At 37.6% G+C, this 144,179-nt stretch overlaps 2 protein-coding genes across 2 annotated transcripts; one reads left to right on the top strand and one right to left on the bottom strand.

Moving 5' to 3' along the window:
• The first annotated feature begins 3,333 nt into the window (after positions 1–3,333).
• LOC140237594 (ras-related protein Rab-27A-like) lies at positions 3,334–101,581 on the top strand. The gene is made up of 5 exons (XM_072317526.1): positions 3,334–3,504; positions 20,758–21,069; positions 63,252–63,334; positions 95,802–96,029; positions 101,352–101,581. Exons 2-5 carry the CDS (start codon positions 20,890–20,892, stop codon positions 101,554–101,556), a joined length of 696 nt encoding a protein of 231 aa, XP_072173627.1. The 5' UTR covers positions 3,334–3,504; positions 20,758–20,889; the 3' UTR covers positions 101,557–101,581.
• A 21,463-nt stretch (positions 101,582–123,044) lies between these two features.
• Positions 123,045–139,829, bottom strand: LOC140237784 (UBX domain-containing protein 6-like). Its single transcript, XM_072317720.1, has 10 exons — positions 139,677–139,829; positions 134,345–134,484; positions 132,921–132,988; positions 131,716–131,853; positions 130,934–131,031; positions 128,760–128,914; positions 127,624–127,843; positions 126,822–126,952; positions 124,836–124,981; positions 123,045–123,397 (listed from the first exon to the last, which is right to left on the bottom strand). Exons 1-10 carry the CDS (start codon positions 139,775–139,777, stop codon positions 123,269–123,271), a joined length of 1,326 nt encoding a protein of 441 aa, XP_072173821.1. The 5' UTR covers positions 139,778–139,829; the 3' UTR covers positions 123,045–123,268.
• Between the last annotated feature and the right edge of the window lie 4,350 nt (positions 139,830–144,179).

Here is a 144,179-nt window from a genome sequence, read left to right on the forward strand (position 1 = left end):
TATTGTTAAATACACAAAATGTAAACAATAGTTATAATAAGAATGCTTTCAAGCGAAACCGTATACAGTTATGGTTTATTGAGAAAAATGCTGACATCTCCTCATATTTTGGGCATTATTGCAAAAATTCTATATGGTAGGATGTTTTGTGATACAACAGACCTACACATATGCATCAAATGTGATATCTTGAACATTTTTGAAATCACTGCTCCCAAAGGTAAACTGGACCTTCAATCTCTGCCTAGTCAGTGACTGCATCTATTCAGTCTCTCACACAGAACAAAAGCCTAGACCCCATCCATGGGCAGAGTGATAAATGTACTGGTACTCTAAATGCTGCATCTAGGCATGAAACAAAGGACCAGTTCTCAAGCCAGTGCCCTATGGTATAAACCATGTGTGTACACCTGTATTGCAGGGTGCAATGTACATTCACATCCAAAACTTGCTTCTAGGTCTCTATATACATTAACTACAAACTAGACATCCTCAAAAACCATGTACAAATTATATACAAATTACACATCCAGAATATATATCTCATCATGTGCAACAAACCACCACCAGATACATATTCATTCAACACACTTTTGGTAAATCAGAATTAGTATAGTAGCAACACTCAAACTCAATAACATATACCCACATAGTTACTATGCCATACAATGCTTTCTGACTGAAGTGTTCTCTCAAAATAAATCTTATCCTTGAAATGAACATAATTATGTCAGTGTATTCCCAAAAATACACATTTCAATGTTAAATGAATAACATTTCTTATTGCAATAACATTACAAATATATGAAATCAGAATGAGAAGAGACTTACCTAGAATGATGAAAGAATGAGGAGAAACAAGTCGTTGGTTGTGGTAGCAGCATCTATGCATGGAATGGCACAAAAGCTGCTGTCACTTCCTGCCACTGCCTCTCCTCACCCAAACTCCTTAGACTCTTCCATTCTCCAATAGGGAGGGGTTATGTAATCTGGGAGGGGGTGCCTCTTATCAAAGTGTAAGCAAGCATGTCTTGTAACCTTTTAAGGTAAGTAATTAAAAAATGGGGGGGGGGGGGGCAATTTCCATATCAATCCCAGGATCACACTATGTTACAGAGATGAATAATAAAAGATAGCAAACATAAGAGAACATTACTGGTGCACTTACAAATATGGGAACAAATTGATAGATTTACACTTTAATACAATAATTGTTATCGTTTTTTATTGCTCGTGTGCATCGTGTGCATGGATGTAAATGCTTGTGTGTTCGTGTGTGTGTGTGTGTGTGTTGTTGTTTTTTTTTTTTTTGTGTGTGTGTCTGTGTAGGGGAAGGGTTTATGAGTTTGTGGGGAGTGTTTATAAATGGTGTTTACATTGTGAGGGAGGTGTAAAAGCCGTGTACCTCTCTTTGGCTATCCAGAAAACATTAAAAAATATTAAAAAAGGATAAAAAATCTCCCAACAAAGCTAATGATTTTGTAGTGGTTCCTTCCGGACATCATTTCAAAATTTGAAAATTCTCTGTGAAGCTAGTGTCTTGAATGATAGCGGTCACTCCCACTTTTGCCGCTTAATGCACATGACATTGTCCCCTACGACTTACGTGACCGAGACCGCAGGAAATGTGTTAAGCCTATCTTTATGGGCGACGTAAATTGGGAAACATGATTTGGCCCTCTGCACCTGCTTGTTAATAGCCTGCTCATTATACAATGTACCTATCTTATCTGCACTGTACTGACATTGTTATCATTAGACTGATTTATTTGGGGAAAACTTGGAAATTGTCGTCCAACTGTTAAAATACATTTCAGTAAAAATGCTTCAATCTTCAAGTTTGATTTTCAATTTCAATTTTCATTTTCAATTTTTCAATTTCACTTCAAAACTTTGAACACGTACATTGGACAGACATACATATCACACAGAGAAAATAGATGACATTGATGACATGAGTACTTCTAGATGATTTTAAAACAAAATCTCTGCATGTAAACACCCCCACGCACACATACACACACGCGCGCGCACACATGCACACACACACACACACACACACACACACAAACACACGCACGCACACACAAACACACACACAATTATTATTATCCACAACCAAAATGTGCAACGATAGGCACATTATTATGAAGACAACAGTCTTCATAATATAATCAACTCCAACCCGCCGTGTTGTAATTAAAAAACCCGGCTGATTTATGAATTTCAAAATGTAAACATGCAACGTATCGCCATATAAATGAAGAAAGCATATTGTATACACATTTTCATTGTGAATATTCAAAAATATTTTACGTATAAACATGTAAAGTACAGTGATTGCGAAATTTAAAACACACAATTAACATATACAAATACATATACAATACATTTACATTATGTGTGTGTTTCTGTGTATATATATGTTTTATTATTTCTGTTTGTTTTATTTTTTAGTTGTGATTTGTGTTTGGGTTGTAAAATAGTAAAATTGTAATGGGTAGGGGTGAGAAGGAAAGGAAGGGTAATTATGTATGGGCGGAGTGGGGTTTCCTTTTATCTATTTTTTCTTTCTTTTTGGCTAGTTTACAGTAAAGTAGTACACTATATGGTTAGGAAGGGTTGTGAGGTAAGCTAGGGGGATGGGTTTTATTCTAATATATTATACTTTCATTCTTTTTTTGCCATTGCTGTACTATTGCCATTTTATTTGTTATAAATCATTGAAACATAAAAATGTATGATCATTTCAGTTATCTTTATAAGAATTATTCTCTTATGTTTGTACAGTAATACCAAAGAGAATTGATGTACATATGTATTTTGTATTATCTAATTGGAAATGAATAGATATTATTTGAAAAAAAAAGTGTTTGTGTTTGTATAATACATTACTGATTTATCATTCATCCCCACTGGCTCAATAAATAACTGGACGTAAGGTGTCAAATACTATAGGAGATCATGCAGTAGGAGTGGCGTCTATTGAATACTAAAACCACAGCCATTGTCAGCGTCAGATGGCGCCAAACATGTTTTGCCTCTGTTCGTCAGATTGACTGGTGTTGCCCTGCACATCAGAAATGCATGCATCCCATACATACAGCCTGAACGCCGAAATCTGTGTCTGCTTCAGCATGCAGTGGGTGTAAAGAACACACGGAGCCCCCTCTTTACGTGCTCCGATCCGCCACACGATCTTGAATATACGGGAGCGCCCTGGTCTGCTCGACCGAGCAGCAGCTTTGCGATATCTATGCATGATTCCCATACGGAAAATAGGCACCACGTCGAAGTATTGGGTACCCTGTATCACCACCACCTGTCTGTACGCCGAGCGAGGTTCCAGCAGGAAAACATATGCTGATCTCCCTGGCAATGCGACACTTATATTTCAGTGCAATTGTGTCACGTTAAAGACATGAAGACATAAGGCTGGGATTGTCAACGTGAAAATCTCTGTTTTCATTTGTGTCCTTCAATCACGGGAATCTTTCGAAGGAGGTAAGTCACAGTTTGTTATTCTTAAAGGCGTATGGGATCAGTCGATGCGAGATTGTGAGTGGTCTGATTTTGTGCAGTGTTGCGAGCTGTCGGTGGCATACTTCTCTGACATTACGGGGGAACCCTTTTCTGCCCGTACATTTTGCCCCCATGCCACGGGCTGGGCATGCGGTTATGAAGCGCCAGTACGCTCCGTATTAATACCTATATAGCCTACCTGTCTTGATGCATTTGTATGCTTAAACGCATGAGTGATGAACTGTGATTTTACCCAAATGTGTAGCCGAAAATCAAACGCCTCTCATGCACATAAAATTGCAAGAATGTCAAGTGATTTCTTGCTCGATTCTCCATGTACAAGTACCTACTAGCTACATATGTAGTCCTTGGAGAGGATGTATGTACAATGTAGACGTATGTAGGTTTACAGTAAACTAATAATAGTATTGCCAAATATTAAGATGTGGAAGCATTAAACTGAGGTGCTTCATTGTAAGAGTAAAAGTTCCAGGAATTCTGTAAAGAGGGGGTGCCTTTACAAAATTAAGGGTGGCGCATGCACCCTCCCCCATTTTTTCTTTTTATTTCTTTTGTTTTAACAAAAATAAAGGGGGGGGGGGGGCGTCCAGTGTGCTCCCTCCTGGATCTGCCACGACTATTTTCATGTTGTCATAATCATGATTATCTTCACACTTCATATTATAATGAAGACATTCAGACATTGAACTTCACCTAATTGTTACAGAAAAAAAAAAGTTTGCCCATGCAGGCAAACCATCAGCAAAACTACTTATTCTGTCAATGATTTTTTTTTTCTCTCACTCTGTGGGCATGATAAAATTCAAGGAATGGAAATATTCTTCTTAACAAAGGATTGGTCTGGTTGCAAGACTGAATGAGTTTGTTTTAAAAAAAAATATATGTGAAATTGATATAACAAGTTGAAGATGAAAAAAATACTTAAAAAATGAAACAATAGAACAGTAAAAATCAGACAAGAAAGAAAGAAACTTGAAAATTCAAGGTTCAAAAATTTTGCACAAAACAGTAATATCAGTCATAATTATGTAGTTATCTATGATTGGCACTGTCAGCCTCCTTAAATTGTATGCAAATATCACTTGAATTTCCATTTAATGCAAAAATTCAAGAAGAACATCTTTTTCATAAGTGTTCTATAGTTGTAACCATTTGACATCAAAGATGACTTACAGTGTAGCAAAGGATTTTATAGTAACTGATTTTGTTGACAAAAGAATGATTTTTACAATAAACACAATTATCAATTACACACTGTATTTTTAGGTAGGCATAGCCCAAGTGGGAAAGTTGTTGAAAGGTATGTTGTGTCTCCATTAGGGCATACTTATTTGCATTGATAATATAACTGTTATTAATATTGTTTGGTAAGAGCATTATTAATTTCTTTTTTTTTGGGGGGGGGGAGGGAGGGGTCCAATTTTGTCAAACCCTTAATTTCGATCTGCTTGATGTTCTCTTTTTCTTTTTGAAACACATTGTTTGAAACACAGTTTTGAATTCAAAACTTTTATTATTTATATTTAAAGTTGATGTAATTCTAGTAGAAGAAAGTGTAAATGAAAGTAAAGTAGAGTTTTTTTGCTTTTAACAGCCCAACTTAAAAATGACCTGTGAATAAAATCAGGAAAAAATAGAACAAAATTATAACAATTGTAATCATGGTATCATTTAATGGCTAAGTAACTGACAGACACCTTAATATTGTATATGCTCTCAGGGAATGTGACTTGCTACCACCTAATTTGTTCAGAAGTTCTCATGACTTCATTGTGTAACCCTCTTTACTCTTCAGCTTTATACAATTCATTAAAATTGGATACTCCTTAGCTGATGAAAAAAAAAAATCCAACCAAGACACAGAAAATGTTACCTTTGAGAAAGGTAATTTGGGGTCTGTAGGGTTTAGTGGATTGCACTGACTCATTGTTTCTTTGGGGTAGAACCAGAAGAGGGTTTAAATCTGTGGCAGCCAGTATGAAGGGGTTTCTCCTATTATCCTTAGACTCTCAAAGCCCATTCTATTCACTAATTGAAATCAAAGTACAGTGCACTCCCGTTACAACGAACATGGTTATAAAAATTCCGGTTACACTGAAGTAAAAATTCAGGCTGCAACATTATATTCATTCTATGTATTTTCATTGTAGTCCACTGTATCCAAGCTTAAACATATGCTGTAGATTCTTGAAGCCCATTCTATTCACTAAATCAAATCAAAATATCCAAGCTAATGCTGACTGTGTTGAAGTGTTTTTTGCAAGGGTTTCACATACACTTTCACTTACCTCATGATTTAACAACTGAGTAAATACCATCAGACTGAAAAACATGAAAGGCCATTAAAAAATTGCAACTCATAAGTAAGTGCATTCTTCCAAACTGTAGATCCAGATGTTTGAAGGATTGCTTTTAAAAAAAAAAAAAAAAGTTTTTTTTTTTTTCCTTCAAACAGACGGTCAATCCAGGTCACCCAAATTGACATAGTGTGATGTGCATGGTATAATGATTCACATTTCTGTGCGTGAAACATTACAAACCCTTCAAACATTGCACAGGAAACCATCAAAATTTGAAGTTGATTTTGTATTAAACACATCATATTGAATTACTCATGTTGAGTACAATCAATTGAATTTCACGAATTTTAAATATTGGCATTTATTTTGTTTGTGAAGCAAACGTTTTGTCGCTGAGTACAATGTATGTCTACTAAAGCGTGCATGCCCATTAAGTAATCTCTCTCTCCATCTTTCACTCTGTGAATGCCATTTTTGTTACTTTCCTTGTAATTCTCGGTATTTGTATTCTTCCCTCTTTTGCTACTGCTCCCCTCTCCCTCGTGCCATTCTTTCCCCTTGTAGTGTATTTTATAATGGACCCCATTGTGCATTAATGGGAAAATTGATTTTTTTTTTCTTTTTTTTTGCTCTCAGATTGAGTGGATAATAGGCTTGTGCCATTGATCCTTACTCTGTTGGGTGAAGGACTGACACAATATAGTGAAATATTTTGATTGGCCTCGTGCAGAGCGTATAACAGATGCACAGCTGTGTGTGTGTGTGTCACATGTACAGTAAACTCTACGTGAATCATGTACTGTAATAAAAGAACCCAAAGCTTGAGTACGAAATGTTGAGTAATTTTTTCCCTCCTTGATATAATCTGCAAATGCATTGTAAAGCAGTTATTGGAGAATGATAGAGTAGATTTGCTACATTATATATATATATTTTTTTCTTTTAAGCTGATTGACAGATGGATACTCAATCCATGATGGAATCTTAATAGAAAACTGCAGTATTATATATATAATCATTTAATCCTTGAGTGGCCATGACATGCAAAATATCACCAACAACCGTAACAAAAAAACTCATAGGGCCTATATACTATTTGATGAATTTATGTGTACAAGTAGAAGCCTTCTTTTTTTTTGGGGGGGGGGGGGTGGTAGTGAGCATACAGTTGTAACTAAGACATGTGCTTTAAATCATATTAAGGTCTTTTTCTTGTTACTCCACAGTTTACTTCTTATGTTTTGTGACTACTTGGTACTTTTCACTTGCACAGATGACCATTAGCTTGGGAAAAAATGTGTTCTAGTTCTTAAGGAGGCAGGTGACAGAGTACTACTCCAAGTGCCCGGTAAATTGAAAAAAATCCTGACTTTTCCACTCTCCTAAAGTGACCAAAACTTCCCTTGGCAATACTGCGAGCTGCCATGACATATCCATGGCAACAAGGAGCTTTGTCTCCATGGAGATCATTTCCCACTCAGCTTCAGATCTGGTAAAACACCTGTAGTGCGTCAGAGAAGCTTTAGGTTTTGTCAGAATATTGCTTTTAATCCCCCCCCCCCCCCCCACACACACAAACACCATCATTGGAATAATGCCCAAGTTGACTGATATGAGAATCAGCCTCTGAAATGTGTATTTGTGGAAATGGAGTGAATTGTGATAGAATGTGCATGGCGAAAGAGTAGTCCTACAAGACTCAAAGTCACCCTCTGGGACCATTACAAAGCCTGAGACATCTTTTGAGGGCTTTTAGGACATTAAAAAATTATGTATTGCATTTTTAAGTACAGTACTTTGTAAGTTGATTTATTGGTTGAATTCTGCTGACAAAATGGTTGCCAGTTCTGTGTATGTAGTCCCTCAACATCATGCTGTTTAATACGTATTACAAATAAGTCATGTACAACACACTGTTCCCATATCCAAGGTTCATGATATGAACCACGTGTATGGTGTTGCAGGTATTCCATAGCAAAGTACCAAAGAAGAGAAAGTTAATCCAGAAATAGAATGTGTAAGGTATTCAACTTGTATTCCTTGCAGAGCTACATATTTCTATGCACTAGTGCACTCAGACTTTATCAAGCCATTCATATGAACTGTGTGTGGGAAGAATTATTTCCATATTCAGAAATACTGTATTTTTGTTTAAAAGTATCCATGTTCAAATACAATTTGTATGTTTGACGATTGTAATGAACAAAGACACTGCCATGACTAATTTCAAAAGTTCAGAGAGCATGGTACGTACCATGAACCTGTACTTTTTGCTTAATTGTGTAACATGATACAAAAATTTATCTGACCCAGAAGAAGAACTCAAAGGTACTGGCACCTGCTCGAGGAGTTCGCTTAATTTCTTCTACAGATTAATACCCATTAAGTGACTGCCAATCCATCCCAGAAGGTGTTAATGTGAAGGCTAGTGGACATCATACCTGAGCTGATTTTAGCTGCAAATGTACATATAAAGTGTGTTAGAACTGTCAATGTAATGCAAGAGGGAATAGTGTGAAATTATTTTCATAATTGATACCAACCTTCTGATAGATTTATTTGACTGCACAGGCTACCAACATTCAATTAATTGTGAATCAAAGGGCTTCTTAAGATTGAACAAAGGACCGTTATGGCCTGGTTGCATTTTGCTGTTTTCTGTGATACAGTCTTTGATCGAAAGTATTTCGTTGGGTTTTACATTACTGGGGTATTTTTTTGCAAGCTAATCACAATTTTGTATTACTTTCATCAAGCATGGTTGTTTTTCACTAAAGAGAAACTATCATAATGGATGACAATCTCAGCATTTCCTCTTCGTTATAAAGATGAACTGTGAAAAAATCTCCTAATCCTAGGTGAATATCTGTAATGCATTATCACTTATGCTATTCAATGATAGCTACATGTAATTACAGTATGGATGATACAAATTTATCCCTGAAACTAAATAATCATCTACAACACCTAAGTTTCCGGTGGGCCTCTCACTTTAAAGTGACAAGCCCATTGAATGAAAACTACTGTAAACTGGAAGAAATACATTACATTTGTACTGTACATTGTAACTGCAGCACTAGCGATAAATCCAATAACATGCGATGTTACACGTGTTCTGCACACACTGGAGATTGACCTGGAAGATACACTGTATAGGAGGAATGGGGGGGGGGGTCCGCAGAAGTCATGCTAACTTTCAAATTCTTTGATTATCCCATCCTCACAATTTGAAACTGCAATTGAGATGCCCAGTGAGAATGGTAACAACATGTTTACTGAAACATTTACAGTTGTAGATCGAGTACATTGTAAGTCCTTCATGACCCAAGAAAGAAAACATGGCTGTGTACCATGAGACCACCTACCACCAGAATTATTCAGGTATGTATATTTGTGCACATATATTGCCTATGACCTAAATATGAGTACTGTGTGTTAGTCATGCTGTAGCTTGTACATGTACGCACCACTGTGTGACTTTTAGATTCTATATGTACAACTGATATAATCATACAGTGTATATATCGGACACACACACTTACAACTGTGTATACAGACAGATACATGTACACATGTTGATGTGCAAAGTGATAATTATTGACAACATTTAGAATGTATACATAATGTATTTATGAACAGCAGTCTCAAAAATGCAGAATACAACGTTATGCCAGCAGCATTGGACACAAGTCCACTCTTTATTATGTGAAGGGTAATATGAAGACCCTGGGATAGTCCCATCAGAGATCATCAGGCCTTTATTGGATTTTTGCCTCCATCCCCAATTAATCTGAGACGCTGTGACGGACCACTAGATAAGAGGCCGTAGGGTCTCTGCACTGTCTAATTACTTTCCTCGTATACACCCGGGCAATGCTCCTGCAATGCGAGCGGAGAACATTCATCTGTATTAGGGTAATGGACTTACTGTGAGGAAACAAGGATGTTTTTACAGATGTCTTCATATCTTTGGCTTTTTTTTTCTTCTGTGCAATGAACATAGCTAACTTGTTTTTCAATTTGCAAGCCTGCATTGTATGCTTACAACAGTTCATCCATTTTCATGAAACGGCCATTTCTGCATTTAAAAAGCCAGAATACATTGCACCCATTGTGCATTTTATATTAAGATTTTTTGTTGTTGTAACTAGTAAGTTAAACAACAAAACACTAATTTACATGGAGCTCTTTGACATTTTCATTATTTGTGCAGTGAGATATGTTTTGCACACTGTATTCTTTGACTAATTCTCATCAACACATCAATATTATTATCAAAGTATTTTTTTTTTAAAACTTCAGAGTGAATAATACAGTAGCCATTATTGATACATTTTGCATTATACAGGATGATGATCTTGAGAGAGTCTTATGGCATTGTAAGCTAGGATTAGCAATGCATGACAAGCCACAAACATTCAATGAATATAGTCCAACCGGTCAGCAAACAAATGCCGTGAAACTGTGTATACACCATTTGTTTGCATGTTTGCACAGTATACTAAAGTGCTTGCCCCAATTAAATGCCTAACCTTTGATAAAGTGTCACCTATTTGCAACCAAAACTGTTTGTTTTTCATTTCAAAATCTTGTCTAGCATACTCTTTTGACCTGCAAGATATAGTCATGCCATGTTTGCAACTTGGATTGAAATATTCTTCTTCTTTTTTCTAAGAACTTGCACAAAGCTTGAGGCATGCTCTATTCTCACATATGATATATCAAATACTATATGTTCACAGGAGAAGAAAAATATGATTACTGATGCCTCCTGAAATTGCAATTTACCTTTAAGTAGGCAAAGCATGCTCTGATTGTTTATACATGTAAGAGGAAAAAATGTTAGAAATCCATGTTATTTATTCCCTGTAGCATACATGTATGTGGCGTAGGAGGAAAATGAATGCATTCTTACTTTGTATTTTATGCAAGGAGGAATACTTAGCAGTGATCACAAGAATTTGAGAAGTATACATTCAAATTCTTATTCTCATAGGATAGTCTGTGATGTCCTCCAGATGACAGAATACACTGTGCACTTACACTTTAGGAAAGGGGTGCAGGTGGTGGAGAGGGAAGGACTGCAATGGAACTGCACAATCCTTCAAGAGTACGGATCAGCTGTACATACAATTGTAGCTGCTGTGTCAATCAGAAGTAAAGGTTGTTCAGCCCACTGAGTGTGAAAAAAATGCTCGCATGAAGGCACTCTTTGGCGCTGATTTTTGCCCTCCATGGAATGAACTTTTATATTTTACATATGTATAAAAGAGGATCTTGTATTCCTTACATTATGCATTCATTGATTTGACTAAAATTTGGTGATCTGAAGCAAATCAAAATTGCTGTGGCATTGACCCCATCTGCCCAGCAAACTGGATAATAATCTTCCCTTTGTGCAGAGCTTTTCTGTTTAAAAAAATCGCCTGTTTAAAGCAAACATTCGTGGTCCTGTGGTAAATTTGCTTTTCATCAAGTGGAATATTTCCTCCATCTGCTCTTAGTTGCCAATCAAAGTCTTATGTAGCATGATACAAGTGACTAATCTTTCATAAAAATTTATTAGTGACACTAAAGAAAGAGAAATTTCATTACATTCATGATGACTTTACAATTGGGTTTTCTTGGCTGGAGATTGATTTTAAGACATGTCAGTCATTTTGTCATAAATTCACATCACTGTCAGGATGAAGACACGGCCTTTCTGTACTGTCGTACCCTATTGCTGGTGTCATAAAACATAAAAACTCTTCAATCATGGAATATGGTTACCTGAAATTCAGAATTGATAACACACAATGTATTCAAATGCTACAACACATGTAATGACTTTAGAAATTAAAGTTGCAAAATCATCTGCTGATGCCATGGCTCATTTCTGTCAGGTGTTTGCAATTATCGTATTGCAATTATTGCTGTTACAGCTCTTGGTTTCACCTTAGGTGTTGCCACAGCTTCCCCAATTGTTGCAACTTTAGAGCAACAGTGGGCATCTTAAAAGGAACAGGTCTATAGGATTGGACAATGCTGCAAGATGGTTTACTGCGAGAGGTGGATTTTAAGGGAGGAAGCAGTTTTACAAGCAGTTTTAACAATTATGCTTTTATCATTGCATGTCTTGATCATTTATGCTTTAGTTGTGAGTCTTTGACATCAAGGGAATGATAATGTTGGAGAAGTTTGAAAAGTCATTCCACTTAATTGCAGACAGAGTGGAGCTGCTGTATGAACCATTTCAAAATTTATCCAGGGACCCTCTGATAATTCAAAATTGCAGTTTGTGTTCTCAGAGTCATGCTTCATTAGAGAAAATACCAAAGAGCAAATTTGTCAATGTGGTGTGTGATGGGTCATGAAACAGAACAGCTGCAAAACATCCTGAGCTATCAAATTACATTGCAAATATTTGAACATTTCAGTTGATGCAGAACTATGTCCTCATTTCTGTGACATAAGTCTGCCATGGGAGCAATTAGCAGTTTATCTCTCATTTAGATCTTCAGACTGCAACTTGTATGACACTTTGATGTGTAACAGGGTCAATTTTTCATTCATAATGGATGCTCGGATAGTATCCCCAAGTAGAGCCAAAATTGCCCTCTATATAATTCATTTATAAAGGACAGAGAAGCCCTTGTAAGGTTGATGCTGGGTATTTTTTTTTTTTTTTGGGGGGGGGGTGGAAGAACTGGAGAGTTGATGGGGAATAACAGGAAAATGAATGTGTAAGATAAATATGTAAGAATTTACCACACCTCAGAAGTAACAAGTGTGATGTTTTACGAAGGTATGTGTCCTTGATTAATTTTGTATTCTCTGATATATATTCACCAGGATAATATCTCCTGACTATTCAATGCTGGCAAAAACGCTACTAGGGAAAAAAAATAGCAATTTGCAGATCAGTTTTACAGTTCCACCATCAAGCCCAGAGGCAGAGAAATGAAATTTGATTAGGACTATGCCAAGGTCAATGGGATCAATCCATGAAATGTCATGGAAAATTAGTGTGTTCTATTTTGGATTTAATGTTATTGATGTTTTTTATCAAAATAAATCATAACGTACTTGTCTCAGAATGTAGGCATGCTTACATGTAGTACACACTCAAGATGGTCATCTGCTCTACTTGTGAATGTTGCATTTGTACTCAATAGTGACATTTTTTTTTGTATGTCACATGTTTACAAGAATACAGGTAGTGCATTCAAGAGATTATCAAGTACAACTGTAATGCCTGACTTATCATAGCAATCCAGAATAGATACTTTACACTACATTTTAAAAGTCAGTGGATATACAGTTGCCTAGCACACACAAAAGTAACTGAACCAGATGTTGATATAAGTCCATACAAAATATATATGTATACATGTCATAGATTAGTTAAGTGGTTAAGGGGGCAGATGGTATGCAACTTTGCATTTTCAGAGAAACCTTACAAAAATTAATTTGAAAGTGGCAGGTTATGTATGCCTGTATCATAAGGACAAACACCATTTCTTTTTTGTGACTTTAATCTAATCTTACTTTAGCCAGATGGAAATGGAAACTGCTGTGAAGAGATTATCAGCAATAAAGTATGCATTTGTTCAAAACTGATAATCCATTCTTAGCACAAACACACTCCATGATCCATTTTCTTCTTCTTTGGTATTCATCCATAATGCATGATGGCCCAGAATGAATTAGCAATAAGATGTGGCACACTCGGCTAGGCTTATAAAGGAAGATATCTGTCATGCTTCATCCCACTCACATGATTGAGATATCTCTGTAGCAGTAGAAGCACAAGTAATCACAGGCATATTCTCTGGAGTTTCCTAGATTTTTTCCTTTCTATTTTTTTCCTTTTTATACCATATTTTTCCATATTTTGGAATTGATATACAGATATAATTTACTTTTCTGCCATTTGTCAAAGTATTTTGACATGAAATTGAATCTTTACAAACAGGGTGTAGTGCTCCACAGCATAATTTTAGGACTTGACTTATCCAAAGTCTTCCTGCAGTTAAAACATTCACACATTAGACGAAACCAAAATGAGTGGTCTGCAGTTCCATCCATACATTGAAATCTTGGATACCAATATAATTGATACATTCAGAGATATTTCTATCTGAATAATTCAATTTAATAACTCAATGATATGAATGGGATTACAGAACAATTAAAAAAAATAGGAATTAGTTAGACTCTTACAAACATACAAATAACAACATCAGCTTCCTTGTCAATATGATATGAAAACAGATATAAGTAAGAACTGTAGGTTCTTACATGTAGCATCTTATCTGTGAATTCTGCATATCGTGGCTGGGGTGACAAGACCTTACATCTGCAATTTTAATGAAAATGACTTTTTTGGATTAATGGTCAAATAATGGGTTGAGTGATGTCGTGTTCAAATCCCAACTGTCTTACTCCAAAAATAAAGCCACCACATCATGTCAAAGGAAAGGCTTTCCCATTTGCTCTAGTGCTTTGGCCGCCATGTTTTTTGGCTCTCCTAAACATTTGACTTCGTAGATACGAGGTCTTGTCGCCCCAGCGACGATATACATGTACATTGTATATTGCAAATGTTTGCAAATAGATGAGCAAGAGAGGGCCCCTCAATGTGTAGAGAGTCTTGTCGGAGAATGCTTGATATATATGCACTGTGTTCAGTAAGCCAGATAAAATTCACTTACAGTGATCACTATGAGATCATAGCTCATCATGTCAACATTAGGAAGTAATGTACCATCTTGTACAACTCCTAAGTGACTTCATGGACTATTGCATGTTTCATTAGTTAATCGTGATGACTGCATGTGATCATAACACCACTGTAGGATGATGAGGGTTGGCATGTAGAGGGTAGCCTCATAGAGATTTTAAAGTGTGCAGTTATTTATTTTAAGGTAATACTGATCCAATATGCATACAGAAAAACGCACATCCATAAATAGATTTTATAGATCAATAGATTGTAGATAAATAAGTAAATATATATGTATATATGTATATATATAGGTGATGACTAAGGATGTGTCAGGAGGCCAGGATTTATTTTAATAAGCTTTTGACATTATGAATATATCCATCACATTTATGTGTCTGTATAAAAGTATGAAATAAGAAAGAAATTAATGTAAACGGAGACATATGGGGTCAGAAATAAGGATTACCTACCTAAACTAACAGGGTTGTAGATGCCCTTGTATGATCAAAAGGCATCAAAATATAATTTGTGTATGTGGAGTATCTCTGCCTGGACATCATGTTTAATTATAGAAGAGGGCAAAAGTAAACCCTGAAATGCATGATTTCTGTGATTTTGAATGACATTTTTTTTTTTTTTGAATACTCACTATCTGGTCATTGAAGCATCTATTTCTGTTTCTACTTGGGGCCTCTGTATGCGTACTACTTTCTAGTGTATTTCTTCTTTTTTTCTTTTTTTTCTTTTTTTTTTTTTTTTTAGTGAAGTGATATCATAGATTGGATTGAAATAATACTGTGGCCTACAGCACATAACATGACACATCCTCTATTTTTTTCTTGATAATATTGAACAGGGATAGTGCCAAGTTAGCAGTCATATGAATGCTCCCAATTTTGATGGACAGGTCTGGAATGAACTGTTGTGTGAAAGCTTTGTGGATGAGTTGCTCTGCTAAGTTACTGTGGGAGGTAGCTTGAGGTTGTTTGCAGACAAAATGTTAGCTTGAGATGGTGTTCCATGGGGAGTAAAGATACATATCTCATTTTTTCCTTCATAATACTGTGTATATTCCAACCTCAGGTCAGACTTATTATCATGTAATCTCACACGAGCCAGGCCGGGGTGCAAAATCCAAACTGTAGGCACAAGATTACGTCAGCATGTACACTTTGGGAGGGACGGGAAGGGAGGTCTGATGAAGAAAAAGCAGCTAGATTTCTATGCGCTTTCAGACCTCTGTCATTGTGCTGTAGGGTAATTGATCCTTGCTCTCGCTCTTTCTCAGTGAGAAATACATAAAGTGGGAAAAGGTGACAAAAAAAATCCATTATAGATAGAAAGAAGGAGGAGGGGTAGAGAGAGAGAGATGGAGAGCATGCATGTGTGTGTGTGTGAGACGGTGGTGGGGAGGGATGAGATTATGTGAGATACCATGAACAGATCACTGGGAATAAAAGAGGCATTCCCGACAACAGGCATAAACACTATGTGGGAAGCTCTTTGCGATGAAAGGAAGAATCCTAGAAGAAAGTCTTAAAGAGGCTATCTGTGGCTGAAATGTGGACACCAAAAGAATGGGGCATAATCACCCAGAATCAATGAATTCAAGTACTGAATGTATAAGCCTACTCAAGGGTGACTGGCAAAGAAAGCATTCAAAATGGGTGGTAAGAGACTGCAATAGTGTATAGCTCAGCCAATAGTTCATGAAGGTAACTTATTCACCACAATGCAAACGTTTAAGCACAACATAATACATTACTGTGTCTTCATGGGAAAAGGCATTCTGAGTGTAAATGAAAGAGACAGAGATTGAGAGAGAGAAGAAAAAATCAAACGAAAAGAGCATACAGTGTCTAAATTACTGTAAAACACAATATTTTCACGGCATGAAATTTTCGCAAATTTGAGCCGACGGCCTTTTTCGCGGCATGAAATTTTCGCAAGTTGCCTTTAACATTCAGTGCATATAGTGTAGATAAGAACTTTTGTGTGCATTTTAATTTCGCGAATCTTGGCTCTCGCGAAATTTGTGAAATTAAAATGCACGCGAACATTCCTCATTTTACAGTACTAGGGCTGAGTTGACTGATCAATCTGAATCGGAAGATTTGTTGTTGACTGGTTTTTTTTAAGATACTGCCTCCGAAATGCAAAGCAGAATGATGAACTTATAGACTACAAGAAAAAAATCATTTATCACAACATAATAAAACTCAAAGAGATTGGAACATAGGGAAATCAGGCATTCGGAAAAAAATAAGTTGTAGGCAAACATCAATATTCATCTTTATGATAGTTTCACAACAAGACGCAAAGGTTTCATGTTGCACAGAATCAATTGCATATATACAATGTCCATGAGTTATGCAAAAAGGCTAAACAGTACATTTACCTTCAGTGCTACACACACTTTCAACAGCAGGAGCAGCACAGCAGCAGCAGCAGCAGCAACAACAACAATTTGTTACCACAGGTTCCACAAAGACTTAAATAGGCAAGGTAAAATGGAGTTGAATGACAGGACATGCAGACAGTTGAATTACTCAAAAGAAATGCATATTACTGTACACGCTATGCAAAGATAACCCATGGAGAGAAGGGGTGGGGGAGCAGAGGGGAAGTGCAGTATGGCTGTAAGAGAAAGTAATTGATAAAGAGCAAAGGATATGTGGGGAAAAAAGGAGAGAGAGAGAGAGAGAGAGAGATGGAAAAATAGCCCTCAGCGTTAAGTTGAAAAACATAAATTGTTGTCTACATTGGTACTCCGTGGAGAAGGCAAATGATGCGTCCATTAGCCTGGAAAGAAGTACGACTCAGGTGAACATTTACCCAAACTGCATGAATAAAATAGTTCCTGAATGCATCCATCATATGCAGTTACACTAATACCTGCTCCAGGAAATATGCCATTATAGCAAAGAAAAGGTCAATTTTGTTGTTTCACATTACCTGCTTAGTGATATGCAAGTTTCTGCCTGAGATTTAAAGTGTGTAGAGCAAATGTATTGCTAAATAGGACAACCAAAAGAGATAATGATGATGTAAGTTATTTAAGCTTTTCTTCCCTTTAACTAGCAAAGAGGAAACATTTTACTTATCTCTATCTCTCTCCCTTTTGCTCTCTTTTTTTTTGTGGGGGGCGGGGAAGTGTTATTACATTCTTTGCCATGCTTACTATCAAGAATCAGTTGATGATAATACAAAGCAACATGACTTTTTGGGCCAGCAGAATTAGAATGTTTAACAATTTAGTTTTAACAGTAATTCATGTCTAGCCAACATGTAGACTTTAAACAATATCTGTGACTAAACCTTAGTTGATAAGCAACACATGTAATGCCTAGTTTCCTATCATGATGGAAAAGAAAGTAGTGAGGTATTGCTTTTCCTTCCTAGGTTTCTCAAACTGTACATTAGCATTGACCTCTTGACTAAAATGGAGATGACATATTGATGGTAGTTCGTGACTGTGGTAATGAAATTGAAATGTGTGATGAAATTAGCAATAGATGAGATAAAGCGTATAGAAGGGTCAGTTGTACAGCACTATTGAGCTTGATTTCACAGATATTTTAACTAACAAGATGTACATCCTGTCTATTTCAAACTTGAATTATGTAGTTCCAAAAGTTTTGAAGGTGTCGACTGCATCCGTGCTGAGTGAGAGCAATCAGCTAGTTTGTGGTAAATGGCCGTTAGCTGCCAAGGATACAGCAGCTCACAAATACATCCATTAGCCATTAATGTACAGGATGTATGTAACAATACCTAATGTGATGATGTTAATGTTCTGGAGCAGCAGCAGCCACTGGTACACTGCCCCTGACATTTCTAGGAGGCGATGCTTCGCCACATCCTGCCTCACTGCTAGAGGAGAGTGAGGGCCACTTCGACTTTAATCATTAGTACATAGATACTGTGTTTTCTTCCCCTTGCTGCTGTCTGTAATAGGTGGAATCTCTCCGCCTCTTTTCATTAACGGACAGTGGAGAGGTTGAATCCAAGAAAGAAGAGTATTCTTAACCATAACAAAATTTAGTTTGATCCGGTCATGACATAGTTTCTCTAAAGAACTAATTATAGGTATAGAGAGAAATAGTCGTAAACAGGTTAACCAGGCATTTGCGTCAATAATCTCGTTGGGGGTTCATTCTGCTTCCATGTGCGCATTGATTATGGAAGGAAATTTCACACATCAACAAAGAAGTTGAAGAATGAATTTTGTTGGGAGCTTCCTTGTGTGTATTGGCCTGAAAAAGCAGTGACATCTGCAATTAGGAATAAAAGATAAAAACTGTCCTCTACTGAAGCATAAACCTTTATGGTTACTGAGGTACTTCTTTTGTATGATTCTTTTTTTTTTCTGCAGAGGCCATGCAGGTGGAAAATATGCAGGTATACAAAATTTATGAGCTTTATATGATTTATGAGCAAAACTTAATGAGCTTTTTTTTTTTCATCTTGGCTTAAAAAACAGTTGCTAAGATAAAGCAAAGACCTTCCTTTGAAGTTCCCATGAATAAAGTAGGACATGTTCCTGTGCATTTCCATTTTAATTGTTTCATGTTTTTTTGATGGAAAAAGAACTACACTAAGTATGATGGATGATAATTGTGCTTGAGTGCTTAGCATCAGTCTGACATGATGCATTTGTTATTACAGGAATATCTTGTAATGAACAATCTAAGTGAGATCTCGAAACATGTGAAAAAACATGTATATTATGTACCCTGTATAATATATAGATCCTGTCAACACCTGACGAATCCGTTTGCATCTTTTGAAGCTAAAATTATTTTCAAATCAAAGTTCCCCTGGATGATCATCACTTATACCATTGTGTTTGCCTATTATTCAAGGCCAATCCCACAAACACACCTTCATTTGCACTAAGTCCTCATAATGACAGACAGTGAACACACGCTGAGTAGACTCGGTGCCGAAGATGTGGTGTTGCATTGTCATCACCCATATCCCGGTTGCTGACTTCATGTCATCGGCCCCACGTCATTGTGGGGCCTGTCGCTTGCTGCCTTCAAGCTCAGGGCCTTTCAAATGCATGCTATCATGCGTAAATGGGGATATAGAGAGTATGCGGCATTTCAGCCACAAATAGTAAGTGTTTAATGCTTGGAAATTGATGTATTCTGATGGAGAGAGCTGCCCATTTCAAAACATAGTACAATCTGTAATTAGCCAGAGATGATGATGGTTGAAGGTCTATTAACCCATTTAGGATGAGTCCCGAGTATACTTGGGCAGGTGTCTATGGGAAATGCATGTTGTAGCAAAGTCAGTCCGTCCTCAACGGGTTAATGTCCATTGGCACTAGAATGCTGCCTAAATGGAGAATGCATTTACTTTGTCATGTAAGTGTATGTTGTATAGACATCATTTAATCCATATGGAAGGAGGCATATTCTTCTTGATCATTATAGATGCACAAAGTGAGGAGGAAGAAGAGAGCAAAAATGCAAAGAGAAAGACAGAGAGAAATAAAGAGGTAAAGTGAAAGAAAATAAAGGGAGAGCTTCTGGAGTAGAAGTGTTTGCTTTGCTTGGATTGCACACTGACTGTAAGGACTTTTTGTCACTTGTTTTCATTTCTTCCTGGCTATGGCTTGAAAGTGAGGACTGATTATTTGTGTGCTTGATGGCCTATCTCAGATGTCATTGATTTGTAAGAGAGCACGACAGTGGAAGAAGCCATTACACGTCCGTATATTTTGCGGTTTGATGATTGGCTTCTGTGAGAAGACCGGTAACCCAGCTTCCAGGAATTACATACGAGGATGATGCCCCATGCGCATGACAAAGCCTTATTGCTTGGATCCATTTTCATTGGTGGTTGTGCCTATAGATGTGAAATTTGCAATTGGTAGAGTATTGTGACAAACAAACCTGGTGAGCTGAGCATGCATTTAAGGACATTTAATGCTTTACTCGTCAGTCAACAAATTTTGCATTCAGAGTTTCAGGTATGCAAAGTTTTCTTTTGAGTGAGAAATTACTACAGGAATGTAAAGCTTTGATACGTCATGCAGCCAAATCTTGCTGATGGCAACAGAGTTTGTTTGTTTGTTTTTTGCATAGTACACAGCTATTTATAAATCAATAAATATGTGTATTTATGTCTTCACCTACAGCCTCCATTAGTCTGACAGAAATATCTAATTTTTCTGGTGTTCTTTTTCTCCAGTAATCTACAGGGATAGAAGAGTGACATATTGTGGACCCAGAGCTCAGCATCCCACGTCTCGATTCTACCACCACCACCTGACTACCACATCACACCACTCTTGCACCCCGTCTGCAGAGTGACTAGTGGAGAATGGGGGACACGGGCACCACAACCACGCCCGCCAGTGGCGAGTATGATTACCTTATCAAGTTCCTAGCCCTTGGCGACTCTGGCGTCGGCAAGAGCAGCTTCCTCTACCAGTACACAGATGGCACATTCAACTCAAAGTTCATCTCTACAGTAGGCATCGACTTCAGGGAAAAACGTGTGGTAAGTTGAGACCCCCGTCCAAATTATTGCAGGTAGTGTGCTAGTCTTGAGCTTTAAACCACTTTGTTTTTGCATTGTATCTTTTCTTATGATGTGTCCATCAGTATCTCTTGGAAAATCAAAGTGAATTATCATCTTAACCAATTCAAGCTTCACTCGTCAAAGAGGTGCATTTTTGCCATAAAGACGTTAGCAGCCTCGTCAGCATAATGTGGTGAAATTTTGACTTGCACAGATGACATGGACTATATCATATTGACACGATCCAAATACTTATAGCTACTTTTATACTATTAGATTATTGCAATTAGCAAGTACAGATCAGAACTGTAGGAACCATACATGGGTTGGAAAATATCACCTAGTGCAGACAGGGAAATTATATACTAATTTACATTTGTACAGTGATTATTTACCTGCATATTTTAGCCTTTGTTAATCATGAGTAACATTTCCCTCAGATTTTTTTTTTTCAAGAGCTATACAATACAAGTAAATTATCTCGTGTAGAGAAAAGTATCTACATGTGTAAAAGGAAAATACCTATGAAAAAAGGAACATACTCGGGAATGCTGTTTACTAGTGTTATCACCCCTGTCGAGACTGGAACGTGTAGAATTGAAACATACTGTTTGCCAAGAGATAAGGCGTGGACACTCGCCAAACACGAAAGAGATAAGAATCCACCTTCGTATCTCCTGAGAAACCGAAGCCAGCGCCATCACCCGACTACACAGGATTGCCAGAGGGTTTCAGAGAACATAAATGCAAGACTTGTTTGTAAATTGCCTAAATACCTGATGTTATAAATTATGCTTCCCATCCCTATCTTTATCAGTTCGTTAAATGAAACTCCTATATTGACATTTTATTACAGACTTTTGGATTAGGTTTGTAATTGAACTCAAAGCAGTGGGGCCAAAGATTTATTTTTAGCATGATCAATTTTTCATCAGTCCTGAACTTCTTTGACCTTTCCATGGCTTTGTTTGAATGTGTCTGCTAGCAATTAATGCAGAAGTAATCCCATAATCTTCTATCATGTTAATAGCTCAATACTGGCAGAGCTAACTACAGTGATGAATGTTGTTATATGTGACACTTTTCATCATTGCTGGAATAGTCTTATTTTCTTCCTGTTACACTTTGTATATCCAGTGATCTATAATTGATTCTATCTCTTCACTGTTGTCTGTGTACACAATCCATATATTTACTTTTTATCTCAGTGGAGCATGTTTCATTTTATGACTTGACTCATTAACCAACTTGCTCAATCTGTTGAGTGTCTATACTTTATTAAGTAATAACCAGGACAGTCCACCTGTTCACTGAATACTAAATGTATGTGTCTTCATGTGGCTAGTATATTACATTTATAAGCTATCCTTCTGGTGTTGCTTGACAACTTTAGTATAATTTGTATTCAGTTATTTTAGAATTTTTTGAAAAGGCACATTTGGAAAAGAGAATAAGTCACCGCCTCACATTTCCCCTGAGTTTTAGATCAGCTTAGATGAGATTCTTACATCTTTTTTACATCCTCTCTCCACACTGAAGGGACAAAAATGCTTCTCTCTATAAAACTGGGAATCATATCCAGTTTTGTAGAGAGGATCTCCATGGAAACCAGCTTTGCTGGTCAGGATTATCTGCTTCATGATGCCTGCAGACATAAATTCAATTCAATTCAACAGATCTAGCGATTTCACACCACACAGGAAGATTTGCAAAATGTCAAAGCCTAAAGTCAAGATGACTTCTTGGTGGTTAAAGTCATTGTGTTGACCATGTAATCATATTGATAGTTAGTAGAAAATGAAATCAATGCTTCACGTAGATGCACACATAGAGTACAGAGAGTTTCCTGATATTGTGGGTCACTAACCTTGTCATAGTGGGTAGAATGATCACAGAGTAAACAGTGCCCTCTGTACCTGATGAAATGCGGATGTCACTACTCCATTTCATCTCTTTGTTAGTATGTTGCAGTGATTTCTTTCTAAGGTTAGTCTTTTCAGTGAAAACTCTGATGATGTTGTATTGAGGAGTAACTTTTTTATTGAAATATGTTCAGGGAAGTGTTTCCAGTTTGTAGGCTTTCTAGAAGGGCAAGCAAGGGATGATTGTTTTAATCCTTGTCTGTCAGAATTGATTGAGTTTTTTGACATTGTGCAAGCACCTAGTTTGAAGCAGACCAAAGCAAGATTTTGTATTCATCTCACAGTATCTTATTATCGAATGCACCCTAAGGTATTATATATTTGTTTGCAAATAATATATCAGTTACAAATATTATGTCTTTTCAATCAACCTGCCATAGGTCACTTGAATTGATACCATTTGAAATATGGGACTTATCATTTAGTTCTGAAAGGATGCAAAATAAAAAACCCAGACAACTTATTGAATCAATGCATTTCGAATGTCTCCACATCTACTCATCCCTTATTACTTGCCGGGCAAGAAGATACATAATTTGTAGCGACCCTACGTCGCCTAAGGCATAATGAGCAGGGGGTAGGAACTCTTATTGGGGGGGGGGGGCAGTAGCTAAAGAACAAATTGGTATGGTGAGGATCTTAATGGAGATGAGATAGTGACACAGTTGATATTTGCCTACCACAACAATATTGGGCAGATTCCCTAAAAGAAAAGGAAAAAAGGAAAAAAATCTTGCTAGCAGAAATATGCTATGTTACAAAATTGAACATTATCTTGCAGTGTATGTGTAGAAGCATTAAAAGGTCATTCATCTCTGCTCTCAGAAAACAGAAACCTGATTGGCTAAGAATAAAATTTTTTTAAAACTTTATATAGTACATGTTCATATTTATTTATATGATAATGATAATGATAATAGTAGTAGTAGTAGTAGTAGTAGTAGTAGTAGTAGTAGTAGTAGTAGTAGTAGTAGTAGTTGTAGTAGTAGTAGTAGTAGTAGTAGTAGTAGTAGTAGTAGTAGTAGTAATAATAATAATAATAATAACAATGATAATAATAATGATATTAATAATATTTTTATTATCATTATTATTAATTTTTGTGGGAGAAATGGAACATAGAGGTGACATAAGGCATGACATAATTTTGAAAAAATGTGATAAATGAAGTTATGAGACCCTGATGTTCGCAAACCAATGAATATAAAGATGAAACCGTCATCAAGCTAGACCCTGGTGGAAAAAGAACTTCACACCCTGAATTGCTCTCTATATAGTCTGCTCTTATACAGTCATGGCACTCCCTTCAGAATCAATTAAGCGTAGATGCCACAGACTTTAACTCTGCAGCTTAAAAGGGCAAATGGTGATATGGAAGGCAATTTTAAGCGCTTTGCAAATTAGCAGAATATCATCACCCTATAGCTATACGATTTTTTAGTGGATGAAGTACTTTCTAGTTGATATCAGAAGGTAAATGTGTTCTAGCTTGACACCCAAAAGAGCCAGGAGAAAATGACAATTGGTATTTAATTCTGCGTTGGTGTATTTTTTGTTTGGGTTTCTTTTTTTCTCAAAATATATCCATTGTGGTCTTTTTTTGACAATCACTTTAGAGTGCATTTTCAGTGTCTGCAAAAGATTGCAGTATGTACAGAAAAACTGAGGGCAAATACCTGTTGCACCAAACTGCCCTGCCCTGATATTTAGGGCAATGCAAATTTGAAATCTGCATTGCTAAGTACTGTAGCTGGTGTGTTTGTAAAAAGGGCAGAAGGCACATGTCTCTACTTTCCCAGTTGAGTATACAATGGAACAAATGGTTGAACTCCATCTAGAGTTAGGTGACATACATTGTACATTACTCTTTATCTGGAATAAAGCTAGTATCCACATAGTTTTCATTTATAACATTTTAGTATGCTATAGGAATTCAATGAAAACTTCTGAAAGAGCAAGTATTTGAAGTCTGTCAATCTACTTAACGTTCATGTTATCAAAAGCAGTAATCCTTAATAGGTAATCCAAATGTAAATCTTTATCAGACGTTCTGATCTAAGCTTTCTCCCTAAAACTTAACTTTTTTATTATTCACTGGTGTGGCACTTGAACAAGATGCAAGTGGACTATTGAATGAATTACTAAGTGACATGAAAACTTTTTTGAGTGGATCACCTTGATGTTAAATGTTGTGCTTTAAATCCACACAGAAGTTTAACATCTGTAGCAGATAACTCTGTTTAGGGAGAAGAAAATGTCCTTTTTGTCAAAATATCATTCTTTTGAAACTTGTGTGACACTGTTTTATAGAAGACACATTGCAACCTTCTTATCCAGACCTTCTTAGCAGACAACCATGTTAAAAAACCCTTTCCCCCCATTAAGATCCTTTTTACATTGTATACAGTATATCTGTAGCAGTAGACAGGTAACATTGTAAGAATTGTTATGATTGACACAGCAGTTTTCCTGAGACTCTACAAGTTATGCTTCTTTTGTCTTTGGGTTTATGCTTCTTATGTGAGACTTGAATGCAATGCAAGGGAATGAATGAAAGAATCAGAAGTCAAAACTACCGTGACATGAAATGAATATTCTGTGTTTATTATTTTGGAGAGTTTGTAGATTCGTCTTGTATCAGTCAATATCATCTTAGTCAAACTCTAGTTCTCGTGATGCATTCCTGATGACTTCGATGGGAGCTGATAAGCCAGAAACCTGCTCCAGAAATGGACGGAGAGGTGAAACGAAATTGGCGGCTCATCCTTCACTTTCCATCTCTCCAAATAGTTGACGGCATCTCCCTCATTTCTCTGCCAGTCGATGATTGATATTCCGAGAGGGTCGGTTCTTTCGGGGAGGCCGCGGAGCGTACGTCTCGCTTGGTTTTCACACCTGAGAGCCCGCAAGGAAAGTGGCGCTCAGCAGTAAGGTCGCGGCAAAAGTGTTGACATCTTAAAGGTGACGTCTCCCCGACCATGATCTACCTTATCAAGACAATTATCAAAACAAAAGCAAATCGACAACAGTTTTTAGGGTTGACTGCATAGCCAGAATAATGCCAGGTAATATGGGAACTATAATTATACTAGACATAATTTAACTTTGCATGCCGAGAGCAGCTTTTTGTGCTGGTCCATGTCTAGAGATTCTGCTTGCCATATATCCCTCAATAATTCTTTGCATTATGTCTGTTAACGATAATGGAGAAAACCTGTGCATTTTGAGAATTTTTCTTGCATGTGGCTTGATTGATATGCCAAACACAAGAAAGGTGATGCTAATCAAATCTAAGGTCAAATTATGATTGCAAAATGTTGAAATTGATTAATCTTGGCTCGGTATTGGCCATTACAAAATTATTTTGCGTGTTCATCCTGTACATAGATTCCAAAAGCAGATGGATTTTAATACTTTACTCGAGGAAAACAACTAAACAGGGACTTTGGAATAAAAAGCGTCTCTCAAACCCAGATTTCTCCTTGACATTTACTATTTCCAGCCCTTTCCACGTATACGTTGTCCCCCTTTTCACACTTCGTTGCGTAAACAAGGAGAAAAAGGCGGCGGTATTGGAGAAATGTGCAAGGATTTGGGCGCATTTGGTGAACGCAAGCATTGATCATGTGAAGAACAAAACTGTGCCTGCCAATCCCAGTACCCCTTTTCGTGAATGTTGTTTGCATGATGAGACCAAACATGAACATGAACATTGGTGGGGGGGGGGGGGGGATAAGAGATTGGGGTATGCACCGCTTATCATGCTTCGCCCGCTTGGAGACATGTTTCTAATTTCACGCGGAATTGCACAGCCGGGAGCGCGGTGTCCGATGACGAGCGGAGAGCTTCTGTATTAGGCGGCATGTCAACATCGGATTGTGCCCACGACATTACAGGGCTCCACTTCCCGACATGGACAGAAACCCACTCAAAGGAGTGGGATGGGGATAACCCTCCTTAATACGAAATGGACAGGAACGGGATGTCCTCCATTAGCATGTCAAAGGGTTTTGGTCACTCACAATTCGGCTCCTTGGTCAGTGGCCAGAGCTCATGTAGTGTGGTAATTTTGTGAGCTTTCAGAAATATTGACCTCATTATATATATAGCACATACTGCTGTTTGCCAGCCTGTTCCAGTGTGAGCTGTCTGGAAGTTATTATCCAAATTCAGGGAGATAGTAGTTCCCTCTTTTCATTAATCATTGCAAAAACATCAGCAAATTTGTAGAACATATGGGAGTGTGCCTTAGTTATCCAGGCACAGAGTCAGAAAAGTGAAAAAACAAACAAACAATCACCTTGATATTGTCATTTCTGATTATCATCTAGCAATTTTTCACTCAGGAAATATTAGAAAAAAAGAACATCCATTCATTTTATGTATCATCATATCATCAACAGTATGTCTAAAGGATGCTCTCTCTGAGAGCTTGTTTCTACTGGGACACCTGCATGCGGGAATGACACGATAAGTATGCAGTGCAAATGTACGCTGTATAGTACATTATTGCATATAATACTTGTATGCAAGACGTGCCAGCACTTGTGCGTGATGATCAATTGAATATGTGGGCAAAATCTCCCAATAATTCCAGACTTCCAGTACACTGCAAATTTTGTTACCCGCTGTGTTTCTTCTGAAAATCATCCCTTGCATCACCGCGCATCGACTACCTCAAAAGGTGGACGACGGAGCACCTCGCATCACGACACATCGGCCACTACCCGATCTGTTTCTACTTAGGAAAAATTTGAGGTGTCACCATGCATCGCTGCGCATCATTGCGTATCACCGCAAATCACCTCACATCACCTCAAATTTTCATCTCTCAGTAGAAACACGCTCTAAGTAAGATAACTCAGAGTACATCGTGATCGGACTTAGAGGCAGGTCACCTGATCTTAGTCCACATATTGTCATAAAATAAAAAGCAAAACAACAAAAATTATGATGACACCAAATACTGATACTAGTCAATTCAATGTAGATCACACAATAAGAGAGATTACAAAATAATTATGAAAAAAAAGGAAAGTTCATGTTAAGAAAGTATATACATGACTTGTAACATTGTAGTCATCTAGTGGTTCTAAAGATCCTAGCACCAGCACAAATAACAAAATGATGCTATATTCTATTAATGCAAGCATATCACATATAAGAGTGAAAAGCCTAAACTTGATATCAGTATGTACAGTGTATAGACCAGAAATATATATATATATATATATATATATTTTTTTTTTTTTGGCACTGTCATTTTTCATCATATGTAGACCGATGACATTCCTCAAATTCAATATGTTCCACAATACTGGTCCAGTGTGACATAATGACAATCTTGACGTATTTTTGAAGATGGTGAAATTGATGACATGATCTTGTTTGATAAGAATGGACATCAGCATTTATTAAAAACCAAGTTGATGAGATCTACAGACATACAAAACATCTATATATAGGTAATGTACTAATGAAGTGCCATGCTTTTCAAAGCAGGATAATACATGAAACAATGTCTAACTCAAGCCCTGGCCCAGTGAATCAACCCTTTAGTTATCTGTGCCTCGTGGGTCCTGAGAAAAAGTCTATGGAAATGTACAATCTTGTATGAAGTCAGATAACTTGGCATAATATTCTCATTATCTTTATACTATTAATTGAAGGCCAGGAGCTCAGGTTTATAATCACATGTTAAAGAGAGAGAGAGAGAGAGAGAGAGAGAGTGTGTGTGTGTGTGTGTGTGTGTGTGTGTGTATTTAGTACAATAGAAGAAAGTACTTTATATCTATAGTGTATTTTGTTTAACCTGTTGAGGACGGGCTGATTTTGCTACAACATGCATTTCCCATAGACACCTGCCAGAGTATACTCAGGACTGGTCTTCAACGGGTTAAAAACACACCCATGATTCAAAGAGAGTGCTGTTGGATGGTGTGGTGATCTCTGCCATTAGTGAAAAATTGATGACTCATCAAAAAGTCATCTTTTGAACAATGCATTCTACGTTTGAATTATGAATGTTGTGATTATTACTTTGTAATGCACAGTAGAGTTTATTATTACTGAATATCAGTAATTCCATTGTTATTGTGAATGTATTATACACGAAATTTTTTCGTAGAAATATTGACGCATTTAATCTATTATGTAATAATGATTATGTAACCGACCATGACCTGTATCAACGCATTATTGAAATTGAAATTGAAAGTGTAAATTATATCCCTAATACCACCTTGCACACTCTTATAACAAATGCTTTTTGTCATTTACAAGTAAATTGTACGCTGTGCAGTGTTATTAGGAGTGTATGTATGAGTTTCTGTGTGTTTGTTTGTAATATTAGTGTGAGTATACAAGCTTCTAGAAATATTTTTCATACTCAGATCAAGTCTCCTTGTATAGGAATTATCATTCAGTGTTTGATTAACAATCAACAAGGAGAAAAAATTCTTGTGTTATATGCAGTGTAGTTAATGCTGTCTTTTTGAATGACGTGACTGTATTTGGGCTCATGCAAACACACATTTGGTATTGAAACAAAGAGCATCTTGTGACCAAAAAATGATCATGAGAATGAATGAATCACCTCATGCCCGGATTTCTGCATCAGCCAAAGCCACTTACCAATACCTTCCTCTTTGCCAGCATACGACTTGCGTACCACTGCATTTCCACCATCCGAGTTAATCCATCAACGGAACTTTGAAGAGAGAAGAAATGGGGAAGGTACAGACGTAGTTCAGTGTTCTGATGAAGCGTGAATACAGACGGTATTGAGTTGTGTAACCTTCCCCGCTGGAAGCTGGTTGGCTGAAGTGCCACCTGCTTCTTAATAGCAATCAATTACACCACCAGATATGGGTCAAAGCATCCATGATTACCTCCGTGCCGCTTTAAAGGGGAGGACTTGAAATGGAAATAATTTGCTTTGCAAGATGGAGAGATACAATAACAGTTGCTTGTATGGATCAGGGTGTTCTTGTGTTTTGTTTTTTTTTTTCAATCCAGTGGTACCTGGTACTTTTTCACTTGTAAAGGACATTTCAAAACTACTTCTTGAATATTTACATTTGTATTCTTGTAAGTATGCTCATAGGCATTATGAATCAAACCAATTCCCAGTTACTATGTACAGTGTTTGTATGTTTGTTATTGTATTTGTGTGTACATTTACAGGTGAGCTTGTGTTCATGAGAGTGCTTTGGTGAACCTCCGTGAACTTTGATAAACTTTTTATCTAAGGTAGATATGAAGCCACAAAAGTTACTCATGATTGGTCATAAATTGACCCTTGGGACATGCATTTCTGCTTTGCTTTGAGCTGTATCGTGATGGACGTACATTGTACCCTTTTTATGGTACTTTCATTCAGAATTAAGCCATTGCATGCAAATAATATGTGAATGCATACATTTTATTGTTAGTGAATGCATACATTTCATTTAGTGAATGCATACATTTTATTGCTAGTGCTCACACAGGTTATTATATACATCTGTAGCATTGTGTTCAAAACTGTGCATTAAAAAAGCAACAGCAACCCAAAATCTACCATCCATTTTTGAGGACAGATTTGTTGATTGGTAGATAAACTTGGTGGTGTAGTAAAAGTCATAAAATTCAGGATATGGCACTTTCCCAAAATAATCCATGAGTTGTTCTGTTTGCACCGCTTTTCCCTCCCCACCCCCCCCCCCCAGCAGTTTGCATACAAGCTTGTCAAATTTGTTTTCCTATACCTATTCGATTGTGAAATGCTGATGGCGTTTGTCTGGCTCTCCTTTTTTTATTCTTTCGCCAGTTTTCCTGCAGATTTTTTTTTTTCTTTTAACGATCCTTGAACTTTAAGATACAGGGGGGCAATGTAAGATGAGAAAGGTTAACATCTCCCTGTCAGAAGAATACAGGTGTGTTAGCCCTGAGGGACCAGACTGCAGTGGACTCACACCAGTGAAAAAGACTGTTCATTTCAATTTTATGTCCCAAGGGCTTCAAAGTGTTGATAAGAAAAATGAGGAAAGAGAATTAACTAGAGTTGTATGCTGGGGAAGGTTGCATCTCTCCTTTGGCATACATTTAGTGGTCAGTCACAGGCAATTAAGCCTGGTGAATGGATGTTTTTAAAGATTAAACTGTGCATACATTAAATATCCGGAAATAGACAGTTGAAGTGTAGTTGTTACATCTTCCAGGCAGGTCATCAAGGTGTATACATCTCACTTTACTGCCATTATTTTTTTTTTTTTTAGAAGAACTGCCAATTTATGATGGGAAAGAGGGAGGGAGTTCATTAGGTCCCTTTGTTTTCTTTGATAGCTTTAATTATGATACTCTAATTGTTCAGCACATCTACAAATATGCAGTATGGGACTATGAAATCAGCAACAAAAGTTCTCAACATTCTGATGCTTGTGACACTGAAACTTGCAGCAGGTTTCTTTCATCCTGATGGGTAAAGGCAGAGATAAAGAAAAAAAAAAGAGAGAAGAAAAACATTTTACTGCTCCCAGCCCTTTATACTGTGCATATGTGCAGAGAGCTGAAAATCCTCCGAATTCTAATCCAAGCCATTAGCGGTTTCTGTGGCGAATCTCTGTCACTAATGCCGTATGCTTCTAAGTTGCAGCTGCACATATGTGCATCTGCTTCTGCAATGCATCAACATCATGTGCTATATGAGTGATGTGATCACACAAGTGGAAAGTTCAAAGGCCCCCTAATCATTAGTTTTCTCCCAGCTAGAACCAACATTCAGGAAAACAACAGACCTGATTTGTTTGTTTGTTTGTTTGTTTTTTGAGGGGGGGGGGGGGGTCAATCAACTTTTTATTTCTAACCCTTCCACAAATATATTGTGGATTTTGTGAAATTAAAAGCAAAACATAGGCAAATCAAGAGCAACTTTGCTGCACATTATGCAGACTCAAGTTTGTCTAAATAAACCAAGGTCCCATTGACTATCTTTTACAAATACAATGATTAAATATATTGTGGATTTTGTGAAATTAAAAGCAGAACATAGGCAAATCAAGAGCAACTTTACTGCACATTGTGCAGACTCAAGTTTGTCTAAATAAACCAAGGTCTCATTGACTGTCTTTTACAAATACAATTAGTTACATCAGGATTAGTTGCAGGAAGATATTCATGTCATGAGTACATTTGCCAAACTACTCTTTCAAGGCTGCCACAGTGGTAAGGACAGAAATGTTTCTGTAACAGATTTTGATATGTAACAAACGCAAACATTTTTCCACTAATTAGATTTTGATAAGATTACTAAACTGTTCCATATTTTTGTCATCTGTTGTTTTCAATCAGAACATTGCTAAAGCTTTGATGTCATTAGATATAAAACTTTAATCTGTGACATGTTTGTAAGTGTTCATCTATAGAACAATAACACTATGTCACAAATTTTTCTTGACAATCAATGATGACCAATGTGGTAATGTGCATGCATGCACGGCCAAGACATGCATATTGACTTTGCCAAATATTATGTGCTTCAAATGCTCTGTACGGTCCGTCCCTCACTCGGAGAGGGGAGATCCCGATGATATATGTACGATGTGCACACAATGCTGGCAATCTTCTTTCATCTTCTTTGAAACATGATCTGGCGTGACCCGCCCTAAGTGGGTGCCATCTCTCCCTGCCAGCATATGCACAATCTGCTCATGATGGATGCTATCTCATGATAGGGGGTGTCATGTAGGCATCACACTTTCTTCTTTTTTTCCCCCAACAATCCCTATGTGGTAGTGCCACAAGTTTGCTCCACTGTGAGATGATCAAGATTATTACAGTGGAAGTTTCTCCCCGAACTTCATGTATATGGTACTTGCCATAATGTTAAACGTCATGAATGCGTAGATTGTAACTTCACATGAAGATAAACCAAAGGCTAGGTCAAAATGCAAAGTGCTGTTTTTATTGAACAAGTACATGTATTTGTGAGTCTCTGTGTGTATGAGTATGTAAGTGTATTTGTGTGTGTATGTGTATGTGTCTATGTCTGTGTCTGCGTCTGTGTGCTGTGATTTGATTTGTCCTTGTTAGTATTATTCTCTTCCCAGGGACAAAAATGGTGATAGCGATAATGAAAAAATAATGTAGTCATGCTATCCTTTTGTATTCCATTGAGTGCAAAGTATAATGAATTTTACATTTTAATCTCCAAAGTGCAGAAGTCATGAAAATAAAAATGTTGGATTGTTGTTGTTTTTGTTTTCCTGTGGAATGACTTGACTGGATCTCAGTGGCGGGACAAGGATGACTGCATTTATGCAGTGACAATGCTTCAGAGCCAACATTTTGTGGGTGTGCTAATTGCTGTTGGAATGAGTCGGGCTTCATTATTTTGGAAGGAGCATACTAATGAGACTTGATTAAATTGTGCCTTCCCTGCTCATCCGGCAGCTAATTACAGGTGCATACATTAATTCAGTGATTATAGAAAAAAAAATTTTGCCCCCTTTTTAATGAATTAATGTTGCATCTTCATGATGATATCAGACACCAAGATATGAGGTATGAGAGTATAAGAGATATGATAAGATAGATATATAAGATAGATAAGAGATATGAGAGTATAAAAGTGTAGTTCACGTTTATTTCATGAGCTGTCTTGACCTCAGGCCATTGTAGCGCATATATTATCGGTTATTTTGGTTTTGTAGTGTCTTTGTTTGGTTATTAGTTAGTACCAGTCATGAAGAATATTCTTCATGACTGTATCGGTCCATGTTTGTTTCTTTGTCCTGACCTACATATAAATAACCCTCTGGTTGACAAACTTGCATAATTTTAATCATGAGGGGCGTGAAAGGTAAATACAGAATTTTCCATGCAGAGGGTTTTTAATGCTATAGATTGATGGTATAAATTCATGTGTTTTTTTTTTTTTGGCAACATCAAGCTTACTAGGCACAATTGTTTGTAGCTGCCTATATGCCCCATGAGCACACTGCATGCATGCAAATATTATGTGCCACAAATCATATGATGTGTAGCATCTTTTTGTTTGTGATTTGTTTGCAGGTTAAGTTTCCCAAATGGGAGATTATCTCCAAGACTGTTCTGCCCAGGGAGAATGAAATGACAAATGATGGGCTACCACATGACCCCGTTATTCCAGTCACCAACTAGAATTTGATAAAACCTTCTAACATAAAATATGTTAAATATCATTACTTTTCATGTGCAATATTTAGGGTAGGTAGTGAATGGTTGGACCTTTTGGTGTTACACATTCCCTTCCAAGTAATAAGTCAACAGCATTTACATGTAAACTGTATAAGGTGCTATTTTCACAAGGGTTTGATTTTTGTAAATTTTGCGAATTACTGTTGGACTGCGAATCTAACAACAAGTGAAAGTGTCCCCATGCACAAGGGAAATAGTGCACTTAAGATGACCGTGGTGTCAATTTGCAAAAATAACATCTTGTGAACATGTCCATGACCTCCTAATTTGTGAAAATACCCGCTTATAAATATGGTATGTTGTTCCCTACGAGACAGTCACCATGAGTGGAATGACTGGAAAGAGGAAAATTTGCAGGAGTAACCGAGTGAGAGTCGTTATGGGTGATTAGTCTATACCATCCTGTTCCATGTAGGTTTTTTCTTTTTTCATAAGTTGCAGGGAAGTGTAAAGCAATGTGCCACAGTGGCACATTTCAATTAGTATCCTTAGTTAGGCTTTTCATGTACGATTACAACCAATCAGCATACATCAGGGCAAAATATGTCGGATCCAGAGTCAATTTATCTACATGGCTCAAAAGAAAGAAAAAAGAAAATGTGAAAATTCTGGGGTAGATGATCATCCATCTCATTGAGAGAAGACGTCTCCCTGTGGCACATGCATTATCACCTGTTGGAATATTCTCTTCCCCGTATTTTGACGAAGGCATTTTTTTTCTCTTTTTTTTTTTTTTTGCAAGTGGCAGCAGGTGGAGCTATCATGGGGGTGAAGGTGCAGCTATCATGGGGGTGAAGGTGTAGCTATCATGGGGGTGAAGGTGTAGCTGGCGATGCAAACAAGTGGCAGTGTTAAAGTTTAAGTGTCCCTTTTGCAGCACTGAAAATTAAATTCCTTTCATTATCTACGCCACTATATTGTAGAGGTAAGAAATTTAGATCTTTGCTCAGAACAATAAAGCTTAAAAACTTCATTATTAACCTGTTTGGGGCGGTTTGATTTTGCTACAACACGCATTTCCCATAGACACCTGCCCGAGTATACTCGGACTCGTCCTCAACGGGTTAAATGGGGGGGGGGGGGGAGGGGCAGGCAGAATACTACTATATATTTCCAGACCACAAAAATATTCTGACTGTATTCTTGGTCAAAAAGGGAAGCATATATTCTTTAGTAATTTGTTTCATTTCTTAAACAAAAATGCGCCAAAAAAAAGAACAGTTCCAGTTTATTACTCTGATGTTTCATCAGTCTCCCTACAAATGTCCAATCAGCAGTTAACACAGATCAATTTAAAAAGCTGTTGAAAACTTATTGTTCCAGAAGTAAGGCCTCCACTGCTAGTGATCTGACAAGTGTAAAGTCATTGTTTATTTGTTTTGCTTTGTACTTTCTCTGTTTTGTTTTGTAAATACTGTTGATTTTTTTCTTTGTATTTTGTTACAATTGTTGAAGCGCTTTGTGTCTGTTTAGAAAAAGCGCTATATAAATATTGGTTATTATTATTATTATTATTATTATTATTCAACTGCCAAATATTGTGCCATTTGCAAAATAAAAACCTTTAAGCAGTTCAGAGAGATAGCTAAGAGGTGCAGCACATTCATATAAAAAGCATTTAGTATGCTCATTCAGTGAGGCTAGGATTGCTTGCATTGTACAATTATAAACACAGTGAAATTCACATAGATGAAACTACCTTCTGTCGTGTTGAATGAGCCAGTAGGTTCACTGACACAAATGGGAAATAAAATCAGTTGAGATAGTGGAAGTTGGAGTGATTTGTTTCAGAGCTGCATTTTGTTTTTCTTGTAGCAGTTGGCAGTTCCTTATTTCTAATATCCCATTCTGTGGATATTCTCCAGAGACTGTGGCATAGTATGTGGACAAGATGATTAAGGATTCCACATTGTGTTTTACTTATCATTCCAAATTGGATTTTTTTTTAATGGATGTCACAATCAAAGCATGGCAAATTGATTATTGTCAGTGATTATTTCTCTTCTTTTTTTTTTTTACTCTCGTTGGCTAATAGTTCATGCAAAGCACAGGCATTAAAAGCATTAATGAATGTTTAAAATTCATCTAGCTTACCGTAACTGGCTTCTGCCTTCTGATATCCGGCTGCAATAACCAGTGAATTAGATCCCCCAAATGAAGAGCATGTGTGGCATGATAATCAGGGACTACATGGGGCATTGATTGCTGAATAATCCATGAAAATATAGTCCTTGGTGACACATCGTAACATGCTGAAATGAATAAAATTCATTATTAGCCCATGGAGAATAAGCTGATTTGCTAAAAACATGCATTTCCCATATATAACTGCATTCCTGTGTATACCCTGGCTAGTCCTCAACAGGTAAAGTGCCTTATACTGCATGCACATATTAACTTTGAATGAGTATTATTGGTATTTTTAAGTAAAGCAGTTTGGGAGTAGATGTCCAGTTGTACCATTATGTATCTTTTACCCTGAGTCAATGTGGTATCAAATATTTTGTGCCCAATCTTAAAAAAAAAAAATAAGATGATAACACTGTGATCACATTTTACAGAGATATTACCATTGCTTATCTACCAATCAGTCTCAGCAAAAGTTGTAGGATATTGCTCATATGAGACAGATACGTAGACGATTATAACAAATAGCACTTAAAAAGAAGAGAGTGATTACTGAAAAATATCTACAGTTAAGATGTGGCTGTATTGAGTATTCCTTCATATGCTTGACAAGAGTTTGACACATTTTATGTTTGGTGTTAGTAAATGACATGTCAGCATTTAGTGAGACTTTTCACCATAAACATTAAAACAAGTTTGTCACACAAAACCTGGACTGTTATTTGTTTGTTTTTTAAGGGGAAAAGACAGTGAAATAATTAGTGTTCAATTTATGCTTCTGTGAGTAAAAGTAGAACTACCTGGTTTGAACTCCCAGAGAAATTAGGAGACAGACAGACAGACAGACAGACATGACAAAGATTACTATGATACAACGTATGTGGGTTTTTTTTTTTCTTTTTGGCTCCTGAATTCAAATATTCTTTTCTCCCCTAGAGTGAGAAACTCTAACCCAAGTCTCTTGGATTATCACTCACAGGGAGAAACACATGCTAGCAATCCCTTCATGCCTCATAAACCAAAATAAAGCTGATTCCTGCTGCGGCCCCTGTGGGCTTCAGACTGATCCGAAGTGTGCCCTGGATGTGAGAATGGGAACAAGCGAGGGCCCCCGCAGATCTCTGCAGACTATTCAGGGGGGATTCGTCGGAAGCTCATTCAACGCCACAGCCTAATGTGGATCACACATTACAGAGTTCTGTTTGTGCAACACAAGTCTCCGTTGCAAACCAACCAAGCAAGAAATCTAAAGTAACAGATATATGATCAAGGCTGTAGCCCACTCACTGGATCTCACATTTTTGTTTCTTTTAACAGTTGCAAGCTCTTCTTGCATTCTCTATTCCAGTAGTCATGTCCTAATCTTTCATATTGCAGTAACTGGAATGGCTGAATTGATCACACTGTAATCCCAAGAGGGGATAACGAGAGAACACAGCATACAACTACTGCCATATGATATCTTTCTTAAAAGGAAAAGAAAGTCAAACGTTCAAAATGTTTTTGAAATGACATAAGAAATTGCGAATTACAGAATTTACATTTTCCAAAAGTTGAATGTTATTGGATGGAAAATAAAATTTGATATGTAGAGCTACACTATCACCTTATGGGAGATTTTGTGTGTACATGTATGTAATTTCACAACAGATGCATGTTAGAAGATATGTGTAAGACATTGTTTTGAAAGCCTTAAAAACCTGAAAACGATTAATCAGTTCAGTGATTTCTCTCTTCATTTTGTCCCTGTTGACATGAAATTTGAGTGTATTCATGAAATATTAAAAAAAAAATATTAGCTTACAAATCAAGGTAAATTGTTGGGTTTTTTTTTTCAGTGCATTGACAGACTTATACAGTGTACACCCTATGTATGCAGTGATTTAGAAACATAACTTACTGTCATCTCAATAAGATATGAATGTGCCGGTAATGCAGATACATGTAGATTGAAATACAACTATGTGTGAGAAACATAAATTCCAACATTCCCTATATACTGCCAACTTTGGTTTATTCTGTTGTGCATCTTCTGTAAATTAGCAATTTCTTCGATCATCTTGAATTAAGATGAATCTGTGGGTGTCCCTTTTCATGGGTACATTTCTCTCCGTGGGTACGTTTTTCTTCAGGGGAATCTCGGGCTTTTAACTACGATGCGGCGTATGAATGAGGACGTCGACGTTGTTGCCAATGCAAGGCATGACCTGATTGAATTCCATCCATTCAGTACTCAAAGAGGTTGCTTTTTGACAGCATCATGCTGTTTGTGCAACTACTGAGGAAGGATAGCTTACATTAAAGTTGGCGCGGTACATTGGTAATTGCCGTGTATCGTATCAGTGATGTATTGAACGCTCCATTTAGCTTGTCTAAACATGGCAGCCCTCATTTTTTCTACCTTCTCTCCATCCTTCTCCTCATGATTCCTTCCTACTCCCTTTTATTGCTCTCTCCCATTCTTTCTCCATGTTTCTCCTCTTTCTTATTTTTCATTCCTTCTTTCTTTATTGTCCCCTTTCTCTCTTCTGTCTTTCTGCCAATTCACTGCAGCCATGGCAGTTTGTAGTCTCGCACACAAGACTTTGTTTCAGATGAATGGCAGGAAATGCAGTGTAGTGTGCCTTTTTTTTTTCTATTGTCATTCAGAATAGAGTGTTGTACTCTAGGCTCCGGGAGAGAAGGGGATGGAGATAGTATATATATATATATTTTTTTCTTCTTTTTTTTTTGAGTAGGTAATGGTTGCTGCTTGATATTAGTAGAAGATCAGTGTTTATTTGTGAAGTTTAAGGTGACTGCATCTGTACAGGGATTTTTTTTCCTGCTTTCTGAGCATGTTCAACAGCCAGTTTTAGATGCTTAAATCTTTATACCAAACTGGTAAAGATGACCTCATGTCTGACATGAAGTCATGCAAACGTGATACTAGGAAAAGATGAATTACGTGGCTTTCACATATGTATACGAATATTCTGTGAAGTACAGTCCAAGTACTATTGTACTTTCACAGTGTCAGTATTATTTTTGAATGTAGAGGTGCCCCTACTCCACAGTTCCCTTACCCTTTGTTAATGTGTCACCTCTATTGCATTTTCCAATCTAGAGTGATAATGTCACTATAAAGGCAGAAAATAGATTGATGTGGTGGACAGGGACATGGAGTAGTATCTAACAGCCATTAGACCGGTGTATACTTCTTCAACATCAGAGTTTTAAAGCATGATTTATTTCCAGAAGAGGCCAGAACTGCTCAAATTTGCATTCTCTGTCCAGGAGAACTTGTGTCCAAATGTGTGACGTATAATTTGTGCTATCATTCAAACATACCTTCATTTACACTTAGTAAGTACTCGATCATACCTGCTTCATTGATATGGCATTCATGTTTTTCAATAATAGCTTGCCTTAAAAGTCACATAGTCCCTAAACACATATTAAGAGGCTGCTGACGGTTTTGTACTCTGCATGGAGCCAGTTAAAAATGACTCCGGTGGGTATATCACCATTTTACAAAGGCATGATAATGTCCATGTTGAACTTACTCTCTCTTAAAATGGATTAATGAGAGGGAGGAAGATTAAAAGGACATTCACTTGTGTCCTCCACCCACCCACACACCCACACACCCACATATACACATATTCTATGACAAACTTTTTCTTGAAATGCATATTTATTGGCTCACAGTCACAGACACGTTATACACACCAATGAATACTGAGTATATGGCTTGCATAGAGAATCATCCGTAATGGCACATTACGCATCCTGTATGCATTTCTCTGTAATAAATATGATTGGACCAGAAGTGCACTTGTGTACAAACATATTTCAGATTTTCCGCACACACACCCTAATAATGAAGATTACATCCCACAATTGGATGCTCATTTGCACCAATACGACTTGCCTGTTTGAGTTGATAATATGCGCGCAAACTGAATTCCAAGTATTGAATCGTATTTTGTAGGAAGATGTGAATTAAGAATTTTGCTAATAAGTCCACAAGAAAAATAGCCTTGAGTTTAGATATGTTAATAAATTGGCCTATTCCTTGGGTGTTTCCTTCTTCTTATGCCCCAGATCCTTCCTAATTAGAACATGTCCCACTTCCTTGATGTGCTGGAATACAAATGGGTGACCTGCTGCGTAAACCAGATCCCTAGTGATGTTACTTTCACATCAGTTTCTACGACCCACGCTGAATCCCGGCACAGTTTACTGCCCACCTGATCAAAGTATAAGGAAGAGATATCACCAGCTGTTGCACGTATGTCAGCAATGCTGCCTTGCTAGGAATTGGTTTAAAATTGAGATGACTCAATTTTAAAAATTTACCAGTTTTTATGAATGAGCTTTGACAGGAAATGTGCCGAAATGTTCTTATGGCTGAAGAAACACCAAGCAGACAAAAGTCATCAAATTTTTGCTGTCATCACCAAGATATCTTTGAATAAGTATCACCATGCTAGTAATCATTTCAAAAATACTATACGGTATGTCCCCCCCCCCCCCCCAAAAAAAAAAAAAAATACAATGGTACCCTCCGCAACAATAACTTTACAGATAGTAAATCAATCCTAAAACAATTTCAGATGCACTTTTTTGTAGCTGCATTTTCAGTCAATATCAGGAACACTATTGTAATCATTTTTAACTGCAATTCTTCAAGGCTTCATTAATATCAGAAACATTATGGACACTGAATGATCATGTTCATCAGCTGCATTTTATTCTAGCTTCATTTTTACATGATACCGGTAACACTACTGGCATTTAGTGATCATATTCAACCACAATTTTTCATTTTTCCAGGGTCCAGGAGGGGTTTCAGCATGTTGCTGCAACATACTCAAATTCTTGTGCAACATCCTCAAATCTTGTGCAACATCCTCAAATCTTGTGCAACAACCTCAAAAACTAGCAACATGTTGTGCAACATCCTCAAGAATTTGCAACAAGCTCAAAATAAAATGTATTCAAACATGTCCAAAACATGTGCAAAACATAAGAAACATCAAACTACCTGGTACTTAGATTTGTGTGCAAAACATGAGAGAGAACATTGAATGTACATATGTAAGCTGCACAATGAGAGATAAGTTGCAAAATATTGCTTACTATGTGCTCGTGATGTGCGCTCAAATTTCAAGTTGTGTACTACCCTGGCTTCATGGTTGCTCAGCGTGAGAAACATGACCAGCACATTGGAGCATGCAGCTCAGATTTTTTTCATACTGCAGGGAATAATTTTCCTGGTATCGCATAGCAATTTGCTATTCATTTTGGTATGACTGCTATACAAAATGTAATTTGCAGAGCAGCTTCATCACATAGACTTGTACACCATTTTGTTGAAAATGTATGTCCATCGACAAAAATTGCTATTCAATTTTGAGACGGAAAATTATTCCCTGTACTGGAGGAAATGTCCTCCAAGAACTCCCTCAGGACCACTATTAAATGCTAACAATTTTTTATTTTTTTTTTCTGTATATCAACATGTTGTCTATGCAGCTGAAAGAGTTAAGTAATCTTTATTTTATTTTATTATTCTTTTTAACAGACTATTGTTACACCTTCATCTCAGGTGGGAAGTATGAGAGATGCAGTAGATGATTGTAAGAGGAAGATGGTGCCCTCAGAAGAGAGCAAAGGTTGGGTATACATGGGGCCGCTTGTCTCAAAGGATTAATCTGTCAGCATCAATAACGAAGGTGGTTTGTATCAGTGATTCTCGAGAGTATGGTGGTAATGAGCCGTTGTTTGCAGCGGCTGGTCCCGCCGACTGGAAAGGGAAAGCATGCATGGGTTGCCGTGACGATTGGCCATTGTCCTCGTCTGAAGTCCCCATGTCTAAACTCAACCATGGATCAAGGGGAAATTTGATCACAAATAGGGAATCAATATGATATGTTCAGAAGATCGTATGTGCACAGTCTCAGAGGCATGCATTTGGATATTGAGCATATGTACTGTAGTATGAAATATTTGCTTACAACTAAAAACAAACAAAAACAAAAGTGAAATCTTAATTCTATTATACAGTGCTTTCTAGTGTATGGGCTGATAACAATGATTCCAGGTGGAATTCTAAAGTTGTCCTTGATCAATTTTCAGCCAAGATGTAAGCTGAAGTCTGTTATTCACAAGAAGAACCAGAAATAACTCTTCTGTTTATAACAAGTGGTCACTTGAAGTATCATCAATTCACCTATACCTACTGCCTAGAATGTGACTTGTGAGGTGTGACCAAGACTGAATGTCATGTAAATTTGATTGTAGGTGATATCTTTCTTTTATTTGCATGGTAGTTGCTGTGCACATTGTTTCAAGATGTGTCTTTCAAATGTGTGTGTTCATTCATCGTAATTCTGACTTCATCACAATGTTTCACATATAATATTGGCCTTGATGATAAGGTTTTCTCTGACTAATACGGTTTGCCACTTGCCTCCCTGGACTGATGAGGCCATTTACACCCTCTGGATAGACATAAGTAACCTCGATGAGGACATGATTGTGTGACAATATGGACTGGACATCTCCACTTCCGGCCTTGCACCTTAAATATCCCCCACCCCCATTTGCCACAGTCACTACAAGGAGCTGAGAAAGTTGTGTGTGTCATGATTCACTGCCATGCAGTGCTGGAGGGGGAATCACAGTGTAATACAGTTTTCACTGCTTGCCATATGCTGCATATTATACATGAAAATAGATAGTATGAGAGGAAGAGAATCAAAGAACAAAATAATACATGTATTGTAATCTTTGTTTCCTGTTTGGGAATCTGTGTTCAGTAAGTAGAGGTATAATGATGAGCTTTAGGATTCATTCAACTCTTCAGCGTCATTAGTCATTCCCCAGCAAGAGTTCATACTGGATAATGTGTAGCTTACTGAAGATCTCTGTTTATTAGGCTGTGGCTATATTGATGCTGTTAACTTATCATAAAGGACTACTGTGATATGAATTCTATCTACAATAGTTGTAATATGTGCATTTCAGGAATAATGCAGGGCATGCGAGTCTGTGTGTCTGTCTGTCTCTGGGTCCCCTAATATCATATTCATGATAACCACGATATAATCCCAAGAGATTCATTTGATGCAGTATGCGCTATCCGGTATGATGAGAATGCTAATGCATGATTTTCAAGCTGCATACATAATGATAGCACTCGCTTGAATCTATTTTTCCATGGTTGAATTTTTTTTTTCTGGTGAGTGTGTGTGATGTCATGGTTGTATCAGAAAATCAGAAGGCAAACCATTGCACTACTTGACAGTGAAATCCATATCACTTAAATAATTGTTGAATGGATATTTCTTTTAGATGCCTCCAGGCCAAGATGAAAAATTTTGTATGTCATCCACATGTATATCAAGTATGCATGCATGTGTATCATGTGTATCATCAGGAACAGAAATTATGCTTTGTGATGTTTTCTTCCCGTGCTACAAAAGTGATTTGATGTTGATGTTTTTCAGAGTTTTAGGTCATTGTCTTTTTCCCTGCTACAAAAGTATCATCACTGTACACTCGCATTGTGATGTTGATTTAAGCATTCATACTTTTTTCTTGAATCAATTGCAGTTTCTCACAAGCAGATTTCCTATCCAGCAGTAAGATAAAAACCTGTGAGACTGGGCTGGCAAGATGTGATTTCACAGAATTGTTAAGGTATATATGACAAATCTCCCTGATTTCTAGGGCAAGTTCTTCATTCCTCCTTCCTGACACTCTGTCTCAAGGATGATGAGACTGGTAGAGTTAAATTTCAGACAGGAGCTGATGCTGGAAAGGATTTATTTAATGTCAGTCAATCGTACTTAAAGGATTTTTTGGCTCTAACCTGTCCATTCTCTGCAAATGGCCCATATCTGGAATGATTGATTTTTGTGCATGAGGTGATGCGCTTGCAGGTGGGTTAAGTATGGTCCTCCTGGGTATTTGGAGGGGGAGGGGTAGGGAACGGGTGGGGGAAGGGGTGGGGGAAAGGGTGCGAGAGGAGCGGAGAGGAGGGGATGTATGGCCCTTCTGTTCTCCACTGGCATCACTGCTATGTGTATGTGTGTGTGTGTGTGTGTGTGTGTGATGGTACATGTAGGTGGGGTTGGGTGTTGTGGGGGGTTGGGTGTTGTGGGGGTTGGGTGTTGTGGGGGGTTGGGTGTTGTGGGGGTTGAGGGGAGAAGGTGGGGGATACATTGCCTCCCTGAGCCAAAGATGGGAAGAGGTGTGATGCAGTACATACACTTGAGAGACATGGAATGATGAATTAATTTCTATCTCTAATATGATATTGCTAGAGGATTTGTGTAAGAGAGAGAAATAATCTTTCTTGTTTATGGCAACACATCATAAGACAGTATCTGCCCTGCTACTTTTCCACCAAGACCAATGCTGCACTGTCCAATTTTTTTTTATGAACTATTATATGCATCTCAACAAAAATATGTGTTGTTGAATGTAAAAGTGATGATTATCTGTTTTTTTAGTTTGCTGCTTTTTAAAATTTTTGTTGTATAAGATGTCAAGCTTTCATTTCTTAGCTGTAATTCTATTTTTTTTTTTTCCTGTCTATTTACTGCTTGCAGATTTGAGATTTAGCAAAGATCAGGGGACCCTAAAGACTTATCTTACTTTGCTATTGTGTTCTTGGCAGAGCTCTACTTGAAATTCAGCTTGTATATGGAGTGATGGACTTTTGGGGAGCATTTTTAACACCCCTGTTTGCTAGCCTGTAGAACATATATATATATATATATATATATTTTTTTTTTTTTTGCCATATGCAAGGAAAGAGAAAGAGAGAGGAGAGTAGTTTTCGTCAGCTAGTGCCTTGCCACTCTCGACAGCACTTGAAGAAATTAAGACCGTGGAGTTTGTCTCAAGTGCCATCAAATAATTTCATTTCAGAGACTCTTGCCCGTGGGCACTGTCTGTCTTAACCCAAACTGACATTTTCCTGGTGATGAAAATATGGGTGTTAGGGAGCTTTAAAGGCACCAACTACATGTAAAGTGACACATTTTTTGTGCTCTCATAATGTGTTGAGATGCTTAGCCAGGGTTCTTTAAGTTTGTGGTAATTATTGAAAATGCAGTGTTCTAGAGTTTCTGTGGTGGTATGTTTTTTGTTTTTTTTTTGCCTGCAGTTTTGTGATGTTTTAACTGTCAGGTCATGAAATCCAACATACAATACTGAGCATTTTGTCTTCATATCAACCAAGGTACAGAAAGAGAGAGAGAAAAAAAAAAGCTTTTGTTTCTTATTCTCATGCTGCTACCATCGGTTAATGGACTGGAATCTTTGGTTATATATATAAAATGGTCTGTCTGCTTTTAACTCTAAAAAACATGCATACATGCCTTCACAATCAATCATGAGTCTAGTGATATCTCAGGCATGCTACACTCAAAGGTAATCTGTGGTAATTGTTGGACATGTGCTCTTCATAGCACACATTTTTGGGAACATTATGTCGCAGCTTTCATAATGAAAAAGATATGAGAAAATGATTCAAAAGACTAACTTTTATTGGCCAACAGTAGTATGGTATTTATGCCTGTGATGTGATCACCGCTACGAGCATTTTGATTAGTATGTGTTGCCATGTTTCACAGTATTTTCAACTTTCATTGACAAAATGGCTTTTACTTGCAGTTTCAAAGTGTGACAGTTTGCCTACATGTCTGTCATGGTCAGCTGATATGACACCCAGTGATTTACTACAATCCCAAATTCATCTTCCTTTCTTTTTTTTTCTTTTTTTTTTGTTGTTTATATAAATATATGCTTAATGTACCTCATGTGCCATATTTTATGTGAAATATCAATGAGCTCTTTATTTTTCTCTCACTCCACATGAATGAGTCTTGCAATTACATGTTTATATATATTGATGCTAATGTTATAAAGACAGTGTCTGAATTTAGTAGACTATGCAGAATTTCTTCAACCTTCATTGGCAGTAAGATCCAATGTGAATAGTGTCTGGCTGCTGAGGAATGGATATTGATTATTGGCTGGAAATTACTTTGCCCCATTTGTTAGTTATTTCCTGTGTGACCTTGATAAAAATAGAAAACAAATACGTACATTTATTTTTTATTCTCCAGTGTCACGTTGAATTTCCGTCTATAAACTTAACAGTTAATGGCATTTTTTTTTTATCCTTTCCAAATCTATAGATGTATATATGTATATCATATTAAATTTGTGTATTTCACCAACAACAGGAGAAAATGAAAAAAAAAAGTGTATTACTAAAAGCCTTTCTACTCAGATTGATGCCCATGCACTTCAGTAAACTTTTTCAATGCAGAGCTCACCCTTTAGGCAAACCATTGCAATGATGACAGAAATTAAACCAGTGAAATGAATGTATAGGGAATACCCAGGAGAATCAAGATAATATGCAATGCAAGATGAGGTGAAGAATCATGGTGTAAGACAAAACAAAGGGGAACATTGGATGTGATAGGGATATAATTGCATCAAAATGAATTCATGAAATTAAGATAGGATAGAATCTCAGTAATAATGGCCGTAGTCAAACCAAGGCAAATGTCTTAAAAGGCAACACATGTGGGATGATGGCGTATGATCAACCAGAGAGAAGCTAGCACATGGTATATTGCACGGAAATGATGGCAATAGGAAAACAAGGGAAATGATGGCATGAGCATTCCAGAGATATGATTGCATGCCAGAGATATGGATTGCTTGAGCCAAATCAGGGAAATGATTGTGTAAATTAAGCCAGACAGAGAAATGATGGAAGGTAGGGAAATTATGGCAACAGGCTTACAGGGAAATGATGGAATGACGCAGATGAGAATGATTTTATAAGACAAACCAGGGAAATTCAGCACGAGTCAAGAAAGAGAAATGATCGCAGTATTAAAGGTAAAAATGGTACAGGAAATTGTTTAGGAAGTAGTGGCATAGGAAATTGTTTAGGAAGTAGTGGCATAAAAGGCACCCAGGGCACCCAAGTGACATGATAGCATTAGACATTTCAGGGATATGATGTTATGAGGGAACCCAGAGAAATGATTGCATGAAGCGTATCAAAGAAAATTGACGCATAAGTCGAGCAAGAAATGACTTCAGTAAAGGAAATGATTGCAATAAGGGAGATAATAACACAGGCATTGCAAGGAAGTGATGACATGAAAAGGCATCCAGGGCACCCAATTGACATGATAGCATAAGACATTTCAGGGATATGATAGCATGAGTCAGCCCAGAGAAATGATTGCATGAAGCAAATCAAGGAAAATTAATACATAGTCAAGCAAGAGAAATGATTGCAGTAAAGGGAAACGATGGCACAAGGCATCGCAAGGAAGTAATGGCATAAAAAGGTGCCAAGGGCATACAAGTATAAATGTAAATGATTATAGAATATGGATACCAGGGATATGATTGCATGAGGCATGTACCCAGAGAAATGATTGCATATATGACAAACTAGATGAATGAAAATGTGTAATTAATCATACATGGAGCCACAATCTTCTTTCATAAAGCAAGGTAGTGAGTATCCTGTGTTTATGACAGTGAAAGTAGCTGTTATTTTGTGCTGCACATAGGAAACTATTCCTTGTGGTAATACTTTGGAAGGAAAGCGGATCACCCACAGGCAAGAGAAGCACTATATATTTCTCCACAATGAAGAGCAGAGTGAGATATGACTTGTCTTCTCCTTCTTGAATATCACTCTTTGTCAAATTAAGGCCGGAGTATGATGGAGAGATAATCAGAGTGGCTTGCAGCTATGTGGCAGTGAGCCTGGTGCATGATTTGTGCAGAAGGAGAAGCGTGTTTCATTCCTTTGAAAATTTTTGGCAACGAGCTTGAGGGAGAAAATATTTGGAGAATCTGATATCCGTGATCTAAAATCCTGAATCAAGATTTTCAGCAGGAGACTGAGCAGAGTAGCCTGATTTTTTTTTTTTTTGAAATCAAACTTTTTTTTTTTTTACTTCAAACCTGGGATTTTCTGTTCTGTATCTTTGCTTGTTAAGGAGAATGTGTATACTGCAGTTTGTTTGGTTTTTTTTCGGAAACATTTCAACTTTTATACTTGATTGGTAATCCCTTCAGCTTTGAGAATCTGTGAGTGTTGTTGTGCATAATACCACATTCCCCCCCCCCCCAAAAAAAAAGGAAAAAAAAAAGAGAAAAAGATGAAGTGATACTCTAAACTCAGAAGGCAGAATGTGGAAATTTTGCATGTCTACTTGTGCTACTACTCTGAACTGGATAGTAGATTTCTTCAGCAATGTGCATAACCCAACATCTCAATGAATACCGAGGTGAAAATTACAAAATTGTCAAAATTCAGAACTTGAGTGCCCAAGCATTTTTTCATCAAGTATCTTGGTATACCTTACAGCAAATTAAAGGAACAGAAGTAGACACAAAGAGTTAACCTGCATTCCTAAATCTCTGTAAGCTGAGTTGAAGGTTTGAGCTTTAGGCAATCAAGCCCGTCAACAATCATGGCGTATGTAGCATTATTTACTTTTACAACACAGAGGATAGCATTGCAAGTGATATTATATTCCCCAGCAGATTGTTATTGCTTTAGCACTACATTTCACTTTCTTTTCTTTCTTTCTTTTTTACTTTCTGATGAAGACTGGCTTGAAATTTCTCTGTGAACATGAAGCTTTCCATCTCATACAGGGCTGCCTCAAAATAGTTTTCTTGGGATTCTCTTGTTTTATTGTAGATATATTGATGTTTTCTATAGACTCTATAACTATGTGTCGGGTGCATTTATTATTTTTTTTTTTACTTGTTTACAAATGGGATGAAATGGACTATAGATTTGTTGATGTCCTTTGTGTAATCATTCCATACAAACATTGGCAAGTATCCAATGACCATGTCCATGTTGCTCTCTGGTGCTGAAAGTTTTGAAAATATTGATTTTGAATTATTTTATGTCATAAAACTGAAATAACTCTGTGACTGTCGTGAACATGATAACAGCAAGTTCGACAGCCGATACATGCACAAATGTGTCACGTTTGATCAAATGTCCTTCAGCTGTTTTCAGTGACCAAATGGGTAGGCTGCACTATTGTAGAGAATCTCATTTTGGATGCATTTTATAAATGCCATTTCACAAAGCACTTTTCAAACTTCTGCTAAACTTTATAAGTAATTCACAGTTTCTGGTGAACACTGAGTAAGTTTTCTAGGTTAGACACGTTTCATTTATTTGTCTGATGCTGATGTGGATTCCATTTTCTTTCTATTATTTAGATTTTGTATGAGGGAACTCACATGTATGGCATTTGAAGCATAATTTCTTGAAAGGTGAAAATAGAATAATCTTGATGACAGGGTCGTTTGCAAGCAGTGTGGCTTCAGCCATCTGTAAATTTGCAGTGATACGTGCCTTCTCCCCTGACTGTAACGAGGCTGGTAGTGTTTGATTACTGTGGCTCTGTTGATGCGGGGGCGGCCAAGCCAATTGAAGGGCTGCCAGAATTTACATTCTGATATTCTGGTGGGATTATAGATTTTCGCTCATTGACACAAAAAAATAACAGAAGTCAACAATTAGAGGTAAGGCTGCAGCATGCTTATGAGGAGTGAGAGAAATGGACACTTGGACCTTTACAACTGTCATTAGCATGTTTATCATCATCATTATGTGTTATTTTGGGTTTTTTTTTTAACCAGAGACCATTCATTAACTCAATTGAGGTAATCAGTGTTTATACTGGAGATGAGTACAAGCTCCTCTTTTCAAATTTGTAGATCTTTCATTTTGATGGTTTATGCATTCTTTTTCCATTTCCCTCCAGTTTATGATTGCTCTGCATGCTTCTATGCATTTTGTTTAAGTTCTTTGGGTTGATGATAACAACTTGCGTGGCAAATAAATCAATTCCACGGATGACCTGTCGCAATACAGGCTCGTGTCACTGCCAAGCCATTCCATTTAGGCACCATTGCGTGCAGAGAAGATCACCCATCATCAATATCATCATCGCTGCATGGGAGTGGAGTGAAATTTTCATCAGCTCTTATTTGATGACTTTGAGGGTAAACTGATCACTCACTACGTCAGACCAGGGTCATAATAATGTTCACCTGGCAGTGGAGATACTAATTACCTTCATCCTCAAATGACAGAAAGGCACTGCCTCACCTCAATGAAAGAATTTTTAGAAGTTTTAAAAAAGTGTCATACTGTCATCAAAGCAATCTTATACAAAGGGTACCTTAGGGCAAGGACTTTGTTTTTGCTCTATCACAGATATACCACTCTTAAACATATGAATATATATATATATATATATATATATATATATATATATATATATATATATATATATATACACCCAACTATTTTCATCCCAAAGTTGTCCACCAACTCCTCAAAAGGACAACATTTGTGCAATCTTTTGGTTGGTTGATGTTCTGTAACAATACATCACTCCACTCATTGTAACACAGAGTGATAGTGATGATCCCTGCGTCCACCCTGTGAAAACCACTGCACAGGCATTGGTAATGATATACAGATAGCCTACTGTAAAAGTGGAGATTTTCGTGGTGTTGCAATTTTTGCGCATGTCGCGCATAGAGAAACTAGCGTGAATATAAAAACCTGCGAATATCTTTGCTTGCCATATGTTCCAGTAATTGATGTTGTGATTCTGCAGAATTAAAAACACACGAAACTCTTCTTACCCGGCCGAGTGCGAAAAATTAGTCGCGCGAAAATATCAACTTTCACACTAAATTACAGTATACCTACTGTGTTTGTGTTCATGTGGTCAATGCTTTACTATCATTGATATATTGGACCTGATAATTTAAAAGCATTGAGCATTGGATATGTACGTGTTTCATTAAAATGCTCAAAACAGGCTAAATACATGTACAAACTTTATATGCTTGATAAATTAAATAAACACCATTCATTGTTTCTTGGGTTCCTTGTGCGGGAATAAAAGCCATGTTGTACAGATATTCCATTGGTGTTTGTAGGATTGTGGCAGACTTTTTATTGTCCATCATGAAATAATTTTAGTGAATTTTAGTGTCATCATTGATAAGGCTGTGGGTTTTTGAGCAGAATGTCTGAGGTTCAAATCCAGGGTAATGTATTTTTCTCTTGCACAGGACATTTTGATTGCAATGCCTCTCTTTATAGGCAGGTGTGTAAATGGATACCTTGCTGTGCTGGGAGAGTATAATGGCAGGACCCTCTGAGAGAGCAGTGCTATTAAACACTGAAGAGGCTATCCTAGGCACCCTGGGTAAAGACCGTATATGATTACAGCTTGTTCAATTTGAAAAATAAATAGGACAGATTTCCCTTTACTAAATGCCTTTGTCTAAATTCAAGCATGCAAAAGAAACATGCACACACACACACACACACACACACACATACAAACACATGCTCACACATACCAGATATCACTTAATGAGAGACCAGAGGACTAGTTGGTTGCTGTTTGTGAGTGCAAATATGAGTACCTGAAAATTGGTCTAAAATATCTTTAGGGCAGTCACTTTTATGTATCATTAAGTTCAAGTCCAAGGACAAATCTATGAACTAAGGTCAAATACAAAATTGGTTTACATCTCTCTATATTTCATCTCTCTCTTTCTCTCTCTCTCTTCTGCTATGAATTGTTAAAGGGGAAGGCTAGTAACTGATCAGTGGGAATCAGTGGAAATGCTGGGAGATGATTGTTCCAATCCTTATGGGATTCATTCAAGAGTTCATTGTATATCTATTGTTGTGTGAAAATGATTTGCTTCAGAACGGTCTCATATTCAAGTAATGTGCAGATTAATGCTCCGTCACTGACCAGGGACGCTAACCTGGAAGCATTAAACTGCACATTACTTGAATATGAGACCATTCTGAAGCAAATCATTTTCACACAACGATAGATATACAATGAACTCTTGAATGAATCCCATAAGGATTGGAACAATCATCTCCCAGCATTTCCACTGATTCCCACTGATCAGTTACTAGCCTTCCCCTTTAAAGATAGTTTTTCATGCATCCACAATCAAAGTTATAGAGCTGTTTGTAATATTGCTCAGGGATATTGCTATTTGTGCTCTTTTATGATACTGGTTAATAAGCATGACCTTGCACATCTGTAGTATACCAGCACACTGGTATCACATGTACTGCAATCGGTGGGTTAAAAATGGCCCAAAAAAAAAAAGCACATGACAGGAATCAAGTAACCTAATACTTAATTTGTACCATTTAAATCTACTAATGGCCCATATTCTGACAGTATTTTATCTGTGTGGGTATAGATACAGATACTGGTGGCTGGGATGTAAGAGTGCAATTGTATTTACATCAAAAGAGAAAATATGATTTAGAAATGAAAGAGGCTAAAAGAAGTATTACTGCTGTAACATGGCCCATTGTCCAATCATGAAATTTTTGTGCAGTTGCATGGCTGCAGTCTCAAATCTTAACTGTAATTATGATTTGTATAATGATTGATATCGGTGGATATTGGTACGTGATTGAAATGATGATGCATGTACCAATCTGCCACATTTTGAATGTTATCCGTTTTATCCTACTCAATGCCATCCCATCCCTGGATTTCCCATAAAATCAGAAGTATACTTTTTTTTTTCTTTTTTTGCAGAAAACCTAATTCTAACCATCAATAAAGTATGGTAGGTTGTGTGATCTCTCTTAACCCATCAAGGGCAGGCTGAATTTCCGACAACATGCATTGACAGAGACCTGCCAAAGTGTACTCGGGACTAGTCTTCAACAGGTTAAAGGGATAGTACAATATTGATGGAGATGAGAATTGGGCTTTTGACTTTTTGCGAGATACCAAGAAAACACTTATGAAATTGTTCAGAGCATACCATTTTAAGAGGAATTCAAAGTTTATTTGATGAAAATCAAGTTTAGAATGACTGAAACATCCAAAAACAAAGTAAAACAAAGCATTCGTAATAAAAGATGGGTCCCACACTTTATTAGAATTGCTCTGTTTTGGATATCTCAGCCATTTCAAAACCAATTTTCATCAAATAAATGTTGAATTCCTCATAGAATTACATGCTCTTTTAAATTCATATTTCATAAGAGGTTTCTCATTATCTCACCAAAAAATGTTAGAAAACTGTGATGAAATTAGGTCTCAGCCAAAACTATTCATCCCTTTAAAGTAACTTTATAAGGCATGTTCATGTGATTCTGTTCAGAGAATCCTTCAGTGATAACTTAAAGGACAAGTTCACCTTCATAGACATAAGGATTGAGAGAATGCAGCAATATTAGTAAAACACATCAGTCAAAGTTTGAGGAAAATTGGACAATCGATGCAAAAGTTACGAATTTTTAAAGTTTTTGTGTTGGAACAGCTGGATGAGTAGACTACTAAGGCTCGTGATGTCATATGAGTACAACAGTATAAAGAAAATGTAAAGAAAATTCAACATATTTTCACTTTTTTCGCATAATAAAAGAGCACTTGACTTTCCCCTTTCTAAAAGCAATGGGAATAATATCATCCATAACATATGTCAGTAACGAGTCGAGGGAATGTGTACTTTTTTCAAAAGATGGAATTTTGTGACATTCTCTTTATATTTTCCTTATATTGTTGTACGCATGTGACATCATACACTGCAGTAGTCTTCTCATCCAGCGGTGACTGCACAAAAACTTCAAAAATTCATAACTTTTGAACGGATTGTGCGATTTTCCTCAAACTTTCAATGATGTGTTCTACTAATATTGCTACATTCTCTCAATCCTTATGTTAATGAAGGTGAACTTGTCATTTAAAATTATGTAAGATGTCAACTTGAGTCAATTTTGGTAATTTTGAGTCTGCTTTATGTAGTCTTAGTGCCTAGGTCTAAGTAAACTCTGGTTTTTTTTTTTTCTGTCACGTCACATAGCTATCAGCCCTACTTCTCCAGTGGGTCATTACTGGAAGAGTTATCACGTATACGGGCAAAGCACTGCATTTCTATATATATATATATTTTTTTTTTAATGCACAACCATTACTGAATCAAAACCAGCCTCAGATTTTTTGCACTTATGATGCTTGTGTAAGAGTTCATTTTAGTTTCAATGGAAAGTCATATGACATGTACATCTTCCGTACCTTTGAAAAGTTCTTTTGACCCTGGTGATGGCACGAATTTCAAACAGTTAGCCGCAATCCACTGTGCATCAATGTCATTGCCATTCTACATGCTTAATTGCACTTCACGAGCAATTGCTGCAGACGCTCTGAGGTAGTGAAAAGCAATGGTAAAAGGGGGCATGAAACTGAAATTCAAGTCACATAGTATTCAAAGACGTGAACATGCAACGGTGTTATTTACTTTGTACTTCACTTGAGTTCAAATTCAATTTGGCCCATGATTTGTATTCACCATAGGGACTTGAAAACGGAGCAATCCAGTATTGAAAACATGAAGCTTGGATAAAGATCAGTCTCTCATGATCTATTATGCCCTAAAATATCAACATTGTGATTAGATATTCCATGCCAGTTACTGGCAGGCAAGTACGATGGCTGCTGTTTTGATTGTGAATATAAAAGTGAGTGATAAATGTTCACTTTTTAGCATCTTTAAGCTTTTTTCATGCACTGTTCCGGAAATGATAAAGACATTGGTATTCAGAGCAATAAATATGGACTATGATTTCTGAATATGTTTGTTCCCTGTTAGTTGCACCCAATTTTCTTTAAAGTATGTTCATATTAGCCATATGCTGTCACAGACGTGCCAAAAATTATGAAAACAAATTATGCATTTGTCTCGTGGCATTATGCAAGCTATTTTTTCTGACTGGTGATAGACATGCTTTTTGTAGACATACTGGTTGTAGACAAATATTGTTAAAAAAAAGGTGAAATCCTTCAACTGAGTAGTGCTAAAGCAGACAGACAAAATCAACAGTCCCAGACAGTCAAGTCTCGCTACATGTTTCTTGATGTGAGTTTGGAACAGAATGCATCAACATGTTTGCATAAAAAGCTGCTAATGACAGACACTGCTATGCACTGCTGGAGTGCTCGTCAAAGATGCGCTCTACAGTCAGTGACAGAGCCAATGCAAAAAAGCATTTGACGTTGAAGTGTAGCAGTGCCCTGAAAATTAATTTTGTGACATGAAAGAACATTGTTCTAATAATGTCTCAAATTATGTGTATATGAAGCTCTTTATAAAAAGAAATAATGATAAGAAAAATATATTCCAATGCATATAAATGTGTATGCGTCTTGAATTAAGACTAGCCGACAGGCACTGTAGATTGCTGTTTATCGCACAAATTGAATATTTTCATGTGGATCATTCTCCGGTCACTCAAGCTCGACATAATCCACTATATGCATTTATGTGTGAAGTATGCGTATCTATTTGCTATGGTTTGGCCAGCTGTAGCTACGTACCATACCCTTACTTGATTGGCCAAGTGCAGGTTCAGGTGCGCAACGCGTTCCTTGATATTGTGACAAGATGCAATGTCCGTAGCATGCACCCAGCATTCATGTTTAGCTCTGATGAGTGAATTCATATGAGGGAAACACAGATTTTATGTAAAAATAAACTCTGTATGCTCTGGGTAGGAAATCAATTTTCTGTAAATTATGGAGGAAATCGCCAAACAATGAGGAGCTCACTTTGGGGACCTCTTACAAAGTCATAGGTGCTCTTCTAAGTTAATTTTCATGGTATTGATACACTTTAATAAGTGACATGAAACACTGCTCCACCACATTTTTGTATTTCACCATGGGAGCTTGGTGATGGAATTGGGAAGAAGTATAGAGTTTAGGCGACAGTTAGCTGCTCATATTGACTTTTTTTTCGGGGTGGGGGGTGGGGAGGGGTAACAATTGCGGAATAAAATGTCAGTATGGACGTGAATGATGAAGGAGACAGACTTGCTGTTGTTTACCCCAACTTATGTATGACAGGAAAGGAGGAGGACGGTGTCTTTGCATTGCCAATCAAGCACTTGATTCTCATGGGGAAAGCTTTTTTTTTTCAATATTGGAAAAGTTTGTTTGTCCAGAGCATCAAAAGGTCAGGGTGAGCTGTGTTCCAGGAAGAAGAGTTTCCATATGGCCTTTTCTTGAAGGCCCGCAAAGATGATGTAAGACACATGCATGTAGTAGCAATTGGAAAGCATGAACTTCTTCTCAATCCCCAAAGAGTAACTCATTTAGGAGGACAGTACAATGAAACCCAAGTAGAGCTGACAGCTCAGGTGGGCTGTGTCATCAAAATCTCATTTGCAACATTTCTATCGAAGAGTAGAAAATAATTTCTCAGCATGTTGGTCCATTGCATACATTTTTTTCAATGTCAATATAATGTGAAGTTACAAGAACAAGACTGTCATTGTCTTCAACTATGTGCCAAGTGGTGTCTTCTCAGATTCTCAAATATTGCAGTGATGTGTGTGTGTGTGTTTTTTTTAAAGAAGTATGCTGGAAGTTTAAAGAAAATTAATTTTCCAATTTCAGATTTCTCTATAGTGACCTATTTGGACACACCATCAACTAGCATTTTTCCCAAGAGAGCAGATTAGTATTTGAGGCAGTCGACAATGATACGCTAGAAAGAAATTGCCTTTACCTGGAATTTGTCATTGGTGATCAACCAAACAGATACTTTTATTCGTAGACTCGCCTAATAGGTAGAGCGTTACTCTATCAACTGATGCATGTCTCACGCACCCTTCCCAGTGGTTACTGAGGCATTTTCCTTTATTACCGATCGAAAACCTGAGGGAAAATGAGATGACTCAAGTTTGAATGGTCGTAGCCTCAATGGCTTCATATGCCTGATAGATGTATAATTTATTTCGCGGTGTCGGATTCAACCAGATTCATCTACACTTTGGATTATGCCTCGTCCATTCCTGTATCTATCATGTTCTTCTGTTGTTGTTTTTGCTTTTTTTTTTTCAGATGGGGCTATGCTTCTAGGAGTATAAACATTTGACTCATATTTGTTTTGGAAATATTGCTCAGTTAAAAATGACTAGCATTGGAATAGAAGTGCCTCCAAAATCCTGTAAGCCTACATGAATGTTATTTATATTGTTCTCATTTGTAAACATATTTTGGAACCAATTGTGATGCTTTGCATCAGTCCTGTGGCCTATATGTCTCATCAAAGGTATTACATCATGTTCGTTTCTCATCTTTCTTTTCGTATGTACTTTGCTTCTTGTACTATTTCAGTTTTTCCCTCCTTTTACCGCTTCCATAAGATTTCACAAAGTTTTGTCACTTATTCTTTTCATGTTTGTCGCAATCTGACAGATTTTAAATGCACAGTACAACATCTGTTGGCACACATTAAAAAAAAAAAGATATTGCAGAGATCTGTGTTGCTGTATGAGAGAATGAGACCACATGGCTGACATCTTGCTTGTTTTGTGTAGATGGATGTTTCAATAATGGATAAGTCATCACATAACCTGTACAAAGTTAGATCTATATCTTTAAAGGGAAGAAAAATGCACATAAAATTGACTTTAGCAATATAACCACTCCAGTTTTCCAGCTTTGAATTGAAAAAAAAAAATTGTAATGAGGTAGGGAACATTACGCATAGATTCTAAGCTTAGCATCTGGATAATTCACATTTGTCACCCCCCCCCCCCCCCAAAAAAAAAAAAAAATATATATATATATATATATATATATATTATTTTCCCAACATTTTATGGTTTTCCATGATGATGCATCACAATTAGAGATTAAGTCTTTCCAGGAAAGCATCATCATGTTGATGAGATTCAGTGTATTCTTTTTCCTTCTTTTTTTTTAAGCATCATTAGTTTTCATTGCGAGAACATGCTGCCAAATGTTATACGTTCTACATGAGTCAAGAGTAGGTAATTCAAATTTCCTGTGAGTTTTTATTTTTATTTTTTTTATTTGTTTGTATACATGTTTTTGATATGAGACTGTTTTGGTGGAGTGGAAGTGATACTTCATAGCCAGAGGTGGGACAAATTAATGATCTTAGTCCAAACAGTCATCAAGGCGTATGTTATCTGCAGAATACTTCTCAGTAGAAATCAACTAGACACGCCCTTACAGATATAAGTAAGGGCAAATGTGACAATGATTTTGCTAACTTTGATATTAAGTGGTGTTAAAGTTGTTCACAATGTGACATAATTGGCTCTGAATACCTACAGATGTGAAAGTCACAGGAAATTGCTACACCCTCACCCTCATCTCTGCTTGCCCTTGTGTAAATAAATTGATTGATTGATTGATGACATGATGAAGTCATGAAATTTTAGCATGTCTGAAAACCTCATTCAGTTTTGGTACTTGACTTTGTCGTGGTAGAATTAATTACTGGAGGAAGATAAATTGAACAGAGACATCAGGATGGGAATCAATCAGTGTCTAACCAGATATAATTCATCGTGCAATGCAAGAATGTATGAAGGAAAAGGTGTAATAACATGAAAATACTTTTTTCACCTGGTTCATTCCATATTTAGGGCTCATGATTGAAATAAGTGTGTGGTTTTGTTTGTAACATTTCATAGGTTATATCAGGTTCATTAAAAATATGGTAGCATTCCAAGGACCCTACTAGCATAGCTGACGACTGGCTATACACATTAAATATGCACATCAAGAGTTCATACGTTTAACAATAAAGCCTGGAGTACTGTTCTTCTTTTATGCTGAAATTGAGGCAACCATAAATCATAACCGTCTTGGTTGCACCATTGCAATGTGCAATATGTTATCTTTTTGTGGTTGGTAAAATGCCTCAGGCTGATGCATCTTTCGTGTCTAAATTTTCCCGTACGTCAATAAAATGTTTAAAGATACTGATAAGAGTATCTCATGATGCTGAGGGTACAGCTGCTCTTCGTAGCATGGAAGTGAGACCACAAGCAGATGTTGAAAAGCAAAATGTTTTTGTTTGTTTTACATGCACATACACACACACTTGCTTTATGTATACATATAAAGAGTCTGAACGCAAAAGGAGTTAAGTCCATTCTTGTCAATTTTACATGTTTGCGATTAAACCTATTTAAAAAATGGGATATCTTTAATTATATCTTCTAGAATATTCCTTGTTTTGTAATAAGTAGGGTACCATTGAAAAGGTTCAGATTTTGTTCTATGTTGTGATGAACTGTGAAATGTTAAAAAATGGTGTTAAACCTGTTTTGCAATCAAACTTTTCATATGTTATATATTTGTGTATGTACATTGTATAACTTTTTAACAATATCATTCATTACACATATTTTCTTGGAGGTTTGCCTCAGAGTTAAATGCAATGTTTGTGTGAGCTTTACATTCTTGTATATATGTCTTCTTGTTCTTCATGAAATTATATTGTTTTTGTATGATTTACCAATGTGAAATATGAAATGAATCACACAAAAATACACGAGGTCATATATTATGAACTTGCCAAGAGTATCAATTTCATTGACTTTTGCACAGCTTCAGTATAGTTGTGATTTTTTGCTGACAATATCATGGCTATGAAAGAAGAAGTACTGTTATATATTCAGATAGGTTGATGCAGAATGTTCATGAATTCACTAGACACATTATAGATCAATATGTACAAGTCAGTTCAAGTCTCAACTTTTTAAAAATCTATTGTATAGAGGCCAAATGCATTTAAGAAAACTTTATCTTTTCAAACGAGTATTTTTAGATAATGTAATTTCTTTATTAGAAGGATGATATTTCACAGATTAATTCACACCATTCCCTTAGAGTTTGCATTTTTTTTTTTTCTGTGCAAGCTTATCATCTGAAATTTAATGTACAGGCTGAGCACAGACTTTGTGGACCCTTCCTCACTGACAAGTCGTCACATATGTTGCTGGCATACGCATGCCTGAAGATTGCCTCTTTTATGATAGACACGGTGATAAATTTCTCCCACAAATTGCTCAACACTGTAAAGTGAATTGGCTCAAATGGACAGTATTGCTGTAATCAGTCAACAGGCTGTTATTGCTGGCTGTTATTGCTGTACATACTCTCAGAATCTACATCCATATATGTATTTGAAAACATAAAAGTATTCTAATTTGACATTCTGAACAGCTTATTTCATGTGAGAAAGGTGTCAAAAAATCTGAAAATCTCTTGAAGAATGCATACAAGCTGATGAGGGGGGATTTCTGCTTTGTGGTTTTGAGTTGTCGGATATACCTTAACAATTTTCAGCCCATCAAGTTCACGCAGGATGCACAAGTTGTATCCTCTTTGCCACATGTTTGTAGGATTAAGCCTGGATTCCAATTCTTTCCCCTCATTGTACACACTATGAACCCAGGGCCCCCATTTCATAAAAGATGTTAGGACAGCTACTCTTGGCTAGAATGGCAACATCCCATAGCAACAGCCAATTAGGAAGCTGAATTCTTGTTGTTACCATGGAAATTGTCATTCCAGCGAGAGTTGCTACCATAGCAACTTGTTATGAACTGGGGCCCTGCTGATGTCATGCTGTCTATCTATATCTCTCACATCTCTCTCTCTCTCTCTCTCTCTCTCTCTGCCTTTCCTTCTTTTTATCTTTATCTTTCTCTTTTCTCAAAGTCCACAACTTTATGTTTGTTATATATTTTTTTTACGTCTTTTTTTCTTTTCATGTGCTCACACATGTGCCCTTCACCCTCCCTGGTTTTCTCTAAAATGCTTCTTCCCTCCCAGCTTATGTATCATGCCCACTCTGTCTTCTTGTAAGCTTAATCCTAGTTAATTCTTGTCACCCTCTCACTTGCTATGCTTCTCTTTTTTCCCTCCTCCTTTTCAAATCGCAGACATTCAGGAGCCGAAACAAGGGCCAGCCATAACTGCTATGCCCGCCCGACTTCTCTCCGTCTTCTTTTTGTTCACATTTTGTGGTTAAAAGTGTAGCATCTGATTAGCATCCCGTGCATCGTGAGTCACAAGTGAGCTTGTGAGGCATTCACCCGGGAAGGCGAGAATGTCACTCCCCGAACCTGCAAGATGTTTTGAGATGGTTGACATTTTGTGACAGTGTTCGGGGTGGGGGGGGGGGGAGGGGGAAGAGGAAGACTGTAGCATTGAGCAACATGTTTACTCTGCCAGCTGTGGAGACTTTAACCCGTTGAGGACGAGTCCCGAGTATACTCGGACAAGCGTCTATGGGAAATGCGTGTTGTATCAAAATTAAACCGCCCTCAACGGGTTAAGAAATTGATGTTGTTGGCTTCACTGTCTTGACATCCACTTTATTTTCTATTTTGCTGTTTGTTCCTTCCACATTTTTCTCAAACAAAACTTTAAATGTGTCTATCTTGCATCCAGCAAGTTCACTATACATTTAATCATTTCTTGAATGAATGCAAAAAAACCAATATATCCATCTTTATCAACATGAGATATCTAAGATTGAATCTGCATAACACTGAAGAAAATAATGTATTTGATATGTGATAATTTTGTTCTGTGATAATTCTGTAATGCATGTTTTATGCAGACAAAATTTGCTTAATCCATGGACTAAATTTGAACTACTTGTGTTCATACACACATGCATAATATGGAAAATGCAATATGGAAAACAGTTTATCACATAAGTCAGCATTTGTAAGTTACACACTTTTTTGTAAAGGCAATGTGAAGTTGTCCTGCTTTTTCATCCCATTAACCACAGTTTATCTTACAGATGATGCTTTTTTTTTCTTTTGCTCATAAAGGCTTGACATTAGCAAAGCATACATTGTGCTGACAGGAATTGAGAAAAAAAAAAAGTAAAAAGAAAGACGTAAAATGTGATCCCATGTACAGAGTACTTTTTTTTTTTTTTTTTTTTTTACTCTACATTACTACTGATGTGCGGTATAGATACTTTAAACAAGAACAAAATTAAAGAGAATTAAGCCTTGCTTTTATTTTAAATACTGGTATACAAGAAACAAAAAATTCCCAAAAGACTATCTCAGCGAGATCAAATGAGGCATGCACAAATTCAGATCCCTGTATGTAGGATTAGCTTGCTAAGCTGGAAGGATTTAGAAAACAAGACAGGTTTCGAATGAACAGGTGGGAGTAACAATGTGGGAACATTGCTCTTTCTCTGTCAGGAGCAGATGTGAATACATTGGGTAAGATATGTTGAAATGAGCTCCGTATGCCATTATTTGTGGATGGATCCATTTTTTTTTTCAGCTGACTCTACAAAGTACAGAGTTTCCATGTTTTATTCATACCACTAATGCTGGCATCTTGTGTTGCTATACTATTATGACAGTGGGTGAGATGACTGATAATAAATGTGTCAGGTAACACTGGGCAGGCAATCACAGCACATACTTGGATTTACCTTGATGGAGGGTTGGGGGGGGGGAGCTTGGTGGAGTCTTTGAGAGGGTGGTGAGCAGCTCTTGGAATATTAATTATGACACTTGGAGATGAATACAAGCTTGTTGTGTTCAAACACTCCCCCTCACTGTGGGCCAGCCACTCATTACTTTCCATCATACATCCATTAAATTACTGTTCTCTTGACACAGTGTCAATCACTCGTTGGCTCATAATCACCTTGATTGATTGAGACCGATCCATCACAGCTTGCTCTTTTTATCCCTTGCTCATCCTTGGACAACTTTAGTCCATTTACATGAGCCTGATGGCTCCTGACACTAATCATTACCCGACAATCCATCGCTTCTGATATCTCTATTACTTTCACATTATTTGATTGCTCCAGGGAATGTACATGTGCCCATTCCATATCAAGCAAACAACCTTTAGGTATTGTCAGTATTACCCTCTTTAATGGTATCTTTCTCTCTTTGTTTTTTGTTCCTTTTTTGTGTGCTTCCAGACGCACAGACCAAAGGGAGCAGATCCTACCACAAGAGGGCAGAGAGTACATCTGCAATTATGGGACACAGCAGGTCAAGAAAGGTCAGTTATGCCTGAACACTCTTCTGTGATAAGACAAAAAAAAAAGTGATTTCAGTATTGGTTAATTTTTTTTTTTTAAAGGGATGGTATAGTATTGGGTGAGATGAGAATTCTGCTTTTTACTTTTTGCGAGATACTTAAAAACCACTTATGAAATGTTAAGAGCATGCAATTGTAAGAGGAATTCAAAGTTGATTTGATGAAAATTGGTTTTGAAGTGGTTGAGATATTTTAAAACAAAGTAAAACAAGACATCCCTATTAAAAGATAAGTCCCACCTTTTATTAAAATCGCTTTGTTTTGGATATCTCAATCATTTTGAAACCCATTTACATCAGTCAATCTTTGAATTCCTGTTAGAATTATATGCTCTTTCATTTTTCAAGAGAGGTTTCTCATTTTTTCACAAAAAAGTTGAAAACCTGAAGCCCCATCTCTAAACAAAAACTATACCATCCCTTTAACAGTCATTTGAAGACAAATGTGTATGGATGCTCCTTCTAGGAAATGAAATATGTCAGAATTGCTCAATAATGATAATAAGAGTGATAATAACGGTTATTGATATAGCGATATATCGACAGAATCGCTCGAAGCACTTACAAATGAAAGTGGAAAATGATACAAACAGGAAACAATGCACAACAAACGAACAATATTCAGGAGTAGAAAGATTCCACTTGATAAAAATGATCGATGGTATGTGATGAGCTCATCTGTACATTATCTGGAGCCAAAATCAGGCACTGGGAATAGCTTTACTGATTAATTCTATCCAAAGTCTTTTGTGATTTATTTCTCTATGGGATGAGCAGAGTGAAAATTCTGTGTGACCGATGCAAAAAAAAAAAAAAAGGAAGAATGAATTAATAACATTTCTGGATGTCTGAAGTGACCATTGCAGGCCCAAATCAAAAAAGACTGTATTTAGTCCACAATGATCTCCATGCTTGGGACTTTCCTATTTGTTCATTTTTGCCAAAGTCACAAACTGACACATTACTATTTTTTGATAGACATTGTAAGTAGTATTCTTTTGCTTATGTAAAAACAAAAACAAAGCAGAATTAGGGAGATGATTACAAAAGGAAATAGCTCACAACTAGGCAATTCAAGGCCCTCAAAATGATGCCTTTGTTAGCATGGACACAAAGAGTGACCCATGAATGAAAGCCGAATAAATAATGATAATAATAATAATAATAATACAGTGCCTTGTCAGAAGACACGGTTCCAGCCCATCATCAATCCCAGGGTGATCCAAATCCCAAATCCCATTGCAATAAAGTAACTAGCTCTGAAGCTGACAGCTCCTCATACCTCCCCCCCCCCCCACCATTCTTCCTCCATTTTGACTCCTCCTCAAAGTGTCACCAGAGGCATTATGTTTTGGGGTTGGGGGGGGGGAGGGGGGGTATTGCCCTTATACAGGTCTGAGGTCAAGTGAAAATGCTAAAATTTCACTTTATTCCTCCATATCTCAGAAGTGGCTCAGGGGATTGTCATGAAACTTGAACATGTATAGATGTATTGCCTGGCATTGATTCTCTTTTAACATAGACGTTTTAGGTCATGAGGTCTAAGGTCAAGGGTCAAAGGTCACATTGAACAGCTAGAATTATATATATATATTTTTTTTTAGAGCTAAAATTATATTATTTTCTGTGTACCCTGAAATGACAATGTAAGTACATACAGTGTAATTAAACATTTAATAGTTCACAATGACTCTGCAGAGACAGTTATGGGTCATGGAGTCAAAGGTTAAGTGAAAATGGTGAAATTTCACCCATTTTGCATATTTTGAAAGTACCTCTTAATGCTGGTGCTGTAAGTGCTGCACTTACATTATTATCATAATGATTATTTCCAATCCCGTGGAAATTGTCATCTCAAGTTGGCAATTTGTATAGTAGACATATTGGAAGAATAATGTGATATGGTGGAGGCATAACAGTCGCCATAACAACATTTTTAGTATGCTTTTTTTTTTCATACACTGGATGAATCACTGATACACTTTAGCTCCTTATGAAAACATATTACAGTTTTCTTGGTTTTGTCTACTACTAACATCTCCAAACACCATGCCATATTTTCTTCACTTTCATGTTATGTCTTATTGAAATTGGGCAATATATTGCAACTCACAAGAGGGTACGTGCATTCATTTAATGCCAGAACGGCAAAAAATGAAAGACTTGCATATACATAGTAGTGTTTAGCACAGAAGATACAAATGGCAGTAACTCCACAGATTGCACACAACAGGAACCCCCTTACTGTGTTGTGCCAGTGCCCTGTATGGCTTCATGCTTCCGTCAAAGGCTGTGCTGTGTGTTAGTACTTTGTGTAATGTATCCTCTAATACGCGAGTCGTGACATGAAAAAAAAAAGATGGACTTTGTGAGGCTCTGTTATCTGACACCTAATGGAACCAGAAGGTCGTAAAACCTCTAATTATGCCATCCAGTCAGCACTGAGCTGGAAATGCATAACAAACTCGGGTTCCTTGTGATTAGAGACCAAGATATCCCAGCTGATTTTTTTTTTCTTCAAAAAAAAAAAAAAAAAAGTAGGCATGCTATTTCAGCATAATGGGATATCAAATGTTGCTAAGTGTCATATCTTTGGAAGGTCTGTATATCATTTTGTGTACTACATAGAAGAGTGCTAAAGCTGTACAAACATTGATGAAGTTAACACCTTCTTGCTTTTGAAAACACATAAAACCCATTGCTATATGATACAATGGTAGGCTACCTATAGTGTTTGAATCGATCAATACTGCTGCTTTTTCTTTTTAAAGTTGACATTGTGCAAGGATTAGGAATTCATGAAAACAGCAATGACAGCTCAAAAACACTCAAATGTGATTACTTAGTTGTGATTATTCAAATGCATTTAACTGTTAATTATTGAACTGGCATAGAGGAATCTGTTTTGCCTACTCCTAGGGCTTCGCATTGAAACACCTGCTTGTATTAATTTCAATAACTGTGCATTAGATTTAATAGAATTCAGAACTTTCAAGTGACTTGCTGCATTAACTCAATAGCCGTGATCTCGCAAAAGATCGAGAAGTTTTGCCAGAGTGACTGCAAACTTACCACGAAACTTCCCGCTAAACTATTCACGAATCTTCCCACTCAAACTAGGGATATTTCCCCACCCCTGCCAAACTTTTCAATCTGTTTTCAGTCTGACCGTGCCTACTGAAGAAGATTTTAGTCTCTCAGTGTTTTCCTGTGACGTATATTTACCTTCACAACCTGAGCATTTTTCAAAAGTCAAGTATTTGCTATCACATTACTAGTAATCTCAGTACACATGGTAAGAATCTCAAGCCCGTCCTTTCAATGTGCAGTCTCCTCCGGTGACGTAGATTTATGAGTTTTCAATTCTGTGGGTGGGCGATATAGTGTAGACTGTAGATAGTGTAGACTGTAGATATGCTAATATGCTTATTTGTGTATGTACACATGTCTGAAATGCTGAATAAATAATGATGATGATGATGATGATGATAATAGTAATATCAAGTATAGTAATAATAATGATATAATAGTAATAGTAATAGTAATAATAATAATAGTAATGATAATAATAATAATAATAATAATTCCAGCAATAATAATATTGAAATACCTAAAGATCAAATCAATACAGGTATGATATTTATCTTCCTTTATTATACAGATAGGATCCTGGAAGCTCTGAATTAGTAACATAGCACATAGAAATATTTTTTGTGGAATATGCTTTGTTGAGCCACCATTTGCCGATTATCTTTGTATGTATCACACGGTTGCTGAGTAAGAGTACTGTGCATGGTAGAAAAATGAATTTCAGATAACACAGAAATTTTTGTTTTTATCACATGTTTGCAACAGTAGCAAAGACAACCATTGAGATAAGTTTTCTTCATCATTCTGCCCTTTGTGTCTTCAACTTTCTTTTTATAGCATGCAAGCACCACCTGAACGGAAATCTGTAGCCGACAAAGGAGTCAATATTAGACATGAGAATTTAATACCCGACATTTGTAAAATGTTGTGGTTTTTATTTTGGATTGAAAAGCGGTGGATAAATTGGAGGATATGAAGATTTGTGGCAGGTGCAGTCATTGGAAATCAATTCTTTACCTAACTCTTCCAGCAGGAACTTTTGTTTTAGCTGGTTTGTATTAAAAAAGGGGAAAAAAAGCTGTATTCCAAAATGTTTCTGCCAAACAAGATACTGAAGTAAGATTCCAATATTCTCTCTGACAGTGAACTGCAATTACAGTTGGACAGTCATTCTGTCTCCAGCTGTGTGTGTCCCCCCCCCCCCCCCCCACCACCACCACCACCACCACCACAATTTCCAATTTTGTCCTTTTTGGCCTAGTTCTGTCTAGAGTAGATGATGAAGAATAGCGGTGGTTTGGGCATGAATGTGATTGGTTGATATGCATTCCAGACAGTTTTAAAGTATGCCTTTCACTCTGTAGAGATTTCAATTAAAGCTGAGACTTAGTTCTCAGAAGGGCTCAAAATTTTTTCTTCCTCCCTGTGGAATTGCTTGCAATGTATCGAAAGACTCTACCAAGAAACGTGTCTTGCTAACGCGAATTGCCAGGATGCTGATGTGTTTTGGAGCATTTTGCATTCAAGAAAGTAAATAATTTCAATCTTAAGCATACAACTGTTATTTCTTAAGAGCCCTCCCCCCCCCCCACTCAATAGTGGGTTAGGCAGAATTGTACATGATGATTGCATTATGCCCTAGCAGTAGTATTGAACCGCATGCGCAGGTAACAAGCTGCAAATGTGATATACTCTCGCATGATGGATACTGCTCTTGCTCAGTATAATATTGTAATCGATGTAATTGATGGAGAAACATCACATAGTGACCTTGATCAGGAATGCTCTGAGATTGCAATACTTACATTGTGGCTTGTTGAGTAATATTTTGCATTTTTTTGTCGTTACCCAACTAAAATCTTGTTATCACAGCGTTACTTCACGAATTTCTTATGCATACATTTCCGGTTAAAAAAAAAAAGGAAAAAAAAAAAAAGAATGACAGTTTCTGCAGTCACATGGAAACTAATATGTGTTACCTTTAAACATAATGGCTGCGGCTTTACTCGGATTACAGTAAAAGCTCTCTCAAGACAGCTTGTCTAAGCTATTTTTCTTCATTTCAGCCGACACCTTGCACTTCCTTTACCCTATTCTGTTTCTCTGTTAGTCTAGCCAGGTGTGTTGCTTCCCCATCCATGCAGAATCTAATATCAGTCATTACTTCCTACTCTTTGAATCCTGTCTGAGGTATTGGTGGTAAAGGGGTTTGTTGATTTTTCCTTTTTTTGTTGTCTCTGGTTATGTGGTGCATTACATGACAGCTCATCTGAGAAAAAAAGCAAACAGATTTAAAGGACAGTGTTTTCTTTTATGTAAGGAGAGGGGGATTGGAAGCTTCATATAGGCACATCATATCACACTGTGCTTCCTTCAATGTGTCAGTATAATTACCGTATTCGCCGGCGCAAAGGCCGCAGCGCCGTATAAGCCGCACCCCCGATTTGTTCAACGCAAAAAAAAAAAAAAAAAAAAAAAATAAAAAAATACTGAAAAGAAACGTGAAAACCTGATGCTTGAAGACGAATGATGAAGACACTTTACGGTAAAAAAATACTTAAATTTTCACTGAAATAAACAAGTGGGTACCATACAAAATACGATGTTCTCGCACACATTAATATTGTCACACACGTAGATACATCGTTCAATCGAAAAACTCGAACAAACACTCGAACAAAAACTCACCTCCAAATTTTTGCCAGTGAGGTAATAACTTAACAAAAATGAACAAAACACGCTCAAAAGTACGATTGTACTCTGAAAATAATGTGTAATGATACAAAAGCAAAAGAGAGAAAATGAGGGAAAGGGACAGGAGGAAATCTAACGCTATAGAGAACATACACCACAGGTGTGCGAGTTGCTAGTCGATCGAGTCACATTGTAATAGCATAGACAGGTGGTTGTCTGTACATGCAAGTCTATAGACAGATACATTGTAATATAGTAGACAGGTATTCATGTAATAGACAGGTGGTTGTCTGTACAGTCTATAGACAGGTATAGTAGACAGGTATTCACGTAATAGACAGGTACTACGGTACATTGTCATAGACAGGTTCATTGTAATAGACAGGTAATCACGTAATAGACAGGTTCTGACAAACACTTTATTACTCATTATTAGTTAGCACAGCGCTACGCTTTGAGCTTAAGTTTTATTTTTGCCTCATCAAAATTTCATAGAAAAGACAAAGAGGACATACTGATGAGGAACAAACACGGAATGCAGCTTTGCTTGTAAGATTTATATACCGGTATTCATATCATCGGGGGATGGTTGCCTCCTTGGTTGCCTATTGTGTAGTCCCATACATGCATAAATGTGTTAGTTTTTACTCCCGATTTGCCGGGTTGCAGAGACCAATTTTGGTTTTGCCGCCAGATAGGCCGCACCCCGACTTTTCACTTTTATTTTTCTGAAAAATACTGCGGCCTATACGCCGGCGAATACGGTATGTAGATTATATCCATGTGTTGTATACATCATTAAAGTATATGTATGACAAGCTTTGTAATTGTCCATGCTTCCAAGTTTCATCACAGATTTGAAATAATTAAAGTTTTTTTTTTTCTTCTTCATATGTGGAAGAAAGAAATTACATGTTTAGACACACATATATCATTGTCATTTATGCAATTTAGCCATGATGAGAGTGGATTTCCACTTTAAAGGAGCAAATTGAAATTGTTACAGTACAATTGTAGTGCTGCGACAGAACTGAACATGACAGGTGCATTGTGGGACTGAGTTATACTGTCTCTTGTGATTTTTTTTTTTAAAGAGCTATAAAAGGGAAAGACAGGAGGAGATCGATAACACCTCTGCAAAAAGACTGGCCCTAGTGTGAAAATCCATCAGGACAGTGCCTTCCTAATAATCTTGACCCACTTTCCCAACAATCCCTGATAGATTCACAGTTTGAACATGTTTGCTGTTGGGCAGTTGAATGCAGTTCACCGGCACATGATGATAATAATAAAAATATCAATTTATAAAGCGCGAAACCTTTCTAGATATACACATAATGTTTGTAAAACAATGTGATCACCATCAAGTGTTTAACTACAATTGTTCATTTGAACTGTGTAACAAAAACATGTTTGAAATTAACAGTGCTGCCTATGCTTGGCATATGCAGGGGCATAGATATTGTGACTTGACAACCATATACCTTAAACTCTTAAGAGTTTAATTTTGCAGAACAGATGATTAAGGTTTGTTCCAGTGATTAGCTCAGACTATGATGCTGCTGTAACATTTTTTTTTTTATTGCATTTTGTCTCTGGGTGTGTAGTGCTTGCATGCACGTTGCCATGGATATTAATCGGTACGATAATTACACATGGTTTACTGTAATGTCCACATACTGGGTTTCATATTGAGCCCTACTTTAATGTTAGAAATTATTGTTTCCTAATCCCTCCTGTTCAAGCGGGGACCACCGTACCTACTCTTTCAGCATACAACAGCTCCTTCTGGAGATACACGTTTTGCTCCAGGGCGTATGCAGTTTCTGCTTTCGTCCTCGCGGATGGCTAGGCAGGCCGTTCATATATCTGTCTGTCAAGCAGTCATATATCACTTTCTATCAAATTGCATACTGCATGTTTATTGATGGAATAGGCATTTGTCATGGAAGCCATGTTTTTTTTTCCTTTCTTTTATTTTTCAAATTTGACGGTACTTCGTAACAGCAGTGTATTTTAGATATTTCTTATTCTCTACCTGGCCAAACTAGTGTTTTCAATAAACATACATTTTGTAACTATCAGAAACATGAAAATATATGCTCTGAATTTTTTAAGAAAAAAAAAAGGAACAGACAATCACATCAAAGTTTTAGTGACAGCCAATTTAGATCTTGAAATTTAAGATGGAATTTTGAAATGACTAGAAAAGATGTTGAATTAGAACATGTGAGTGAGAAAGTCATTGACCTAATTTGACAAAAAAAAGGAACATCTGTAGTAGGAAGATGGCAACCAGAGCTAACAGTCAAATTGCTTTCACATTCTCCCCTTTTTATTTTTGGCATTTTGTAAATCATGTAAGCTAGGTAACACTGATTAGATGATTCACAATTGATCAATCTCCTTGTTGATATTGCCATTGCGTATGAGAGAATAGATCATCATACAATTTTTTTTTTATCTTTTGTGCAAATGATTTGGTTCTACATGAGAAGGTAAATGAATATTGATTAAAATTTTCCTTTGGGTCCCAGGGTATTGGTGTGATGGTTCATTACCTGTGAGCAGGCACTGAGAAATCCAGATGATGTTGCCAAAAATAGATCAAGTGTATTGAGAAAAAAAAAGGTGGTTTTTAAAGTCTAACACAAGGTCCTTATTGATAAGTGCTTGTCTCACTTAGTTTCTACTTAAAAGAAAGAAAAAAAATTCCCACAGAAGCAGCAAGGAAGTAGGCCACAAGATTAACACAGACTTCAGAAAGTTCAATTTAAGATGCAGTAGGTATGCAGGAGGTCGCATATGTGACCCTGCATCTCAAAACAAACAAAAAGTCGCCAGACATGAATTTTTAGTTAAGACCATATTCTGAAAGAGCAGACGTGACGTATAAATCAAATCAAATGAACTCTCCTAACCTATCTAAATATTGGAAAGAAAGCACAAACTCAGGAAAAGTGTGAACTGAGTAAAGAGGCTCTGAAGTACAGTGTCTATTCAAGCATTTAATCTTTACCAAACCGTGCTGGCTGTGCGATGAATGGGACAAAAAACAGGAAGTAAGCCACCAAAGTAACAACAATGAAGAGATTATCAGATTAAACTGAAATTAAGCATGCCTCATTAACACATTCTGTCCATAATTAATGCCAAATTTCAAAGCAGTAGCATTATCCTTTCAAAAGTTATTAGAGTTGAAAGTGAAGAGTGTGGACAAGGTTTTTCAGAAATGAAAAAGGGATTCTAAAGACACACCTAATCACACTCTTCTGCCAAAAATGTTCGAGATAAACTGCTAAAAAACCACACTTTTCTGCCCGTTTTATGATACCAAATTTTAGCATATTGTAAAAGAAGACCCGCTCTTTCAGAAAATATGAAAAAGTCAAGTTCGGCTAGGTTGACCCATTTCACTTATTTTCAGTCCTCACGCAAAATCAGTGTGTGCGACTTTATGTTCGTTTTGAGGTGCACGGTCACATATGTTAACAAAAGCGGAAATTCATTGTCATAGTAATGTGCTTTATTGAAATTTTTAAAAAAAAAGTGTAAATTTGACAGAATTTTCAGTCTCATGCATTTAGACAGGAGATAGTTCAGATTTCAAACCTTTGAGATCTGAACAAATATCAAACTCCAGGTTATTGTTGTTGTTTTTTGTAGAAAACCTTCATTCTGCAGTTTTTCAGCTTCAGTTTTTGGAACTTTAGCAGGAAAACTGGGTAATGAGGTACATTGTTAATTACATTTCCATGTCTGCCTGGCCCAGAATGTGAGGAAACCATGTTGTATTTGGTTAGCTGCTAGCAAAATGCAAGAACCGAGGCGTGTTTTTTTTTTCTCTCTCTCTTTCTTGCTTAAAAAACTCTGGATGCACTCTCTCTGAATAGTTGTTCTTTAATAATTGATGCCTTCAATCATTCTCACCATTAAGCTGTCGAGCTTATTGATAAGCCTTCCATGGCTTAGATTTGGAACATGAATTTATGCACATTCACTGTTCGCTATACTTGGCCAGATATTCTGCAGAAATAGACGGGTGCAGTTGGCTTTGACGCGCGGTCACTGCCCTCTCTGATGATTGAAATGGAAGAGGTTTTGCCAAGGACTCAGTGTGTCTTTCATTGATATGCAGTATCACTTAAATTAGATTACCCATAATGCCCTAGAAGGGTTGGATATCTATTCGTGTGGGCATGCTACAATTTGTCTTCTGCTTTTTTACCTCTCAGCATATCTCTCTTGTTCACCACCTACTCTGCAAGCAAACCACTGTGAGGTCCAGCTTTGACAGTTGAATGGGCAAGGGGGGGTGGGGATGTAGATATTGTTGTGCACTGTTGCATCGTCGGTAGCGACCAGCCTGCAACGGAGCTGTCTTCCTTATGAAATGGGGGCATTCGTGATCCGGTCATGGTGTGCCATATTAACAGCCAAGGGCGATGGTGGGGGCTTTTGTTTATTTCTGTTTTGTATTTAAGTGTTCAAAGAAACTCATATTCTTGCATTTCTACCTAATAATTGAAATGCCTTGGCACATCACAGTGGGCAGCACAATGGAAACCAGTTGACAATCACCCCGTTCATACTGACCTGCTTTTAAGCAATTCGAGATTCAGTTCTGCTACGTACTGTTCACACAGGCAGCATGGTGGTAGGGAATTGGTACTACATAGTGTATGTCACAAAGCCTGACCTGAACCATCAGCTTTTGGTTTGATAACCTGTCATTCTTGAATTGCAAAGTACTGTGGCTCAGAGTCAGCTCAGCAGGCAACCTCAGCTCCATCCTCCTGAAGATGGTTTGAGTATATAATGTCATCAAGCAAAATGGCCTTTGCTGATCCAAATATGCATACAGTGTACCTGTGAAAGAACATGAGGTTTACTTCCCAACTTGTACTGTTATGAAGATTCTTTGCTTTCTGAAACTTTCTGAAACATTTTGCTAAATGCAAGCACATGTTATGCTGTCATTTATTTTACTGACTATATATACATTGTAAGTGTATATGAAATGGTTATTGACACCGTAAGAAACAAACATCACAAGTTTAGGTGGAATGAGTGTTTGATATATGAATGTTGCTCCCTTCCAGTAGATACACTTGTGAGATTCATCTCTTTGCCACTTATGATACTTGACATTAACAGTGAGCTTGCTTGCATGCTATGAAGTCGCTCGAGGGGAGTAAAAATCACCTGTTATGTTGCAGAGATAACTGTCCTTTAGTTCATTATATCTTCATTAGATATCAGGTCCTGGTACTTTGTCTTAAAAAAGTCATCAGATAGTGGTGATATTTATGTCAGATCTTAACAGTTGAGTGTGTGTGTGTGTGTGTGTGTTGGGGGAGTAAACTTTGATGTATGTCCAGAAAGGCCTGTTACTCGTAAATACATGTGATCAATGTTTCCCCGCAAATCTAAACATTTGAAGAGTTTGTTTGCAAAAACCGATAAGTCCATATTTGCCAAATGGAGATATTTGCGACTAAAAGTCAAGAAAAATAAAGAGAATAATAAGAAAATTTTTGCTTGTTTTGACCATAACTTCAAAAAATGTCCTTTACATGTAGTGACCAATATATCATTTAAAAGGGATTATTTTGTACTTTATGACAGAGAGCGTACTTCAAAATCTTCAAAAATGGACTTATCAGTTTTTGCAAACAAACTCTTCATTTATATACCTCATTTGATGAATCCTCGATTTTGGTCCCAGGTGCAGTAAATAGTTTTTGCTATACTGGCAAGCAGCCATCTAATTTTTGTTTTTTCCAAGATGCACATAATGCATATCCTACACATGTATAGATCTTTATTTGCGCATTGTTTCTTATTGTGAATTGTGCATGGTGATTCTCAACAGTGCTCATTTAAGTGCAGTGAATTGGTATATATTGTGCCCGGTGATTTCTCAACAGTGCTATGCCCCTAGAAGAAGTCTAGGGGCATAACACTGTAGAGAAATCACCACTTGGCAAATAGTTTAAGACTTGCCCGTCAGAGTAGTCAACAATTGTATAATGTATATATATTTCTTCCTTCTGCAGCAAACATTTACTTGAATACAATGAATGTTCTACTCAAGTAAACACTGTTTTGTCTGAAATCATAAACTTCACTCTTGTAATTGCAAACATACTGAGTGTAAATAAGTTAGTGACTTCATACTAGCAGCAGTGTATGAATAAGGATTGGAATGGGGTTACAGTGTAAATAAGTTAGTGACTTTACACTAGCAGCAGTTTATGAAAAAGGATTAGAATGAGGTAAGTGATGTATAAAATTTTCTAGGGGGTGAGGTGGTATTTAGCAGCTTGAGTCACATGATTCCCTGCATTGTTATACCTCGCTCATCCCTGCAATGCACATGACAATCCACCTGAAAGCAGCAAACTTTTCAGCTTACCACATCACACACCATCGCACTAAGTCACGCATGAAGTTCACGGTCAGAAGAACATCGTGTTATGGATCGGAGGGCACACATTGTTGCCCTGCAGCAACTGTCATTGTTGCATCGATCCCCTCTGTGATCACAAGTAATGCGTGACACCCTTTAAAAACAGCCGATCAGAGATATGACAGAAACTGATGGCTAACTTCCATGAAGCGCTCACTGCGTATCTATCACAGGATATGGCATGCAGGAAGATTTGGTCTGCCAAGTATGGAAGCCAAGCGAGGACACTCCGTGCCAGTTATGGAGGGAGCCTTCAAACCTACAGCCTACGTGCAGTTAACCCAATGAGGACGAGTCCCGATTATACTCGGGCAGGTGTCTATGGGAAATGCTTGGACTGCTGTAGCAAAATCAAACCGTCCTCAATGGGTTAATCTCAAGTTAATGCACTGTAGTTGATCTTATGATGTGAGCCCAAATGCTCTTCAATAAACCAAGAGTATTTGCTATTGCAGACCAAACACATAATTTTGGTGTGAACACAACAAAGACTTACTATTACAGACATTGATGTGTGAGTTCAGTAAATAAAAATGTACAATATGGGTCTGTTAGGTCTGCCTTGGTAAATTCATTCGATTGCTGAAAATGAATCAAGAAACAAATTGTCACAATTTTCATGTCACAATGATTCTTCCAAATGCCATGTAAACAAAGCACCTTTGCCAAAACAACTGCAGCAGGATTGGATCAGAATTAACTGTGCTTCGCTTGACTGGTGCTTTTCAGTCATTTCTTTGTTACCATTGTTTGCTCATCAGGCACAAATGTATGTCCTTTACCTCTGGCATCCATGCCGGCACAATAAACTTGGATATATATTTTTCTGTCCATGGTACAGCGGATGGTTACCCTTGATGGACATTTAGAGGAGCCATTAGCTAAATCAAACCTTGAATTTACTCTGTGTCATTAGCTGTGACTCTAACTTATGACTGACTCACAGTAATACTTTTTTTTTTCTGTATAGGAGTGACTCTGTGGCCTCCTGGTTATGAACAGCTATTACAGTATTTAGCATTCTTATTTCTCTTTTTCTTTCTTTTTTTTTGGTTCTTTTTTGGTTGTGAACTCTGAGAGAAAGAGTATTTCATGATTGGAAATCCACAGGTAATCAATCAATCATAGATGCCCCTCTCTAAGGGTATGATATTGACTGGTTCTATTGTTTTTCAGGATACCCGACTTCTCGCCCCACCCCTACCCCAACATCTTTATGAATTCTATTTCTAGAGGATTTAGTGTGATAAAGATTGGAGATCATAATTTAGCTCTGTATCTCATTGATAGCCATGTCCATGAAACATACATGCAGCAGAAATCTGCTTCTCAGTGTCCCTTGCAATTATATGTGGGAAAGAGGATATTACATTACATTACATTATGTTTCAGGTCAAGTGTAGTCTTAAAATTTCAGACTCCCGACTCGCCTTCATGCCACAGGAAACTGCATTTGTTGTTCAGTGTGACAACACAACACCACGATTGGTTTGATTTGGTTTACATAAGTATGTGAAGGTTGTAAACAGGTTTGTGTAATTCCCATGAAGTTGACTCTTGCATATACATGAAAACAAAGCCAAAACATTCTAGTGCCAGATTTTCTTGACAAGTATATATCTGCGACTAAAGTGATGGAAATCAAGGTGGAAAATTGTCACTCACACTGTAAAGCAAGGCAGACTTCAAGTTCAAGTTTATTTTCCATTCACCATTAATGTTGACTAAGTATATTGACTGAGCCAATTAATCCTGTGATTTTCTCATGAAAATTTTCTCATGAAAAAGAAATCTTTATGTAAAAGTGGGCTGAAGTAGTCATATTATGATATTGAAATATTAATTACTATGATTTCCTGTAATTTGTAATTTTCATTCTTGTTATCATTATTGTTATGATTGCGCCATCTTGCATAGTATGGAGGTCAGGACATTCAGATGAATCTTTCTCATAAAGGGTACTGCCAGGCAACTACTTTATATGATATATACACCACTCATTTTATCACAATTGTTATTTACTTTTTAAAAAATCCTACAGCTCAACGAAGGGACAATAGTTGTGCAAACTTTGTTCGTTGAAGCTGTCTAACATTTTGTCACTTGTGTAGATCAGTATATCACTGGCCCCTGCATCATGCACTCAGTCCAAACCACTGCTCATGCATGATCATAGGTAGTTTGATAAGGAGTCTGCTAGTTGTAGACTATACTCTGCTGCTGCATGAATGATGTCCACATCCAAAAGACTGTACGAGGGTAACATGATCCCACATAGACAGCTGGACCGGGAGACCCTCGACGGTCGCTCGTCGACCGCTGCCGCATTTCTGTCATATCATATCCACGCTGACGAGTGGCCTCCGTCGTACTCAGAGACTCTCTCTGCCCGTCTGCTTGATAAAACGCTCCTACCTTTATGGTCGAGCTAGGTCTACTCCACGTTCGACTTGAGAGTATGCTAAGAAGAGGAAGTGCAGGGCTGGTCAAATTTACCCAAATCATGGATAGCTGTTGCTGATCAAGACAGTAATTGCGATGAAGTGAGAGACTGCAGTCCTGAGGAGTGAATCATACAGTCCAACTGTGGGCAGTGTGTGACTATACATCAGTGTTGAAGGTTTGACTGATTCATCTCGTATGGCAGAAATTGATGTAGTGATTTCATGAACTAATGGCAGTCGGTAGAACTTTCATCCGACTGTCTAAGACTGATTAGTCAGCACACACACAAACATATACATATGTACATATCTATCTGTCTGTTTTTATATATATATATATATATATAAAATCACTCAGTTCGGGATGTACAAATCACAGGTATTGAACTCATCAAAAAGAAGGAAAGCCATATCATTCTCAAACGAGAATCGTACTGGATATCTAAACTTCGAACTTTACGTCCACATGGAATTAATGCCGATCCTTAATTTTTCATAGATTCTGTTTTAATCTCTATCCAGAACGTACGAGAAGTTTTGAAGTTTATTGAGCACCTACTCACAGTGTCAAGAATGTAGGTGCACCTTATTTACTATAAAGACCTTGTACCTATATCTTATAAAAGAGTTTCACGGCGCGAATGACCTTCAAAGGCATGTAATTATTACTGTGTCACCGTCCCAAATACCCCCACGCCACATATCACCCCTCACACTTCACTGCCCCCGCATTACATGTACGAACCCCTCACACTCACCCTCCGGACACCACACACACCACACACAAGCAAATCCCCACGCCCTAAAGGTAACTATTGTGCTTTAATTTATGTTGGTTTATGTATTACCGTTGGTATTACCTATACTAAACTACTACTACAACTGTATTTTTTCACCGCAAGTGTATGTGATAATACTACCTTTCCGTTGGAGCGAATGTAATATTGCTGCCCATGTTTCTTTTGCTTTGTTTTCTGTTTTTTGTGTTTGTTTTGTTTTTGTTCTGTTGTCTGCCTTATTCTGTTGAAATGTATGCGAATTGGTGCCACTGCCTATATTCCGTTTGATTGGCTTCTTGTTATTACTATTTCTATTTCTATTTCTGTTCAAATGCATGCAAATTGGTTGCTATTTTGCTTTTATGTTATGTCTCATCAAGCCCTTGAAAAAGGCTAGTGAAATAGCCGAAAGCTCGGGGAATAAAGGCAAGACTGAACACCACTGCAACGTCTATACTGCAAGTTTTCCTTCCGTCTCACATATACCAATGATGCAGTACCCACCACGTACGAGGCCAAGCCCGCTTCACATTATACTACTTACTCTTCTGGCATTTGGCCCGCATCTCGGAATTTCAACCAAGATCCGTGTTGGGATGGACGGCAGAATGTTCACCAACCAGACCATCGGAATGGGACATAACGCCAACAGCACCAGCAACCACTACTCTAGCAACGACAGCAACAACAACAGCACGATTACACTCAGCAACAGCAACAGCAACAACAACGACATCAACACTCTCGGTGACAGCAATGGCAAAACCTGCAGCTCAACGTCTCACACGGAGGATCTCAAACATATAGTTCGACGTGTCCGCAAACAGACCGAGTCACTCCATCGCCTCAAGTTACACCAAAAATATCTTCTGATGTACCGCGACAGAGACTTAGTACCAAAAGGACTCTTAATCAAAAAAGTCTGTTCTTTTGAGCACACTGAGAACATGGAAAAGAAATGGAACTTAGTTCTTTGGCGTGCATCCTGCCAACTTCGAGATATCACAATTGACCTCTTAGAAGAGAGAATATTACACCAAGAAAACTCTCTAAAGGAGGCTAGAAAGATGTTATTTACTAAGACCACTTCCGGGAAATACCATAAGACAATAAATTTTATCCATGGTCATGTCGTAGATAAGTCACGTATCATGAGTGTAACAAAGAAAGACAAACTAATAAGGGATGATGAACTGTGCAATGAGGTGAAAAAGCACATGCAGTCTTCACAATGCGGAGACAAAGACAGAGGCGGTCGCTGCCCTCATTGCGAAAATAACACGCGCGCCTCGGCTGACCGCTCTCGCTTTGCTCGCACAAACAGAAACAAAGTAAGACGGTACAACAAAAGTGCCTACAAAAAGCGACGGAATTCGTTTAGAAACGTAGCTAGAACGTCCAACAAAGAGCTAATTCCTTCCCAACCCAGTGTACAAATTGTAAATCTTTCTGATTACAACCTCTCTCACTCTGAAGTCACACTTTTGTCCAAAGGGTTGAATTTCTGTCCCACCCCTCCCCTTATCGACACTCTTCAATTACAAGCAGATGTAAATGAACTCAAAAGGAAAATGAGTCTGAAAGCATACTATGCTGAAAAAAATCAAACTGGTCAAAACACGACTGATGCCGAAAGTCGGCACAACCCCCATCCTGAAACAGATAGACTTAAATCGCTAATCAAAAAGAAAAGTCTCTGGACCCCACGCACCGAAAGTCCACGCCTGGGTCTGTTTTTTGAAAACGTAGAAAGAGAAATCTTAGACTCCGCCCGAAAACATGAATCACGTAGGTGTTCGGACAATCTGACCAAAGGTGAACGGAAGGCTCTAAGAGCTCTGAGAAACAATGATCAAATTGTCATCAAGCCAGCCGACAAAGGCTCGGCAGTAGTAGTGATGTCATCCCAAAACTATGTCGACGAAGGTCTCCGACAGCTGTCGGACACGGGGACCTACAAAAAGCTCGACCACGATCCAACACAAAACAATCTCCTCAAAGTAAAAGATGCAGTGCAATGTTTGGACGAAGAAAAGAGCATAAAAAAAGCTCTGATACCCCAAAACTGCTCTAGTCCCAATCTGTATCTTCTGCCTAAACTACACAAAGAAAATAACCCGGGAAGACCGATTGTCTCCGGTTGTGCCTGTCCCACAGTACAGATCTCCAAATACCTAGACTTCCACTTGCGACCCCTGGTTGAAAAAATCCCGTCATATCTTAGAGACACTACTCATTTTCTACAACATATTGAAAAGCTCAATGCTGAGTCTGCCCCATTTTCATCACGCACTATTTTAGTTACAGCCGATGTGTCATCACTTTATACTAACATACCCCATGCTGAAGGACTAAAATCAATACAAAACGCCCTCTCGCGGCGAGAGCACCCCCAACCGCCCACACCACAACTAATGCGCCTCCTGGAGCTGGTCCTGACCCTCAACAATTTTCAGTTCCAGGGCACCAACTACCTTCAAATCCAGGGCACAGCTATGGGCACTCCTGTAGCCCCCTCTTACGCTAATCTCTTCATGGCAGAAAAAGAAGAGGAAATCCTCAAATCGATGCACATGCCTATGCTGAAAAAAATCATGGCGGCGTTATATAGACGATATTCAATTCATCTGGATTGGTTCCCCACGCAGCCTGTCAAAATTTCAAAATGACATGAATCAAAAACATGCAACCATCAAATACACGTTTGATTCATCCGACACAAACATCAATTTCTTGGATGTCACCCTCTATCTTGAAGGAGGCACCTTACAAACACAACTCCACACCAAACCCACCAACACGCACGCCTACCTACTCCCCTCATCCTGTCATCCCAAACATGTCTTCATCAGCATCCCATATAGTCAAGCAACACGCATCCGCCGCATCTGTTCAGACCCCGACAAGACCTCTCACCACTTAGAACAACTAAAAATGCACCTCAAAGACAGAAATTACAATACCAAAATGGTAAACAAACAAATCTCGCGAGCTTCACAAATCACTAGGGAAAATCTCCTCTCATACAAGGAACGAACCACAACAAACAACATACACTTCCCTATCACATACACACCCGCCACAGCCAACGTCTCGCGCATCATCCACAAACATTTCTCCATCATCAGCGAATGCGATACCATGCGAAATATCTTCCCAAGGCCACCCATCACATCCTTCCGACGTAGTAGAACGCTACGGGACATGCTAGTGAATGCCACATCACCCAAACAACACACTCCAGCCACAGATCATGAAGAACATACACAAACACAAACAATATCCATGCTTGTAGACGCAATTCAGGAAGACGCCCTACAAAGCTCTGAATCAACAACAAACATTAACTCACACAATTCTCCAAGCCCACCCCACCCAAACCCACCACAGTTCCACAGCACACCTACAGACATCAGCTCTTCAACGCCTGGTTTCTACCAATGTAAGTCAAAAAAATGCATCCTGCACCAACACATCCAAGACACACACACATTCACAAGCTCATCAACAAAGAAAACGTACTTCATCACAGACTACATTAATTGCAAATCATCTTGGGTAATATACCTCGTCACATGTTGTCAATGTGGCCTACAGTATGTCGGCAAAACTCAAACGTCTCTGTACACCCGCCTGAACAACACACGTTCTGAGATTATCAACCACAACACCTCCAGCCGCAAAATCCTCCCCTACACCTTACATTTTAACCTACCAAATCACTCAGTTCGGGATGTACAAATCACAGGTATTGAACTCATCAAAAAGAAGGAAAGCCATATCATTCTCAAACGAGAATCGTACTGGATATCTAAACTTCGAACTTTACGTCCACATGGAATTAATGCCGATCCTTAATTTTTCATAGATTCTGTTTTAATCTCTATCCAGAACGTACGAGAAGTTTTGAAGTTTATTGAGCACCTACTCACAGTGTCAAGAATGTAGGTGCACCTTATTTACTATAAAGACCTTGTACCTATATCTTATAAAAGAGTTTCACGGCGCGAATGACCTTCAAAGGCATGTAATTATTACTGTGTCACCGTCCCAAATACCCCCACGCCACATATCACCCCTCACACTTCACTGCCCCCGCATTACATGTACGAACCCCTCACACTCACCCTCCGGACACCACACACACCACACACAAGCAAATCCCCACGCCCTAAAGGTAACTATTGTGCTTTAATTTATGTTGGTTTATGTATTACCGTTGGTATTACCTATACTAAACTACTACTACAACTGTATTTTTTCACCGCAAGTGTATGTGATAATACTACCTTTCCGTTGGAGCGAATGTAATATTGCTGCCCATGTTTCTTTTGCTTTGTTTTCTGTTTTTTGTGTTTGTTTTGTTTTTGTTCTGTTGTCTGCCTTATTCTGTTGAAATGTATGCGAATTGGTGCCACTGCCTATATTCCGTTTGATTGGCTTCTTGTTATTACTATTTCTATTTCTATTTCTGTTCAAATGCATGCAAATTGGTTGCTATTTTGCTTTTATGTTATGTCTCATCAAGCCCTTGAAAAAGGCTAGTGAAATAGCCGAAAGCTCGGGGAATAAAGGCAAGACTGAACACCACTGCAACGTCTATACTGCAAGTTTTCCTTCCGTCTCACATATATATATATATATATATATGAAGAGTTTGTTTGCAAAAACCGATAAGTCCATATTTGCCAAATGGAGATATTTACGATTAAAGGTCGAGAAAAATAAAGAGAAAAATAAGGAAAATTTTGTTTTTTTGACCATAACTTCAAAAATGTACCTTTATATGTAGTGACCAATATATCATTTAAAAGGTATTAATTTGTACTTTATGACAGAGACCGTACTTCAAAATCTTCGGTTTTTACGAACAAACTCTTCATTATATAATTTAAGTCCTTAGCATATTACACTCTTGGATTTTACCACAGATCTATAAGTCAATAATGCTATTTCTATTCAGCTCGTAACAAGATTGTACAAGTAGTAGAATAGAAACACTGTAATTGAAAAATAGAAAATTATGCGCTCTGGAAGAGTGCATGACTAACTCACTAAGGGGAAAACATGCTCTCTTTTAATTCTGGGTACTTCATCACACCTTGCACATTATAACTCGTTGCTTATTCTTTACAGGGTATCCATAGTCCCACAACATTGATATTCATGTTATTATATATTCATGTCCCATGATACACCCATTCATAAATGCACAATTTACATGTGAGTTTAACACCCATCCAGGGACAGTCAGAGTGGCTGTTAAACGATATGAAAGTCTCCACTGTGAAGAGCAAATGAAAATATTCTCTGCAGTACTTTAATCCACATTTGACCCATTTGCTTGAAATACGTTTCATAATACATTTCAAATTGTAACTGCATCACAAACACAGGAAGCAAGCCTTTAGTTGTGTGGTTCACCTAGAAATTGACTGATGCCGTCGTTTTGACAAACCTGTCATTGAGCACTAAGATGTCATTAATGCTCTCATTTCTGTGCAGATGGTGCGTGGGATCCAATTGTGGGGCTCACTTTCCATCAGTGTCGCAAATTGAAATGTATGAATGGTCTAGCAGGTGCATGCCCTGCGACTCTGGAGAAATTCTTGAATGTGGAAATTTGTTAGCAAATCTGTCCATTCTGATTGAAACCTCTTTTTGATAAACACATTCCGTTAGCTTTCCGAAATGGGACTCGCTCGCGGAACCCTGTCTCGCAGGGAACAGGTGCAAATCGAAAGAGGCATGTATCCGTGACAAATGCAACCGCCGCGGCAAGTCACTTGCACTCCGCTCACCGGCTTCTACCTGAAACGGACGTAAGCATCGGGGGAGCATAGATTCTAGGCTCTTGAGGGCACAGGCCGTCAGTGTGTCTGTCAGTTTGAGCAGACCGTGCAAGTACACTAACCCTCAGGGACACCATTTGCCTGCACTTTGCCAGCTTTCAAGTAATCCTTTCTAGTTGCGCAGCAATATGTACATTGAAGCCAGCACAGACAAATAAACACACACACACACACACACACACATATATACAATTCTATATCAAAATGTGGACATGATGAAAAGTTAAAAATATGCAGGATTTTGAATAATTTTGTAATTTTTGCAATCCAGCCAAGATTATCATCCTTCTTTAATTTTTCTGATGGCAAAGATGGTAAGAGAATGGTCGTGAAAGGCCGTGGATTTTTTTTTTTTTTTCCGGGGGGGGGGGGGGGTGTGGGGTGCTGGACGGGGGTTGAGAGTGTCAAGGTCAAAAGTACTCCAAGTCAAAGGCAACACTATTGGAAACTTATTATGCTACTGCACATCACTCACATTCCACATTCACAAATTTAATCTTGGAGTCAAGGGATTAAGGGCAAAGCAAGCAGTGGGTTAAATTTGCATCCTCCAGGCTGTTTCAATCCTTCTTGAATCAAACAGAGAAAACAGAGGAGAGTTTTATATAGGATATTTGTAGTATATAATCATTAAATAGATGAAATATATACACTCATGTGAGATCATTTGCCATCGATCAACGAGGGCGCTAACAACGTCTCATTTTGAGATGACTGTTTACATTTATACTTTTTATTGTAAAATGTCTTGCAGTTATTCACCCTTTGAAAGAATCATGAAATGTCTGACTGTACGTTATTGTACTGTCATCTCATCATGTTTAATTGATTATCAAAATATTCCTTGTTATTCTATTTTGACAATAGTGATATTTTTCTTTCAAAAATTTGTCAAAATTGGTTGATTAAATGGTTTAATCATCACTAAAAATTACTTATGCAACATTCAAAATCATTCTACAGGTCATGATACTGTGCATGCAGCCCCCCCCCCCCCCCAGACAAAAAGAAAAAGCCCAACAACCTTGAACGATAGAAGCACAATATTCCCCAAGCTCGTCTGTAACTTTAAACCGCAGGAGTGCAGTATCTCATTGAAGAAGACACGCGTGACTGTATGCCAGCCTTATCTATCGCTCCAACTCACTGTTTATAAACGTCAGCTGAGCAACGCTCGCCGCTCGCACAATCTTGTGCGAGGAGTGCAAACACAGACGCCTATGATTAGGCGAAGTGCGACTCTTACAGTGTGTTTACATCAGCATAAGATGTGGACATAGGTAGTATCTCCCGACCCCCCTCCCACCCCACCTCCCCCCATCGACATTTGTCTCTCCTGAGAGGGTAATGTGCACAATACATTATTCCAGGTGCACAGCGACATAAGTGATTCTCAGAGTGGTTGTAAATCTTCTTCAGACCCTTCAATTCCTTTATTGCAGCTAGGTCCACAGTATTTCAAATTGCTCCCCCAAGTGAATAAATCACCCTTTTCCATCATCATGCAAATAAAGGGAAAATTGTCCCCCTTTGAACAGCGATGAAGATACCTGACCATCCATCCTGTTCCCTTCCCCTAACCATGCCACTCCCCCCCCCCCCCCCCCCACCCTTGGACAGCTAGGGTTACATGATGTGCTGTGGTATAGAGACAGACTGCATCTTTGCTGGGATCTGCTATGTGACGTATACACTGCAATTACACCGTAATCAAGTGATCAACCGAGTAAGGGCGAGACATGAAATATTGACGAGACTTCATCACACGCTGCACTGCCGAGTGGTGCATGACTTGGTTTGTGATCACTTCCTGCTTGCTGAAAATACAAAGCCAAATGGAAACCTACTAGGAGCCACACATACCATTTTCTTCTGACAAAGAGGTTCAGACATTATTACACTTCCTTTTTGTGTAATCGTGAAAAACAGGAGTACAGTCTGCTGTGTGCATCACGCACATAGATGCAACCCTTAGAATTAAACAAAGTGATGAAAATATCCCAATAATACGACTGGAATATTTCCAACAGTTCAGGACAGAAGTCTACATAGTTTTATATGCATTAGTTTAAATGTCTCTATCCATTGTGATGATCTAAGGCTTTAACTTCATCATTTCATGTTCTTATCATAATTTACATCCCTCACAAGATGGCCTAGGTGTTTGCTTTTGGTGTCAGTATGATCGTATCTTGTTGACTATAGCTGTGCCATTGACATTGTCAATAATAATAACTCTTACCAAAGGAAAAAAAATAAAACTGGAGTCACCAACCATGATGTCACTGATTTGAAAGGTGACACCATTATTTCAATCCATCATCTGACAGTTCTGTTATCAAGCACACTTTTTTTTTTGGGGGGGGGGGGGGGATGGGATGGGGTATTTGTTTGTCTGTTTACTTTGGCATGGTGCATTCATAATTATCTGCCCACAAAAGAAAACAACCTCCTGCACACCTTATGTGATTAGAACATGGTAGAAGTGGTATCAATTAAGCACATGTAGATGTGTAGCAAAGATTATAGTTCCACACTTGCGTCATGAGTACTCTGCATGCATTCTTGATCATTTGTGTCATTATATTGTCAAGCAACTTATTCAACTCTTGTAAAGGAAGAGAAATGTTCAGTGTCTCGTTTTCTGTTTCAAAGGAATGAAGTATTAAAACAATATCAAATATGATACTGAAAAAGAAATGAATGTTCAGATTGACAAAATGCTGAGAACATGCTCATTGTGGACTCATAAATATGTATATATGTATACACCAGAAGTGCTTTTAATAATTCACTTATACCCTGGTAATAATGATTTAATGAAATGAAAAACAAAATCCATTAAGAGCACCACAAAAACATATCAAAATTGCGGTTTCCAATGTTTGTGTGTGTCTGTGTGAGTGTGTGTAATCATCTGCCCATTTCATTTGATTGACTACCAATTACCTGGATGCAAATGTCAGTTGCTGGCCTTTCATCATCCGATTCCCTGTCATCATTCAGAGTCACGGAAATTGTATTTCTCCTAAACTGAGATGCAATTTATCACAACACGCAGCAGGTTTCCACCTTTAATCAGTTCCCTGCCAAGTTATGAAATCCCCACTGTAATTTGCACACGTTCCCAGGCTAATAGGTTGACAAAAACAAACAAAAAAATCTGCAGAAAGAAAGTTTTGTGGGAAAAGGGCATTTAGACAGCAGCATCCAAAGTGACAGTGAAGAAAAAAAAATTGTGAAATCAAACATTGAGCACATTACTCATATGATAGCCACTCAGCAAATACTTTGTCCTATAGTTTCCTCAAAAAAGTTAGTTGTGCTCATGTAAGGTACATAATATTCACTTTAATGCCAATAAATAAGGAAAATTCAGGTAAGATAATGAGAGCTGCCAGAACATGGTTAGACCCTAAATAAGAAACTTTTGTAATTTCAAAGTTTCCCATAGTTTTTTAAGAAAGAGTGATCTTGTACTGTGTATCAATCATGCAAATTAGATGAGGTTGTGATGTCTTATGATTCAGTTTCCCAAACTTCCCTAGAAACAAACCTTCATTTGATATTATTTCTTTTTATATTAGCAAAAGAAGAAAAACTTGTATTCTCTGTATATTTTTTGTTGATGTTGTGAGGGTGGGTATTACCATAATCTGGCAGTGTTTACTTATATTTCTCTCAAAGGAAAGGGTAGTAATTGCTAACTCATGAACAAAACACATGATATTTATGATGTGTATGCTATGATTTTATGTCATCTTTACCCCACTGCTAATTTGCCCTGGTTGTAACGACCAAAATCACTGCTCAATTAATGAAAATGAAATTTTTGATATTCAGTTGCTTCTTTATTGTATGTCATATTTTGATAGAATGTTAACACTGTATGTTTGGTTTGTCTGATCATGCTCTCTGTTTATCAAAATCAAATTAAGTGGTGTAGAAATGCATTTTATGGGCAGGCTGCATGTAGCATGAGGTATAAGTAAATAAAACCCAAACATGTACTTCAGTAACATGTGTATGATTCATGTATGAAATGAAAAAAAAAAACTAGTTACATGTTCGATTTGTGTTTAGAAATGAGTGATGTTAATGTCTGGAAAAGATTTTATCATCATATGACCCAGTTAGTTTTTTTTTTTTTTTTTTGGTGGTGGTCTTTTAAAATAGATTTGATGAAGTACTTCCATTCAAACTGTCATAACTTTTTGTTCTTGTTGTCTACTATCATCTGTATTTTAGTTGTGAAACCTTTCAATTAAAAAAAAAAAAATTCTCCTTGAAGTGGATTTCTCAAAAAGAAAAAAAAAACTGCCCTGAGAATCAATTTAAAGGGAAGAAAAAAAAAACCTGTCAAAAAATCAAATATGCACTTGAATGTTTAAACAATGTGTGAAATACATATATGCTGCTGCCACTCATGAGCTTCATATTGGCATGTTGAGTTTGCACGCATGCGATGACTGCCACTGTGTGTCACATGCTTCCCGATAAAATCAGACTCGGTGCCACAATCTCGAAAACGTGTCACTCATTGGCCTGAGCTGGAGGGTTGAAGGCAGCCGTACTTCTCAAATTGACTATTTGCATGAGAGGAAGTCCCAATGCTTGAGAATGACAGGGGTGCAGACCTGCCTGCAAAGGAACCTTTATGCCGCTGAAACTTTTTTCAGTGTGCGCCAGCTGTAGCCTACACCGTCCTCACAGACCGCAGCTTTTGCAGCAATTTTTTTGTGTGTGACGTTACCCATGAGATGAGCTGCAGGCTCAGGTTTGTGCAAAGAGAACCACAACCTTTAGGATGAGGAGACTACTAGAGGTTATGGTGTCATGTACGTGTGGACAACAATATGAAGTAAATATAAAGGGAATTCCACAAAAATTCACTTTTCTAGCATAACAAAAGAGCACTTGACTAACCGCTTTCAGAAAGCAGGGGGAATTATTGCTCCCCTTAACATATGTTAGTATCAAGTTGATGGAATGTGTAATTTTCATGAAAGATGAATTTTTGTGGAATTCCCTTTATATTTTCCTTATATTGTTGTCAACACATGATGTCATAACCTCTAGTAGTCTCCTCATCCAATGGTTCCAACACCAAAACTTTAAAAATTCATAACTTTTGCATCAATTGTGCGATTTTTGTCAAACTTTCACTGATGTGTTCTACTAATGTTGCTGCTTTCACTTAATCCACATTTCTGTTTGGGTTTTGGTTTCCTTTAACCCAGATTCGAATGAACTTTCTTCTCAGCAGGCAACTACACTACATGCGAGCAATCCATTCCTGCATACATCTGAGTTTCCTAGTCTTGCCATGATGATTACATTAGGTCCCATTGCTTTCCTAGAGAATGACAAGGCCAAAGCCAAGATACTGTTCCTACAGTTACCAGAATTTACATAGAAGTAAAATGATAAACCAACCATTAAATCACGTGCTCCAAAATCACTTCCTCTGTTTATCAGGTAATGTTGGAGAGGTGTATTCTCTCTAAACAATGTGCTCATTTGTGCATACAATGTCATCACAGTGTAGTTGGTACATTATGCCATGCAGACATACAATATCATTTTAACCTGTTGAGGACGAGTCCCGAGTATACAGTACACGGGCAGGAAATGCGTTTTGTAGCAAAATCAAACTGTCCTCAACAGATTAATACATGTATGTGATGATTGGAAGTGGATGTGAACTTGCCATTTCTGAGTGACTATGTGAGAATATGACTGTTTGAGTATACGCAAACACACCGCACTCAATAATTCATTATGTTAGCTTTCAGGGGCGTGAAAACTGTCCTTGAATTCTTAAGAAGATATCTGCAGCTTTTCCAATTTCACATTCACCAGCAAAACGTTTTTCATCTGTTGAGCAGCCCACGACACGGCCGTAAAGGTAGCGGAAAATATCAACCGTCAGCACTAGGCCACCTGCTTGATCATGAAATGCTTTTAATAATTGAACATTGTTTGTAAATGGCCAGGTGGACAGGAGAAAGTTGAGTTCTCTTGACAGATGAAGAGTATGATTTAAGTCCCGTAAAGTTCTACCTGATCTAATGTTCTTGCAACAACAAGAAAATGGATAATGTATGAAAATCACAAACAGTCAGACCCATTATTGATTTTACTGATGGGGTGAAGCTTAAAGGATGAAGTTAATCTGAATCATTATCCTTCATTAATGACCTTCAAATAGTGTCATGTGACCAAACATAAAATTGCTGTATTGAAACAAAGGCCGATAGAGATAAATATACCATACTGTGATGTCATATCTATGGTATCGTGCAGTGCTATTATAATTATGTAAACAAACAAGTGACATTTATTGTAAGTGAAAACATTTGTGATTTTTTAAAGATTTGTTAGGGAATATAGAAACAAGTATATCATGCACTATATATATCGTCGCCGGTCACACGAACCAACGAATCACTCGATTTTGGGTCAAATTTTCGATTTTGAGATTTCCATTCATTTCGATAGTAGATATTCCATACTACATATTCTGAAATTCTCAGTGTGTAATTCGGTGTAATTTTTACGTAGTTATCACTTTTGTAGAAGTATGTAATTCCATTTGTGAAAATTATTTGTTTTCCCCATAGACGCGTGTGTTAAACAATCAGGCGATTTGACGGTTCGGTGACCGTGCGTACGCGCGGTCACCAAACCGACGAATCAGTGCGCATTGACTTGCGTGTAATTTTTGAGATTCAACAGTTCATTGACCGCGCGCACAGTGCGCGTACTGTGTAATACATGTGTTGACAATGACAACGCTCAATGTACATGTACATATGGACACACATGGAAAATGACAACGTTCTTTGCAGACCGAAAATACATGCATGCAGCTCTTTGACGATTTCTCGCTTATTTGTTAACAATACAATTCGATAAAAACTTCACAAGTTAGAGCAAGAATTGAAGTCTGATGTACTACAAAAATAATTGGAAATTATAGACATGAAAGTGTAGCAACCAGAAGTCAAAAATGGGTTAACTTCAAACGCGATTTTCTCGAATTGTCATTCTTACGCAAACCTGAGGGATTCGTCGGTTCGTGTGACCGGCGATGATATATAATATTTGTAGTGCTTTTCCTGTCAACTCGGATCTGGAGGCTCTCAGTGCATTGTATACTTGTCTGTTTCCATCATCAGAGATTCCCTCTCTCGTAGTTTTACAGTAGCTGTATAGTATTATGCTCATCCTCTTCTGATGCTCATCTGTGAAGGCAGTGATAGCAGAATCAAGGATGTTACTTTCCATGTGGATGGCATCAAGGTCTTGAACACAATTGGAAGTGCTGTAGCGTAGAACAAGGACAGGCTGGGTAAAACCGATGTAATGATTCATTCATGATACTAGGTTCAACATTTGTGTACAAAATCAGATATTTGCTTTTTCTGCTGGTGGATAAACCTGCTTACAGACAAAAAAAAATATGAAGAAAAAAAAGAGAGGGAAATTTGACAATGGTGGTTGTCCTTCATGCGGGCGGCAATATGTGACCTTAATGTTTGATAGGCAATGCAACCTTGTGTTTGACATGTGCTCATCATAATAGCAATTGCATGCAGAATGGCAGGTGTATATATTTAGGATCAGTTAGTGAGAAGTGGGATCAGATACTCCTACCATTATCAAAATGAACAAATAGCCCAAAGGCATTCAGTAATTCATAATGATGGTTATATGTTGATTGACTTTGTTGTGCAGTTGTTGTCGTTTTTTTTTTTACATCATAACACATGGCAGTGCTATTCATTTGTGTGTGCACGTACTATAAGGATCGTGAATCATCTTTATATTCTTTTTTGGGGGGGGGGGAGATCGGTGAATGCTCACCACAAATTGAATATTAGGAGAATTCATCTAAACGATTGAATTTTGGGAAAATGTTTGATCCCATGAAAATTGAAGATGGAGGATTTCTTGCAATAAAGTACTGTAAAGCACAATTTTTTGCGGCATGAAGTTTTAGCGCATTGGAGCTTATGGCCTTTTTTGCGGCATGAAATTTATGTGAGTTGCCTCTAACATTCAATGAGTATAGTTTAGACAATGACTTTCATGTGCATTTTAATTTCGCAAATCTTGGCACTCGCGAAATTAAAATGCACGTGAACATTCCTTGTTTTACAGTAGCTTGAACGCTCAGAACCTTTCCCTGCACTACATGAACCTAATGCTGGCCAAAAGCCGTCCGTGGAGACACTACATGTATGACCCCCCTCTCTCTCTCTCCCTCGTTTTGGTCAGTGCAAGAATTCTATTTTTAGGTGCAAATACAGAGGCGACCAAGTCCTCAAGCCATGTGCTGAAGCCACAAACACACCAGAGAAGAGAGCTGCGTATCGTTATCAACAGGCTTGCTGAAATTAAAGTGATGCATGCCTGCCTTGTTTAGTTTAGTGTAGCGAGAAACTGTGACACAGAAACAGTGACAGACTAAACAGTGTGGCACTGTCATTAACAGGGCAAGGGAAGTGACTTTTTGGTGCATAGGCCCTATGTGAGCACTTTATGTTTTACTTGTTTGTGTATAAAATGCATTGTTTTTGTTTGGTGTCTGATAATTCATTAAAGTCTGTTGATCAGAAATCATCAGAAAACTGGCTGATGTGAAAGAGATGTATGCATTTGTGTGTGAGTATGTTCACATAAATGTCCTATTCTCATGGGAATACTGTTAAGTTGTAGTATTTCACCCCATTCAAATGGGGAAACTCTAAAAATTTTTACACATATCCTCAATTGTGTATGCATTCATACTCGACTCTCTTGAATCCTCATCTTTTTCTGATTCAATGGACTTAAGATATTAAATTTGATAGTTTTCCTTTTCAATCAGTAAATTTATCAAAACATTTTTGAGAGAGAGAGAGAGAGAGAGAGAAACAAATATTAGAATATGCCCAAATGCCTTGAGCAAACGATTCTATCCCCAGTTGAAGCCTCTTACGAGTATGTGTGTGTTTGTGTGTATGTGCATGTGCATTGTATGGTCGGTGGCCATTGTGGTTAAGTAGGGAGGGAGTTGTAAATTATAAGGAGAGTTGAATAAGAATGATTCATGTGGCTGTAACCTGTGTCATGTCATTTTGAGTTTTTAGAAAAACATTTTTTGAGCATTTGAAATTTATACATTGACAAGATTTTTTTTTTTCCAGTGACAAGAAGTTTTTCACCTACAAATGTATATCCCTCACTTGGGCCATAATATGTTAACATTCCAGCTTTATTTCCCTGTACGTCTGTTTCAACTTTACTAGCACCTGCCACTGAAAGATGCAATGCAAGAACCATGTTCTGCAATGTCTAATTCTTTTTTTTTTTTTACGTAGGCAGAATAGTCAGAATTACTGAAGTTTCCAAATTCCACCGGTATAGTAGGTTTGACCCGCACATGTTTCTGAAATATTGAAACTGTATTATTATCATGTCTATCAGCGAGAACCAATTATAAAGGGTACAGCGGAAGCGATGTGTGGTATAATCTAAGAGTGTGGTGAGTAACTGAAAGTGTTAGGCAATTATTAAAGGCAGTTAATTCTACTTTCACCACTCTGTATTACAGGCAGTCACAAAATCACACTAGTTTATGTGTGTACTTCTTTTGCAAGTGCTTGAAACAGTTATGTAAAATTTAAAGTGATTTGTATGTGATTTGTTGCAGCTGAGCACCTGTACACCAAAGTTTAAGTGATTTGTTGGAGGATAATTATGCTCTGTAAAATTATTGTGCCTTTTATCATGTTTACATTGTAGGTAGATTGGCTAGAATAAAAGTGGTACAATTACTGTGTATACAGATGTTTACATGTGTGTGTGTGTGTGTGTGTGTGTGTGTGTGAGTGTGTGTGTAGTATTCGAGCCAAGAGGGAAATCTTTTTTTCTCCATAAAAAATTTCAATCACATCTTTTAGTATAGTCTTTAACAGGAGATGATATGTTTCGTATGTATCTAAACAGTCAAGTGTAATGTATAGCAGTGATTGAAATTGAAATAAAAGAAAAATATCGTAAGAAAATACAGTCACTTTAGACAGAGTGCATATAGAGTGAACTGATAAATGCATATCATTCTGTGATTGTGGTTAAAAACTTTGAAGGTGTTTTCATTTTTCTCAAAAACTTTTTTTTTTTCTGGGGCAAGAAGCAGCAAACTTGTGGAAATGAGGGTATTGTAAGAAATAATTGATTCCTCATGGCAAAGCTGGAAGAGAGTCGGATGTGAGATATTGATTTTGGATGGAAGTAGATATGGCATTTCCGAGGCTGTTGGTGTGTACCAGTAATTGATGGATACAAGATGTGCAAAATGCAAGATATCGCTCATTCTCCCTCTTTTCTCCAGACAATTGGATTTCACTTGAATAAATGTTCTCCTGAGAGCACTCATTCCGTCGTCGCATCAGTCACTGATTACGATTGTCATATATATATCACTCGGGCGGGAAGCTGTCCAATCTTGATAGCCTCAGACTCGGAACTCGTGCACAGCATTTTAAAGCATCAATGTTTTAATGATCCCAGTGTGTGTAGTGTGTACAAATTATTCAATCAAGGTGTCCAACAGAAAATTTGGGTTTGATTTAAAAAGCAAAGGATGAAAGGTTCCATTTAAATGAAAAAAAAAAAATCATTCTCAAGTAAAATGTTCAGAGGAAACGTGGGGAGAAGTGGCTCAGCCTTCGCCAGCTTGATACAGCTTTCTCTTTTCCATTTTTTTTTTCTTCTTGGAGTCAAGGTTGCTTTTAACTTTTGTTTGTGATATGTGTAAGTACTGAATGCCTATGTGAACATGATAACCGCTTTGCTCATTAAAAGGAGCAGTAATAAAATGTGCTGCTTGGGATTACAAAATGCATCTCTGCCAATATGAGCTCTGATGCTTGTTTACAGGGATTTTTCGTAGTGTTGATATGTAATATTTATATCATTCACCTTTTACTTTTTTCTGAAGGACTTTTTTTTTTCCTAGCTACATTTACTTTTGCTTTTGTGGGTCACAACAGCAATATAAGATACACATTCTTCAATCTAGTTTTCTTTATTTGTCTCGTCTTTTCAGGTTTCGAAGTCTAACGACAGCCTTCTTTCGGGACGCCATGGGTTTCCTCCTCCTCTTCGATCTCACAAACGAACAATCCTTCCTCAACATCCGAAACTGGATGACGCAGCTCCAGATGCACGCCTACTGCGAGAACCCAGACGTGGTGTTATGCGGCAACAAGTCCGATCTGGACGACCAGAGAGTGGTCGTAGACGAAAGAGCCAAGGAGATGGCAGAGAAATATGGGTGAGCAAAGCATTGCAAACTCTTTATAAACCTGAACAAACTTAATGTCACCAAACATGCCAAGTAGCTGTTGCTCTAAACCATAATTTTTTTTCTTAAACTTTTGGTTGTTTGTTTTTTTGCAGCACCTAATGAGACTTTGTTTGAAGTCATTTCTATTTGCTCACACCTTCTTAGAGCAGCGTTTTCAAACTGAGAACAAAGTTTCTTGGAAAAGTTGTCATGGTATTTCTAATTGTCCACTTCCCCTTTTGAAACACTACTTTGCATATGTCTGTGAAATGTACAGTATAAGGAAGTTTGAAGTCCTACACTATCTGTTTCGATGATGTGTAGGCCATCTCTAGATTTTGAATATTGTGAGTTCTTTTTTTTTTTTTAGCTTCTGCATCTTTATCGAAAGTGGCTTGTAATGTAAGAATGCTTGCATATTCCATCATGTATTAGAGAAAGGGCAAAATCAGATATTCCACTTCGAGATTTCCTCTTGTGGCACGACACCAAGAGAATTTGAGAAATATGATATGCGTGTAAACATGTAGGGGGTACATTAGAATGGCAGGTTGCAGTTACGTCTGTATTGTGGCCACTCGGGGGCAGAGCATGTCTGGCAACGTCATCGTTGATGGCTGCTTGGAGTGGGACTGGGACATGATGGGGGCGAGAGCTAGGTTTGGTTCACTGACCAGTGGCTCAACTCATGGATGTATTGTGCTTGCCGTATGTTTAATTCTCACTGCACCACGCACCACGTGATGAGTTCCACGCAGTCGACAAAGATCTTACCAGGCCGTGATCTGTGCCTGTTGTGATTACAATGTAGTCACCGTCAATCAGTGCAGAAGGTGGAATTAAAGTGGGAAAGATGTTATAAATCTGCTTTTTTAAGTTGTTCCGGGAAACCATTGACAAAAATATTCCAGAGATATTGACCATGCATGACCCGATTTGTTACAGTTGTGACTGTCATTCACACTCTCTATGGACTCATCTTTAATCTATGAGATTAACTTTTAGTCTTTGGGTCCTGAATTTGGGTCATCATTTCTTTATTTTAAAAAAAGATAATAAAAAAATTGATGAAGCAGTCTTGTGCTGAAAGATATATCTGTATCTATCTATTTATCTATCTATCTATCTATCTATATATATATATATATATATATATATATATATATATATATATATTTATGTATATATATACCCCATGTGCCATGGAATTGTTTGTACATTGTCTGCACCTGCATGTCGATCAGAAAATTTGCCAGAGTGACAGGTCAAAATACAAACAATCCCCATGATCAGTGTGGAAAAAAAAAACACAAAATGATAATAATCCAATGAAGGTAACCACTGCAAGGTTTCCTTTATCCACTGCGATTGAGACTCTGTCAACCGTTCATGCAGTGTGGCATCACTGCATGCATTCTTGTGTGAGTGGTTATGTATTCAAAGGAGAAAGAAAGAGCGTTTCTTTCTGAATGCTTGCCAGCTAGGTCTGTGTAATCATGCAGCAACTTTCCAGGGTATGTAAATTTGACGCTGATGCATTACAATCCCTGCCGGCAAGTTCAGTAAAAGGGCTGCTTTGCGGTTTCAGTCTTTCCGTCCAGCTAATTTTCTGATCGGGACAGAAATTTCTGTGTTACCTTTTTGTTCGTTTGTTTTTGTCTCAAGAAGCACCCCCTCAGGGGTGGATGTGCAGATGTACATCATTCTCATTTGGGATCAAGAACATGATACAAATTGGCTGATCTGAAAGGCAAGATTTTTTTTCCCCCTGCTACAGCTGAAGAACTGTAAAGAGTACTGTTTTATGATATATTCTTTAATTCAAAAGTTCATCTGGAAAAATGAAGACCTCAAAGAGAAATTGAGGTATAAATGATAGTTTAACTCTACTACAGAATGCATATCATTGACATGGTTTGAGTACAGAGATCAAAAGTCAATCTTGCAAAATTGCAGTAGACTGGATGTTGCTGCTTTGACATGAACAACTCTCCCTTTCTGTGCAAATTTGGTCTTGTCATTATCTTTTCTGTCATTTCTCATGCATATATCTGAAGAACATGGGCAGAGTTCTTATTAATTCTTAACTGGGTTTTCTACCATATACCACAGCATCCAATAGGTCTGTAATGTTGTCTCCTTTAACTGGCAAATAATCTACAGTGAAACGAGGAATGTTTGTGTACATTTTAATTTCGCGAATTTCGCGAGAGCAGAGTTTCACGAAATTAAAATGCACGCTGCAGATCTTGTCTACACTATATGCACTGAATGTTAGAGGCAACTCGTGAAAATTTCACGCTGCAGATCTTGTCTACACTATATGCACTGAATGTTAGAGGCAACTCGTGAAAATTTCATGCTGCAAATAAGCCCGTCGGCTTCCATTTGTGAAAATTTCATGCCGCGAAAATATTGTGTTTTACAGTGTTCATGCAGGTGTGTGTGTGTGTGTGTGTGTGTTTGTGTGTGTGTGTTTATGATTTTTTTTTTTTATGAGAGCAGCAAAAGAAAATTGTTGGTAGGTAAACAATAACAAAAGTAATTACTGTAAGAGTGGATATTTTCATGCGACTAATTTTTCGCGCTTGGCCGGGTAAGAAGAGGTTCACGTATTTTTAATTCCGTGGAATCAAGACATGCACAGAAACATATGGCAAGCAAAAATATTCGCATGCTTTTATTTTCGCGCTAGTTTCTGGTCGCGCGAAATGCGCGAAAATTTCAACACCACAAAAATTTCCACTTTTACAGTAATTAAAACAAAATAAGGTACAAAAGAGCAGGTATTTGTTAAACCCAGACCATAGTGACCTATATCCATTTTTCTGTCTTTTCCTGTTTAGTAGGGGCCTCCTCAATGCATCATTGTATGAGGCTGTAAAGCTAGATTGCATAACTTTCAGGACTGTAACCCATTTGGGGATCAACTGAAGGAATGTTGTTTCTCTCTTTTTATATGCTTTACAAAAAAAAGCTAGGAATCTGTTAAATTCACAAAGGGCCTGCTTAGAAATGTTGCAGGCTTGTTCTCTCATGCATGAGCCATATGGCCATCCCACGCACAATCTCTAGCTGCCGCATTTCCTCTGTGCGTAAGGTGGTATCGTTTGTAGATACCTCCTTTTGAAATGCCATCGCATGCCCACCAAGTACAGTAGTGTTGAAACGTGGATGTAATGTGCACTGCACACAGACGAAGTGCTTATCATGTGTCTTGAGTCAGGGCAGTGTTGAGATTTATTCTGGGCACCTAGCATGAATGAATGCATACAAAGGTGACATTCTTTCCTAGTATCGCCCAGCCTCTGCAAAGAAAATGTGATTAAAAAAAAATATGTATGGTTTCCCCTTTGCTGAGATATCTTTGGGTTTGTTGGAAAATAAAACAAGGTTAATTGGTGTCACTATATCTTCAAATATATTTTTGAATATTTTTTTTTTGTTCACTGCTAAAGCACAGGTAATCATGTGCTTGAAATTGAGATACACCAAATAACACATACAAATTTGGTTATCTTCGATATCTTTTTATCACTTTTGATCTGACAAATCTCAAAGAAGGGAACAGAGTTGACCAATCTCTTTTTCATTCTTTTTCAAACTCTCTTTTTCAATCTCATGAAGATATAGTTATAAGGTTATGCCATTGTTGCAGCTCATTTCAACATCCATATTTGGCGATGTACACCACTTAACCTAGAATTCCGGATATTGCAATTTAGAGCACGTCTCAGTTCTGTAAGCCAGTCTGTTTACCATTTGGTGAAGTGTAAGCCATCTCCATGTACGCTACTTCAACTCTTCTGCTTTATTGACGTTTTTCCCTTTTTTTGTACCCTAATCAGTTTTGAGGAAGTCCTGTTTAAGCACTGCCTTGAGCCTCTTGTAATTCAGCTGAATGCACGGTAACATGTGCTGCTATATTGATCAGTAGATTGGATGAAGGAAGAGAGGACAGGTTGCAGAATGCCTAGGGTGATATCAACCTGTTGAAGACTATAGTCACTGAGTATGCTCTCAGGCAGGTGTCTATTTGGAAAAGCATGTTAAGGCAAAATCAGCTCATCCTCATTGGATTTAAAGAGATAAGAGTGAATTTGTTTGCAATGCCAATTGTACATCACATGAGATAGAGTGAAAGAAACAGGCATGGACACACAGACAGACGAATAGCTAGAAAGTCAGATAGAAGAGAAGAAAATAGAAAGGGAATAGCTTGATTATTGATATATGAGTTCAAATATATGTCCTGAGTACAAAATCACACGTAATCTTACACCCATATATCTTCAAAACCTAGTCTCTCTCCGCTCCTCCTCTTCTGCCAGACCCCTCCGTTCATCTTCCTCTCTCCAATTACTTCATGGCCCATGTACAAAAACCCGTTATGGTGACCGAGCCTTCTCTTCCATTGCTCCCACTCTTTGGAATAAACTCCCTCTGTATATTCAGAATGCCTCATCTGTCGAATCATTTAAAATTGTTCTTAAAACTCACCTGTTTAATCAGTTGTAGATTTTTTTTTTTTTTCTCCTGGAGGCGCACACAGTTATCAATTATTGTACCATTGTATCACATGTATTTTTCTTTTCTTTTCTTTTCTTTCTTCTTCTTTTGTTACTGTTAATGCTGATTTCGTTAATGTTATTGTGTTTTCTAATCTATTTGTATGAGTAGCAAAGTGCGCTTAGAAACGTCAGTATGAAGCGCCATATAAATGCAATTATTATTATTATTATTATTATTAAATATCTAAGTACGTACCATGAATTGATTGCCTCGGTTTTGATATCTAGTTTTTATTGCTTTCTCATAGGTATAATACCTATAACACAGCTTTCCACTATTTCAATAGTCTCCACTTAAGCCAGTCATCTAGCATTTCTATTATAAAGACATTCTATTTTGAAGTCATTTTTATCATGCATGCTGACAGGTTTCAAGTTAGATCTTCTGCACAGCTATAAAGTTGACACAATCAGGATACTCTTACTTATTTTCTGTACTGTTTGCAATGTACCCTAAATTTTAGCTGTCAGTGTTTGGCGCATGTAAACATGTATACTTATATACATTAACAAACAATCTTGAAAACTGATCCAGTCAAAAGAATACCTATGCATAACAGCAAGATCCAGCTCCTTTTTGCAAGTATAGAGGAGATAAGATGTGGATTACTATAAGGGGTAATGTCTTTTTTTTTTTCCTCTTCAAAATGTGTTGTTTTTTTATTGCTGTCACATTTGTGGAATACTTGACTTTTTTAATAACTTGGTTTTCAATTATTTTCTTGCACTACTTCTGCAGGTTACCTTACTTTGAGACAAGTGCCAAAAGTGGAAACAACATTGCCAAGGCTATCGAGTGCCTATTGGACAACGTCATGCTGAGGATGGAGCGCAGCGTGGACAAGAGCCAGTTTCCTGGGGCTGTCATCGCCCACGGCAATGGGCAGGGCATCCCCATGGAGGTAGATGAGGCCGGGGAGAATAGGAATGGGTGTGGCTGCTAGCTGAAGCCCACCTAGAAAATCCCATCACCCCTTCTTCTTCTCCTCCTCTTTCTCCGTGTCCTTCTCTTCCTATTTCCTCCTCCTCCTCCTCCTCCTACCAAGCAAAACAGTACCCTCCAGAGTCAAGGTAGATGTCATATCTGTAGCGCCCTACTTTGGTGTAGAATTTTGCGAGGGTGTGAAGCCGGAGAGTTCATGTTTCACAGTGGGTCTATACTGAGAGTATAATCTGCACAAGACCCACATGTTGTGTGATATGAATACACAACAGGTCTGAGTGTTGGAAGTGGGAAAGAATTTAATAGAGTGTAGCAGTATGCATCTCCATGCTATTTTTTGTAACATATTTATTTTGTAAGATAGGACAGTTCAGGAGTCAAACACGAAAATGAAATCATCAATTTGATCACATGTTTTCTTACAGTAGGGATTAAAAAGAGGTCATTACAAGAAGTCACTGGTGTATGTGGCTGTATCTCTGAAAACAGTGAAAGTTTTTACCATGGTCCGTTTACACATTTAAATCGGAATAAGGGTTGTTTTTGTTGACACATGTAACACGGAGAATAATTTGGGGTGAGAAATCATAAGTGTTCAACTTGAATGAGTTGCCATGGTGTTTCAAGTGGACACTATAAAAGTATATAAATGTAGATATTTTTCTGTACGGAAGAGCTGTTAACTACTGGAAAAATAACAAGCATGAACACTTACCATTCAAGAATTGCCAAATCTCGGTGTTTCACCACTTTTTAAATGAGTAAGAGGTATCACTGTGACTGTTTACCAGAGTTGTATGTTTCTAACATTTGTGATTCTACCGCGCATAGATTCTTTCCTGCTTTGCAAAGATGGTTTTCAAATGTGAATCATGAGGAAGAGCATGAAATTTGTATACGTCTGTGATTGTGAGTCAGTTTTTAAAGTGAAATGACAAAATATTGTTGTCATGGGCTGGTGCTTTGAGTACTCATTTGTGACAAGGTATCTATGGAAAGGAACAATGAGACACAAACAAAATAGGAAGTTTGTAGGAAATCCCATGTCATCACAACTCTTGTATACTTTTTGAGATTATGTCTGTCTCACCTCAAAAAGTGATGACATGGAAAATGGTATAGGCATTTGGTCTGTGATCCGCGTTATCCATAATATTGAACTCTTAATGATGAATTGGACACATTTTCAGGATTTATCAGTGATGTTTTATGTGCTTACCATAAACAGTACACAGTATAGAATTGTATTTGTGTGTGTGTCTGTGTGTGTGTGTGTCCTCTATACACTAGGTGCTTTTACTAAAAGACATACATATAGAAATCTTTCTCCTTCTTCCCCCTCCCCCACCCTCCCCCCCCCCCCCCCCCACCCAATAACTCAACAAGTTTGGGGTTAGAATATTTAAGCGTATGTGTGTGAAGGTGTGGGCGGTTAGAGAGTGCATAATTTTGTTAACATGGCTGTTGTTGCAAAGTGGGCAGGACGGATTTGGGATAAAAGCTTTCGTGCATTTCTTCAATCTCATATTCATATCCTGCGAATTGAATCTATAAGTCTGTTCTAAAATGAAACAAGGTCACCACTTTGGATTGGAATTTGTTTAATGGTTTGTTTGTTCTTCTGGAGATTCATTGCGCAGACTGTGTTACCAACTTCTCAATATTGTTGAAAAATTGTCTATATCTCATCTCTCAAAATTTGCCTTTCTGTCAAAAAAAATGTATACATAAAAGAATGTAAATAAAAGTTTTAAGACATTGCAATGATAGCAGCATTGGGTTTTTTTTTTTTAAATTCTAATCACAAGCATTTGGCAAAGTTCCAAACAGAACAGAATGAGAATGGAAACCTATGGTAGAGTATCAATCCTTGGTGGTGGTTCCCAAGTTGTGCAGTGATGATACAAATTGGGAGGATTTTAAACTACAGCAGAAGTATTATGTTCACTTTATTAAATGATCTATCAATAACCTGCTACACACATAAAACAGTTGATAGGCTCATGCACTTACCCCACCTTTACGCACATACAAGCAAAATATGACTCTCAACCTACCTATACTCACACATACACACACACACACACACACACACACACACAAAAAAAAAAAAATTCACACATAGTGAGATTGTGTCAACAGTAGGGCAGTAGTCATATTGGTGTTCATGCAAAAGGGATTTCAGAAATGTCAACTCAATGTACTGCATACCACGTGGGGAAGGGGGTAACAGCCTGTGGCCTTTTAATATTAAACCTGACATTTTTTGGCAGGCTCGGTTGCTAGGGTGTTTAAGTCCTGCTGGCAACAAGTGTATAATTTCTTTTGAAAATGTTGAATTCCAAATGGAAACTTAATGTTCGACCTGTTTGTGTCCATGGAATACGTAGCATGTTACTGGTCATGTAGATGCTTCGATTTAGGGCTAAGACTAAGAACAAATATGTTCTGATTAATGTATATCATGGCAGTCAGTTGTGAAAGAAGTGAAATAGATTTTCTTTTTCATTTTTATTTGATTGTTTTTAAGTGGGGCAGCCTTTGTCAAGAAGAGTGTGAAAATGTCAGTCAAGAAAGCATAGAGGCTAGACGGGCTCATGATTGACAGATTGTACGGCAGTTGAAAGTGGCTTCCAAAGTATGTGGGGTGGAATGGAGCTTGGGTTGAGCTTTAGAGGGGAAATGAATTGCAAATAAATGCCTTGCCCTCACAAAAGGTAGATAACATTCATTTCTCTACAGTAGAAGCTGCAATGCTCTAAATAGATTTATGAATACTGTATATGAATATGTATATGTATATATATCACATATCACATGTAAATATTTTATCATTTGGAGTATAGTGCTCATATGTTTAGTATACTATGTGTCTTGCATTCTTGAGGGGTAGGGGTTTGTTTTCTTGATACTAGATCTAATCAGTTATAGCATATATATGTTAAATTGATGTGACAGCTGAAGGCAGCAATATACTGTTACACATCACACCTGAATGTATGCTTTTGAACTATGCCTTGACATTATATTTGCCGAGCAGTGATGTCGCCGTGAGAATATATGATTTTGTCACAATTAAGAAATTAGTGTGTAGCTGGCCAGTTCAAAATGATGAAAGAAAAGTGTCTTTACTATTTAAATTATATTATGGATCATGTGATGATTATCCAGTACGTGTACTTAGTTATCTTTGTTAAAATGCTGTCTTCTTGCAAAATACCATGCAGTCTTCAGTTTGGAATGAAATTTTCAAAATGTATAATTTCTGGTGAAATTTCAGGCAAAATTTGCCCAGACTGGTGTGTCATGCAAACTGTACAAATTGGAGAGCACTCACCAAACAGTCACTTGAGTAATAACCACGTCTTGAAAGACTTGTAAAGGGACAAGTATGTATAGCTCATTCAGATTGTGGTTGTTGTTGCTGTTGTTTCCTTATTTTGGGTCAATATAGTGGGATATCATTAGTGAGGCTTCACTAACCTTTTTTTTTCTAATGTTATCAGTGTTCACATGCTTTACATCAACATTGCTATTTGATTAAGCTGGCATACATCATGTTATGTCACTGTTATTTCTAATTTCTTCTGTTCATGACGAACAGTGATCCACTCAAGGTTTTTTGTTTTGTAGTATTGTCCTTATATGTGACTCTTTGATTGACAGTTCTCACTTGCTTGCTTGCCATTTTTTTTTTTTTTGGGGGGGGGGGGGGGGGGATAAGGCAAAAGAATGACATGACTTTACTGAGTATATACCAGAATATATGTGTTAAATGTTATTCCTGGAGATCAAGGCACTGTTGCTAAAAACATTGGGTTTTAAATGGAAGTCAAAATATGTCAGGCAAGTTCCCCATCTCACCCACATCTTTAAACGTAATTGCATTTTTGACTGGACTTGCATTTGATGTGAAGTTCCTTGAAGTGCAAGTTGAGTTAATAGCAACAGGGCCCAGAAATGAGAAATAAATCCATCCATCTACTTTTTGTTTTATGTCTTTTCAGCATTTGATCCCATCTGACATACCTACATTCTCTTTTGTTGTGCAGGGCGTTACTATATCAGTCATACTATCTGAGGTTTCAATATCAGTGTGAAATAAATTTGCTACATTAATTCATTAAAAGTATATAGTTTGGGAAACGGAAGTTTTGTTTAGATTTCTATGACTAACCACGAGCATATTTAGAATGATATGAAGATATTCACAGGTCCTGTCACAAATGTTGTGCGAAGTGACGTCAAACATGCTTACTTTCTTTTATCTGAAGGAGTCACCCATGTTACCTGACTAATTAACAATTTGTCAGAATAAAAAGGCAGCTGTCTCACTATGTTTGATGGCATGGTGATTACCAACTCATCTTGGATGGCTAAAAAAAGCAAGATACTCCCTGCACATTCAAAAAAAAAAACATTAGAGGTAAGGATTTTGGTGGCTCTTTAATTATATGCATCGTCAAATATTCTGCTTATGTGTGCTTTCATTGAATCTCTTCCCTCATATGGCTGGTATATTATTATATTTATCATTTGTATATTTTCTTTTTCCTTTGTACTCATACATGATTCATTTCTGTGATTGGAGTATAGATTCAGGATGAGATGTACACTGTATCTGTGTCTGAGAACAATATCCTAAATTAGGCTAAAAGCTGAGCAACGTACGTGCTGGCTGGTGTTTTGTATTTTGACGTCTGATCAAAAGCTCTTAGGAGGCTTAGGATGGAAGATATGTGAGATAGGTGGAGGAAAAGGGGGAGAAAGAAAGAGTGTGGGTGGAAGGAGAAGACAGAGAACAAAATACAAAAACAAAAGGGGGATGATGATGACAATATGGAAAGAAAGATAAAGAATAAGGGGAGAAATGCACTGCTTATTCTTGATGTCATTGCCTATATAGCAACTGAGAAATTTGAGCGGAATTGGTGTATGTGTAAACTAGTCCTATTCTGATGGTCGAGTACTCCAGAATCGCATAAACCAAGAAGTTTGTGAATCAATTAAAGCGGGACTCATGGGGTATGATAGCCGTTGGTGTATTGAAGCCATCTTTGGCCATGCTCTCCGAGTTCATGCTTTATGGTAAAGCAGCAGGCAAGGCTTAAAAAAAAAAAAAAAAAAAAAAAAACTGCCGAGAGTCAAAGGTATATCTGTGTACTTGTGGAGGATGCGAGGAGTGCACAAGTTCGGGGATCAGCCACGTCCCATTTGAGTCTTAACCATAATTCAATTCAATCGCCCAGCTGTGCCGCGAGAGCCGGGATGATAATGCCCACGAAAACCAGTGGAAATTGCTCCCCGATCTAGAGAGAAGACAGCGCATCTTACCACAATCAAAGACTTGTTTGCCTCCTGATGGTAATGGAAATACGGTAAAGAAAGACCTAGTGAGATAGAGATAGATGGAGAGGGACAAAGATAGATAAAAATGGAGAGAGACTGAAAGTGATATAAAATATGGAGGGAGGGGGAGAGAGAAAGTGATTCTGAGATTGAGGGAGAGAGGGAGAAAAGTTTCAAATAAACATTTTTGTTTGTTTGTTTAATTTCAAAGTACATTATTTGTTTTTGAGCAATATCAATATGGGAGAGGGAAATTTTGTGGCTATAAATACTATGCCACCCCCAAAGAATTGGACCTTATTGGGTTTTAGTATGTCAGTACTCGAATTCATTCATTCAATTTCGAGGAGCTGAGCTCACATGCTTGGCTGCCGTGCATGGCTGCTAAATTAAATTCTAATCCACATCATGTCGAATATTGGCTTTTAGCTTTATGCTTCATCACTGCTGTGCAATACTCTGCTGTTTGTATCTGTAGCTCTCTGGTGGGTATACGGGACAGGGTGGATGATAATTGTCAGTTTGCAAAATGATTACTTTTAGTTTTATCTTGTTTTTGCCTATTTTTTCTGTGATTTGTCAGTTTTATCTCCAGATTTACTTGAAATTTTAAGAGTATGATTCTGTTCATTCAGTCTGAATTTGCTATATAAGCAGGTTCGGCTGGTTGAAGATCATTGTAACCACTGGATGGATGTGATTGTGTTTTCACAATTGCATTTTGCTTGTTTCAGGACATTTGATTTCAAATCTATTTTCTTTGCAAGAATAAGGGCAAGAGATCACTTGTGGATGTTTGATGGAGAAATTAAGTTATTTTTAAATACATATAGTTTTTTTTTTCTGATCTAGACTTTGTCTACAATATTGATCTGATACCATTTTATTTAGATGAATTAGAGTCTCATGCTCCTTATCCCTTTGTAGACTCTTTCAGTTGTTGAAAATTATGAAAGAGAGATGATGATTTAACGGAAACATTATGTTAAATCAAAATTGTGAAACATAATACAGTATATTTCTTCATACAAATTCTGGACAAGGGCACATCTATACGTGCTATTTTGTTCATGAAACAAGTGATGAATTCACCACAAGCAGTTATGGTGGTAAATGAATATATGAATAGACAAACTCTCCTTAATTGGCCAGTTTTGTTCATTTATTGCACTGACATGCTTCTGTAAAGAGGCTGTCACAACTAAAAGTCTGGCACTTCCAAGCAGGTCATTATACTTAGTTGAAATCCCCCCCCCCCCCCCCCATTCTATACATACTGCATTATGATGGCAGCCATTTGAGAAAGCTTCACCTTTTCTTTATGTCTACTAGCTCTTCACTGTCTTCTGATTATCTTTCTCAAGTTTTCTATACCCCAGCCAGTTCTCTTTATTTCGTAGTCATTACTTTCACCTGCACATCAGTAGTCTTGCCTGACTGTGTCTTCAACCCACCCCTGTCTTTGACAATTTCTCTCCCTCTCTTCCTTGCTTGTCATCTGTTCCTTCTACACACTTGCATTCCCATTTTTTTTTTGTAAAGGGGGGGGGGGGGTTTAAGCATTAGCCATTCGTGTCGTGCATATCTCCCGAATTCTGCTCCCGCTAGGTGCCAGCTAGTTTTCGTAATTGGTTCATTCGCAAGTCTAGGCAACTGGCACTATCTAATTACCTTCCATGCCACTTCATTCCAGAGCTGCCCTAAAAATCACTGTTTTTTTCGAGGGCGCCCAAGATTAGATTGACCCTGTGGGGTGAGGTGGTAAGGAAACATATGACAGCCGCAACAACAAAACTCGATATCTTGGTTTCCAATCTTCTGCAATTAATGGCATGTCCTGAACCCCAGGGGACTGCTTGTTACTCTCGCATTGACTTGGACCCAAAGTCTATGCAATTTTCTCTCGATACTGCAATTTTTAGTTACACTTCGTTGTTGTAATTGAGGAAAATGAAAGGGATTGGGGGGGGGGGGGGGCTGGGGGAGCTTGGTACACAGCATTGCTGCATCTTGAAAATGATGCTCATCGTGGTTGTACGAGTTCATATAGGCCAAATATGTAATGGTATGGCCACGTTCACTGTCCAATTACCTGAATGCATTATCTCAGCAGGATTGATACTGCTGCCTGAATTTCAGTGACATTTTCAATCTGTTTCTGTTTTTTTAATTGTTTCAGTGTAGCACAGCTAGATGTATGAAATAATGCTTAGAATCATTCCATCCAACAGTACTTGCATGATGCACCCCCCACAGCCAGTCATCTCATTGATGTTGGAAGTTTTGTGGGGGGTTGGGAGTGATAGAACTATAGGGAGCACATGTTTGATTTGGCCTGCTGCTTTTCGAATCTAGAGGTCGAATCTTGCCAGACCTTGCTAACTGCTGCTCACTGACCACACACATCAAATATTGATGCATCTCATTACCACGCACGCAAGCAACCTCCACTTGTTGCCTGCGTCGACTCGCAACTCACAGACTCAACCCCGCATCCACTCCCGTTGCGATGGGACGATGGGACCAGCTATGCTGACTACTCAGATATTTACCCACCAACTCTGTTTGGTCACGTGGGGATCAGTGCAAATATGGTTTGTCTCGTGTCTTCTCTGTAGTGTGCGTTAAGAGATTATTTATTCATAGTCCGTCTTTCAATATTACATCTCCGAGTAGTTCCAAGAGGCCAGCAGCCTGACTTTGAAGCCTTCTCATGTTTGCATTTGTTCCAGTGCACTATTTTTTTTTCTTTTTTGTGAACATAGAGTATTTGACAAATGGAATGTTGATTAAAATTATTATTTTCATATTTCTGTTGAGGAAGATTAGTAGAAATGTTTTCTATGTCTGTATGTGTGCAGAAATTGTCTCATTAACATGAGCTACTAATTCATGCAGTTTGAACTAAGCAGGTGGACTCTGCTGACTTCAAGTTACAAGTACCTCTCTCTTTTTGGTCTATTTTTGTTTCAGCCATCATTTCTTTCTTTATATTGTGCTGTATGTCTGTGATATAATTATCATGTCTATATACTCTTTCCCAATCTTATTTCTTAAAGTGGCATTCTACTGTCTAAATTGTCACGTTCCTGCATTAATTTTTTGATTATTGCTACAATTATGGTTCCCACCAACCAATCCAAAATGGGATATAAAAACATTGAAGATTTTGATGAGTGGAAGGAATGAAGAATACTGTCTCTTTGGATTAGTGTACTCAACAATGATGTATCAAACCAAACACAAGTGCATATCCATAGGGGTGTGTCGTCAACAGAAATTTCTGTCTTATTAACTTTGTAGCTTGTTCTAACCTTCAATGTTTGTAGAGAAGTTGTTATCTTACACAAAATCTGTTACTCTACATGTATTTTTTTTTTTTACTGTTGTAGAGTACTGAGCTGTAAAGTGACTGGGTTGAAACTATTTTCTCATCTAATGGCATACTAAAAGGATATAATCTTTCCAAAGAGTCCAGAGCCTCGGAAGAAAAAAAAAAACGAAGATGGAATTCTAGACACATGCAGGCATGCATGAATTTGCTATGCAGGATGGCTTGTAGATGATGTCGGGTAAAACAATCTGACCAAAATCAATACAAAATAGTCATTCTCTGAAAGCATAGCTAAATCAACAAAAACACATCAAGTTAACCCATATTGTCATCTGCCTTCTTCTTCTTTTATATGTGAAATGTTGGACATCTGTGTGTTTTTTGGAGGTCATCAGTATAGTGTACCAAATACAGAAGTACCGCGTAGATATGATACAAGGTCCACATTCTGTCTCTTCTCTCATGTGGATACATTTTGCAATATCCAGGGGGGAAGAAGAGCAGGTGTTTCAATATTTGCCAGTACGCCAGAAAGCCAGTGTGACCAACATGGAGGGTATTGCAATCAATGAACTCTGGATCAGTACGTCGATCGAGTAACTTTGTAATGTCACATTGATATGAATTATTGTCGCGTTTCATGTTTTCGTTCAAGCTACATTCTTGCTTGTCCCTTCTTTGGTAAATTTGTGTTAAGAGGAGAAAGACCGGAGTGGCAATTTTTTTTTTTTAATTTATCATTATACAGCAAGAATTATGACTTGTTGTATGAAAGGCAGGAGCCCCTGTGTGCAAGGCATAGTGGTAATTGATGTAGTCTCATTGTAACCTTGACAATGACTCATCAAGTGGGACGAATCAAATTAATCAATTTATCAGATATGTAATTGCATATGCACGTGCTAATTGAAGTTCTCGTTATGAACACCTTTGACATACTGGTCACCGGAAGACAGTGGAATATGTGCAGAGAAGGTGAATTTGTGGGATACTGTTGTTTCCCTGTGCCTCACTAAATGAGAGCATGGCCCTTAATTAATTTTGTTATCACAGCTCTGCTGTAATACATTGATTTTTCACCGTCTGCTCGCAGCGGAAGTGCTGTGAATGAGATGGTGGTGTGCACTGGAAGGCTACCAGTCCTAGCCTCCCAGGGCAAACATTAAAAATCCAACTGACATTTACGTACAAATAGGTCGGCAGTGATAATGGAGAATTTTCTTTGATGTCTTCTTGACGACTCACAGGCATCAGAAGATGGCCAGCGTGTTCTGGTCGATCACTCTGCCAGGATGTAGTGCAGAGTTGGAAACTTGTGTTCTAGTCGACCTGTGTGCCAAAGTATTATACTGTGGTGTCCCCCGTGAGCTGTTGCTTTAAGAGAGGGGACTGAAGCAGTGCGGTGCATGATGTATGCTTTCAGTACACAATTTGTTGTACCCTTTATAAGTCTGTGAATATCTAAATTGCATTAAACTGCAAAATACGTACACTGTACGACGATGTGGGGATGTTTGTTTGAAGGTAAATGTGGTATGATTCAAAGGAGGTTATTGCATGAAATTCATTTGTCAAACAAGTTGTAAGCTGTGTAAAGAAAAATGTTCTCAAAAGGTACTTCTGCATTGTTGTGTATGATAAAACTATATTCATGTATACTTGTCATGATAATGAATTGTTGACGATATTTAGCGTTTTTGTTCTTAAAATGCACGAGAGCATTATGTATGGAAAGTGCAAATTATGTAACATTCCTTGTTTTTTGTAAAAAAGAAAAGAAAGTAACTAGCTCATTTTAAATGCTATTATATTTTTAAATTTGTATGATTTCTCATTTGCCTAGGTATGCTGTTAGGCAGTGGTATTACATGTATATCTCTTCTACCATGTGGTATTCCATATTGGGTTTAACTACAATCAGGTTGATATTATTTTATGAGGATGAGACCTGAAAGACAAGTCTAGTTTTGAATATCAAAAGAATAATAATTAAAAAATGGAAAGCACTGGGGCTGAGATAATGGGAAAAGCAATGTGTGAACTTTCATTTTTTGTGTGTGGTCTTGCTTCTGGTGAGATTGTATAGTGAATGAGAAGTGAGTGCATTGATTGCATAATACTGAGATGATAATACAAATCACTTTGCCTAAGCCCAATGTTGTGCATAATGTTGGCAGATAAAATCAGAAGAAATTTGCAGCTCATCCTGCTCATGCCCTAGGGCCATGTTTTTAAAGGGATCGTATAGTTTCGGTTGAGACCTAACTTCAGGTTTCAAACATTTTTGGGTGGGATAAAGAGAACCCTCCTGTGAAATATGAAAGATCATGTAATTCCGAGAGGAATTCAATGTTAACTTGACGAAAATTGGTTTTGAAATGGCTGACATACCCAAAACAGAGTAATCCTAATAAAAGGTGGGACCCACCTTTTATTACAATCGCTTTATTTGACTTTGTTTTTGGATGTCTCAGCCATTCCAAAACCGTTTTTTAATCAAATAAACTCTGAATTTGTCTTAGAATGATATGCTCTGTTCTATTTCATAAATGGTTTCTTGGTATCTCGCAGAAAGCTAAGAGCCCAATCCTCATCTCCACCAATACTATACCATCCCTTTAAAGTAACTCTTGATAGCAAGGTGATTCCAGTTACCTCAGTGAGACAGCTACATTACATGCATGTCATTTGTTTTGATCTTCCAGCTGGTGTAGCACTTGTTATCACTGTTGACAACTAATTTTATTATTTGGGACTTGGATTACAATAAGAAATGGGGCCACCAATAAGAAATGGGGCCACAAGTATGTATTTGGCAAAAACACTATTTTGCAACTGCAAAATTTTTTTTTCTTTCTTTTCTTTTTCTTTGTTAAACTGTAAATACAACTCAAGTAGATACGTAGTTACAGGCTAGGCAAAAGACAAAAAAAAAAAACAAACACAAAAACAAAGCAAAACAAAAGCCAAAGATGAGAAACTTGAAACTAAAAAAGCAAATAAAAAAGGGACAAAGATCCCAGTATACATGGTGGATGATCTTGTAGGTAGCAGCAGGTGTAAAGATATGCAGTAATGACAATTTTCTTGTCTTTCTGCCTAACAAACTGCATTGTTGGGAGGCAGCAATTTAAAAGGTTTGGAATTACGATATTTGTTGTTATATATTGGTACATTTCTTCCATACAATGCTTAAACTTACAAAAACTCAGCCATAAAATGCCAAACATTTCCATCAATGATATAAGCACAGGGAATAAGAGGTCAATTGCATGTCTTTTAATAGTTATACACAGTTTTGATGTACAGAAATTTTGCAAGAAAATAACAGGAAATCATGGCTGACACGGGCTGACAAATAGAAAGCTGCATGAAAATGATGTGATGAATGTGTATGTATGTGTTGATTGTGAATGTATGTAATGTGTGTTTGGGTGTGCGTGTGTGTGTGGGTGTGTAATAAAATACCTACGCCCTTTTCTTCCCTCCCCCCCCCCTTTTTTTTTTACCTCTCCATTCCATTTCCCCCGTCTAACCCCTGGAGACAAGTTTTCAGAGATGCCATATCAATGCTCCAGGTGAGGAATGAATAAATGTGATTATGGCTATGAGGACATCTTGTAGCACCCCCTCCCGTCCCCCTTTCTCCTTCGCAAACCAATAAGTAATAACTAGCTCTTCAAATTTCCCTGTGGACCAGCACAACATTCATCTCCAATTAAAAAGATCCAGTTGCAGCGCATATCATGTGAACATTCATTTGGGAATGGATGGAAGTTTGCAGAGGGATGAAGAGCATCTATGGTGTAAAAAGCAGATGCACAGGTGCAAAGAATGTGTGTCTTGTATTGCAAGTTGAATGAAAATTAACCTCACAGATTGGTCCTGGGGAAAAAAAAAATGTCTGTATGTATGTGTGTTTGCATGTGTGTGTGTGTATGTGTGTATGCACTTGTGTGTGAGGACATGTGCATGCCCACAAGACTGCCTTCACGATGGAGTGTAAGCGAGCTTTAGATCTGCGACGCAGACGCTATAGACGATGCCAATAGGCCAAAAAATGGTGTTCTGTGCATGCGCGAGACAGCAGTTTCCATTGTTCAGCCCAGGAGGCTGCATCGTCTTAGTGCTCATGCTGCAGATCTAAAGTTCGCCATTGATGAAGAACGAAATAGAAAAGTACTCGTAGAGTGCAGACCTCTGAAAAGCACCTCATTTCCACCCATTAAACATGCATGCTGAAAATCAACCAATTTCCCAATATGAAAGCCTTTTGTGTACATTGTAAGTCGTCAGCTTTCAGCTACACAGAGCCTCGCCTTAGCAGAGCATGCAAACCTCAAATACGCACAGTTCATTGACCCTTTCTGCCAAAAGATTTTTTAAAATCCTTTAAAAATCCAGAAGAATTCTTGGATCACTACCAAAAAATTAATCTGAATCATCAGTTCCTTGTGTCATCATCAACTTTCCCTGCAAGTTTCATTCAAATCCGTTCACAACTTTTTGAGTTATTTTGCAAACAGACGAACAAACAAACAAACGTTCACCAATGCCGATGAAAACATAACCTTCCTTGTGCGGAGGTAATAACCAGCTCTAGTGTTCCTCATGGCTACCAACTGGAGACAAGCCACAGATTTCGTGTAAATTCAGTGTTCTGTGGATGCAGCCGCTTCTCTTTGTCCCCAACTCTGCTGTCTGAGAGAAAGAGTGAACACTAGCATGCACACACATTTTTTTTTTTTTTTTTTTTTTTTTGGGGGGGGATTATTCTGCCCCACCCCACCCCCCCCCCCAAAAAAAAAATGAAGACGTGCACAAGAAATAACTGAGATAAATGACTGCTTGAAGAAATACCGTGTTTGCTAATAATCAGTGTCTTGTCTCCGAATACCTCGGTATCCTGGTACAAAATACAAACTTTCTTGCCAAGACCCACTAGATCTCTCTAAATAATCCAAACGTAGAGTCTTTTTGGTCAACGTGTCAGTAATTTTCACCAGTGACTCTTTTCCGTCTCTACCTAACCCAGAGGGAAGAAATATTAACATTAATAGGGCATCAATTGTCGTATATTTTAGTTCAGTATTGTTCCCAGACAGTTTTTATCAGTAATAATTACAAAATGTTTACAGATTTTTTTTTTCATACAATATATAAATGAATAAGTGAATGAATAATGTCACTTTATGATTGCACTTTTATTATTTTTCACAAATGAACTGTAGTGTTTCCTTAAATGTACTGTTTACCACCGGAAGCAGTGATTTCAAAAATGTTTGAGTTATCACATCAGTGCATATATTGTGTAGGTCAGATGCATCACAAAACATCCTACCATACAAAAATTTTGCTACAAAGCCTAAAATGTAAGGAGATATCACTATTTTTCTTTATAATCAAAATTGTAGATTGTTTATTCTAGAAACAATTTTATCATAACTATTGTTTGCATTTTGTATATTTAACAATACTTAACATCAATTATACAGATTCAAATTTTTACAGTGGTTATCTCTATCCCCTACTCACATCTTAGAACTATTTTAAAGCACTAAAGCTGGGTTTTTGTTTCATCTGCAAATGGTAAATAATGTCTTTAACACATAGTGCAGGGAGGAGAGGACCTACAGAATCACAAGAATTATTTCAGTATGTGATACTGCTCAGAATATGATAGTACAATATTAACTTTACCAAATCAAATACTTTCATAATAATAAAAATAAACTTAATCAGAAAGTTCTACTATTCCGCGGTACATCCCATTCAACAATGAAATTCTTCAGATCGTTGTGTGTGTGTGTGTGTGTGTGTGTGTGTGTGCACGATTTTGTGTTTTGATTAAAATGTGTATCATACATTGCAACATCAAATTATCAGATGGGATGATAAAATGATCACAGAAATAACAACAAATTTCAATTCGACAATAAGGAATTCTAGCAGTACAGAGACATTTATTCTGCAGGTAACTATATTGGAGATATATTTTGCATATCATGTGACCTTTGCAACATGAACAATACAAACAATAATATAAAAACAATACATATTTAATCAATTTCTACAAAATATTGCACAATATATTTTTCTCTCTTTCTCTTATTCCAGAAACACTTTTTGGCTCTCATGGGAAAGAAACAAAATTTACAAAAATAAACTAAAAAAAAAATGAAAATAATTAACATAATGCTCTAAAATTTTCTGGAGCATTTTTGGCATCGGGACCAGATATTTATCATTGTTAGTTTTCATTTTCTTCTTTTTTAATGAAGAGTGGTGGAAGGAGTAATTCTTCAGATTACCATGTGTGGTCACTCAAAAAACAAAACCAAAAAACTATCAGTCCTGTCGTACCACATACATCACTACACATATGCCGTTCTTGATACCTGTGTAGCTGAATATGAGATATTGCAACTGATTGACAAATTGCCCTTCATCGACATAAATAAGCACTGAATTTATCAGTGTTTCAGTTGTAGCCATGATAAAAAAATATGAATAATTTCATGAATTTGAATGTGAGATAGTTTCAAATTACATGCACTTACTCATTTTCATATCACCTTTTACAAAGCAACACGTTATTGACACATTTGAAACATATTTTGTTAAAGTCAGAGGAAACCTCCCTACTACATCCACAAGATAAGACAGGTGTAAACAGGTATGAATGATATGATTTCAAAATCTGATGCTGTAAAACACGATATTTTCGCAGCATGAAATTTTTGTGAGCTGACGGCCTCCTCCAAGGCATGAAATTTTTGCGAGTTGCCTCTGACATTCCATGCATACATGTATAGTGGAGACAATAACTTTTGCGTGCATTTTAATTTCGCGGATCTTGGCTCTCGCAAAATTCGCGAAATTAAAATGCATGCGAACATTCCTCCTTTTACAGTACATGTTTATTTCTTCTCATTTCTACTTTTCTGTTCTGTTTTTTTTTTCTTGAGTCTGTGAGTCCCTTGTATGACCCTTAAGCCATGGAATCAAAACCACCATGAAAATGCCCAAAGTTTCCCTGATTGTTTCATATGTATATTATTTTTCCCTTTTTGGGGGGGGGGGGGGGGGTTGGAATCTCAAAAATTGTCTGGTAATGCTGGATCTACACACTGGAGCTCTGTAAAGTGAGAAAGAAAGGAGGTGCTTCGCGATTTGCATGAATCAAGGCTGAGAAATGAGCTTTAAAGAAGTTGTTTAAAGTAGTGAATTATTGATGTAAAGCAAATCGTGGGATCTTCTTATCATATTCAGCTGAATCTTTGTCATGTCATTGTTTTCCCTCCTACCCCTAAAACAGGGAGCTTTAGATCTGCCACATGGACATTCAGAGGGGAAAACAAAAACGTAACTGTCCTGCGCATGCACAAGACTGCTTTATATCAAATTCAGTCTTGCGTCCTCTGAGTTTTCACAACTGTTCTGAGCCATTTTAGCATCCGCTCAAGTTCACGATGCAGAGAGCTACTCTATGTCATTATGACAAATGACATGTGGTGGTGCTATTTTATTTTTTAAAAGCTGCGTCTTCTCGAAATCTAAAGCTACTTTGCAACACAACACAGGGAGGGGGAGAACGGTCAATGCAACTGTCGTCTCTACATTCGCATCACAGATCTAAAGCTCACTCATGATTTCAACTGGATGCAACCCTATGAAAACATACAACTGTAGCAAAGCATATCAATGAAAATTTTTTCAGGTTAATAAAAAATTTGAAAAGAGGGTTATCATCTTCTTTATATATATAACCAATATTACAGTCTTTTTTCTCTCTATGTACAATGAAATTACTGAAATAGAGTTTTAAATCTTCATGCAAGCCAATTGGTCCAAATGTTGACAAACTACATCATTATTGGCAGTACTGTCCAACATACATTTCCCATCCTGATCCAATTACGCTCATATCAGATAATTATAACAATTCTAGTAATTAAGATAGTGAAAGCTACTTGTAATTTCTTTTCCTCAATAAAGGAAAAACATCCATACATGCATCCCACATATGAAACAGAACTCTCTACTTTCATTTTCTTCTTACCCAGAGAACTTAACAAGAAAATGTATTCTGTGATTTTACACATTCAATATAGAGAGCTCTCTCGATAAACCCTGACATGAATTAAAGCTGAAGCAACCTACCCCTGTAAACGAGAGTTGATTCCAAAGGTTCAACTGTAACATTTGCAGTCAATGTACAGTTAAACTCGCCTAAGTCGACATCGCATATGTCGAATAATCGCGCAAGTCGATAATTTTAAAAAGTCCCGATTTTTCCCCATTGACTTACGTGTATTAATTCACTCATAAGTCGAATTTTTTAAGTCGAATACTCGCTTAAGTCGATGAAATTCCAAGAACACTTTTACGGAAAAACCATTGAATTCACTGTGCCTAAGTCGAATAAGATTTTATTGTGTAATAAATCACTGTCAAAATCACGAGACGCCAGTTTTTGTTTACATACAGTATATACCAAAAGAAACTGCGTAAATAAACATTAACGTTTCATTAACGCAAGCGGTTTCACCTGAATCGTTAGTAACGCAAACTAACGATCTGGAAAATTAACGTTTGTAGCAACGATGAGTAACGATCCCTAGCGCAAATTAACGATGTTTCGTTAACATTAACGATAGGTAACGCAAGAACTCACGCGAGATTTTGGTTTTGTAACGAGACCTGGTGAAAGGACGACGTAGCCCCTGCCGAGTGTAGCGATCTATGCCTTATATTTAGCGGAGTCTTTTCGCGAATCGAATCACGATTTCGCGAATGGTTAATTTGCGACCGCGGTCACCAAAAACGCACGCCGGGCCACCAAAAAAGCCGAATGTTTGCCTTCAGTTTTGGAAATGAAGCGGTAACAATCGGTTCCATAAGATGCTGAATAGATGTCAGATGTTTGCTCTTTTAATTTTGTAAATGAATAACGGTAATATTCGATTCCGTATAATACTAAAATAAATGTCGGATGTTTGCTTATACTTTTGGAATGTCAGAGATATGATTTTGCGTTCGGAAATGAATAAGGATAAAAAAAGAATCCGGAAGATGCTGAAATAAATGTCGAATGTTTGCTTTGACGTTCGGATATGAAAAATAATGATATTCAACTCCATACGATGATAAAATAAACGCCGGATGTTTGCTTTTACGTTCGAAAGTATATAACAATTACATTCAGCTCCGGAAGATGCTAAAGAGGCCTAAAGTAAATGTCGAATTATCCCTTTGACGTTCGGAAATGAATAACAATAATAATCAACTTCGTACGATGATGAAATCAATGTCGGATGTTTACTTTTACGTTCGAAAGTAAATAACATTAACATTCAGCTCCGGAAGATGCTAAAGTAAATGTCGAATTATCCCTTTGACGTTCGGAAATGAATAACAATAATAATCAACTTCGTACGACGATGAGATAAATGTCGGGTGTTTGCTTTTACTTTCGAAAGTAAATAGCAATAACATTCGGCTCCAGAAGATGCTAAAATAAATGTCAGATGATTGTTTTTACGTTCGGAAGTGAATAGCAGTAATATTCTTCTCCATACGATGCTAAATAACGGTCGGATGTTTGCTTTTAAATTTCGAAATGAATAACAGTAACATTTAGCTGCGTTTGATGGTAAAGTTAATGTTTGATATTTGCTTTAACGTTCGGAAATGAATAACAATAGTATTCAACTCCGTCCGATGATAAAATGAATGTCTTATGTTTGCTTTTATGTTCGAAAGTAAACAGCAATAACATTCAGCTCCGGAAGATGCTAAAATAAATGTTGAATATTTGCTTTGGCGTTCGGAAATGAATAACTATGGTATTCAACTCAGTACGATGATGAAATAATTGCCGAAAGTTCGCTTTTACGTTCGAAAGTAAATAGCATGCAACATTCGACTCCTGAAGATGCCAAAATAAATGTCAGATGATTCATTACACTTTCGGAAGTGGACAGCAGTAACATTCGGCTCCTTACGATCATAAAATAAATGTCGGGTGTTTGCTTTTGAATTTGGAGATCGAATAACGGTAATATTCTGCTCCGTACGATGCTAAAATAAGTAACAGATTGTTTCTTTTACATTTGGAAATGATTAACGGTATCAATCGGCTCATTTAGATGATGATATAAAAAGCGGATGTTTGCTTTCACGTTCGGAAATGAATAAGGATGATATTCAGCTCCGTAAGATCCTAGAATGAATGTCGGTTGCTTGTTTTTACATTTGAAAATGATTAACGGCAACATTCGGCTCCGGAAGGTGTTAAAATACTTGTAAATGGTGGATGATTGCTTTTACAATCAGAAATAAATAACGGTAACTTTCGGACCGAACGTAGGACCGATTTAGTTTTGCTTGTTGGTTTTTTTTGTTTTTTTTTTTGTTGTTTTTTGTTCGGGCCACCAAAAAATAAAAATCAATCATTTTGGGGCCACCAAAATAAAAGTTAGTGTGGAGCCCTGGCCTGCATCAATGTGGATAAAGTGTCTTGCTGAAGGGCAAATATCGGGCACACCGCTCCAGCTCTCGGCTCCAGAGTAGACAACATACATGTACATTATACATATGTACGTGTGGTGTAACTTTAAGTCGATTTTTTTCGACTTACGTACAAGTCGAAACTCGCCTAAGTCGATGTGTTTTGCTCAGTCCCGAGAAGATCGACTTATGCGAGTTTAACTGTAGTCACACTCTTCCTCTTTAGAGATTGTTTCTTCCTTTGCTGTATGTCGATCACTCACAATGTTGACATTTACACAGATCAGAAGAAGATTTGAGCCAAATTTCCATGACTTATGAGTCGCATGACATAAAGTAGGTGGCTGCAGGAATGGCTTACATGCAAAATTTGATTGATGCACCCGTTTGTTACTTTTACCCGAATCAAGACAAACCGTGAGGATAAGCACAGCCTTGTTTCCGTTTTTGTATTTTTAATCAGGTTAATCAGTCATATTTTCTTTATATACCTGTATTGAAAACTAAAGTTCAAGAAATTTGTTCTGATCATACAGATTACACATCAGTCATTACGAGTTGTGTGTGTGTCCTGAAGGAGAGGATTTATGGCAATGTATTGCTTGGTTCCTTCCACAAAGAGACTCCTCCAGAGGACATTGAGGCCTAAGAAAAGAGTCACGACTGATCTTGTAACAGCTCTTATTTTTTTCTATAAAAGATACACAATCAAGTCATATATTCACTGACTTCAATATCATATCACAACCTACTTCATTTGTTGAAATGTATAACCCTAACTAGGATGGGCTAAGTAGATAATAGAGCCAGAGGGGGCCTCCCAGGCCCCCCCCCCCCTTCAGATCTCAGCCGTGAACAGCGTGATCACGATAAAAATTGACACACAAACTGCCTGTGATGTAATCTACAAAATGTAAATTTGATTTTTTGAAAAATTACCACTTATGCTAAATTATGCTAATTTATGCATAAAATCAGACTATTTGCCATAAATCACTAAATGAAGCTCTAAACAGGCACATTTTTTGTGTAAATATTCTTTCTAGTGTCCCTAGCAAATGTAAGTTTTCAAAAATTGTGCCATCAAAAAAAAAAAAATCTTAAGTACTTTCTTGTTTTTAGGAATTTCTTATGTATTTCTTTGTTTTTTGACTGTGTTTTTTTTTACTTTTTTCAATGAAATTTGTCCGTGACATTGTTGCAAGCATGAAAATATGTTATTAATTCATTTTAATCAATGAAACCAAAAGATAATCACGCTTTCATGAAATTTGACTGAATGCACACTTTGTATTGAAATTGTACATGAATTCACATTTTTGAGCTTATTTTGGTCTGACATGCATGTACATATTTATGCGTAACTTCTGAACTGCATGCCCAGGGGTCGCAAATTTGGTGTCAAAAGATGTAGGAGACTTGAAAGAAAAAAGTTGTGAAACATTGCGGCGATGGCTTTTTGCGATGGCAACACACCGCGGAATGTTTGGGGGGTGGGGGGGGGGGGGTCTCCGAGGCCCGGCCTAGTTAGGGTTAAGAGGGGTAATGCTCATGCAAACATGCAATCACTTGACACAGGATTTTTTTTTTCTTCTTCTTCTAAGGAAAACAAGAGATTTATAATCCACTGACACAAATGGAAGGTCAGATGAAAGAAGACTTTATTCACATGTTTCTATCTCCACAAAGAGACTGATATCCAGCAATGCAACAACAATGTCTGGACAGTGTTTGGAACTAACACCATGCAATACTGAACTGCTTACCCCCAGCCTATTGGGTTTAGACAGACTTAGATTTGAAGTCTTTGCATGCTGGATGTTCACATTTGTAAGCTACAAGAAACGCAGGATAGGTGCGGCAGTTTGAACCACGAGAACGTAATTTCATCCTAACCCGACCAATCAGCCTCGATCACATCGGGAGACATAGGCACGCACAAACCACAACTCCAGGAAGGCTGACCACAAGGATAGATTTAAGCGGTATGTGTTGCATTTTCGCATTTATATGTTTTGTGGACTGGGAACTCCACAATAGTCACCATGTTTATACTCTTATGGACCTTTTTCATCTAATGATGGAGTTAAAACCACAGCTCTGCTCCTGATTAATCAAATGAGATTACTTTAAATGGTTCTTTTGAGAAATCATCATTTGCTTGTATTTTTTTTTTCCTCAAATAACTGCAATAATGAAGAGTGACTACATGATGTGACTTTCAGAATGTGTTTTCCTGATGGATTGTGTTCACGATAGCACCCTGTGGTAACCATGTTTACACATTAGTGGCACTTTTTCCGGCTAATAGGATCTTCAGAACAACCGCAAATACTCTCGTGGGATTACTTAGCACGGTTCATTGCATTAGTTTGTGTGTATGGTGTAGTGGTTTTGTTGTTGTTGCTGTATTCATGTGACAACGAAGTGTGACGGCACCATGTGTCTTTCAGAATCTGTTTTTTTTTTTTTTTCAGAGAGAGCCCTTTTCATCATCCTCCACCCTTCCTCACCGGCCTCATAAGGGCTGCAGCTGGCGCATCGCTTCCGGCTTGAGGTAGGTTGTTCTCATGGCGCCCTGGCCGGCCGCGGCGATGTCCGACATCACGGCCGCATCCCAGGAGAAGTTGACCACAGCTGCCGGTGCCTGAAGGAGGAGGTAGTTGGGGGTGGGATGGAGAAAAGGCAACATGTGTGGTCAAAGGTCATTTGCAAATCCTTGTATGTGTCATCACTTTTGATGATTTTGCTGCCCAATGGGGGCATTCAGCAGCTTGGCTTTGTTTTGCTGATCGGCATGATAGAATCCAATGTGCAAAACACACTTCACAATCAGCATGAAGAGTACACTTTGAACTAAAAAGAAGAGGACCAGCCGGGGATGGTGACTGGCATGTATCAAAAGTAATTTCCATTCTGCCTCCTACCCGCAAGGTGAATATTGAAAATATCACATGTGGTCTTGTGGAGTTCTGCTGCCATCTTCCTCTCATCACCTCACTGAGATGTTCTATTTGTGATCTCACTGGAAATATTCCATATCTGCTTTGTATTACAAGTGTTAACATGTGAGATTCAGGAGTTCCTTTCTGTCACCATCTCAACTGAGAAACTGCAAAAGACAATAATTACTACAATCAAATTTGAAGGATATATAGTCATAACATTCATAACATGTTCACAATCATATACTCAAAAATAAACTATTAGAGTGAAATGCTATACACATTCACTGCAGTAAACCCAATTCAGGAGACCCTGGCATTTTCCCCATGAAGGCACTTACATTATAAAGAAAGTATTTTAAACAAAAGCAGTGATATAAAAATGATACGATGATGGAGTTTTGAACAAAATTAGACCAAAAAAGTCAATACCATACAAATGAGTGTTTGAAGGTCATGTCATTTTTCTTTTTATACGACCTTCTTGATTATAAGACTATTTGCAGTTCTCATCTGTTGTTCCACGAATAAAGACAACACATGTGATAGCCTGTATCATGTATGCTTATCATATCAGCACTGTGTATTATGCATTGTATGATATATCATGGACACAGGAATTTATCTTATCTGCCTTGCACAATATTCAAAGTCAAAGTATCCATGATCCTTGATGTGCCTTGAAAACTGCATGAAGACAATGTTTCTTCCCCAAACAGGACATTAGTGGCATTTTTACATCTGAAAACAGATGGGGGGAATACAGGTACATGACCAAGATTTCTGTTCCCAGGTGTCCACTGGACCTGTAGCACCATTAATTGCCGTGAAGACATTTGCCTCGATTTGTTCAAACTTGCACTGGTCTAAACACTAGATTGTTTCTCTACACTCATGCAATGCATTTCTTTGGGAACAACCCTCTCTCTAGCAAAGGATGCAGAGAAGCCCAGAGAATATTACAGAAATAAATGAATGAAAATAAACAGATACAGTACCTAATATGTACATCAAATAACTTATCATTATTATTGATCACTTTAATAAACTACTAAAATAAACAAAGAGAGAGAGAGAAAAGAGAACCAAAAAGAGAAAGGGAGCAAAAGAGAAAGAAAAGAGTGATATTAATAGCCTTACTAGGTTTAGCGCTGCCAGCATGGCATCATCATTGGTCAGCTTGGTGTTGCCCGGGTCAGTCAGGATAAAAGGCTGCCAGCTGTTACACAGCTGTGAGCGGATGAATTCCTTGAGAGTCCCTAGCTCGTCCCTGGCATGGAATGTACCTGGGCAGTGAAGGAAGGATGAGTGGACATAGCTTCATCTATCACCTCGCTACTACACAAAAAGGATCCCTACAAATGTTGTAGGACAAACTGATACTAGGCTAGTATGACCGACTGCACAATGAAAATATGGGTGTCACATGCCATAAAAGTGGAAATTTCTGCAGGTTTGATATATTGTGCTCTGTCTTGTAGGACAAAATGCATGTGTTTTGAATTTTCCTGACTGTTGGCACTTTTCCAGTGGGAGTGCAAATTCTTGTGGACAATGCAAAGTAAATAAAATGTTTGCATGTCTTATTTCAGCACTTATATCACAGTGTGGGAAATGTACAAAATGTCCACTTTCACACCCTGAAATTTCATATACAAGTAAATCCTGACATGTGAAAATCAGTATCCATTGTTCAATATGGAGTACCATTTAAAACAATATGGCAAACACAAGGCTAATGTCTTTCATTTTGATCTTCAAACTGAGGGAAATAAAATCCTTGCCCACTTTGCTAACTGTGCTCGAGACTATACACCAAAAACAGAAAAAGCTGATGATAAACCAGCTCTAGGTATGTTCTATCAATGATGATGGACAAAACTACGAGTTATGTTTACACCATATTTATCATTGATGACAGTGAATATATTTAGCTAACTAGCCGATTACAAAAACTGAAAGGGTAGTGCGCCACAAGCAATGACCCTTGCTTCATGAATACCAATCACTTGTGCAAAATCTCCCTGGTAACAGTGCGCAATTCAGCAATCACAGGAGTCAAGCCCATCCAAAGCTCCTTGTAATTGCATATAATCATGGTTTTACTACCATCAAGCCAACCAAAAGATCTTTTTTATTGTTGTTGTTGTTGTTGTTGAGGCTAGAGGCACTGCCCTCACTTCAAAATAGTCAACTACAAAATGCACTCATACCACCCCTTAGTTAAGTGAAGCAAAAACTGGGGCTCCACTATTACTGAACTTAGCACAGCCCTGTGTGAATGTATCTTCTGGGTAGAGTTTCACACAAGCAAAGGGCTTGTGGGGCACTGACATTTTCAGCACTCTTTACTGCCTGTCCTCAGAAGCTTGCAGATTTCCAAATATGCATATTTTCATGCCTGCTTCTGGCAGCTTTTTAAAGGTCGCATTTATTTGTAGCCTGCCTCAAGAGAAAAAGGTTAAAGTGAGCTAGGCTCCTTCCACCCACCACAGTCACAAATTTAACAGGAGCCAAGCAATGAGACTAGGCCAACTAGTGCTCTGCTTGCACAAGGACTGGTGGTGATTCTGCAGTGTTCATTATCATATACTGTACGAGCTGAAATTTTTGCGTAGATATTTTCGCGAATTGCTACTTGGAGGACATTTTCGCGTGTTGTTAATTTCGCGGTTGCGAGGGTCTAACTGAACTTAGCTATTAGCGCGTTGTTATTTTCGCGTGTTGTTATTTTCGCGGTTCAAAGGCGATTCACGAAACTCGCGAAAATAAAACCACCGCGAAAATTTCAGCTCGTACAGTATAGGGCATGCCCCCCCCCCCCACCCCTCCCAACGTCTGGTACATTGTATGTCCCTAACTTTAAAGGACCAATGCAATGCAAATGCATAGGTCCTTTATTAAAGTAAGACTGCCTTATACACAGGATGCTGTGATAACTAATATTTGTCTAATCTGAAAAGCAAATTGGGTAAGCAATTTCTTTTTTTCCCATTCCATCAGTGATATTATATATGATTTTCCAACAACTTCATGGTTTTTGGAATGCCAACCAGACAAAGCGACAGTCTGCCACGTGGGCTGAGGCTGAGGGATGTGAAAGTTGAATGGGTCTTTCCAACAAACCTTGCAATAAGATGCCGTCGGGGAAGCGTACCCTTATGAGGGCGTACCGGTACCATCGTAGTGCTTTCTGCGTGTCGGCCTCACGCATGGCCTTCGTTCGCAGCATCATACTCCTTTCTACTGCCTCTGTCCTGTAGTAAAAGTTTTTGCATGAGAACTTGATATTCCAAGATGCAGAGAATGTTTGAAGCCTATTTCTTTCCATGTCGGGGCACATAATCCATTCTTGGCTGTGCAGTCAAACTGTATCATCTACGCACCTATTTTAAACTCATTCAAAATTAACCATTATCAGCAATAACGTGGAAAGCAATAAAAGTTCAGATGTAAGCAAACTGATATATTTGTGAAGGAAAAATGACAAACAAATTGTTGTGTTCATTCTTTCTTTAAGAAGACAGGCCAAGAAAAGGCAGGAAATTTGAAATATAGTTTTTCAAAATTGAAAATAATATTTTAGAAAGAAAAGTATTTGGACAAAAATCAACAAAACTGAATTTAAATTAAGATTGTAAACATACACACAACTCCTGTTTCAAACTTCTAAGTGTCTTGCAAGATAAGCCTATTGCTTGAAAGTGTTGCAGGCTGAATTTGCATATATGTATTGTACCGCAAAGAACAAATTCACATAATTGCATGAAGAATAGTATAAACAGCAGCTTTCTATCTTTCCTATGTATGTTACGATCAGTATTCCATAAACACCTACAGAAAATTTGAAGTACATCCACATTCAATGCACGCATAATATGAAATAAATCATCATGCAGCCGTGGCGCGCTGATCGACAGCAACAAACCTGGCCTGCTGCTCCCGCTTAATCTCCTCTGGTTTGAGGGAGTAGAAGTCGTCCGGCAGCTCAAAGTGCGCTGCCCTACGTGATGGGTGGTAGACCCTCATGTCCCTGTCCAGAGTGGGTCTGAACGGGGCACCGGACTTCAGCACTTCCTTCAGGGCAAACAGCCGGTCAGTGTCTTTGGCCAGTTCTTCCCCCAGCACAAAGAAATCTGTTTCGGACTCTGTCATGAGCAAAACAGTTGGTCAAAATTTATCTTTCATTTTCGAAATTAAAAAAAAGAGAGAATTGATTTCGGTAACAGATGACTCAAACTTAAACACACCAAACACAAAAAGATCATAAATCATGCTAAAATGACTAGTACTAGTAACACTGTCCAAATCATAAGCACTTCTACTTACATTACTAATAGATACTCTCTACCAATAGTTATTATTCATGTTAAACATGTCTAAAACAACAACAAGAAGAAAAAAAAAACACCCAAGACCAACATAAAATGAATCAAATTCCTCTCAACATTCACTGGGATGGACATACACTACGTAGTGTAAAGTAATGTGAGAGCTCATCAGCACCAATAACAGGTGATATCTTCAAGCTATGGGTTCTAGTTTTATCATATGAGCATGCACTTCGGCTTTACTCTGACAATTAAAAAACTATCACCAATACGACAAGGATTGATCCACAAAGCAACAACAACCTCAAGTTAGATATGTGGTGCTAACATTAGTGATATGAAGAGACCAAGCATCATAACCTTTCTAACTGAAAAAATATGGATGATTTGACTCAAAAGTAGGAAAGAAAGAGTGGTTCCCATAGGAGAAAGTACTGAAATTATCAAGATGAATGGGAAACTCCTATTGAAACAAGAGCTTGGAAGGGTCAAAATTCAGATCCTTTCCTCCAAATTCAGAATGGTTGGGAGGTCTGAGAGACCTTCTCCCTCCCTCTCGTGCTTCCGGCTACAGGGGCGCATCCAGGAATTTCTTAAAGGGGAGGCGTCTTTAAAAAAATCAAAAGGGGCGCATGCACCCCCCATCTTTCCTTTTTATTTCTTTTGTTTAAAAAAAATAATAAATAAAGGGGGGCGCCCCTGCCTGGATCTGCCTCCGCGCTGCCTGTCTCACCTTCATGGGGGAGGATTCTCCTCTCAAATCCGGCCGCCTGTAGAAACTCCTCTGCCCCAACGAGGGGGGACACCCTCTCTTGGAACGCCTTGTTGCTGGCCCTGATCTTGTGGTACTTCTCTTCTGTGGGGTGCAGGCACACGTTGTCAAGGTACCTTGGGGAAAACAGACCACAAGGATAGGCAGCTTTGAACATTCCTTTCAATGTTAAAACAAACTGGAACAGCACATACAAATATCCTTTTTCCAAGATACCATGAATGCTGCAGGACTCTGAAATACACAATGATGAAATGAATGTGAGAAAAGCACAAGATTTCGCTCAGAATGAAGTGATACCATTCACATTTAATTTAGAATAAATTACGCCTGCTTTTTTTTTTTCATTATTTATAACTGAAACAAACATGAAACAAATCAGTGGAAAATAACAAATATATCAATGCAATAATATCGCACTACAATAATTCTGTCATGCCCTTTAGATAAAAATGAATAAGGATAACAAAACAATACTAGTCAATGTCAACTTTCCTGTGCATAGAAGAGTGAATAGTCACATTCACCAAAATTAGAATGGTTTTAAGCACAATTCAAGCCCTATGATCATACTTGTGGAAAATGCAGTAGTTTCCCCCTAATTTCCCTACAAGAATATGCCAACTCTCAAATCTAGTAACACACCCTTAGATTACGCACCAAGCAACAAACGTGTCATGCATGCAATAAATATTACCGAGACATATTCTTTTCACATGCCTTTCTGTTCTGGCAGCACACAAAGATTGCGCAACATCCTCCATAAAGGAAATGACATGACTCATTACTTTCCTCCACAAAACTTCGTGGCATGTCTCCTCGACCAGCTGGATTAGTGCCAGGCTGGCTACAAAGTCTCATGTGGAATGAAATGTCACATGACTAAGATGCTTAAAGGAAAGCATGTCAACGACATCTACTCCTTACCCAATATATTGTCATCAAAAACTTGACAAATTTCCCTGTTCCATAACGACCCGTCACACAAAATGTGCTACTGACAAATCAAACTATTTGGAGATTGATGCATGCAGACGCCATGAGACTGTGATTGAAGCACAATTCATGAAAGATTTGACAAAGAAAACAAGATATGTGATGTTGAATTTCACAAAGTCTTTATCATCTCATAAAAGTGAATTTACGTGCAAGCCTAAGATTTATAAAGAGGAAGCACTTCCCACATGACATATTTGCATCTCTCAATACAGGTACTGACAATCTACTTTAACCCTGTATGTGCTCAGGTGCTTAGTTTAACTTGCCAAGCTTTTTTATCAGCATTCTGTCAGTAATCCACTCAATCCTCAACAGGAATGTCATCGTGACACAGTAGGGATCAGATGGATTACGTAATCTCTATTCATTGACATTTACTTTCTCGACATTTGTGTCAATCGGCAAAGAAAGCAGAGTATCAGTAAGTGCGAATGCCTGTTTCAGCAAGTATGTGAGATAGAATACCAAAGGTTACTAGTCTCATTTCTATATTTTTTCCACTGATCTACGAACTCCTTCTAAAGGAAGGAACTAGCTAAGGTAACTTGTCAGCCACAGCTACGGATAAAACCCGAGTCACACCCTGAGGAAAGGATGGATTCTTCACTGGGAGTTTACACTCCCGTACTGCACGGCAAAAGGTGCTTTGCCTTTGAACAACAAAACATTACATGGAAGCACCCAATGTACAAAAGAGGGTGCGCTTTCATGCAGGTTCTAGAAAACAAGGCATCACTTGAAAAGATCAGAGTGAGTGGAAAACTCAACATAAAATGGAAGACTGAACGTGGATATCTGCAGGATTTTGGCCATTATCACAACAGCAAGAAATCACAGTGTACCCACAATGTTGACAGATGCTGTCAGGACAAACAATATAACTTCAGTTGGTGTTTGTGTGCAGTATAGGAAGAAAAAAGTAGGCAATGGGTTTAAAAATGGTTGAGAAGCACAGCACTAGACCACAACATGAGACCCAGCCATAATCACTTCTGAATGTAAGGCGGTATTTTTGGGTGTATATTCATTTAGATATGTGTGTGTGTGTATGTGTGTGGGCGTGAGTGTGCGTGTGTAAGTGTGTGTGTATGTGTCATGCTATGATTTCTTTCATAGGGTGTAAGGGCCTGCCTTACTTGCATATTGTGTCAACTCCAACTTTGACTTTCTCCTTGTCTTTGTTGAGAGTGTACACCATTGTTGCAGCAGCTGATGGAGGATCTTCTGCCAGTTGCTATGAAAACAAAAAGCAGTCAGAAGATTATAAGCGCAAACTTGATCAAAATGACTGCTCTGATCTGGAATTTGCTTTATTATCTCAGAACAAACAAGTAAGCAACAATGCTGACACAAAATATCTTTTACAAAAGACTACAGTTGACATAGGAAATTCTTTATATTTTAGAGACGATTAATGCATATTCTTTTGTGATTGGGTAACATCCTGCCCTTTTTGTAGCATGCCATGCAAGTTTTGAAGGAAACACCACTCTTTGTTCATTAAGGAAAGAATGAAGTCCAACAAAAAAGGGGCTAAGCTTTTGTAATTTCAAAGTTTCTCGTGTCCTCCAAGAAACAGAGATATTGGTTACAACCACAATGATGCATATTTGATGAAGAAATGATGTCTTTGCCTAACATCTCTCCCAATGGATTGTGCATAAAGAATATCACAATCATATCTCTTTAGCAAGCACTAAGAAAGCAGACCTCTTTCATATCAAATTTTTGTCTCTACTGCTTCCATTTCACAGCTCTCTCAATCTCTTTCCCCCAAACTTGTTTTAAAAAAATCTAATCAAACCTAAATCCTGAAGATGGTGAAAGGTCAGGGTGTTTCATAAGCACAATACCACTTGATCAGCTCTCCCGGTATTTTATTTCTGTCAAATGATAATAAAAGATGACAAGTCCTAACCATGAGGAGACATTCCTGGAGGTGAGATTCGAGCTCCGCCCGCTTCAGTCGCCTGGAGCATCGGCACCAGAAGTGCACGGACGAGACGAGGAGACGCGATTGGTTGTCGCCGCACTTTGGAACGGTCGAGGATGTACGCTGGAGATAAGGGAGAAGCACGTTGCAAAAAACGTTATAAAAAAGCAGTACACCTGCTACACTGACACAAAAACGTTGTCAGTCAGTCATATCTGGTAGCATCCTTAGTACATTGTACTGAGGTGGACCTTTAATTTTGGTACCCTGCACACAAACATGCCACTTTCCTGTGCAGTACCAGTAGTCTACGAGGGTATTGAACTAAACCCAAATCACGAACCCTGCTTACATGCACAAGAACTGAACATATAACAAAATCTCTTACACATTGTTTTTACCATTTTAAATCAGGGCCAGAATTTGCTTAATTTCGTCATACTTTTGTTCTTAGAACAGTGCACTTCCATTATAGATAACGAAGTCCTCCGGACCAGCGGTTTTCTTTTGTCATATCAAAATTTTGTTATAGCTAAACAGTAAAGTATATAAAGAGATATAGATGGTAATTTGGGGACCCGAATTTTTACTTCACTGTTACGAGAAATTCATTACAACAGTGCTCGTTATAACGGGAGTGCACTGTAAATGCCACAAGTTGATGACTACTTTTGAAGATCCAGACAAATAATCACAAATATTTCAGTTTCCTAACAATAAAAGCTATTTCCTGAATTATTCCCAGACAGAAAACAGCAGAAATTTTTTATTTATGTCACAAAAATGCAGAAAAGGGGTTTTATTACATGGCATGGTACTACATTTATATCTAAGCAAGGTCCCATACTACCACCATGTACATCTGAAGATAAGACTACAGCAAATACTATTGTTCTCCTGCTTTCTTGATCCTAGGTTTGCAGTAGTCTTCTCTCAGACCCATTTATCTTCGTATACTTGAAGGAAAGTTATTGCGTAATTTCTCACAATGCCACAAATCATTTCCTAGATCTTCATTTTGGCAGTACGCTACTAGCTGCCGCAGCACTCCTTTGTCCAAATGCCACTGTAATAATCCAGGGTAACGATCAAAGGGATAGGGGAATTTGGTAAGGATGAATACACAAATACATGAAAATGAGAGCATCTTTCATACCATTAGTTTATAGAAAGGAAGTACAGTAGCTTACCCTAGAATATGCCATATCATCAGCTGATGACGCTGCTTGCTCCTGTTCCTGTGCAAGTTCTGCTTTAGCTATATACGGCAAGCCCACAGCAGGAGAGAGAGAGAGTGAGTGAGTGAGTGGGGGAAAGTGAGCAGAAGATAGTAGGAAAGAAAAGAAAATTTGAGACAGACAAGGTCAGGGTCAAAAACCCGAGGCAGAGGGAACAACAACGAAATAAGCATGGCAATGATCACCTCCACTGTTGCACTGCCTCTGTCAATGTCAAAACATTGTACATCCCCTTGCCAACAGAGGGCACTGTTTCATGTTAGTGAATTGAGGGACTGCAAAATCAGTCTAGTTTATAATCCTCATGCCTGATTGACTGGATATGAATGAAAAAGCAGACTATTTGATGGTTGCCAACTCACATAGACCCATCTAAACTCCTATAATGAGGCAAAACACATACACGCACACGAACATGGACAAAAATACCACATAAAACTTATTTCCTGCCATGTTTACGGCACGACAACATCACCCTTCTGTAGGCATAATATCACAGCATGGACTCAAAATTATTGTACAGAAATATTTGAAGACTGTCAAGCAAGAGAATACACGAAGCATTTCATAATCTCTGATGCATGCCATCAATTATAAATTCTCAGCAAAATATGGAATTGTCTACTTTCTTAATTTCTACAGCTGCACATAGTATAAACATTGCAGTGACAATGTACTGGTCAGTAATGTCCAGTCAAGTTTTTCATTTATAAAACAACAGCATTCACCTTTTATACTATTACTGGTCTAACTGTATGCCTACAGTACTAATGTCCTATTGAAAGGTAACTGCTTACATTGTGTACATACTATGTATGTCAAGGTAAACCTACAAAGGTACAACGTAACATTGATAGCAGGGGCGGATCTAGGTATTCTGCAAAGAAGGGGCGCCTTTACAAAATTAAAGAGGGCACACGGCCCCCCCCCCCCATTTTTTTCTTATTATTTCTTTTGCTTTTAACAGCAAAAAGATAAAGGGGGATGGGCGCGTGCCCGATGCGCTCCCCCCTGGATCCGCCACTGGATAGTACAGGAAAGTACTGTAAAATGAGAAATGTTAGCGTGCATTTTAATTTCGTGAATTTCGTGAAAGCCAAGATTCATGAAATTAAGATGCAAGCGAAAGTTCTTGTCTACACTATATGGATTGAATGTTAGAGGCAACTTGCAAAAATTTCATGCCACGAAAAAGGCCGTCGGCTCCAATTCGTGAAAATTTCATGCCGCAAAAATATAGTGTTTTACAGTAGTGACTGTTAAAGATGTCACATGTTTGGCATTATGCTGATCATCTGACCAACTCTCCACACAAGTTTTTATTGAAAAGTAAGAAACATAGGCCCCTGCAGGCAGAGGCAGTTCTAGCAACTTACCCTGCGCCTTGATGGAAGCGGAGGCGGGCCGTGAAGTTGCAGGACCAGGGTCTAGTCTGGAGAGGGCTGCCTGACCCGCCATCTGGGAACTGGAACTGGGAGTGGCCCTCGGTGTGACTGGCCTCGCTTCGTGTGATGTGCTAACAGAAGAATACACAAGATGATATCTTATCAGGAGATTTTGATGTTACAGTATATAACATATCATTTGAGGGTCTATTGTGAGTGGTAGATGGCGAATAAAATTGTCTTACACAGACTGTTTTTCTGGCTGATGGTCCATGATCACTTCTACAGCAAGTTGGACCTGATCTAAAACTCTTGATATTATAGACAATGGTCTGGCTGAATAATTAGAGACTAATTAGTCAGCCAGTCATACCTTGGACGAGATGTACTGGTCTACATTTTCCACATTTTCACATTTTCTACATTTTCTACATTTCTACCTTTGTTACTTTACCAACCATTGTAATGTATCCTTACTGTAAGTTTTTAATAATTTTTTTCTTTGTATGAATTTATATACATCATTTTTTTTGTCACTGAAGAAAGTGAGATTTATGTTTATATATTATTTCATTGTGAAAAAAAAGAAATAAATTTGAACTGAACTTGAACTGAACTGAACATGAAAAAATATTGAAATATGTGCATTTGAAAACATGCACAGTTGTGACTTTTTACCCCCTGCAATTTCTCAGAGTCTGTTTGCAGTGCATTAATGCATCAAACAAGTAAATTTAGAAATACAGCTGGTCTACATTGAGGTACTTATTGATTGAAGTTAATAACAGCCTTTATAGCTATGGTGTGAAATGCATACTGTTGCTGGAAATTTCTTATTTACACAATTTTCAAGTTGTGAATAATTACTAAAATGAAGAGGCCACTTTGATATCAAATTCACATCATATATGACTGGGTTTTTGAATGTATATTTTCTGTTACATCCTACGCTGTACAGCACAGTAAAGCAACTGGTTTATTATCCCTATTGCTTAGCGGTATGATATACAATGTATAGTGGATACACATTATAGTACTGACAAGAACAGAGGAGATTCTAAAGCAATGCACGCATGACATCACGATCAGTAGGTGAATTGAAGTGAATGTAGGTAAATACTGAAAAAGCTGATGTGGCAACTCATAAAAAAAGATGCGAACAAAGATAATGAACAAAAATTTTAATAATTTCATCGCCACTTTCAACAATACTAAATAGTACAAATATTGATGCTGCACTAAAATCTGATGATGAGGATGAGAAACTCCTTTCATTTTTTACTTGACCTTAACAAACTTTATTTCATTTTCAGATTAAAGAACCTCCTGAATAATAAACCTCGTTTCATTGTTGGATTTAAAACGAACCTTTGGAATAACAAACCTCAGTTTACTTTCAGAATTATGAACATGGTTTCGGAATCGTGAACCTTTGGTATTATAACGAACCTTCGGAATAATTCCACAAATGTTTGTATCAAAGAATCCTTTTTCATAAGTTAAGGATTAATGAACTTCAGGTTATACTGTAAATACAGAATTTGTGTGTTTCAGAATTTAACAAACCTTCAAAATACTGAACATCACCCTCTATCTACAAACAGTGGCTGTAGACTAGTGTGCTAACTGTAGTCTCTGTTTACTAATAAGAGTGCTTTATTCAACAGAACTTACAGAAGGGCCTATAATTATAACTGCTTGGCATGGATGGCATGGTGTGTTCTACACGTAAAAGTAAATTATGTCCAAGACTACCTTTATTTTCAACAATTTTTAGACATACATTTACATACTACACATAACATCCCATTTTACACTTCTCTGGGTGCCAAACTGTCAGTGTCATACCTCAGTTATTTTCCGGCGCTAGTGTACTTTCGCACCTCCTTGTCAATTGATCTCCAAACATGTACAAACTCACTCTATAATATCCAACAACCACGCATATTTGCATAGTGAGTGAGACCCAAGTCCAGTAGATATGGAATTTTGCCATTTTGACACTTTTACACTTGTTGGAATATGTTGATTGCAGCTACAATGTACACATACGTAGTTTGCAATTGCCTTGCACACAGGAACAGATGGCACAGCACAGTATACAAAACATGTTCACAGCACGGCAGTAAGTGCAGCGATTGATCTGAATGTAGCGACCTCACAGCAACTTCTTCTATGGTACATTTGTATCTTTGAAAAGATGGTCCGTTTTTCCATCTTTCCCTCAGCTTGTACCGAGTCTAGTGGTAGCGACTGATTGAGGCTTGGGGTTGTTATTCATGTTGTGTGTGTGTGTGTGTGTGTGTGTGTGTGTGTGTGTGTGTTTGTGTGAATGAAAGAAGATTGTGAAAAATGTGGTCATAAGACAAGGGTGAAAGAATATGTGACCCGCTACAACAAAATGATCCTAAAGTCGGGCGAGGTCTATCATTTGAAAATTGCATGATATAATCCCCTAATCTTTCTGCTTTAAATTGATATATAACACATTTTATAAAAATAATCGGCTGCGGAGATATCGACGTTTAAAAAAGAGAGCATGTCGAGATGTCTGGAAAATCACTGTTTCGAGAAAAGCGCCCTAAAAGTCTTCCTTTCGACGCAATCGCGATCAAGGGACACGCAAGTCAGTTTTCACCTCTGGACAATAGAAGGTAAGCTCTAGCAACCCCCGAAGAGTTCATTCAAGCACATCAGCGTCGGCGGTCTCCTCACCAACCAATCAGTGACCAGGATGTGAGAAGCGGCTGATCATAGCGCACCCCGCCCGCACGCACCAGTCGACTGGGCAGTGTGCGAGCTTCACGCTTCGGTTAGCAGCAAGCAGCAAACTGACCAATGAGATCACTCTGGTCGTTGTTAGGGGCGGAACCTTTCTGTGGCACTCAATCCAAATTTTCGAACCAGTTTCTGCTTCGTTGAAACGCCAAAAAACATGGCTCAGAAAAACGCTATTTTTTAATCTTTCCTTTGATCATTTTGCTTCAAAATTTCGACAGATGATAGAAGACATGTTAGACTCCAATAATATATCAAAATCAGAAAATCGTAAGTTTTGACCAATTTTAATGCTCTGACTTCAAACTCGATTTTCACGGCTTCGACCGTGCGCGACTTTAGGACCTTTTTGTTGTAGCGGGTCACATATAAAAACAAAGGACAGGAAAAGGAGGAAAGGAAGTGAATGAAAAGATACTAAAAAGGTTAACCTGAAAAAAATGAAACAAAAGGTTTACAAAATAGAAAGTACACTTGAAATAAAAACAAAAGACAATGGAAGGAAAGAAAGAAAAGAAACTTGCATTATAAAGGAAAGCAAGGCAGAGATGGATATGTTTGAAAAGAAAAGCTGAAAGCAAAGAAGAATTAAAGATTGCAAACAAAAAAGCACTAGGCAGAATAATAGAATGAGAGATGAATCAAAGCTGGGTGAAAGCAAAGATGAATAGGAAGCAAAGAAAGAGTTATACAGACTGAAATGGAAATAAAGGAAAGGATACAACTACATCTGAATGAAACAAAAGAAGAAGATATTGGAGACAGGAAAGATAGATGGAGGGAAAGATAAGCCATGAAGGAAACAAAGCACAATGAGGCAGAGAGTAAGACTGAATAGGAAATTGAGAAAGTTAGACAAGAGGAAACCCACAAAGAAATGATGAATAGGAAAGAAAGAGAAAGTTAGAAATACCTGAAGGAAAGACAGAATTTAAGAAAGAGAAAGATATTTATAATATACATATGTACATGTAAGGGGCTGCACACACACACACACGCGCGCTCAACCGCTTTGTATCGAAGCCACAAGACTTGGCTGAGGAAAAGGGAAAAACAAATTTTAGCTTTTCAAAGACACCATGTACACTTATACAGAAAAAGCTGTTGTTATTGCTACATTCAGATCAAATGATCAACCCTAACTGCATGCGCTGAATGTGTGTACAGTTGTAGTCGTACTGTGCTGTGCCGATTGCTTGTGTACACAGCAGCATTTCATGCAATCAAGAATTTCCGACACTTGTAAAAGTGTTGAAACTTGTAAACTTCTATTCGACTTTGGAGACTCGGTAGATGCAATAATTTTAGGTTACTTAATCATAATTAGATCTACATAGCCTCATACTTCCATGGCCATGTGAGCTTGTGCACGTTTTGAATTCATTTGACGAGGAGGTGTGAAAGTACTCTAACACCTTGACCGAAAGATCGGTCTGTATCTGGTCTTCGGGGATATGTTCCGCGGAGACTGCGTCTGGTGTCATGGAATCCCCTCCTATACAGACCGGAAGGCTATCCTACTGGATCCTGTATTGATGCTCTGCCAGCGGTCGCGCACAGACCAAATGTTACCATAAACCTAACTGTGGCCAGCCCCAACGCGTACAGCGTTGGGGCTATGCCGTTTTCGCATTCAGATCTTAATGTTGTAGTCTCTTGTACAAAACGGGTGCCGTTCCGGCGCTATATTTCCCTTATTTTTCAACAAAAACTACTAGGAATACTGACATGGATCGATTAAACCTAAATGATTCCAATCAGCGACTGTTTGATGCATTTCATTGCTTATGATGCAGAAAATGTTGTCTTATAAGGCGAATTATCTTCAGCTCACCGATGCTCACTAAACTCACAATAACTTGCACAAGCGCACAAGGTGAGCTGAAGATAATTCGCCTAAAAGTTCTAGGTTAGATCGCAAAAATTTGTATCCATAAAGCAACATCGCCGTTCACTGTGAGTGTAAGTCGCCATTTAAAACACGTACATCACATGTGATTGGCTAACGGATTCATATGTTGAAGAGCCGTTACGACCGTATCGACGGGCTGGTAGTTGCGTCTTTTTCCATGAAAATTTAACTCAAATCTTGGATATTTCAAACACCTGCTGGCACCAGGTGAGTGCAATGCATTCTTGAAATGGTGATTTTGCTGTACAAGTTTTGAATTTGCTGATCTAGGTCTAGGACTGTGAATTAGACGCAACCGAGAAGGGCAAGTGTACCTCACCAATTCTCCATAGACTAGTCATAGAGACAGCAGTGGTCAAGAGTCTACAGCGAGGTATGGGACAACCTTCCATCTGCATCTGTCTCCAGAGGAGAACGATAACGATAAAAAATAAAAGACTCCTCCGGGCTGGACACTCTTTCGAGTAACCACACGAAAAGACGAACAGTGTAGGTCTAACGTTCGTCGTTAGACTCTATTAAATCCAGTCAAAGTTATGTACGGTCCCACCAGTAAACTTTTGTGTGGGATTTCATTCAGAATAGTTTACAATACGCACACAGCTGTTCAATACACAGGCTAAAAATCCTTACCTGGGCTGTTGTTTGCTGTCAGTAAGCTTAGCACCAGTTCCTGCATTTTTGAACTTGTGATCCATTCGTTTCTTTTCGAAAAATTCGCCTATTTTCTTCATGATTGCTTGTTTTCTGCCAATCGCCTTGAAAGGAACAAGTAAAGAAGAGCACAGCAAGTAGAATTTACATGTAGAAGTGTATACAACAAGCGAGTTACTGTGTGCATGCGCATGCAGGACTCGAGTGTATGGCTGTACTTAACGTACTTTCTACGTTGTTTACGTCTGGCATGTGACCGGCGGCGCGCCGTAAAGGGCGTCAAGGGCGTCGGACAAGTCGACGTTTGGGATGACTTATCTTTTGCACCAATCACAACACTCTCCGCTCTGACCCGGTTCTTCCATTTTTTATTTTATTTCATTATATATATATATATATATATATATATATATATATATATATATATATATATATATATATATATATATATATATATATATATATATATATATATATATATATATATATATATATATATATATATATATATATATATATATATATATACATACATACATATATATATATATATATATATATATATATATATATATATATATATGTATGTATATATATATTACTTGTATTAGCCGACTTAAAAAGAAAAGAATATTTTTTTTTATTTCATTAAGTAATCACAACACAATTCAATCTTCACAATTGTATTAGCCAACTTGATTTTATGAGAATGAAAAAAAAAATAAATGAATTGAATTGAATAATTGTATGTGTGTGTATCATACATCTTATTACGAACACGAGATTTCGCCATACATTAATATTTAACACGACACATTATTTGGTTTTAGATTCTTCAGACGTTTTCATCTTTAATATCTATACTGAACCTTTCTCTCTCTCTCTCTCTCTCTCTCCCTCTCTCTCTCTCTATTTTCAGGTTACTGAACAAAGAAGAGTTATATTTCGAAATCTTCAGATGTCTTGGAGCTGTTTTATAACTAAGTCTTTGATCTTTCTGCTTTGGGTTTAATCAGCGGCAAGACGGAGGCTGACAAAAAGTGCTTCAAGAATTTCACGTGATTTATTACAATAACATTCTTAATCAAAGTCAGCGAATATAACTAGAACGGGGGTCTGTACGCAATGTTAATCCGAACAGTTTTGCCTTGAGGAATAGTGATTTCTATAAACAACGACTCTTAGATTTCTATTATGTTAGCTTTACTTCATTTTGTCTCGTCTCATAGTCAACTCTCCGTTGTACTGTTACTCCTACTCCAGTCTAGTTTCATGTTTATTTGTATGTACATCTGCCTGTTTTTGTTGATCTCTCTTTCTAGTGGGCTTCCATACTTTTACTTTGTTCTGAACTGATGTGTTTTTTTTTTTCTCTGAAGGGGCCACATTCTACAAGCTTTGTCTTTTTAGTGGGTCCCTCCATATTTCGAATTTTGCATACTGTTTAGTTACTTCTATTAAATCACTTGAGTTCTATGATAGTGTATAAGGTGGTACAATTATTGTACATTCTTTTCATTTACATAGTTTACGCCCCTTATTTTCTGTTACCAAAAAAGTGATGTTTATATTTCTGTCGAAAAATGAAAATAAAACGTTGAATTGAATTGAATAGATATTGTTCATTATATTAAGCTTGTTTCGGCGAAGAATGAATTCAACGTGTGGGATATAGAGAGGAAAAACAGAAAATAGAGGCTAGAAAGAAAGCTAGATCCAAATTACCCAATACACGTATAAGTATAGCAAGCTAAAGAGCTCGGTATCCAACTTGCACTGTGTGATGCACGACATGGCCTCAAGTCTGCTGAGCACAGAGGCACTCACCCCGATGTACAACGCTCGTTCATTCATTCATTCATTCATTCATTGTTTCATTGTTTCATTCATTCATTCATTGTTTCATTCATTCATTCATTCATTCATCCATTCATTCATTCATTCATTCATTCATTCATTCATTCATTCATTCATTCATTCATTCATTCATTCGTTCGTTCATTCATTCATTCGTTCATTCATTCATGCATTTATCATTCGTTCATTCATCATTCGTTCATTCATTCATTCGTTCATTCATTCATTGTTTCATTCATTCATTCATTGTTTCATTCATTCATTCATTCATTTGTTCGTTCATTCATTTATTCATTCGTTCGTTCATTCATTCATTCATTCGTTCATTCATTCATGCATTCATCATTCGTTCATTCATTCATTCGTTCGTTCATTCATTCATTCATTGTTTCATTCATTCATTCATTCAGTCAGTCAGTCATTCATTTCATTTAATCACGGTATAACATCAGCCACGGCTGTTTTTCAGTTAGTCCGTGCAATAAAAGCCTTTACATAGAATTCGTTCGATGCAAAACACACACACACACACACACACACACGCACGCACACACACACACACACACACACACACACACACACACACACACACACACACACAAAACCTCGCATAAAACCGTACACAAACTAGTTTACATATCCCAGGCAAGACACAAAAATAGGCAAGATGCAATTATAGAAATGAAATTACATTTCCACTAAAAGCTACTAAAAACACAAGAGCATATAAACAACTACTAATTAATGGGTAACACTTATTACAAATTAACACCAACTTACTGAAATGATATCCAGTACACACACAAAAACCCCATAAATCTAAGATTACAGAATAGATGTAAAAACAGACACTGCACATCCCCTCTGACTACGTAGGCTATTACAGAGAGAGGAAGAGAGAGAGAGAGAGAAAGAAAGTAAGAGAGAAAATACTAGTAGTACAACAAAAATTGTAAATCAACATTCTAAATGCTGTCACCTCTCCAACCTTTTCTTAAATGTTTCAACACTCAAAATGTTGGATTTATCATTTCTGAAATGAAAGTTCAACATTTTGAGTTTTAAACTTACATTTATCAGCAAAAGGTTGGAGGAGTGAAGACATTTAAAATGCTTACATTTCATTTCTTGTAGAGTGAAGGAGTCCCACGCATAATCTTATTTGACGATGTGTATATAAAGATAACTCTTAGCTTCCCATGGTGGCAAATACATCAAATATTGCACTCAAAGTCTTTACAGCTGCAACATCCCGGGCATCCATGATAAGAGTTAAAACAATACGAGCAATGGCAGGATATAGTAGAGTACTTATAGTAAAAACACATTACGTTATATACTAGTGCTCTATACTGGGTGCAAAGGGGTTCTGTATAATTCTGATAGCCAATCGGGTCTCAGAGTTTCTCTTAGGCCTATATAATTATAGCTACCCCACAGAACTCTGAGTGTATAGTTTTGTGATTATATACCCACCCCATGATGCGAATATAAACTGAGAGCATAATCTGGGGGAAAAGAATGATACTATGACAGTCAATGTGTTGTGCGAGAATAAAGGGGTCTAAAGGGGTCTAAAGGGGAAAAAAGGGGGAATCATTTAGCAGGGGTGGTGACTGAATAATACATCATGAGCAGTATCCAGATTTGTGTTCTATAATCCATGAAAGTGTTAGGAGAAGTAACGAGAATCTCTCCTCTGTATCCATGCTTTGGACCGCGGAGAATAATGCGCTCCATCGTATATGTGTTCATGATTATTATTTTGGCAAAATACAGCACTTCTCTCTATGCATATCATAAGTCTTAACTCGCGAACAGCATGCAGTTCGTTGTCCTTTTAATATTCCCGCACTGTGACTAGTACACTGTAGTTAGTGTGCAGAGACCAAAAAAAAAAAAAATACATTGGAAAATTGTATTTAAGTGTAAAATGCCACTAAACACACAGAAACACTCCTATGATTGCTTTAAAATCCGAAAGATATAGCAGTCAAGTGCTAAATATGACGAACACAATCATGTGCAAATTTTTGCGCAAGATTATGGTCAAATATAAACTTTTATGAGATCCTTATATGAAAGTCATGAGGTATCAGTAACAATAAGATTTAAAGAAAAACTAGAAGGAGTTTGTTCCTGTACCATAATTATTAGCACCACGTTTCGTACACTACGCATTTTAACATTTTCTCTGATTTTGCAGATGAAACACAAACCCCGCGCTAATGCTTCAAAATAGTTTTAAAATGTGAGCCAAGGATAGAAACAACCATTGTAAACATTTGAACCAGTATAATCGATGTTAAGTATTGTTAGAATATACAAATGTGAACAATGGTTATAATAAAAATGTTTCCAGACTAAACCGTCTGCACTTATGGTTTAATAAGAAATATAGTTGGTGTCTCGTTATATTTTAGGCTTTATTGCAAAAATTGTATAAGGTAGGATGTCTTGTGATACAACTGACCTACACATAATATATGCATTACAAGTGATATCTTGATTTTTTTTTTTTTTTATCACTGCTCCCAAAGGTAAACTGGACCTTTAAAATTCCTTGAAAAATCAGGAACCTCGGTCTCAGTGGCGGATCCCGAGGGGGCGCTTCGGTCGCGTGCG

Source organism: Diadema setosum, chromosome 14 (genome assembly GCF_964275005.1).
Source record: "Diadema setosum chromosome 14, eeDiaSeto1, whole genome shotgun sequence".
Classification (NCBI taxonomy): Eukaryota; Metazoa; Echinodermata; class Echinoidea; order Diadematoida; family Diadematidae; genus Diadema; species Diadema setosum.

Coding starts and splice junctions, on each gene's coding strand:
- LOC140237594 (XM_072317526.1), top strand. CDS start 20,890: ATGGGGGACACGGGCACCACAACCACGCCCGCCAGTGGCGAGTATGAT. Junction 21,070..63,251: donor ACTTCAGGGAAAAACGTGTG/GTAAGTTGAGAC, acceptor GTGTGCTTCCAG/ACGCACAGACCAAAGGGAGC. Junction 96,030..101,351: donor GAGATGGCAGAGAAATATGG/GTGAGCAAAGCA, acceptor CTACTTCTGCAG/GTTACCTTACTTTGAGACAA.
- LOC140237784 (XM_072317720.1), bottom strand. CDS start 139,777: ATGAAGAAAATAGGCGAATTTTTCGAAAAGAAACGAATGGATCACAAG. Junction 128,915..130,933: donor GGAGTTGACACAATATGCAA/GTAAGGCAGGCC, acceptor GTTTTCCCCAAG/GTACCTTGACAACGTGTGCC. Junction 126,953..127,623: donor AAGCGGGAGCAGCAGGCCAG/GTTTGTTGCTGT, acceptor CTTTTACTACAG/GACAGAGGCAGTAGAAAGGA.